Genomic DNA, 121896 nt, shown 5'->3' on the forward strand with positions numbered 1-121896 from the left:
AATTGAGGCTCTCGAGCAATCTAAAATCAATCCCTCACGATAGAGGAGGGTATTCCAATTAAATTTTTACGCATGACATACCTGAATTCACTCTGCAAAGTGTTAGTGCTATCTGGAGTACTGGGTAAGTCGAGGAATTTTCTCTTGCACCAGGAATGGTCAGAGAGACTTCTGCGGCTTCCCTGGCTCTCCGGACGGTTTCCTTGGTTAGTTTCCGTCGCGAACCTTTCGTCCCCAAAGCGCGAAACCTGTAAATAAAGCAGAAGTATTTTTAAATTCAAATTAAAAATCTCATAAGTAACACTTTCAGGTTAAAGTTATATTTTGACTATTTTCTCACTTTTTAATTAATTGAGGCTCTCCAGCAATCTAAAATCGGTCCCTCACGATAGAGGAGGGTACTCTAATAAAATTCTAACGCATGACATACCTGAATTCACTCTGCAAAGTGTTAGTGCTATCTGGAGTACTGGGTAAGTCGAGGAATTTTCTCTTGCACCAGGAATGGTCAGAGAGACTTCTGCGGCTTCCCCGGGTCTCCGGACGGTTTCCTTGGTTAGTTTCCGTCGCGAACCTTTCGTCCCCAAAGCGCGAAACCTGTAAATAAAGCAGAAGTATTTTTAAATTCAAATTAAAAATCTCATAAGTGACACTTTCAGGTTAAAGTTATATTTTGACTATTTTCTCACTTTTTAATTAATTGAGGCTCTCGAGCAATCTAAAATCAATCCCTCACGATAGAGGAGGGTATTCCAATTAAATTCTAACGCATGACATACTTGAATTCACTCTGCAAAGTGTTAGTGCTATCTGGAGTACTGGGTAAGTCGAGGAATTTACTCTTGCACCAGAAATGGTCAGAGAGACTTCTGCGGCTTCCCCGAGTCTCCGGACGGTTTCCTTGGTTAGTTTCCGTCGCGAACCTTTTGTCCCCAAAGCGCCAAACCTGTAAATAAAGCAGAAGTATTTTTAAATTAAAACTAAAAATCTCATAAGTGACACATTGAGGTTAAAGTTATATTTTGACTATTTTCTCACTTTTTAATTAATTGAGGCTCTCGAGCAATCTAAAATCAATCCCTCACGATAGAGGAGGGTATTCCAATTAAATTTTTACGCATGACATACCTGAATTCACTCTGCAAAGTGTTAGTGCTATCTGGAGTACTGGGTAAGTCGAGGAATTTTCTCTTGCACCAGGAATGGTCAGAGAGACTTCTGCGGCTTCCCCGGGTCTCCGGACGGTTTCCTTGGTTAGTTTCCGTCGCGAACCTTTCGTCCCCAAAGCGCGAAACCTGTAAATAAAGCAGAAGTATTTTTAAATTCAAATTAAAAATCTCATAAGTGACACTTTCAGGTTAAAGTTATATTTTGACTATTTTCTCACTTTTTAATTAATTGAGGCTCTCGAGCAATCTAAAATCAATCCCTCACGATAGAGGAGGGTATTCCAATTAAATTCTAACGCATGACATACTTGAATTCACTCTGCAAAGTGTTAGTGCTATCTGGAGTACTGGGTAAGTCGAGGAATTTACTCTTGCACCAGAAATGGTCAGAGAGACTTCTGCGGCTTCCCCGAGTCTCCGGACGGTTTCCTTGGTTAGTTTCCGTCGCGAACCTTTCGTCCCCAAAGCGCCAAACCTGTAAATAAAGCAGAAGTATTTTTAAATTAAAACTAAAAATCTCATAAGTGACACATTGAGGTTAAAGTTATATTTTGACTATTTTCTCACTTTTAATTAATTGAGGCTCTCGAGCAATCTAAAATCAATCCCTCACGATAGAGGAGGGTATTCCAATTAAATTTTTACGCATGACATACCTGAATTCACTCTGCAAAGTGTTAGTGCTATCTGGAGTACTGGGTAAGTCGAGAATTTTCTCTTGCACCAGGAATGGTCAGAGAGACTTCTGCGGCTTCCCCGGGTCTCCGGACGGTTTCCTTGGTTAGTTTCCGTCGCGAACCTTTCGTCCCCAAAGCGCGAAACCTGTAAATAAAGCAGAAGTATTTTTAAATTCAAATTAAAAATCTCATAAGTAACACTTTCAGGTTAAAGTTATATTTTGACAATTTTCTCACTTTTTAATTAATTGAGGCTCTCGAGCAATCTAAAATCAATCCCTCACGATAGAGAAGGGTATTCCAATTAAATTCTAACGCATGACATACCTGAATTCACTCTGCAAAATGTTAGTGCTATCTGGAGTACTGGGTAAGTCGAGGAATTTTCTCTTGCACCAGGAATGGTCAGAGAGACTTCTGCGGCTTCCCCGAGTCTCCGGACGGTTTCCTTGGTTAGTTTCTGTCGCGAACCTTTCGTCCCCAAAGCGCGAAACCTGTAAATAAAGCAGAAGTATTTTTAAATTCAAACTAAATATCTCATAAGTGACACATTGAGGTTAAAGTTATATTTTGACTATTTTCTCACTTTTTAATTAACTGAGGCTTTCGAGCAATCTAAAATCGGTCCCTCACGATAGAGGAGGGTACTCTAATAAAATTCTAACGCATGACATACCTGAATTCACTCTGCAAAGTGTTAGTGTTATCTGGAGTACTGGGTAAGTCGAGGAATTTTCTCTTGCACCAGGAATGGTCAGAGAGATTTCTGCGGCTTCCCCGGGTCTCCGGACGGTTTCCTTGGTTAGTTTCCGTCGCGAACCTTTCGTCCCCAAAGCGCGAAACCTGTAAATAAAGCAGAAGTATTTTTAAATTCAAACTAAATATCTCATAAGTGACACATTGAGGTTAAAGTTATATTTTGACTAATTTCTCACTTTTTAATTAATTGAGGCTCTCGAGCAATCTAAAATCGGTCCCTCACGATAGAGGAGGGTACTCTAATTAAATTCTAACGCATGACATACCTGAATTCACTCTGCAAAGTGTTAGTGCTATCTGGAGTACTGGGTAAGTCGAGGAATTTTCTCTTGCACCAGGAATGGTCAGAGAGACTTCTGCGGCTTCCCCGGGTCTCCGGACGATTTCCTTAATTAGTTTCCGTCGCGAACCTTTCGTCCCCAAAGCGCTAAACCTGTAAATAAAGCAGAAGTATTTTTAAATTAAAACTAAAAATCTTATAAGTGACACTTTGATGTTAAAGTTATATTTTGACTATTTTCTCACTTTTTCATTAACTGAGGCTCTCGGGCAATCTAAAATCGGTCCCTCACAATGGAGGAGAGTATTTTAATTAAATTCTAATGCATGACATACCTAAATTCACTCTGCAAAGTGTCAGTGCTATCTGGAGTACTGGGTAAGTCGAGGATTTTTCTCTTGCACCAGGAATGGTCAGAGAGACTTCTGCGGCTTCCCCGGAACTCCGGATGGTCTCGTTGGTTAGCTGCCGTCACGTATCTTTTGCCTATAAAGTTTAAAGCCTGTAAAACAAATAGAAATATTTGTTTTTCTGACTTAAACTTTAATCAATAACACATACCTGTCACTTTTAAAACTTTTATAAAAATTAGTTTCCGTTGATGCACAGTTTTGGCACTTTGTGGGAATAAAAAAGACGGTTTAAATTTGTTAAAAAATCCAACCGGACACTCGAGGAAACAGTTGATCTCCTACAAACGAATAAAATAAGCATAAAATATTTTGCGTAAAATATTCACCAATGGAAAAACAGCATTAATACTGGCATTCATGAAACAACTCGATTAATAAAATAATGTAAAAATACTTAATAAATAGCATTAAATTGTTGTAAATTAACGAGCAAAATACGATTAAATATAAAAACTTATAAATAACGCCAAAAACAAGTTTAAAATATCACTCAATTTATTTCAACCAATAGGAACACAGCATTAGTACTGACATTCATGAAACGACTCGATTAATAAAATATTGTAAAAGTAATTAATAAATAGCATTAAATTGTTGTAAACTAATTTGCAAAATACGATTTAGTATAAAAACTTATAAATAACGCCAAAAACACGTGCAAAATGTCACTCGATTATTTTCAACCAATAGGAACACAGCATAAGTACTGACATTCATGAAACGACTTGATTAATAAAATATTGTAAATATACTTAATAAATAGCATTAAATTGTTTTAAATTGACGTGCAAAATAGCCTAGCTTTTCTGGGTCGCGAGATATTTCACATTTTCCGAAAAACTTTGATCGTTAATATCTCGGTCCACAGGCGTCGTAGGACTCTGATCGAAAGCTCGTTTTGAAGGGCTTGAAAGCCCGCGTCGAACAAAAAAAAGCGCAATAGCCTAGCTCTTCTGGTTCGCGAGATATTTCACATTTTTTGAAAAACTTTGATCGTTAATATCTCGGTCCACAGGCGTCGTAGGGGTCTGATCGAAAGCTCGTTTTAAAGGGCTTGAAAGCCCGCGTCGAACAAAAAAAAGCGCAATAGCCTAGCTCATCTGGTTCGCGAGATATTTCACATTTTCCGAAAAACTTTGATCGTTAATATCTCGGTCCACAGGCGTCGTAGGGGTCTGATCGAAAGCTCGTTTTGAAGGGCTTGAAAGCCCGCGTCGAACAAAAAAGAGCGCAATAGCCTAGCTCTTCTGGTTCGCGAGATATTTCACATTATCCGGAAAACTTTGATCGTTAATATCTCGGTCCACAGGCGTCGTAGGGGTCTGATCGAAAGCTCGTTTTGAAGAGCTTGAAAGCCCGCGTCGAACAAAAAAAAGCGCAATAGCCTAGCTCTTCTGGTTCGCGAGATATTTTACATTTTCCGAAAAACTTTGATCGTTAATATCTCGGTCCACAGGCGTCGTAGGGGTCTGATCGAAAGCTCGTTTTGAAAGGCTTGAAAGCCCGCGTCGAACAAAAAAAAGCGCAATAGCCTAGCTCTTCTGGTTCGCGAGATATTTAACATTTTCCGAAAAACTTTGATCGTTAATATCTCGATCCACAGGCGTCGTAGGACTCTGATCGAAAACTCGTTTTGAAGGGCTTGAAAGCCCGCGTCGAACAAAAAAAAGCGCAATAACCTAGCTCTTCTGGTTCGCGAGATATTTCACATTTTCCGAAAAACTTTGATCGTTAATATCTCGGTCCACAGGCGTCGTAGGGGTCTGATCGAAAGCTCGTTTTGAAGGGCTTGAAAGCCCGCGTCGAACAAAAAAGAGCGCAATAGCCTAGCTCTTCTGGTTCGCGAGATATTTCACATTTTCCGAAAAACTTTGATCGTTAATATCTCGGTCCACAGGCGTCGTAGGGGTCTGATCGAAAGCTCGTTTTGAAAGGCTTGAAAGCCCGCGTCGAACAAAAAAAAGCGCAATAGCCTAGCTCTTCTGGTTCGCGAGATATTTAACATTTTCCGAAAAACTTTGATCGTTAATATCTCGGTCCACAGGCGTCGTAGGGGTCTGATCGAAAGCTCGTTTTGAAGGGCTTGAAAGCCCGCGTCGAACAAAAAAGAGCGCAATAGCCTAGCTCTTCTGGTTCGCGAGATATTTCACATTTTCCGAAAAACTTTGATCGTTAATATCTCGGTCCACAGGCGTCGTAGGGGTCTGATCAGCTCGTTTTTAAGGGCTTGAAAGCCCGCGTCGAACAAAAAAGCGCAATAGCCTAGCTCTTCTGGTTCGCGAGATATTTCACATTTTCCGAAAAACTTTGATCGTTAATATCTCGGTCCACAGGCGTCGTAGGGGTCTGATCGAGCTCGTTTTAAGGGCTTGAAAGCCCGCGTCGAACAAAAAAGCGCAATAGCCTAGCTTTTCTGGTTCGCGAGATATTTCACATTTTCCGAAAAACTTTGATCGTTAATATCTCGGTCCACAGGCGTCGTAGGGGTCTAATCGAAAGCTCGTTTTGAAGGGCTTGAAAACCCGCGTCGAACAAAAAAGAAAGCTGAAAAATAGCCTAGCTCTTCTTGGTTCGCGGGGAGATATTTAAACATTTTCTAAAGAAAGTGGCACGGTCAGTTGTCCGTTGCCTACACCTCTAACTTGCAAACGCACAATCTTTTTAAAATTTACTTATCTCAGTTAAAGTAATATAAAAATCGGGGAAGTGGCACGATCTGACCGTCACCACCTCCTCGGCTGTGCACCTGATACAAATTTTAAAGTATCAGGTGCTGCCGTCGAGAAGGAGGTGAAGCGAACTGATTGTGCCATCTCCTTTTTAGAAAATGTTATCTCGTGAATAGAAAAACTGAATAACGCGGACATTCGGCTGCAATTTCAAGCCCTTCAAAACGAGCTTTCGATTAGACCCCTACGACGCCTGTGGACCGAGATATTAACGATCAAAGTTGGTCAAATATCTCGAACACAGAGTCGTGGGTCTCATCAAAAGCGTTTTAAGGTTGAAACGCGCTGAACAAAACCGCATCTGTCTTCTGGTTCACGAGATATTTAACATTTTCTAAAAAGAGGTGGCACGGTCAGTTCGTGCCACCTCCTCGACTTTATATGCACCTGATACAAATTTTAAAAGTATCAGGTGCCTATAAAATCAAGGAGGTGGCACAAACTGACCGTGCCACCTCCTTTTAGAAAATGTTAAATATCTCGCGAACCAGAAGAGCTAGGCTATTGCGCTTTTTTTTGTTCGACGCGGGTTTTTAAGCCCTTCAAAACGAGCTTTCGATTAGACCCCTACGACGCCTGTGGACCGAGATATTAACGATCAAAGTTTTTCGGAAAATGTGAAATATCTCGCGAACCAGAAGAGCTAGGCTATTGCGCCTTTTTTTGTTCGACGCGGGCTTTCAAGCCCTTCAAAACGAGCTTTCGATCAGACCCCTACGACGCCTGTGGACCGAGATATTAACGATCAAAGTTTTTCGGAAAATGTGAAATATCTCGCGAACCAGATGAGCTAGGCTATTGCGCTTTTTTTTGTTCGACGCGGGCTTTCAAGCCCTTCAAAACGAGCTTTCGATCAGACCCTTACGACGCCTGTGGACCGAGATATTAACGATCAAAGTTTTTCGGAAAATGTGAAATATCTCGCGAACCAGAAGAGCTAGGCTATTGCGCTTTTTTTGTTCGACGCGGGCTTTCAAGCCCTTCAAAACGAGCTTTCGATCAGACCCCTACGACGCCTGTGGACCGAGATATTAACGATCAAAGTTTTTCGGAAAATGTGAAATATCTCGCGAACCAGAAGAGCTAGGCTATTGCGCTTTTTTTGTTCGACGCGGGCTTTCAAGCCCTTCAAAACGAGCTTTCGATCAGACCCCTACGACGCCTGTGGACCGAGATATTAACGATCAAAGTTTTTCGGAAAATGTGAAATATCTCGCGAACCAGATGAGCTAGGCTATTGCGCTTTTTTTGTTCGACGCGGGCTTTCAAGCCCTTCAAAACGAGCTTTCGATCAGACCCCTACGACGCCTGTGGACCGAGATATTAACGATCAAAGTTTTTCGGAAAATGTGAAATATCTCGCGAACCAGAAGAGCTAGGCTATTGCGCTTTTTTTTGTTCGACGCGGGCTTTCAAGCCCTTCAAAACGAGCTTTCGATCAGATCCCTACGACGCCTGTGGACCGAGATATTAACGATCAAAGTTTTTCGGAAAATGTGAAATATCTCGCGAACCAGAAGAGCTAGGCTATTGCGCTTTTTTTGTTCGACGCGGGCTTTCAAGCCCTTCAAAACGAGCTTTCGATCAGACCCCTACGACGCCTGTGGACCGAGATATTAACGATCAAAGTTTTTCGGAAAATGTGAAATATCTCGCGAACCAGATGAGCTAGGCTATTGCGCTTTTTTTTGTTCGACGCGGGCTTTCAAGCCCTTTAAAACGAGCTTTCGATCAGACCCCTACGACGCCTGTGGACCGAGATATTAACGATCAAAGTTTTTCGGAAAATGTGAAATATCTCGCGAACCAGAAGAGCTAGGCTATTGCGCTTTTTTTTGTTCGACGCGGGCTTTCAAGCCCTTCAAAACGAGCTTTCGATCAGACCCCTACGACGTCTGTGGACCGAGATATTAACGATCAAAGTTTTTCGGAAAATGTGAAATATCTCGCGAACCAGAAGGGCTAGGCTATTGCGCTTTTTTTTGTTCGACGCGGGCTTTCAAGCCCTTCAAAACGAGTTTTCGATCAGACCCCTACGACGCCTGTGGACCGAGATATTAACGATCAAAGTTTTTCGGAAAATGTGAAATATCTCGCGAACCAGAAGAGCTAGGCTATTGCGCTTTTTCTTGTTCGACGCGGGCTTTCAAGCCCTTCAAAACGAGCTTTCGATCAGACCCCTACGACGTTTGTGGACCGAGATATTAACGATCAAAGTTTTTCGGAAAATGTGAAATATTTCGCGAACCAGATGAGCTAGGCTATTGCGCTTTTTTTTTGTTCGACGCGGGCTTTCAAGCCCTTCAAAACGAGCTTTCGATCAGAGTCCTACGACGCCTGTGGACCGAGATATTAACGATCAAAGTTTTTCGGAAAATGTGAAATATCTCGCGACCCAGAAGAGCTAGGCTATTTTGCACGTCAATTTAAAACAATTTAATGCTATTTATTAAGTATATTTACAATATTTTATTAATCAAGTCGTTTCATGAATGTCAGTACTTATGCTGTGTTCCTATTGGTTGAAAATAATCGAGTGACATTTTGCACGTGTTTTTGGCGTTATTTATAAGTTTTTATACTAAATCGTATTTTGCAAGTTAGTTTACAACAATTTAATGCTATTTATTAATTACTTTTACAATATTTTATTAATCGAGTCGTTTCATGAATGTCAGTACTAATACTGTGTTCCTATTGGTTCAAATTAATCGAATAACGTTTTACACCTTTTTTGTGCGTTATTTATAAGTTTTTATACTAAATCGTATTTTGCAAGTTAGTTTACAACAATTAATGCTATTTATTAATTATTTTTACAATATTTTATTAATCGAGTCGTTTCATGAATGTCAGTACTAATGCTGTGTTCCTATTGGTTGAAATAAATTGAGTGATACTTTAAACTTGTTTTTGGCGTTATTTATAAGTTTTTATACTTTATCGTATTTTGCTCGTTAATTTACAACAATTTAATGCTATTTATTAAGTATTTTTACATTATTTTATTAATCGAGTCGTTTCATGAATGCCAGTATTAATGCTGTTTCTCCATTGGTGAATATTTTACGCAAAATATTTTATGCTTATTTTATTCGTTTGTAGGAGATCAACTGTTTCCTCGAGTGTCCGGTTGGATTTTTTAACAAATTTAAACCGTCTTTTTTATTCCCACAAAGTGCCAAAACTGTGCATCAACGGAAACTAATTTTTATAAAAGTTTTAAAAGTGACAGGTATGTGTTATTGATTAAAGTTTAAGTCAGAAAAACAAATATTTCTATTTGTTTTACAGGCTTTAAACTTTATAGGCAAAAGATACGTGACGGCAGCTAACCAACGAGACCATCCGGAGTTCCGGGGAAGCCGCAGAAGTCTCTCTGACCATTCCTGGTGCAAGAGAAAATTCCTCGACTTACCCAGTACTCCAGATAGCACTAACACTTTGCAGAGTGAATTCAGGTATGTCATGCGTTAGAATTTAATTAGAGTACCCTCCTCTATCGTGAGGGACCGATTTTAGATTGCTCGAGAGCCTCAATTAATTAAAAAGTGAGAAATTAGTCAAAATATAACTTTAACCTCAATGTGTCACTTATGAGATTTTTAGTTTTAATTTAAAAATACTTCTGCTTTATTTACAGGTTTCGCGCTTTGGGGACGAAAGGTTCGCGACGGAAACTAACCAAGGAAACCGTCCGGAGAGCCGGGGAAGCCGCAGAAGTCTCTCTGACCATTCCTGGTGCAAGAGTAAATTCCTCGACTTACCCAGTACTCCAGATAGCACTAACACTTTGCAGAGTGAATTCAGGTATGTCATGCGTTAGAATTTTATTAGAGTACCCTCCTCTATCGTGAGGGACCGATTTTAGATTGCTCGAAAGCCTCAGTTAATTAAAAAGTGAGAAAATTGTCAAAATATAACTTTAACCTCAATGTGTCACTTATGAGATATTTAGTTTGAATTTAAAAATACTTCTGCTTTATTTACAGGTTTGGCGCTTTGGGGACGAAAGGTTCGCGACGGAAACTAACCAAGGAAACCGTCCGGAGACTCGAGGAAGCCGCAGAAGTCTCTCTGACCATTCCTGGTGCAAGAGAAAATTCCTCGACTTACCCAGTACTCCAGATAACACTAACACTTTGCAGAGTGAATTCAGGTATGTCATGCGTTAGAATTTAATTAGAGTACCCTCCTCTATCGTGAGGGACCGATTTTAAATTGCTCGAGAGCCTCAATTAATTAAAAAGTGAGAAAATAGTCAAAATATAACTGTAACCTCAATGTGTCACTTATGAGATTTTTAATTTGAATTTAAAAATACTTCTGCTTTATTTACAGGTTTCGCGCTTTGGGGACGAAAGGTTCGCGACGGAAACTAACCAAGGAAACCGTCTGGAGACCCGGGGAAGCCGCAGAAGTCTCTCTGACCATTCCTGGTGCAAGAGAAAATTCCTCGACTTACCCAGTACTCCAGATAGCTCTAACACTTTGCAGAGTGAATTCAGGTATGTCATGCGTTAGAATTTTATTAGAGTACTCTCCTCTATCGTGAGGGACCGATTTTAGATTGCTCGAAAGCCTCAGTTAATTAAAAAGTGAGAAAATTGTCAAAATATAACTTTAACCTGAAAGTGTCACTTATGAGATTTTTAATTTGAATTAAAAAATACTTCTGCTTTATTTACAGGTTTCGCGCTTTGGGGACGAAAGGTTCGCGATGGAAACTAACCAAGGAAACCGTCCGGAGACCCGGGGAAGCCGCAGAAGTCTCTCTGACCATTCCTGGTGCAAGAGAAAATTCCTCGACTTACCCAGTACTCCAGATAGCACTAACATTTTGCAGAGTGAATTCAGGTATGTCATGCGTTAGAATTTAATTGGAATACCCTCCTCTATCGTGAGGGATTGATTTTAGATTGCTCGAGAGCCTTAATTAATTAAAAAGTGAGAAAATTGTCAAAATATAACTTTAACCTGAAAGTGTCACTTATGAGATTTTTAATTTGAATTTAAAAATACTTCTGCTTTATTTACAGGTTTCGCGCTTAGGGGACGAAAGGTTCGCGACGGAAACTAACCAAGGAAACCGTCCGGAGACCCGGGGAAGCTGCAGAAGTCTCTCTGACCATTCCTGGTGCAAGAGAAAATTCCTCGACTTACCCAGTACTCCAGATAGCACTAACACTTTGCAGAGTGAATTCAAGTATGTCATGCGTTAGAATTTAATTGAAATACCCTCCTCTATCGTGAGGGATTGATTTTAGATTGCTCGAGAGCCTCAATTAATTAAAAAGTGAGAAAATTGTCAAAATATAACTTTAACCTGAAAGTGTTACTTATGAGATTTTTAATTTGAATTTAAAAATACTTCTGCTTTATTTACAGGTTTCGCGCTTTGGGGACGAAAGGTTCGCGACGGAAACTAACCTAGGAAACCGTCCGGAGACCCGGGGAAGCCGCAGAAGTCTCTCTGACCATTCCTGGTGCAAAAGAAAAATCCTCGACTTACCCAGTACTCCAGATAGCACTAACACTTTGCAGAGTGAATTCAGGTATGTCATGCGTTAGAATTTAATTAGAGTACCCTCCTCTATCGTGAGGGACCGATTTTAGATTGCTCGAGAGCCTCAGTTAATTAAAAAGTGAGAAAATTGTCGAAAAAAACTTTAACATCAAAGTGTCACTTATAAGATTTTTAGTTTTAATTTAAAAATACTTCTGCTTTATTTACAGGTTTGGCGCTTTGGGGACGAAAGGTTCGCGACGGAAATTAACCAAAGAAACCGTCCGGAGACTAGGGGAAGCCGCAGAAGTCTCTCTGACCATTTCTGGTGCAAGAGAAAAATCCTCGACTTACCCAGTACTCCAGATAGCACTAACACTTTGCAGAGTGAATTCAGGTATGTCATGCGTTAGAATTTAATTAGAGTACCCTCCTCTATCGTGAGGGACCGATTTTAAATTGCTCGAGAGCCTCAATTAATTAAAAAGTGAGAAAATAGTCAAAATATAACTGTAACCTCAATGTGTCACTTATGAGATTTTTAGTTTTAATTTAAAAATACTTCTGTTTTATTTACAGGTTTGGCGCTTTGGGGACGAAAGGTTCGCGACGGAAACTAACCAAGGAAACCGTCCGGAGACCCGGGAAGCCGCAGAAGTCTCTCTGACCATTCCTGGTGCAAGAGAAAAATCCTCGACTTACCCAGTAGTGTTTTTTCGTGGCGTCGCCGGCAGATTTCGCAGATCCGCTTCTCGGTAACATCGCGGAGTTTAAAATAATTTTAAGTAGTACGTAATTCGAGTCACCGAATTGTGTATGGTCCGACATTTTCAAGGTATAATGTATTGTAAATTTTTAATGTACAATGCATCAAAAATTTCCCGTCCCACTTTAACAGACTGCGGACTGTCGGTTGTATATACTTTTAATATTTTCTGTGAGTACAACCGGTGTGGTTAAAAATTTTTGATGCATTCTACACATCTTTTATTTCAAAACAATATAATATTAGTACAAAAAAATACATGTAATATATGTATACAGGCGCGCGCCTGTATTTTAATTAAAGGTATTTAATTTATCAAATAAAGAAATTGTAAAAAAAAGCATGCGACTTGCCAATCTGCATAAATTTCGGCGGAGTTGGTGAGTTGTGCCGGTGACTGTAACATAAAAAGGAAAAGAATTATGTAGACATGCCAGTTAGTCAATAAGATTAATATAAAAATGTAAAGGTTTTCTTTAATAAAGATTTTATTTAAAAATTAATGCTTACCTAAAAGTTGCTCCGCCGTAGCAGGATGCCCCCCGGGCCTGCTCCTCCTCTCAGATGGGAGGTTGTCGTCGTCGTTGAGTCATCTTTTCGCGCACTGGAAACTCTCGCGAAATACTGTCATTAACCACTAACGCTATCACTCATAATTTAAATTATCACTCGTTAGTTTACATTATCACTCATAGTTTAAATTATTATTAAAACACGGCACCCCGTATTATAAACGAAAACGCGACACTGTACACTCACACTCACTTACTCACATAATATTCACCGCGCACTTTATTACACTATGACTCATATTCACCGCGCACTTCATAACACTATGACTCATATTCATCGCGCACTTTATTACACTATCACTCATACCTAGTTTAAATTATTACAAAACAAGGAAAAATTGTTCGAATAGGACTTTAAAACTACTAAAATACGCGTCGCACAATCCGGCGTAACGCGAATCTCTCAAGCAGCAGATGCCAATTTTCCGAATTGCGTGCAGTAGCGCACGCACTATCAGTCACGTCTAACGAAACAGAAAACGACACTCCGCGAGGGACCGACGAATACTCCGGGCTGTACGACGATCCATTAAAAAATAAATTAAAAACGCGAATTACTATATCCCGAAAGCGCGAAACAATATTCCGATTACGAGAAAAGCGACCTTGTTTTGTAATAACTTAAACACGGCACCCCGTATTATAAACGAAAACGCGACACTGTACACTCACATTTACACTCACTCACATAATATTCACCGCGCACTTCATAACACTATGACTCATATTCACCGCGCACTTTATTACACTATCACTCATACCTAGTTTAAATTATTATAAAACAAGGAAAAATTGTTCGAATAGGAATTTAAAACTACTAAAATACGCATCGCACAATCCGGTGTAACGCGAATCTCTCAAGCAGCAGATGCCAATTTCCCGAATTGCGTGCAGTAGCGCACGCACTATCAGTCACGGCTAACGAAACAGAAAACGACACTCCGCGAGGGACCGACGAATACTCCGGGCTGTACGACGATCAATTAAAAAATAAATTGAAAACGCGAATTATAACCCGAAAGCGCGAAACAATATTCCGATCACGAAAAAAGCGACCTTGTTTTATAATAACTTAAACACGGTACCCCGTACTATATACGAAAACGCGACACTGTACACTCACACTCACTCACCTAATATTCACCGCGCACTTTATTACACTATGACTCATATTCACCGCGCACTTCATAACACTATGACTCATATTCATCGCGCACTTTATTACACTATGACTCATAGCTTAAATTATTATAAAACAAGAAAAAATTGTTTAAATAAAAATTTAAAACTACTAAAATACGCATCGCACAATCCGGCGTAACGCGAATCTCTCAAGCAAAAGATGCCGTTTCCCGAATTGCATGTAATAGTAGTGACTGGCAATAATAGCATGACTCAATGCGGCAACGGCGACTAACGCGTAAGCTAGGTGGAGTGTCAGGCCTTACCGCGGATCGCGTACGTGAGTCCTGAAGTACCGAAAGAAACGAGAAAACGAGAGAAAGTTGGAAGGCATCTTCATGCTTGTTCTGTTCGCGACCGTACATGTGAAGAGAACGCACGAATGATCGCTAAGAAATCATTAGAGGCGCCTATAATGATTTCTTAGCGATCACTCATGCGTTCTCTCTCACACGCACGGTCGTGAACAGAACAGAACATAAAGATGCCTTCCTTCAACTTTTCCCTCGTTCTCTCGCTTCTCTCGGTACTCCAAGGTTCACGCACACGATCCGCGGTAAGGCCTAACGCACTCCACTCTAGCTCACGCGCGTTAGCCGCCTTCGCCACAATGAGTCAAGTCATCATTACCGGTCACTGTACTATTAGCACGTCTTACCAGACAGAAAATCGACACTCCGCAAGAGATAACGCGTACTCTGGCTGTACGACGATTAATTAAAAAATAAATTGAAACGCGAATTATTATATCCCGAAAGCGCGAAACAATATTCCGATTACGAAAAAGCATTCTTGTTTTATGATAAAATAACGTTCTCCGCGCACTAGATCACTCGCGGGATATTCACGACACTTCCGTTAAATCTTTAAACACGACCCTGAGACGTAAGCGCGGTCTAACTGTCACTTTAATACTTCGGTCGGTGTAACAAACGACACAAAACTTGCACGAAGCACCGGTATAAAACGCGCCGCGATATAAAATATTCCTATCGCGGTAGACACTCGCGGGATAGTCCACGACACTTCCTATTAACCTTGAATCCCGACACAAGAATCTAACTGTCACTTCAAGCGAGGTCCACGTCACCTTGTTGCGCGGTCAAAAGTCGTTGGTAGAATGACCGCGAAAACTTCCCCCAACACCTTCAATGCTTTCCCTACTATCGCGCAGGATATTCTTTACCCCCTTGTGTTACCCCCACCGGGGAGTATTCACTATCCCGCTTTTTATCTCTACCGTTATGCAAAACGCGCGACCACTTTTTTCGTTAAATTTTAGATTTCTGCACAAAGCATCGGTATAAAACGGGCCGCGATATAAAACATTCCTACCGCGGTAGACACTCGCAGGATAGTCCACGACACTTTCTATTAACCTTGGATCCCGACACAAAAATCAAACTGTCACTTCAAGCAAGGTATACGTCACCTTGTTGCTCGGTCAAAAGTCGTCGGTAGAATGACCGCGGAAACTTCCCCCAACACCTACCATTTTTTCCCTATGTCGTTTCATGAATGTCAGTACTAATGCTGTGTTCCTATTGGTTGAAATTTATTGAGTGACATTTTGCACGTGTTTTTGGCGTAATTTATAAATTTTTATACTAAATCGTATTTTGCAAGTTAGTTTACAACAATTAATGCTATTTATTAATTATTTTTACAATATTTTATTAATCGAGTCGTTTCATGAATGTCAGTACTAATGCTGTGTTCCTATTGGTTGAAAATAATCAAGTGACATTTTGCACGTGTTTTTGGCGTTATTTAAAAATTTTTATACTAAATCGTATTTTGCAAGTTAGTTTACACCAATTAATGCTATTTATTAATTATTTTTACAATATTTTATTAATCAAGTCGTTTCATGAATGTCAGTACTAATGCTGTGTTCCTATTGGTTGAAAATAATCAAGTGACATTTTGCACGTGTTTTTGGCGTTATTTATAAATTTTTATACTAAACCGTATTTTGCAAGTTAGTTTACAACAATTAATGCTATTTATTAATTATTTTTACAATATTTTATTAATCGAGTCGTTTCATGAATGTCAGTACTAATGCTGTGTTCCTATTGGTTGAAAATAATCAAGTGACATTTTGCACGTGTTTTTGGCGTTATTTATAAATTTTTATACTAAATCGTATTTTGCAAGTTAGTTTACAACAATTTAATGCTATTTATTAATTATTTTTACAATATTTTATTAATCGAATCGTTTCATGAATGTCAGTACTAATGCTGTGTTCCTATTGGTTGAAAATAATCAAGTGACATTTTGAATGTGTTTTTGGCGTTATTTATAAATTTTTATACTGAATCGTATTTTGCACGTTAATTTACAACAATTTAATGCTATTTGTTAAGTATTTTTACAATATTTTATTAATCAAATCGTTTCATGAATGCCAGTATTAATGCTGTGTTTCCATTGGTGAATATTTTACGCGAAATATTTTATGCTTATTTTATTCGTTTGTGGGAGATCAACTGTTTCCTTGAGTGTCCGGTTGGATTTTTTTAACTAATTTAAACAGTCTTTTTAATTCTCACAAAGTGCCAAGACTGTGCATCAACGGGAACTAATTTTTATAAAAGTTCTAAAAGTGACAGGTATGTGTTATTGATTAAAATTTAAAGCCTGAAAAACAAATATTTCTATTTGTTTTTCAGGCTTTAAACTTTATAGGCAAAAGGTACGTGACGGCAGCTAACCAAAGAAACCGTCCGGAGACCCGGGGAAGCCGCAGAAGTCTCTCTGACCATTCCTGGTGCAAGAGAAAATTCCTCGACTTACCCAGTACACCAGATAGCACTAACACTTTGCAGAGTGAATTCAGGTATGTCATGCGTTAGAATTTAATTAGAGTACCCTCCTCTATCGTGAGGGACCGATTTTAGATTGCCCGAAAGCCTCAGTTAATTAAAAAGTGAGAAAATTGTCAAAATATAACTTTAACCTCAAAGTGTCACTTATGAGATTTTTAGTTTTAATTTAAAAATACTTCTGCTTTATTTACAGGTTTGGCGCTTTGGGGACGAAAGGTTCGCGACGGAAACTAACCAAGAAAACCGTCCGAAGACCCGGGAAAGCCGCAGAAGTCTCTCTGACCATTCCTGGTGCAAGAGAAAAATCTTCGACTTACCCAGTACTCCAGATAGCATTAACACTTTGCAGAGTGAATTCAGGTATGTCATGCGTTAGAATTTAATTAGAGTACCCTCCTCTATTGTGAGGGACCGATTTTAGATTGCCCGAAAGCCTCAGTTAATTAAAAAGTGAGAAAATTGTCAAAATATAACTTTAATCTCAATGTGTAACTTATGAGATTTTTAGTTTTAATTTAAAAATACTTCTGCTTTATTTACAGGTTTGGCGCTTTGGGGACGAAAGGTTCGCGACGGAAACTAACCAAGGAAACCGTCCGAAGACCCGGGAAAGCCGCAGAAGTCTCTCTGACCATTCCTGGTGCAAGAGAAAATTCCTCGACTTACCCAGTACTCCAGATAGCACTAACACTTTGCAGAATGAATTCAGGTATGTCATGCGTTAGAATTTAATTAGAGTACCCTCCTCTATCGTGAGGGACCGATTTTAGATTGCCCGAGAGCCTCAGTTAATTAAAAAGTGAGAAAATGGTCAAAATATAACTTTAACCTCAAAGTGTCACTTATGAGATTTTTAGTTTCAATTTAAAAATACTTCTGCTTTATTTACAGGTTTGGCGCTTTGGGGACGAAAGGTTCGCGACGAAAACTAACCAAGGAAACCGTCCGAAGACCCGGGAAAGCCGCAGAAGTCTCTCTGACCATTCCTGGTGCAAGAGAAAATTCCTCGACTTACCCAGTACTCCAGATAGCACTAACACTTTGCAGAGTGAATTCAGGTATGTCATGCGTTAGAATTTAATTAGAGTACCCTCCTCTATCATGAGGGACCGATTTTAGATTGCTCGAGAGCCTCAATTAATTAAAAAGTGAGAAAGTAGTCAAAATATAACTTTAATCTCAATGTGTCACTTATGAGATTTTTAGTTTTAATTTAAAAATACTTCTGCTTTATTTACAGGTTTGGCGCTTTGGGGACGAAAGGTTTGCGACGGAAACTAACCAAGGAAACCGTCCGGAGACCCGGGGAAGCCGCAGAAGTCTTTTTGACCATTTCTGTTGCAAAAGAAAAATTTTCGACTTACCCAGTACTCCAGATAGCATTAACACTTTGCAGAGTGAATTCAGGTATGTCATGCGTTAGAATTTAATTAGAGTACCCTCCTCTATTGTGAGGGACCGATTTTAGATTGCCCGAAAGCCTCAGTTAATTAAAAAGTGAGAAAAGTGTCAAAATATAACTTTAACCTCAATGTGTAACTTATGAGATTTTTAGTTTTAATTTAAAAATACTTCTGCTTTATTTACAGGTTTGGCGCTTTGGGGACGAAAGGTTCGCGACGGAAACTAACCAAGGAAACCGTCCGAAGACCCGGGAAAGCCGCAGAAGTCTCTCTGACCATTCCTGGTGCAAGAGAAAATTCCTCGACTTACCCAGTACTCCAGATAGCACTAACACTTTGCAGAGTGAATTCAGGTATGTCATGCGTTAGAATTTAATTAGAGTACCCTCCTCTATCGTGAGGGACCGATTTTAGATTGCTCGAGAGCCTCAATTAATTAAAAAGTGAGAAAATAGTCAAAATATAACTTTAACCACAAAGTGTCACTTATGAGATTTTTAGTTTTAATTTAAAAATACTTCTGCTTTATTTACAGGTTTGGCGCTTTGGGGACGAAAGGTTCGCGACGGAAACTAACCAAGGAAACCGTCCGCAGACCCGGGAAAGCCGCAGAAGTCTCTCTGACCATTCCTGGTGCAAGAGAAAAATCTTCGACTTACCCAGTACTCCAGATAGCACTAACACTTTGCAGAGTGAATTCAGGTATGTCATGCGTTAGAATTTAATTAGAGTACCCTCCTCTATCGTGAGGGACCGATTTTAGATTGCTCGAGAGCCTCAATTAATTAAAAAGTGAGAAAATAGTCAAAATATAACTTTAACCACAAAGTGTCACTTATGAGATTTTTAGTTTTAATTTAAAAATACTTCAGCTTTATTTACAGGTTTGGCGCTTTGGGGACGAAAGGTTTGCGACGGAAACTAACCAAGGAAACCGTCCGGAGACCCGGGGAAGCCGCAGAAGGCTTTTTGACCATTTCTGTTGCAAGAGAAAAATCCTCGACTTACCCAGTACTCCAGATAGCATTAACACTTTGCAGAGTGAATTCAGGTATGTCATGCGTTAGAATTTAATTAGAGTACCCTCCTCTATCGTGAGGGACCGATTTTAGATTGCTCGAGAGCCTCAATTAATTAAAAAGTGAGAAAGTAGTCAAAATATAACTTTAACCTCAATGTGTCACTTATGAGATTTTTAGTTTTAATTTAAAAATACTTCTGCTTTATTTACAGGTTTGGCGCTTTGGGGACGAAAGGTTCGCGACGAAAACTAACCAAGGAAATCGTCCGGAGACCTGGGGAAGCCGCAGAAGTCCCTTTGACCATTCCTGGTGCAAGAGAAAAATCCTCGACTTACCCAGTACTCCAGATAGCATTAACACTTTGCAGAGTGAATTCAGGTATGTCATGCGTTAAAATTTAATTAGAGTACCCTCCTCTATCGTGAGGGACTAATTTTAGATTGCTCGAGAGCCTCAGTTAATTAAAAAGTGAGAAAATTGTCAAAATATAACTTTAACCTCAAAGTGTCACTTATGAGATTTTTAGTTTTAATTTAAAAATACTTTTGCTTTATTTACAGGTTTGGCGTTTTGGGGACGAAAGGTTCGCGACGGAAACTAACCAAGGAAACCGTCCGAAGACCCAGGGAAGCCGCAGAAGTCTCTCTGATTATTCCTGGTGCAAGAGAAAATTCTTCGACTTACCCAGTACTCCAGATAGCACTAACACTTTGCAGAGTGAGTTGAGGCTTCTAAGTTAAATTTCTGACTTAAATTTGGTTTATTTAAGTGTAGTAGAGTGCTCACATTACATTTCAATAAGTTTTTTAACTCTAAAATATATATTTCAGTTATCTTGTGATTGGAGTATCTGGAAGGCCTCAGAATTTTTACTGTGATCTATACTTGGTGAGGGGGATTTCTGCTGTTTTCTCAAGAGTCTTGTTGGCATTCCATTACAGTTTCTTCATTCTACTTATGTCCCACAAAGTTTGAAGCTTGTAAGTCTACGGAAAATATTAATAATTAACTTTTAAAAAGTGACATGTATGTTCTATAAATTAAAATAAAAATGTTATAAAGTTTATGATTTTGAATGTTCTAAGTTAATTTTTTGACTCTAATTCGATTTTATTAAAGCTAGTAGAGTGCCCACGTTTTATCTAAATAATTATTTTAATTTTAAAATACATTGATAAAGATTAAAAAGATTGATGTATTTGCGGCGACGGTAAATTACTGAGAAAATTTTTAACACATCTTATTCCGAGATGACTAAATAGAAAACTGTAACCCACACAGAACACCACTAACAAAAAAAACTAATTATTACTTGCTTCACGCCAAGCAAAAGTTAACGTCAGCTGTAAAAGAAAAACTGTGAAGTTTAAGGAAAAAATAAAAGGAAAGAATAATAAGATTATATAATACAATGTAATATATTAAAATATTAATAATGTAATATAATAAAAAAAACAATTTTTAATGTATTTACAATGCAGCAAAACTTTTCCGTTCCACTTAAACCGACTGCGGACTGTCGGTTGTACATACTTTTATTATTTTCTTTAAATACAATCGGTGTAGTTGAAAAGTTTTGATGCATTCCACATCATCTCCCTGAAAGTAATATATATAAATACAAATATATATAAAAATATATAATTATATATTAACTTGCACTAAGCGACGAACGAAATCTTTTTCTCTAAGCGCCGAAATCTCTGACTGTCAGTCTAGTTGCGAAGCCTCGTGCGTGCGGACGTGTCGTTAATCGCTTCGCAATTACGTGTATTTTCGACCGCGGATAGAACGTTTACGCTTACGAAAAAATGTCGACGTCGTTCATTTCGCCCCGCCGACATAAATTAACCGAAGGATCAGATTGGTAAGACCTTAATTATTTTTTTCTCATAGTTTGTAATCAGGTGTCTTAAACTAATAGGACGTCGTCGACTATAGATTACTCAATTATAATGACGCGCACGCGAAGCGTGCGTATAATTCTGAAAGAAATTTTTTTAAACATTAAATAGGTAATAACAATAAATTACTTAATACTTCTTTTTATTTAATTTTTTAATTTATAATTTTTAATGTAATATATTTATGAATAACGGTAGAAATACGAATTAAAAGCTTTTTCATTGATTTTTTTATTCATTTAACGATCAATATTTCGATTAGCAAAAAACGTGAAATTTTTTTTTCTTAAGGCCGTCAGTCACTATCCTCTGCATTTTGTGGAGTGCGAGTCAGTGGTCGCCTGCTATCCTCGTCTGATCCATATATTACTTCTTCCTCTGAATCATTGAACATGGAGAATGCAGGGCTATCTTTCGTTATTGACGAGTCTGCAATAAATATTAAAGAATTTGTGTTACTTTTTTAGTTTTATCATTATAAATTAGCAAGTATTATATCAAGAGTTATATAAATTAATTTTTCAAAGACACACTTACGTTGTCCATATACTTGATGAAGTGTAGGAGCATAAACGTATGCCATAGTGTATAAGTAAAAATTGAGAAGACCATAAAGAGCCATAAACTGTGCGGACGTACGATAATAAGTGGAAAGACGAGATGCAAAACTGTCTTCCAACACACCAGCTCCAAATTGCCGTGCGGTAACTAAACTGCAAACTCCGGCAACTACTGCAGCAAGCAATGTCAAAAACCGCAAACGTAAATCTGTAAAATAAATCGTACGCTTTAAGTTATAATTATAAGTTTTTATAAAAAAAAAAAAAAAATAAAAACTTACTTTGTGCTGAGAGAATATCAATTATTAAAAAATTATGGTAGTCCCAAACAACAAAATAATCATGAGTGATTTTTGTTACTTGGATTATTCTAAATAAGTAATTAATTAAATAAGTTAACAAAGTGAAGTTAAACAAGTTAAAAAATATATTTACCAAAGTATGGCATAGACCGTAGTTCACTATACGCTTTTAAAATAAGAAGCAACAAATACGCGATGTAGAAACCACCCACTGTGAAGAAGAATACCTTGAAGCCCTGAAAATAAATTATACGTGTCTTAACAAATATAAGCTTAGTACTTTTTAATTTAGAATTTATTACTGTTGTCGACCTTTAATAAGAATAAGTTCAACTTACGTAATAATTCGATGTATCGAGAACATAATTATAAGTGGGATCCTCCAATTCGGTGCAACGAAGCCATGTAGCAAGAGTTAATGCCGCACCCCATAACATCCCCACCACCAACAGCTTTGGTAAGTAAAACGTAATAAGCCGCCTTTCGTTCTAAAGGAAGAAATTAAGTATATATTACAAAAGAATGTGCGTGCTCCGTCTAATTAATTAATCTAATTGATGATGTGCGTTTTACTATGGGTAAACTGCCTGGTTAATTAATATCTTTCCATTTTTGTCGGTACAATACCTGTCTAAGGCCGTGATAGACGCAGAGCCAGAACATAAGAATAGCACATAGGAAAGTTGTTTGTAGAATTGCATCCAACATACCAGGTATCCAAGAGTTTATCAAGAAAGTCATAGGAAACAGCGGATCTGTTTAATTAAATAAAGTTTAATAAAAGTAAGAAAAATGCAAATTGATGAAATATTAGAAAATTTTAAAAACTTACTATTATACAGAATTAGTAATGGAAGAAGGATAGAAATCCACTTTTGCTCTATCGACCAATCGTGCAGTGGATACTTTCTCAGCGAATGTCCGAACCAACACTGAAAGCGGTATAATTTTCCATTCGATTTCTAGAACAAGCTTTAAATATCCGCGAAAAAAATGGATAAAGTTAAAAAACAACTAACATATTATTTTATAAAGTTACCAATTTTTTTTTCTTTGAAATCGGAGATTTATTGGTCACTCTTTTTCATTGTTGTTTAAAAAACTAAATTCATTAATTATATTTTTATATTACATAAATATTCATTAAAATAAAAAAAAGATATAGTAGATATTATAATTGAGAGTTGTTACTTAAAAATGATACGATGTAATAAAGAATTAAAATAAATTATGCAATATTTCCATATTTGGTTTAAAAACAATTGCAAATATTCTTCGACTTGTCTTAATTTAATTATTTTTATACGTCACCATTGCAACAGTTATAAATTACCATAACTCCAAACGTGGCCAATAAAAAGATTAGTCGGAACCAGATTTCAATTTGCGTGAATGCCGGATTGTAGTTCTTAAACTGTGAACAAAAAAGAAAATAAAAGAAATTTAAAGAAAAATCGAAATACTTAAATCTCGAATTTATCATATCCAAACAAGTGTGATCATTTCATGCAGTGCTTACTGACGTAGAATATCAGTTCTCGTATAGTATATCGCTGATGGAAGCTCTCAAGACCATGAAAACGGACAGTAATTATGTAGTAGGCATAATCAAGAAATCCGAGATGGGCGACAACTAATTCCTCGCAAGATTGCCTTTCACACTTCAAGTGTCTAGTTCTAGAAAATGATCACAGTCGTTAAATTCTATATTGATTATTAAATTTATCTGTATTAATTTACACATCGCGCTACGGGAGAAAAATGATTTTTTATCGTACACTTACCGATTATGTCCATCTTCTGAAGATAGTACAGATACGAGCTTGCGATCAGCGGTCATACCGTCTATAGAAACGCTAACTTGAAATCCTTTATCATATCTCTCATCTACAAATTAAGATAACTATAGTTACGTTTTATTTCTTATCTTATACATATAAAATAACACTTTATATAGCGTCCAACGTGGGAGCATCGCAGACGCGCCCTGCTTTGTCTGATTTTAAATTGGAGAAACTTTCTCGCTATTAATTTTAAATGATAAAAAATTGCTCATTACCGTCATTATTTGCCGTTGATAGCTTGGCAATCACCCATAGTTGCTGGCTATATGTAGACAAAAGAGGCGTTTTCATAATGAATGGCCCTGTAGCCATCTCACTGCCGTTCAAATGGGCTTTTTGCTCGCTGGTCGATGTTATAGGCGGCCCTTTTAAAGCATAACGTAAAAGTTAAAATTTAGTAGTGTCCGAATCATTATGTGAACGATTGTATATATTAATATTTTAATGCTTGCAAAAGTTTATAATATAAGCTATTTAACATATGCACGTTCGAAATCTTTTACTTTAATACAAATACAAAATTATTATTAATACTCACCAGCAAGGCCAATAAAAATCGCTAATCCGAAACATGCAAAAAAAGCAATGAACACCATGACAAATTCCCTCTTGTGCATTGAATATAATCGCATTTGTACAGATCTGTATACATATAAATTTAAGTTAATGACATGTACAATGTTTACATATACAGGGTATCCTAAACAGCATATGAAAATTAGATTTGAAGAGGAAAAATTATTTAATTTTATAAAATTGTCGATTGCGGTGGACGGCGGCGAGTATACTTTAAAAAAGATCGGCAGAGTCACAAACGAAGCAGCAGTCATAAGCGAGCAGCGAGCGAGCGAGCGCGTTCGCTTATCTTTTACTCGTTTTACTGCAAAAAGACTGCCGCTCGCTTAACTCGTTGCTTGACTTTTAATAGTCACTCCGCTCGTCGAAATTATAAGTTGTCAGGGAGATTTTCAAAATATATGCTCGTCTTTAAAATTATTTAGTGTATTAAAATAACTATGCTTCTCGCTTCTTGAATAATTTTTGAAAGAAATCACCTTTCACAACGGTCATGATGATAGGCTGGCGCGATATATTTATTAAATTCGCTGAAAAGGTCACTAAATTGCGACAATGCATTTCTAATTTTGAGACTCCAACTGGCGGATGGGAGATGATACGAGTATCCTAATCCGGGCCCGTTCACCATCTTCAGGAATGTTTTATCCTGTACCTAAAATCAACTTAAAATTAGCTGTGTCTTATTTTATAGTTGAAAAAAAATTAAAAATTATGTGTCACATGGTTTTACTACATATTTCTCAATATCTTATTAATATATACATTTTCCTTTAATTTTTCTACATAAAAATTATTGTAACTTATAGAAAGTAGAACTCGAATATTCTATTTCATATAAAATACATCGAAAACATTTTATATATTACATGAATTAATCATTTTTTTATCCTTAAAGTTCTTCATTTTAATTAAAAAAAAAAAAAAAAAAAAAAAAGGGGCTTAATTTGTTAGAACAATTAGAGATAAAATAAAAAAAGCTATTCTTCGAAGGTAGAAAAATAAAAATACAAGTGTTTCAATATTTTTCAATACACGTAATAGTGGCGCCACAACTTCAATCAAGAACTCATTTTTCGATATTCGTCAAAACAACCGGATCGGTAGGTTGTACATAAAATATGCTTCGTACAACATCAGATTTACGCGATAGTTTACGTACGTGTAAATAGAAAAGCTCACCCTCCGTTTTATTGCGTGACAATAGACGCTATTTCTATCTACAGTCTCGATAAATAATTACTCGCATAACGCTTGCGATTCACGAAGGATCTCATAGAGAGGAAGATATACGGAACGTGCGAGAATTTTTTGGCATCATGTTCGTTTTGCGTAATTTGCTAATTGAACCTACAACACGAAAATAACCATGCGAGCATACGACGTATGTACACTGACCCACGCACTATTGATTTTTCACACCATAGTCCACAGAACATTAGACACATGTCGTCGGCTCATCGGTTGACTCCCATCACTTTTTCTTCGTTGGTTCATTGGCTGCCGAGCTTTCCCGTCGCTACCTCGATTGGCTCGATTTGCCGGGTGGGCGATAGTGGCGGCGCGCTTCAAACGTTTTCGGAACTAAAAAGAAAATTTAAATTCGCCACGCGGTACTTCAACGCCAAACCAGACGCTCGTTATCCTGAAGTGTCGTACAGCTCGATTAATTAATTCTATTTAAAATAATTTCAAGACATATCAAGTTTAATTTATATCTTTATATTTTGTCTTAAATATTGAATGAAAGCGCTGGCATTTTACAAAAATATTACACAAAATTATTATTATAATTATAAATAAATATTAATTATTATAATTTTTGACGTCTACGATGGCTTATCTTTTGGGCACCTTCTGACACTGGATCTTGTCCTTATGCTGTGACCATCGTTATCTAAAAATGATTTGAGATTTTTGTTTTGTGAATTTTTAGGCTTATTCGTTGACGATGTACTCGCGGTTTCAATATTTTCTCTCAATAATTTGCTTTTAAAGAATTTCCTTTCCTCATACGTTTCCGAAATATTCTGGTTTTGCAATTTGTCAATTGTTTTAGATTCCATCATCGCAGATGAATCAATATTATTATTTGTATTATCCTTTATTGTCATCTGTTTTAATAACTCTATAGCCTGATCTATATTTTTATTGTAATCAGCAACTGTTAATTGTTTTGTACTTTTAACGCTTTTTCTGGTTTTTGATTTAATTTTGAGATTCTCTACACTATCTATCAATTTATCAGTATTTTCCATGGCAGATATATCTGTATTGTCCACCAAATTCATCAAACTCGTTGATATATCTGGAACTAAAGATGCCACTTTAATCATAATATCTTTTATCGAGTTTCCTTGCGTATTATTTTTATCTTCATTAAGATTCTCCAATTGTGACACGGAATCGTCAATTTTTAAGCTAGCTAAGTTAGCTGTTAAATCTTTAACATTTTTCTTTTTTACATTTGTATACGATTTAATTTTTGTGTTAGAGTATGTGGGTGGTGGTGGAGATAAACTATTGTCATCTTCGTCATCGCTCCAAATTAAATTAATTTTAGGTATCTTCAAAGGTACTGGACTTTTTCTACGTCGAATTGAAGTAGGTTTCTTGACGCGATATTTTTGAGAAGTTGGTGTGACACAAACGCTTGGACTATTCGGAGATTTTGTTTCATCACTTACATCAATGTCATGTGGCTGTGGAACCATAAACTCTGTAACAAATTATTATATAAAGTTATAAAAATATTACTCAAAATTTATCCTAAAAAAAAAAAAAAAAAAAAAAAAAAAAGACGATATATATTTGAAAATACATACTTGAATTAAAATCTGAAGATTGTATCACTTGAAATTCATTATCAAGTTTTAATTCTTGAACCATTATGTAGACGGGATGTCTCTCCAAGTTATACTTGTGGCACATATTGCTTGCTAAATTTAAAATATATGTTGCATCTTTTTCATGCGATCTTATGCTTATTTTTAAAAAGTAACAAAAGTCGATCAGTAATTGTATGTAATCGATTATGTAGAAACGTATTTGCCAAGATAATTGTTTCACACCGATTTCGTCACGGGGCCAATTTTCAGGTAGAACTGACTTTTCTTTTTCAAATAATTTCCGCTTTATCTCAAAGGCGCCATGAAAATGATCAAGAGCGGCCGTAGGGTGATTCTGCAAGGCATATAACTGTGCTCTGATATAAGTAGTGACAAACACCATGTATTGATACGAAACGTTGCTGCACTTATAGCAATTGCAATCTGTGTGCAATGTGAATTTCGGCAAGTCAAAGACTTTTTTACCGAGCACTGGGGAAGTGTCGTTGTTTAGCGAATCTCTGACAGGATCTGCAATCTTCGTAGGAGTCACTGCGAGATAAGTTGACGGTATTTCAATGGCTTTAGACTCCATAGACAGCTGAAACGACTCGATGTGCAACATATGCTCGAGAGCTTGTAGCTTTACTTCGCAATCGTCCAATTGCAAACGAGATAAATCAATATAACATAATGATTTCAATAATTCGGCGGTGCGTAGCATCGCATTTAAGCTCTGTGCCGATTTTAAAAGCTGCAGTAAATCTGGGCAAATACCACGAAAAGACAATAAACTGTTTATTCTTATGGCTAAGTTAATTGCAGTAGTGAAAAGTACATCGTAACTGAAAAGATATGTTGCTTGATTTGAACCTGAAAAAAAAAAGAAAAAAAAAGCGTAAGATTGCTTAGTAAATAATTAAGCAACATTGCGTAAATATAAATCAATTTAGAATGAAGTAAAGTATAAATAATTGTAAATAACTTAATTACATTTTTTTAACAAATCATAATTTACGCTTCTCATTGTAAGCCGACATTCCTCAATGTACGAACTATAATCCTCATGTTGCATATCATAAAAATGATTGTTGCGTATAATAACATCTAAACTTAACAGATACACGGGTTTATTAGCAAGAAGTGAAATTCCTGAAAGATTCCTAGCTTCGGCAAATAATTGTTTAGCGTCATCATACTAAAAAAACAAAAAGAAAGAAAAAAAAAATAAATAAAAATAAAAATTTTAGTGCGTTAAATTAAATATTTTTACTTAAATTTTGCTTTAAACTATTTTCTTACCTTTCCACATTCAAAATAAAGATCTGCTAAACTTATCCAGAAAGTAGCAATGGTCCCAATTACATTTTTATCTTTAGAATCCCTGTACTTTGTAATATATTTGTTGGCAGTAGCAATCCAATCGTAATTGATTAGTCTCAATGATATACACCGACTTGTAACTGTAAAAAGATTAAATAATGACTTTAATCATAAGATACCCCGTTTTTAAATTATTATAATAAAAATAGCTCAACATACTATAAATAATTATATAATCCTTTATTTCCAATGCTAATTTAAATGCCAATGTCCATGTTTCAGCTTCGCAATCTTCATATCTATATAACCGGGCATATTCCCCAGCTGTTATCAAAATACGAAGTATAAGTTTAGGTTCCCAATCTTTGACAACTTCTTTCTATCGGCGATAAAAACATTTTTATGTAATGACAAAATTTTTAAGCTTTTAATAAAGTCAAGACAATAATTAAATATTTTCTAACTTACAAAATAACATTCAAACAGTTGTTTCCATTTCTTTAAACTTTTTTGCAAACACAACATAAGATTAGTATCTTTTTTAATGTTTATCATAGTATAAGCAGCAACTACGTTTGAAGAGTTAGTTTCCATTGGTTCTTTTAGTTTAGGAGCGTATATAGCAAACTTTGTATTTTCCATTTCTAAATGAGTTTGCTTTCTCATTACACGCAGTTCCTCCGCAAACATAAAAAGGCTTAAATTAGCTTCCAAGCATAAAATAGCCACAGAATTCGACTTGTTTTTCTTCAAATCATGTATAGCTTGTTCATAATATTTTAAAATAGAACTGTCATACTTGAAACCTAAGAAATAATATCCTAATAACAGAACAGTGTGTGCATATTGATTACTTGGCTGTAGCTTCTTAAGTGTTTTCAGAAGTGTTGCTATACCATTCGTAAATGCGATTTGTTCTTCCAGCAAATTTCTTGCCTCACACAAACATAATGCAATAGGATCATACTTGAGAGTATCGACGGAAAATCCCAGTTCACTTTTTATTTTCTCTTTATCGTTTTTCAAGCATTCCAACATAGTCATTTTTGTAATTTCTTCAGGAGCACTTTTCTTAATACTTATCCATGTATGAAAAGCTTTTGTATTCGAATGATTATAAGTTAACAGAGCATTTAACACACATGCAGTTGCAGCTTTTTTATACATATTATTGTTGCAATGCACAACGCTTAATCTGTGTAATACAAAAGTAATAATATTTTCAAAGTCCTTGATTTTCAAGTTTTCAAGATCTGACTTTAAATTTAATTCAAAATCTTTAAGTTGAAAAATACAAGTACTTAAAAAGGAGTACAATTGTACACTTTCCTCATATATGTGTTCAGATAATATACCTATATTATAAATTATATTACGACAAGTTCTCCATGATTGCCACCAGCGCTTACATTCACATTCTTTTATTTCAAAAATAATTGATTCAACAGTTTGCTTCATGATTTTCCTGGCAAGAGTACACATTTTTGCTGGCAAGGTTTTAAGAGAAAATTTAAATATCAAATTGATACATCTACACTTTGTCGCGATAAAGTTGTGCAAGTCCTTCTTGACTATACACAGTTTGTTTGAGCACCATTTGCATTCAGTTGATTTTTTCTCTTTGTAAAACTCATCTGTATTTATATGTATAAATAAATTCATTATTTCTAGTAAGATGCCAGTATTAACCAAATGTTTGAACATGGAGTTGTCAATTTCTATACACTTTTCCCAGTATTCTAACACTACCTCAGATATCTCTGCAATACTAATTGCATTACATTTAAGATTCTTTGTACCATACTTTTCTGCAATGTTTACATTACAATAAATAACATTTTGTATATCTTTGGCACTATTGTTAAGACTTTCCATTGGCACTAAAAGAGTCATACAAAAGTTTTGAAACTGTTGGAAGCACTGATGACACTCTTTATCTTCTGTCAGAATTTCAAAATAAGCAAATAATGTATCCAACATTTTTCTAGAAGATTTAATATTATTTATATTAGTTGTCTCACATATTACACGACATATAATACGAAGTATATGATAATATATTTTATATTTCTCATCTTTATCCAGATATAACTGCACTCCTGACAAGTATTCTAATATATATTTACAAAAATCATCAAAATATTTCTTGTCTTTATCAATCATAAATATTCTATCTAAATGTTTATTTATCCCCTCAAGCAAGTGCTTTGTATAATCTTTATATACCATCTGTGTCATGTTCATTTCATATTTCATGATACTTTTTAATTGATTATAATTTTCTGCATTCAAAGACTCATTTTTTAATTCAAGCCACATGCTGTAAATTGAGTAACGCCACAAAGACAACACTTTTATCAGAAGATTTATAGTATCATCTTGAGGATTGTATAAAATGCCAGGTTGCAAGTAGCAACATATATTTTCCGCATCCTCATATAGATTAAAAGCAATTAAACATTGAACAATTTTAAAAAGAGCTTTAACGAAGTTGTTGTCATTAGGTACTTTAATTAATAATGAACAAAGAAAGTTAGCTAATTCAGCGATATCTTGCCCAACCTTGGAGTTTTGTTTATTGCATTTGTCTGCCATAAAACATAAGCGTAGTAACAGTCTAAATATACCGTCATTCAGTTTCTCGCTCGGTTCAACACGGAAATTCGTCTGAAAGATGTCAATAGTGAAATTCTGTTTCGCATATAACATTATTCAATAACAGAAAAAAAAAGGAGCATACCCGCATATCCTGCAATACATCTTGCAGTTTTTCCAACTTTATCAGCTGCAGCCACGTTTCTATTTTTGCCTGCATCTCGTCCATTTTACGGAATGTAAGCGTGTCGATAATTCACTTGAGTCCTTTATATAATATATTCACATTTTTATCGTGCACATCTATCGAGAATGGACGCGAAAAACCGTTTCACCGTGCGTGATTTGAACTTGTATAACGTAAACACAGACGTCACGTCACGTCGCGTCAGGCCGGTTTCGCGGCTTTTCCATATCCACCGTCCACGTTAACAACTTAAAGGCCGATACTCATTAAAAAAGTGATATGTCTTTCCCACGTGTCGATTAATAGAGGTGGTCGAACCTCAATCAATGTGCTTACATTCGACTCGAAACGCGTCAATTCGAAAAATAGTATGTCGAAAATGATTAATACTTTGCAGAAGTTGAGCATCGAAATTGACGATGGAGCACCCGATCGCGAAATGATCAATGGGAAGTTGACGCTATCGTTGGAGGAAACGGTGTCGCAGCATGATAACTATATCCTTTCTGTCTGTGGAACTCAAAGGTAAACTTTAGATTTTCTTATGAAACATTTTGTCAAATCCACGCAAAAGTTTGACAAAGTGTGCTACAAATATCCAATTCTACATGTATTTATTAATATTTTCTTTAAACAGCGAGTCAGAATTTAGAATTGGAACTGCATCGTCGGATCATTCGAGTGTGATATATTCCGTTGGCGAATCTATGAATCGGACAGTTACATTAGACCGCGCTGAGGCTCCCATTGTAGGAATTAAGTTCAGTGCTACCGATAAAAATATATTTTATATCGCAAGGAACGATGGGCTAATCGCAACATATGACTTGCGAGCTAGAGAAAAGGCTGTAGCAGAATTTAAAGGTAACCGTCAGCTTTAACACTCGTAATTTATTTATCAATGCGAATAAATATGATAATTATACTTTATATTGTCTTCATATTTAAGATGATACAGAAGAAGGTCAAACAAAAGCTTTAGCTAGCTTTGATCTCAGCTGTGATGAAAGGCTCTTAGCTGGTGGGACTGAGCATATCAGTGGAGATGCATTTATTCTGTTTTGGGATGTGAGGCAAAGTTCAAAAACAGGAAATAAAAATAGTCTTCTTGGTGGATATTGGGAATCTCATATGGATGACATCACTTGTCTGACTTTTCATCCTGTTAAGGAGAATATTTTAGCATCAGGTAGTACCGATGGTCTGATGAATATATTTGATTTGACACAAACGTCAGAAGATTTAGCTTTAACAGCTTCATTAAACACTGAATCATCAGTGGTGAGGAAATTAATTAATTAATTAATTTATTTATTTATTTATAACATGACAATATATCTTATTAATCAAATTACTTTTATTCTTTTAGGACAGGCTAGGATGGTTAACTGATGATTCTTTATGGTGTACAACACATACACACGATTTACAATTATGGAAATCTGATGGTGCTTGTGCATATGAAACATTTGCACGCAGTCATTTAGCCGTGTCGGAAGTATGTATGATTTTTTATGTCATTTTTTATCATTTTTAGTTAAAAATAATCTTGAAGAATCCAATTTATTATTATAGAAAGATAATCCTGATAATTGTTACTTGGTGAAACTCCATACTACAAATGTCTTTGAACAACCATTTCTATTGGCGGGTTCTAGTACAGATAAAGGGTATTGGTTTGCAATATATAACAAGTGTATTTGTATATCCTACTTAAAAAATTTGAATTTCTTATTATTGATATTTAGTTGATCGTATAGAATTATTACAAGTTTTCCTTTAAATTTTTAGGGAACATTTAAGATGCTTGAATATTAGAAAGAATCGTCTGAAAACATGTTATGAAATTATAGGAAACAAACAAATAGTACGGGATAGCTGGATACACGAGAAGGTAAATTAATAAATTAAAGAATACTTAAAATTGAAGAATGATTGATAATAATCTCATATTCTCAATTTTTTAGAGTGGTAGCTTAATAACAGTCGGCGAGAAAGGTATTATTAATATTTGGCGACAAGCGGAATCGTCGATACAAAACTCGAAGCTCAAGTTATTATCTAAAATTGGAACCAATCGCGAGCGACAGAGAGCTAAACCTTATTAAATTAAATAATTATTTAAGAAAAATTGTAAATTTGTTAATACAGAAACACAAAAAAAAAAAAAAAAATGAAATTGGAAGAGTAAATATCAATTAAAATGTCAGGATTGTATATTTCCCTCACATTCTTCTTTATTACAATAACAGTTGTATGTACATTTATAATAAATAGGTATTATGCGATTGTTTATGCGATTAATAATTCAACGGCGAGTCATATATCGATAAAAAAAAATGCAACCACAGGTTTCGTGGTAAAAATGCTAAGGAATGTAAATCACATGTAATTGTGGATACATGGAATTAATAGACGTGGAAGAAAAGAATAAGACAGCGGTAGGAGTCCTGCGCAATTCGTAAGAAAACAGAATTATTTTTTTCTGCTATAACGAGATTAATAAAATAGGACAATCGTCTTAAAAAAAAAGATTTATGTCGAACAATTAATAAGAGCTCTATTCTCGGATTGTATAAAAAAATTTCATCTAAGAAAATCAACGCTAATTATTAATCGATTGACATATATTTTTTAAATTGCGAATTATATGTCGTTCAGTAAATGCGAGGTGTTACTTTCATATACGAAATTTCGTCGTACTATTCGAAAGTAGAGCTCTTCGTGACAAAGAATAATCAATAAAATAATTCGATAACAACAATTGATAACAGTTTACAGTCTCTGCGTTTGAAAATCGTTTAAATTTATGGAGACTTGTATCGCCGATCCGTGAGCGTATCAATAACCAAATACACGCCCTCTTATTACACATGTAATATTACAATTAACGATTCAAAAGACGATCGCAGTAGCGAGTATCACAATGATAACAGTAAATATAGTTTTAGAGCGAAACGGTATAGTATAGGTACAGAGTAAACGTACAAAAATACTTCCCATGAGCATCGGGGACGTAAAGATTCGCTAAAACGTGGAAAACCGCGTTACTATATAACTTTATTTATTTATTTATTTATATATATATATATATATATATATATATATATATATATATATATATAATATTTCTATATATTATATATATATTAATATTATATATATATATATATATATAATATTTCTATATATCATCTTTATAGATAGATATATCCTTTCTCAAACTTTGCATCGCCACGTGACGTTATATTAAAAAAAAAAAAAAAACAAAGATACAAAACGTCACGAGACGGGTGTAGGCCGTCGCGCTACATTCTTCAGCTGTCGCCAATTTGATTCTTCGCGTTATCCTGTAGGATTGTGTGCGACTTCATTAATTTTGTTACAAATATATCAGTCGACGGAGACAGAACTTTACGGCATCTTATCGTTCGCACAGGATTAATTTCTTCCATCGTACGTTCCGGAAAGAGATTGTTTTCTTGCGTTATGTTTCGTCGTTCTAAATTTTTTTTTTTTTTTTAATAACTTTCTTTTATCAGACTAGTCTCGCGGAGAATACATCGTCTGTATGCGCAGATGTACGCGATGAAGTCGAATACTCGTCCACTTTGGATGACGCTACAACAGCTACAATCGCAAAATATCACCTCGTGAGCTTGTCATACACTCGACATCGCAGTAGATTGTAAACGGTAGTAACTTAGACTTATGATAAAGTCGCTTATATCTTTTTTTTTTTTTTTTTTTTTTTTCTTTTTTCTTCTGTCGCGTAGTTTGACATACCTTACGAAATACTTTTTTAAGATCTATTGTCACCGTGATTGATTGAGACAAACTTGCTATTATTATCTAAGTTTCCTTAGCGTGGCTAATTTATTAGACGTTTCTTCCTTCTCTGTTCTGTGATGTGTTTCAATTGCTCTGCCTTCCCTTCTCCACCTGTCTTTCAATCCGATCATATTGCACGCCAGTTTTATTTGCTGAGAAATTTATATTTATATGCGCATAATATTATTACTATAATCGCTTACGAATGCTTACGAATCGTATTTAGAAAACTGTATTTATATCGATGACCATCGTAACATACGTTATTTTCTTTTATATGTATTACGGTTATCGCATGATAGGATTGTTTCTTCGATTTTTTAAATCTCTGAAAGCTCGATTATGCGCTCGTGATATTGCAACGATTCTGTTAAAATATCCTAAATATATATTTGAGTGCATTCGTTTACGCAGCAGTCAGCGCAATTACTACACTAGCTCAGAGATAATCTTTCTTCTTGCACATTAAGAAAAAAAAAGAGATAAATTAGTGCAGTAACTACGTTGCGTAAACGAATGTCCCCATTACGTTTATAGTGTCAATGATCCAACGTGCAGTATGATCGCACTATGATTCAGAGGCTTTCATTCGGCACTCGAGAACTTCTTCCTTCGTTGATAAGTGTGATATAAAAATAAAATACATTAAAAACAGTGTACAGGATGCAAGATCTGCGAGAACCGACACGTAACTATTCGTGCAATGAACAGGATGAGAACGTTGTTACAATTTTCGTGTAATGAAACCTCTCTTCTCCGCGTAGGTTCGCACGGGTTTATCAACAATTTTACATAATGCAATAAATAAAGTAAAATGTGAATAATAATACAAGAAGAACGAACGTTTGACAAAGAACGACAATAATGGCAGTGAAAAATTTCAAAATTAAATATCAAGTATGAAATTCTTTTTACAATTCGTTTGTGAGGAAAAGCTGCGAGCGTCGTCGATATACCCGCATAAAAATAGAATCAAATAGAATCGTGCAATCGTGTAAAACAAACGTTTTGGAAACTAAAGTTTCAACGATTTTGACCAGTGGCTTGGCACACGTTCTGATAACGACAATAATCCATAATTATTAATGACAAATCCTATCTGCCACTTTAGCACGTATTAAAATACTTGGATAGTTACAAGAATAGCTACTATAAATTCGCTCTACCATTCGCAGTAGAGATTCGTTCATGCATTCACAGAAATCTAACTAGATACGTGAGCGTACGAGAAGAGTCGTATCGCATCGCATACACATACATGATTTAGCCTTTCATTCGTGTCCAATTAGGCACGCATTCACACATGTATACTTGTGAAAAAGTATATATATATATATATATATATATATATATATATATATATATATATATATATATATATATGTATTCATCTATCTTGCATTTCAGCAAGCAGCAACAGGTTTAAAAGATTCATCTAAAATCTTGTGTTTCTAAAACTGTCAGTCGGCTTGATAACGTAACGAGCAAGAATTCAACAAGATTAGCTGATCTCAGCTTTGCTAAACCGGCCGTCAATACTCATCTCTTTTTCTTTTTATATTCCGCGAGTATCTCCGATCATTTCTAATAAAATTGTGTTTATTTAAAACATACTCCTTTCGTCAAATTTCGTAAAATTTGGCATAAAAATGATTATTGCCGTCAGTTGTAGCAGTTGGAACGTAATAATTACATCTCTTCTCTCTCTTTTTTTTTTTTTCAATTATACCGAGGCTAACTATTCGCATATTGTTATCATCATATGGGCAAGATGGAATATTGTTTTACAATCTCGTTAAAATAAATATAAATAGCGATAAATGCACTATATCGTAAAATGATTAAACGGTAGAGTGTGAGCGATTAAAAAAAAAAAATAAAAAAAAATAAAAAATAAAAAAAACAATTATGAAAAAGTATATCCACAAAGTAGCGAATAAATTATATCATGACGAGAAAGTTATGTCGAAAATCAAAAGGATTTAACGCGGCTACGGGTCTGCTGACTGTTTCTCGATTGATTACGCGGGGATGGTGCCGGCGTCAAGGTTGGCGTAGTCGTACCGGTGGAGGTGGTGCTAGCGCGTGACGAACGCGACGAATGTTTACGACCAAATCGAAAGAATCGTCAGAAGAATATTACCTCTTCTTCCAATGGTTGTTGTTGTTGTTGCTGCGGTGGTGGTTGTGGCTGGGGTTGCACTTGTGGCTCTGTGTTTCGCTGCTGCTGCTGCTGCTGCTGTTGATGTTGTTGCTGCACTTGTTGATGCGTATACGAAGCATCGGGCGGTGAACGAGTAATGCGAAGCGAACGATTTGACGAATGCGTGTGATTTCCGCCACCAATTCCATGATGATGACTGTTTCCGAGCTCCGGCGACGAGTACGCGGATCCTGAAACGATCGCTGGGCTGCTACCCGCCCTGGAATGCCGATCCGGACTATTGTTGCTTGCAGTACTACCGCTCCTATCAAACATAGGATGAAACAAATTATTAGTGACTCAAAGATTAATATTTGCGATGTTTAGAAATAGAATGGGATGAGCTAGCTCTACCTTGTGTTATTGTTACTTCCACTGGCGAGCTTTAGTGGAAGCTGTTGTTTGATCGGTAAGTTACTTTGCACTTTTTGCTGATTTGTTGCGCTGATCAAATTCAAAGGGACACGCTTCGCATCAGATTGAGCCTTGCTGCGCGCGTTTTGCTGAATCGTTTCGGCATTTTGCGACAAGTGAGACAAGTGAATCATCGTCGATCCAGTGGTAGAACCTCCGACTAACGTCACGCCTTGTCGTTCTAATGCCTCGAGTCGTCGATACAATTGATCTCGTTGTTGCGTTACATCTCGCTGTTCCGCGGCTAATTGTTCTCTCTGTCGCGCCAAGTCTGTTCGTTCTTCCTCCAGTTGGGCTTTTTCTTGCTGAGACGCGACGCGAAACGCTGCTTTTTCACGGCAAAGCTGATCCTGCAAGTTTCGCAACTCTTCCAGCTGACGATTTGGATTTGGTCGGCTATTAGTTTTCCCCATACTGCCCTCCTTACATGCGGCCAATTGTGCTTGTAGGCTATCAATCGTTGTCATCTGATTACTTATTATACAAAGCAACGTATAAACGTGATGAGACAAACGTATCGCCGCCCACTGCTGATCCTTGTTTGTCTCCAATTCTTGGCCGTCCTTCTCATCAGGATTTTCTTTGAGTAATTCACCAGGTTTTGGAACTGAGATTATAGTATGTAACGTATTCGAATCACGCAGCGGGTATCTCTCCTAAAAGTACAGTCAAATTAGTTTTAAATAATTATTTTGTACTCATCTATTCATTACTACGTACTTTATTGTGATCGAAACCAGCAAACGTTTCGGCTCTTCGAGGAACGCAAAGAGCTGGCGGAATATAAGCTTCGCTGTGGCGTTCGCCGGCAGAGCTCAAACTTCGTGATAGAGGAGCACCGCCCGCACTGAACGATAGCGAACTAGCGAGACGTGTCGCTTCTTGCACAGCAACAACCACCTGTATTAAATACAAAATTTACATGATTAATCCGCTGATTTATAAATTACAAATTTAATAATATAATTTATAATAGAACGAAATATTAACCTCTTGCCACAATTGAGTGGTATCATTTCCTTCATTGTGCACTAACCGAGTGTAATCGGTACCTTCCTTTTCATGCTTTTCAATTCTTTCATTGTCACTTTCATTCCCGCTCCAGATATTTGCCGCTTGTAAAAGTCGCATTTGCAAATTGATCTTTTCCTCAAAAAGCAGCGCCTGTTCTGCATCCTTTTTTCGCAATTCGCCTGATGTTATACAATTTTTTATATAAATACATTTAATAAACGTAAAATAATATTAGACATAAAAAAAAAAAAATAAAAAATAAAAAAATAAATTAAAAGAACATACCAACGATTCTAAGAATATGTGACTCCTTAACCTTGGCAATACGCTGTTTCTCTTCAACTGAGATCAGCGAAATTGAGGAAGAACGAGTGTCTCGCAACTCGTTACTATTGTCAGTCAGGGTATCAGCGTCCTGTGGACAAGCTTCTACCGCTGATCGAATAGCCTGTATCCATAACTGTTTGTCTTTTGGCTTTTGAATTTTTAACTCAAACATTTCCGGTTCGGCTGGATTACTGCTTATCAAGTAAATGCTAGATTCTTGACGGGCTTTTTCGCGAACAAGCAGCTTCTGTAGCGATACTATACCGGCTTTATTGTCAGGCACGAAGAACGCGTATTTCTGATCTCTCTCAGCCAAGAAAAACAATATATCTGAGAGAACGACCACTACGATGGCAGTCATTTTGCCACGACCTTGCATTAAATATGCAGTGCCTTCAAACTTCAGAACTCTGTTAATTATATCCGACTTCTTGAATTTGGCACCACGATACGTCGCGAATGACTTTGCGTCAATCCTGTAAATAAAAATTTTATTGTTATTTATAGTTAAAAAGAATAAAGAAAAAAAAAAGAAAGAAAGAAAGAAAGAAATCAAAGTATAAAAAATAATTTTAAAAAATAAAATAAAATAAAAACTTACTTATTGTATATTTCTAATTTTCTATCTTCTCGCTCTTTGTCAGCTACGCAGGCATCTACATCAGCTAAAATCACTTTAACAAGAACCAGTGCTTTACGTAAGTCTTCACCTTCATCTTGAGCGATGCCGGTTTTGATGAGTGGCTCAATCAGCAACGGATACTTGGTCAAACGTTGAGTAACAAAAAGTATACATTCGGGTATACCTTTCTTTTTCAACAAAGGATTCGTCTAAGAAAGCATAAATTATATTTTGTTTTACCGAACCATACCATTCGAGTCTTATATCGATTGTTTCCTCGTTATTAAAGCATACCTGACAATGGCGAACGAAACGGGCGAAGCGAGGATCGTTACGCAAGTAATACTTGTACGTTTCAACGGCGTCTCGATGACGACTACAAAATTCTCCATATGCGCTCTTCATGCGTTGTGAGTTATCGCTCGAAAATTGCTCGACAAGAATGTCGGCAATCGTAGAAACCACAGGATTAGCATTTTGCCGTTTCCGCAACTTTTGCAAAAACTTCAAATGAATGTCGATTAGATCCCGCAGTCGAGGAAACATGCGCTCAAGATCCGGCTGGCCCAGACGAAAGTGTCGTCGCAGTCCTTCCGCAAAAATCTTTTCCATGGCAAGCAATACCAGGCAATGATGTTTCTCCGTCAGTACGAATTCGTATATATGTTCCTGTCTTTTCACCTCGCGCTCGCAATGATCGACGAGACGTAACGCGATGTTACGTCCGATCGCGGAGCTCCAAGAATCGGGCTCTTCTTTTCCCAATGTTAGCTCGGGATCTATCTCCTCGAGATCTGCTACCGTGAACTGATGAGCATCATCCCCAAAGTCAAAGTCTTCCCATCCGCTGAAATAAAGGGAAACTTGATAATTTTTCTCATTTTTTTTATCGTTTATTATAACGTTATGAAACATTAAGCGCCACTATGACTACCTTGATTAAAATTTTCAGATTGGAGTTTATATAATCCAAGGAAAAAGAAAAAAGGGAATATATTTACAAACCTGGGAAGATCACGATGCTGTCCTCCCTCGACATCTTTTTCTTCGTTTATCGTTTGACTGAAAGAAAGATATAGCTTTGTTTTATAAAGCACGATTTATGATTAAAGAAAAAAAAAAAAAAAAAAGTTTTACTCTTGCATTACGTTAGGACAAATTCCAGCGTGAAAGACTCTTGAAATTAATGTACTGAAAAAGTATTTTTTCTTTTTTTTTTTATACAAACCTTGCAAATGATATTTGATATTTTTATTTAACCGTATAAATTTTCGACCAATTCTTATCACATATTAATGCATAGTCGATATATTACCGTAATAATCAATGCCACTCATTGCAATGTGTATTCAATAAAAGTTGTGATAAATTCAGTGAGAATAAAAATCTTTAATATAATTAGCAAAAAGCCATTCGCAGAGATGAGCAATAATCTGCAAGAGCCGGGTATTTCGAGTTCAGGTCGGGTAAGACATCGTAGCAACCACTCGTTTCTCTCCTCGGCTCCTATTACGTTCTCCAATTTGCTTAAACTTTTCCAACGATTGAGAATCACATATATGACGGAAGATTCGAGGAACATCGGACCGTAATCCCGACCCGACTCAAAAACTGACTTATCAAACTATTTTGAAAACGTGAAAACTTTAAATGTCTTTATATAAAAGTTTAGATACAAAATTTTCCAACACATTGAGAAATGTGAAAACGATGAAAGAAAGCAACGTGACAAACTATTGTTGACAGGGCGCGGTATAAAATAGAAAGGAAAAAAAAGATAGAGATTGGTAATATGTTATGAACATGTATCTACATGTGATATTATGTTGTTCGGTGTGTATATATACTTATCGTGGAGAAATTACCTTACGAGTTAACACTTGCGAACTTATCTAACGTTTTGCACGCTATAATTTAGGCGAAGATTACAACGAGAAGAGATATAACAAAATATATCATTGAACGAACATAAATCATAGAAGCAAGCACAAGATCAGAAGCATAGGCAGGGCAAGATGATGGTCTCTTCCAAATATATAGTACAAGACGAGACGGCACAATTCGATTGCCGTTTGCTGGACAATATGCGTGTACGTGTAGGTGTATGTATATATGTATGTGTGCGAAAAAAGAATCGAGGAACGAGAAACACGCGCCTTCCTGTTAGACACGTGTAAAGCTGAATCCAGAGTAAGTAAAAGATTGCAAACAAATGCGAATAAACGAATCGCTTAAATGAATGCAAACGGCTCCGCCAACATTTCAAAGCAAGCTATTTATTCAGGTTTGTTTGCGCTCATTTACTTGGCTCGAATCCGGCTTGAGATAGCACACGAACAGAAACGAACGAAACGAACGCTTTCGACAGAATACAGGAGGAACACATCAGATATCAGAGACTTACTTGACTCCAAGTTTAGTGGCGACTCGCCGCCAAGGGCTGTAGCTTGACATGGTTTTCTTGTTGCTGTTAATTTCCCTTTAATCGTCGTACAATCGATCAGTTTTCACGTGGTTGCACGAGAGGGAATGCACGGGAGAAGGAAAAAGCACACACAGCATTAGGGAAACTTAATTTCGCCTGTCAGGTCGTTTTTCCTTCATTTCCTTCATTTTTCTTGGCGCTAACTCTTTTTCTTTTTAATGCTTCTCGAGCTTATCTCAACACCTATCTATCTTTAACGAATCGTTTCCCCACACGCAAGAGTTTTCTAACAAATAACTTTGTTTCTATTTCTAAATTTAAATAATTTACTTAAAATTCAGAATCAAATAACTCCCCAGAGTTAAGTCGATGTTTGATAACTTGTCGTTATCGCGTAATCACCGATAACATCAGCCGTTAGTATTATCTTTGTAGATTGTGTATGTAATAATAGCAAATCAAAAGCTAGCTGAGCATGGTATATTTTGTATAAAGTAATATACGCATATGTAAAAACGGTATTTTATTAATTAAAATGTAGCAGCGCGATGCTGAACGCGCTAAAGCTTGCCGTACTATTGATATTGCTAAACTGCGAAATTAATCAGAAATAATAAGCTTCTGAGCCAGCCAAAGCCTCGAAGTAATAAAGAAAACAATTTTTATCTACTTTAAAACACTTTCCGTAATCTCGTTTTATATCATCTATGTGTTAAATACCTATTAAATATAATAACATTTTTTTTTTTTTTTTTTTTTTTTTTAATATTAAATTATCAAGTCTTCTTATCCGAATATGTGTTATAAAATACGACGAGAAATTGTAATTTTGCCAATTAAATTATGTTTAATTCGAGTTATTCAGTTTTGTAAAGGAAATTCGTTATAAACTCCGAGTTTCGGCCCAGTCATGCCATTTGCGTGCGAATCTTGAATCACAGATACGCAGATCCAATGCAAAAAAAAAAAAAAAAAAAAAATCTTTATCAATATAAATATATTACCTTCCACTGCCGGATGACGTCGATAGAGGCAACGATGTCGTGGAACTACGTTTGTTGACGTTGCTGCTATTTGAAATTGTGGAAGCATTGGATAAAGACTTTGCTGCAGATTTGCTAAAGTGATGTTTAGATTTGATGCAATCCAGGACTAATTGATCCTTGCAGCCTTGATTTTGATGAACAGACGCTCCGCAATCTGATTAAAAAAAAAAAAAAAAAAAAAAGTTAAACAAAATGTTCTTTTATAAAGTTGTGTAATTGTAAAGTATATAATAATTATCTTACTGTCGCAGTGAAGGAGCGGTTTATTCGTTGAATGTTTCATACAAACGTCACATATTAAACTTCCCTGAGTTCCCCCTGGCATCGTCACCCATAGATGCTGTTGACTAGTCTTTTTTCCACTTTTATCTTCTTTTCGCTTTTATTTGAAATAAGATTTTAGCACGATTTATCGAAAATTCCTTTATCGAATATATCGAGTAAATCACATTTAAAAATTATTGGCTTACCTTCTTTTTGCGAAAGAAAATAGAACCACGCTTTCTTCTGGTTTTTTCGGAATGATCATCGTATGCAGTACCACTGAAAAATTATCATACATATAAACATTGTTCAGCATGCGATACAGATAGTTAAAATTGTAGCATTTTTTTTTAGATGAAGAGCAATGCAACTATGGAAGCGTTTTGATTTATCCATGGCTTATTGCGAGAGATAAAAGTGTGCGTGTAATCTTCAAAAATGTGTTGAAAGCTACGTGTTTTAAAATGTGTGTGTTGCATGCACAATCCACGTGACATAGTTAAAATTTTCGTTGTGATCTATTTGATAATTTTTGCTCAATACCATCTCAAGTAACATTAAACTGCCAGCACATATATTTTTAGTTGACATTTATAAAGAAATATAAGCTATTCTAAATAAATAAAAATATTAGTCTATTTAATATTTCGTTTTGCAGTTATAATGTATGTAACTACAGACTATTTATGACTACAAAATCGATCGACTGGCAAACCAGTACAAACCATTTCCATCAGAGACGTTAAAAGGTTTTCACAGTATCATAAATTATTCGATTAAATATGAAGGACTTAAGACATCAGAGTACTCACTCAGTCAAAAGCTCATCGAGAGATATCTGAACACTCGGAGTGCCCTCACGGTCTTCATGGAATTCGTGGCTGTGTGGTGTATGAAGATCTTCGGTTTCTGTTTCACTCCCACTACCCTTTTCGTTTCTTTCATGACGGCTGTTTCATGCAGGATTGTAGCAAATTGTCAAATACAAACACAAACTAAGCAACTATCGTGTATAATGAATAATTGCAGTTCAGATATTCTCAGATGATTCGATGCAGAAATGCACATCAATATTTGAAATAATATCCTGCTCGCGTTTTAAAAAATAGATTGATCGAATTTATCGACAAAATATGTATAAATTAAACTTTTAAATCAAAGCAGATTTTTTTTTTATCTCATATAAAATTAAAGTAAGATATAAATTCTACTTATTAAAAAAATTATACTTTTTTTTTTTTTTTTTTTCTCAAAAATTAATACAAACAGTAATACAGTTATCGAAGCGCAGGGTGTCCCACAGGAAATGGACATCCTGCATCATGTAGATGTATTATGAGGCATTTATGCAGACATTTCTGAGATTTATTCGACTACTTTACAAGTGGTCATGCATGAGTACGTCTGCGTCTGCGTCTGCATTTTCAAAATGAGTTTCTACTTGTGCGAAAAATTGAAAGATTGAAATAATGTATAAATATATACGCGTAAAAGCGTACACGCATGGGTGCCTGCGCACACATGAATGTACGTGCATAAAATATATATGTGCATAGCCTTTTATGTGTTAATTTATAACAAGATCGCAAGCTAGATTACAAAAGTTCAAATGTAAGTGGCATTCTAGGTGAAAAAAATATAACAAAATATATTATTAAATTTCTTTTTAAATTTTCATTATCGTTAGTCTAGCTGTACGATCTTTATTCATAATTTGTTATAATAGACTTACGCTGCAAGTGAAGGCGTCGTTCGAATTCCCGTTTCGTTTAAATTTGCATGAACTTGCGGTGTAACGATTGAAGGAGTCGATATAGATTTCTGAAGAGGTAAACGCGAACCAGTCAGTCCTGGCATTAAACTGCTACTTTCAGCTAATCTCTGGCTACCTCTCTTTGTGGCTATTTTCTGATATTCATTCTGCCAAAGAAAAAAATTACTGTGTAATATCTTATCTTCGTGTGCGTATCAAGAAAAGAAATCACCTCTTGAAAAATCATAAAAATTACCTGTATAAGATCAGCTTCGTTCAACGAATGCGTGCTCGTTTGTGATCTGCATGCTCGATTGCTTACAGATCCAGAACCTGATTTTCCATCCAATTCTAGCTCGTTTTCGCTGTCTAGGCTACTTAAACTAATGCTGCGTTGTCGCTGAAATGAGTAAATGAATACGTCGTAATTGCGTAGAGGTAATTAACGATGGCTTCAACAAGAAGCGCAATACGTAAATCGATAAAGCAACCAGAATCATGCCACCACCATAATGTGAATAAAAATGTGATTATAACTGGGCATTTGAGACCGATATAATTTCGACGAGTTCAGACTTCGATGCTACACAGACGTAAGATAATTACCAATATTGACCATTTTAAATTATAATGAAAACATAATAATACCCTTGCGTAGCATCAAAATCTGCAGCATCGAAACACGAACTCACCGAGATTGAATCGGATCCGTGCCCTGGTTTCAATAAGTAACGGGCAATATTAACCATATTTTGGGCTTGCAGATGATTCTGTCCGGAATATCGGCGGCGACTGCGTCGACTCTCTTCCAGATCTTCCAGATCTCCAGTCCAGCTGCGTCTCCGATCTATACCTTGCGCCTGTTGCGAATGGACGTGACCACGCACCGATGGAAAATGCGTCGGAGAGCTATTTGTGGAACAATTGCCGATAAGGTCCGGATCAGAACCAGTGTCGTGATGTTGATGTTGATGTTGATGTTGATGTTGATGATAATGGTGATGCTGATGATTGCCGGTACGAGATGCAAGTTCAGCCGAAGCCAACGGGCACAAGGATGGGCAGGAGGAGGTCAATCTTTGTGGAGCATCGTTGGGGCGAACATGGTACCCCATAGTACCTAACGTCAAGTCTCGCATACGCTGGATGCAGTTGTGAATCTCATGCAGCTGCTGTAAATTCTCCTCTGCAAGAAAATTAACGTTTAATTATATTTTGTTACAGTTTTATACAGTAAAAAAAAAAAAAAAAAAAAAACTTGATAATTTATTAATCATGTGAAATAAAGTAAAAAAAAAAAAAAACTTACCCAAGACCGGATAATTTTTGGGTACCCCGGGTGAATGTGGCGTGACGCTAATGATGGGCACTAGAGGATTAGGCTGGGCTTGTATATTAGTGCCAAGTGCGAGTAATGGAAGTTGCTGTTGCTGCTGCTGGGGATGATGCTGTTGTTCGTCGCCGCCTTCGGACATGATGATCGGCGCTTTGTCAGTATTGTCTTTGGTGTTGTAGCCGGTCGCCGTGATTATCCCGCCGTGTAAACTCAGGCCGCGTAAATCCCCATTAATAATAGGCAGCACACAGTCCGAATGCGATGAGCTAAGATAATCGGTGATTACATCTTCCTCGCTGTCCTCACCGCTATTCGGACACTCGTCTGCAAACATATAATTCTTAATCACAATAACTGTCGAAAAACCGGAATATCAAGAATTGGCATCGTCACCGTTTCACTTTTTCATTACCGTCAAGTCAATGTAATATACTATTATTAAATTATTAACACAATGCAAGAAGAAACTTAAATCCCCGAGTATGTACACCCACTCCATTCTATTTCAAAATCTGATATGTACAACGATAGGACGAGTGCTATATTTTTCGTCGCTCGATAGCGAAAGCGCAGTGATGGGGTAAAAAGCCAACAAAGTATTTTCCCGGCGGTGTCCTCGTACGGTGATACGGAGCACAGAGAATCGGAGCCGGGAGTCGGAGGGAGTTTGAGAAGTACGATACCGGAAAACCGATACCGAAACGTCCCCTCGCGCAGCCTCTCCTCTCTATTGACTAGAGGAACTGGGAACAATCGCGACAGCCTCATCTCGGACTCTACACTTTGCTCACAGAGTACCGCATAAAGGTATATTCAATGGAAATCAGGTCAGATTGTGTGCATTTTGCCGACGACAACTCACATCCGCGTTTACCAAGTACGCGGGTGGGATAACGTAACGGCGCCGGGGAGGACCGTTTCGATCCTTACGTCGAGACGAATTCTCCGATTGATAACATCGTCAAGTATGTTAAGGTCAAACCGGATTTCAAATCGAGCACCGCAAACGCGAGTTGAATTAAAAAAATCTCACCGTCTCACAGCAACGCCGTGAAACGAAACGAAACGAAAGCGAGCAGAGAATGAAAATCGAAATGGGGAATGATGATTCTTTCTCGTTTCAGATCGATACAGTATACTCGAGCGATTTGACGTTATCCCCTTCCTGAGAAAGTGAACCGGTGAATTAGAATTTTACTCGTAACGCTACGCTGTAACAAGGCACTGTAACTAATGTTATCAATTAAATCGATTTATGCCGCCGATTATTTCAGTTTCGATGCGAGCAAAATTCCGCAACGTTAACGATGCCGATGTCTTTTCAGGGCGACCAATGCGTCAGTCGTTGACGTAAGATTTCTCACGGATCGTTCATCTGTAATCGAGATCGTGCAGTCCGCGGGGGCAATCCGATTTGAATTTTTCCCAGGAAAAGGTCTTCTTCGTAATCTTCTCTCCAGAAATAAATGATAACGCGTCAGATTTCACCGCCGCCCTGACGAATATAGGTATATTGTCGTCCTTGAACGAGAAGCGCGCGCGAGATAGCGTACCGTGGCCGAGCACTTTTCCGGGTAGAAAGGGGCCGACAGACTGTTGCTTTTCCCCTTGTGTAGCTCCCGGAGCGCGAATTGATCCGCGCTGGTCCGCGCGCACCACCCCGCCTGCCTCCGTACACCACCCCCGCGACCCTGTAACCCGCCGCCCGCCAACCTTCAACTCGTTCTTCCTCCGCCACCACCGCTATCCCACTATCCCACCGCCGCTGTTGATGCTGGCAATGCTGGCAATGGCATCAGGAGCCACATTCGCATCCCGAGCGGGTCGCCAAGTGGTCCGATATGAATTTTTAGCTGCCAGCTGCCTCCGGATATCTCGTACTTTCTTCATAGCGTCTTACGAGCATTCCCGAAGGATTTTCCGTCCTTGAAATATTTATTAGACGTTCTTCTCTTTTGAGAACTGTTGAGAATTTCAAACACAAAGTATTTTTATCACGAAAAGACTTTGCCGTGTCTAATAATTAGCATTATAAACAACCCTTCGCCAACGACGGCATCGGGTACCGAGAGAACGTCTGGAGAGAGACGCCCCAGCTGACATTTGAATGTAGGCCGCGGTGACTCCGAGTCGATATTATCGGCGTTATTAAATATTCCGGCGGTAATGATTTTCACTGGGGTAGCCCGTAACGATCGTGGGAATGTTCGATACAACGATATACTCTTGTTGGCCTGCACGTGCAGGCCTTATGCAGGCCATTCACAATAATGTTGTTTTGCAGGTGACGATGCACGGAACTCTCGTAAGAAACGCACGAGTTTTCTCGATTCCGGAGAAAGTTTCGCTATCTCGTGGCTCTCAGGTATCATTGTAATAACGCTCGCATTTCTCCTCCTCCGTTTCTATTCTTTTCCTCTTTGCGTGCGAATTGGCAGTAATCGATCGCGCGCTGCGGAAAAACTAACTGTATTACGTTACGTCAGGCGAGGAATTGATATCGTTACCGTTATCAGATACTCACGGAATTTAATTTTCGCTTAACATGGTATCGCTGTAAACGGCTTTACCGCACCATTTAACGTTTAATATCTCATTGTTTTAACAAGACTAAGCGCCGATGAGAATTTGCAAATTAAATCTCCCAGCAGGAAGCTGACTTTGCTCAAGCGTGCCGCGGCATAATTATAGATGATGCAATTAAAACGGAAACCAAGTTCTTGCTACAGTTGTATAAACCATTCCTAAAATATTAAAAAGAAAAAAAAGAAACCAAATACATTCTTCATATTACGAGATAGCATGCTGTTTAATTATAAAATCAAATATAATTACAATGACTATAATTATAGTTGATACGACTTTAAATATTATTTTTATAAATTCAGGCAATGCACGTCATTTTAAATATTTACTGCGAGATTAAAAAATAACAAAATCAATATGCTATGTGTATTTCATGCATTTGAGAATATAGCAAGTGCATATCTCTCTCTCTTTCTCTGCTTCACATAGTATTGATTACCTCAAGAATATTCTTTTGTTTCTGTTCCGACATAAATAGCAATGATAGATATATATATATGTATCATACAAGACACATCGAGCTTACTGGTATGTAAAATGCATCTCACTCCGATACACATTCTGATAACATCGTTCCTTTTAATATTTGCACCATGCTCATAATAGAATCTCAGTCGCTTTTTAAACAAAATATCCAGCAGTTTTTTTCTTTTTCTCTCTACTTTCTTTGCACTTGATAATATCAGTTTATTTCTTAAAAAATTGTTTTACCATAGAACGTTGTGCAAGTTATATTTTAAGACTGCGATGCGTGAAGATTCATAAATTATCCTTGTTGGAATTTAAAATATCAACTTCTGATAAACTTGAGGTAACAAAGTAAACGATTCTCTCTCTCTCTCTCTCTCTTCCATATGTAACGCGATGAGGGAGAAAGAGAGAGAGAGAGAGAGAGGGACGATTCCGACTAATTTTCTCGGCTCTCCGACGCACGATCGGTCTCACACTCTGAAACTATTTAATATTTAAATTCGTACATTTCAATATCTTTGTGCATGCATGGTACGTCAGTCAATAAACGTGCATACAAATATAAATAAGCTTTGCGGCCAAGCACACATTGCGCCGCGTACCTACGTCTGCACATCTACGCCTACGCAACAAACACCCGTCCGTCCACGCCACCTTCCCAATGTATCGGAGAGAAAGCTGTTGCGAGGCAACTCACCGGAGGAAAACGGGGCGAGCACCTCTTGCCGCTTCTCCATCGTTTCTCGCGTCTCTTTCGGACCGTACTCTCTCGTGGCTGCACCTCGCTTCTCTTCTTGCACACTGCAACGGGCTGCAATAGTCGAAAAGAACGACCTGAGAAAGGTCCGTTGCGACGAGCCGCTGGGCCGAGTTCGAAACGCAACGGAACACTCGCACGGGGCATCGTGGGAATTCTTTCTTCCGCTCTTGTCCTCGTAGCTCGCGAGAAAACTCGGGACAGTTTTGAAAAGGACGAAGGAATGAATAAAAATCTCACTCGCTTGCGCGCGCGCGCGCGCGCACGCACGCACTTTGTGCGCGCCAGGTAATGACAGGTGGATCGCGGGCGTCCCTTCAGACTCCTACGCGGCTCTGCCGCACTACTTGCGGAATACGTACCCAAGTATGCCGTCTCCGTTTATCCCACGATAGCCATTTAGCGTCGGGCACGTCGGCGTCCCCCAGGGCGCGTCTCCGTCTCCGGGCACGGCGTGGTTCGTTCTCGGGTGGCGGCGGGGTGAACGCAATCTCGCGTCGGCAGGCTCACCGTCAGTGCGACACGGTCAAAGGCACGTCGGCCATCTTGTACTGGTAACAGTGTCGTGACGCGTCACCCTCGTTACCTACGGCGAGCACCTTGGACTGGAGAAAGAAGACATTTTTGTTTTAATTAAAAATACAGTCAAACTTTAATTGAGACGTTAATTTCAACCTCGATATTTGGTTTACTAAAAATTAATGAACGCAAACAGCTCCGACATTCTTTACACGTTAGTCACATATATTAATCGGAGGTTTTATCTAGGTCGTTCCGCAAGGAAGATTAATTTTTCAAATTGCAAGTTTTGCAGCAAATAATTCCGTTTTAATTAATCAACCTTTAGCTCCAAAACGGAAGATTTCTCGCAGGTGTTTTCGAAAATGACATTTCTAGCGCGCGATTAATCCGCGATTTAAATTGACCAATGAGAATGCGGAGTCGGCCGCGGTGGAAGGCGCCATCATGCCTGACGAGTTCCCGCGATCTCGAAGAGAGTCTACATAGCGCGCGTGCTCCATGGTGTGATACCGCAATTGTATCGTATTCCGATTGTGTCCTCGAGGCTCGGTGGGTGGCCGATTTTGCCGCGTTTCTGTGCGAGAAATCGCGTGTTCCGGTACGACAGTGTCTTTATCGAGATGACGCGTAGATTTCTCACGCGATAGCCTGCAGTCTTCGATCCACGGGCCCGTTACGTGAGTATGCACTGCGAGCGCGATCTTTGCTCTCGGTTTGGTGGTTAAAATCCGTCATCATTGACGTCTTCCTGTCGGCGAGCGAGGCACGCTTTCGCCTTGATTATCGGCACCCTCCCCCTGGAACATACGCGATTTTGTTCGGCAATTTATTCGGGAAATTAATCCGAAGGAGTACCGCGAGGACACTCAACTATAGGTCACTGAGATTGTAGAGACAGCGTCAGAGGTCGGGGGAGGGCGTGGGGTAGAGAAGAAATAGTGAAAGAGAGAGGGAGAAAGAGAGAGAGAGAGAGAGAGAGAGAAAGTGTTTTATTATCGCACACATACAACACGCACGTGAAACCCGCGTCTTTATCTGGTTATATTCGCGCAGATTACTCTCTTCCGCGTGTAATTTTGCACCCTCGTTCGTATTTTATTGTGTATCTTTGCAACAAGAATCAAGCTTGATCGCTGTATCTCGATGCGATCAACGTCTCGCGTTCCGGACACGTCTCATGTTTTCTCTCAAGTAATAATAAATAAGAGTTAAACTTTGTATTTGTGCACCCATTTATCTACCAGAGTTTTATGTTATAAAAACTGTGATAATTACGATAATATTTTTCCTCGTATAATTGACATTTGTATATGTTCAACGTTTCGTGGCTTTGCTGTTAAGATATCACATTAAGATACAATTGTTTTGGCCTAACTTTATTATCTAAGATACTTGATATTTTTTAACGTTGAACTTATGTAATTTAATGAAAAGTGAATTTGTCTGTTGCATAATGTAATGACAATGTGCTATTTTATACTTGCCCTGGTTTATAAATTTTGTTCAAGTAAAACTAATCCTTTCTTTAGCTCAATACTTATTTTATTTATTTTTGCAGAGTGTTAACTGCTGTAGTATCAATTAGTCATAAACATGTCCTATCCTGGCCAGCCACCTATGGGTATCCCAGGAATGCCTCCAATGCCATACATGGTTGGGGCACCTCCACCAATTATAGGGGGAGTTATGCCTCCTATGGCCCATGTAAGTATGCTCGTCAAATCCAAGCATGATATGTTCTGTTTTGATATCAATCGATTATACATAAGAGGAGTTACGCTTGCTTATATACCAAGTAAATTAATTAGTATGTGGTAATTTGAAATTGTCATGTATATCTAAGAACATTAACTTCATGCATCGCGACATGCACATGTAATAAAATTAGTATTGATTAATATTAATACGTTACCCTGCATTATCTTTTATTTGTAAAGCACGCATTTACATATTTATATTACCATGACAGAATGTCCTATAGTAAATGGACATTCTAATAATATTTTGATAATGCGTTATAACTTATTTTTTTTTTTTTGTATGTCAAGACAAACGTGCTTTAAAATGAGTTTATAAACATATATAAAAAATTGTCTTTAATGCATGTAATCCAGAATGAATAATTTTTGATGCCCTGTAACTAACGATTAATTAATCAAAACAAAAATCTAAATTGTGCTATTAGAGAGGGAGGGAAAAAATCGAGTGCATGAGTAGATATGTGCTTTATTAAGAATCCTACAATTTATAAAACATAGATGATTCCATCACCCGTATCTGCGATGCAGACCTCTGCACCAGCTGTACGGTATTCTCGCAATCAAAACCGCCACGATAATAATCGAAGACGTGAACGAGAGAGAGAATCCGGCCCACCTGTTACGGTGTTCATTGGTAACATAATGGACAGAGCGCCTGATGTGATGATAAGACATATTCTGGGCGCGTGTGGGCACGTTCTGTCTTGGAAAAGAGTACAAGCCTTTGGCTTTTGTGAATACGCAGGCCCAGATGCGGGTCTTAGAGCAGTCCGATTGCTTCATGACATGGAAATAGGCACGAAAAAGCTCGTTGTCAAAGTCGACGCTAAAGCTAAGGTAGTCTTGGACCAATTCAAAGGTGAGTTTTAGCAAAAATTAAAATAAAATATAAGAAATCAAAATAAATAAAAATAAGAATTTAGATCAAATAAATTACAACACTGTGTTTTATAGCCGAACGAAGAAAGAAACTCAGAGGTGGCCAATCTCCTCTTCAAGACGAGGCGCCCGGTGAAGGAATCGACGGTGAAGAGGGTGAAGATTATATGGACGAGGGCATGAGAGTGGTCGACGCAGATGCACTTACTCGCATCAATCAAATCATAGCAGAACATACGATAGATCTAGAAATGGCACAGGTCGCTCCAGGTATTATTTATACACAAACTTTTAAGTCTTTTTTTATAATGAATACGTGAATTTTTTTGTGAATTACTATATTTTATCGCAGAGGAACACCAAACAAAAATGGCAACTAAATCCTTAAACCTCGATGACGCGGAGATAGAAGAGAGTAAAAGAGACTTGATTACCCGAGAAATTGGCAAATTCAGAGAGGTCATGAAGGTAATTATTATTATTATTATTATTATTACTACAAGTACTTTTAAATCTTTTTTTTTTTTAAATTCTATCTTTTTTTTGTGATCATGAAAAGTTTATCGCGTTAGTAGTAAAAGACAGAGTTTTGATCTCTCTTTTAAGATATCTTAAAAATTTATTTATTTATCAATATTTATGAGATAATGTCGTTTATGTGTAACTCTCGGCCTACGAAGCATTATAAACATATCTTTTTACAATTAATCTTTGTAAAATAATTCGACAAGATAAAATAATGCATTTCAGATGCAGCAAGGTCAGATAAAAATTTATAATTGTGCTATTTATGTATTAACGATAATGTATTAATATTATTTTTTAATTTCTGAATATTAATATTTTTTTATTTATTTATTTATTTATTTTTTTTTTTTGTATATCTTTTTCTTTATTTTGACATAAGACTTTGGAAAATACGTTTTTACCTTGTTTTTTCAGAATATAAAGTATATGTTTGTAATACTTTGTATTGTTTTTTTACACGTTTAATTTTTTTAAACGCATTTATCGGTTTTTGTCAAATTTTATTTTTTATGAATATGTTAATGACGCCAATCGGATATAACTTGTACGTACGTAAAATTTTCACAAAGCTTGAAAATATTAAATGTACAAAAAATATTGTTACATTACGTTTTATTGATTTACACGAAATCAAAAGTATACAGCAATATTACAACGATGTAAATCTATAAATTCGTGCTATACACGAAAGAAAGAAAGCATCTTTTAATGTTTATCGATTTGCCGTTGGTGTCTACTTTTGTATGTATGTTGCGATTGGACACAGATTATTACATTGTATTACATTACGCTGACCCTAGCACAATACTTAAATGACTTGAATGATAAAATATGAAGGCACAAATTGAAATATTCTCGCAATGTAAATTAAAAGTGTCCAATCGCAATACACTATCGCAGACACTGGTAATTAGATTTTTTTTTTTTTCTCTCTCTCTCTCTCTCTCTTTCTCTGTCTCTCTTTTTCTCTCTGTGTACACTTAAAATGTAAAAGATGTATTTGGATATATGTATACAAGAGAGATTTATAAGTATCTCGAAAAAGTCGTAGTTTTTAAGTATTGTATTTTGTGGTAAAGTGCGTGTGTGCTATATTAGCTCTGAACAATTGGAGCCGTGACTCGTTGCTATAATTATAATAACAGGCAGCGTGCGTCGCACACAGCAAACGCACACGCCTAGGAATGCTGTGTGTGGGGACCACCCTTTCACTCACTCATTGGCTCTGAAGGGAGTCAATCACAGCACATCCCTCGTATTTTCGCAGGCGGCTGCAGGCTCGTTGGTAAGTCAGAGTATAATCCAAACAACCAAACATCAAAAATAAAAAATAAATAAAAAAGAAATGCGCAATACATTAAAGAAGGAGATTTATATAGCTCTCCGCGAACAAGCTGGCGACATGTAGCTGATCAGTTTGTTTCTATTGGTACTCTGTTTTACTGATTCGTCGCAAAATACAGATCTGTGCTACATTGCGGCTATTATATTTTTGACGTTTAGAGATACCATTACGATTTATTTGGCATTACACTAACTATCTACTTTTGTATATGTCGTGCTAAACTGCTAGTAACTAATATTGAAAATATTTTTAAGGTGCCGAAATGTTTAAAATAATGACGCACTTTCGTTTATCGTGCAGCTATATTTTGTTTGAATTATGAACACGTTAAAGTGAAAATACTTTTATTACATTGCATCGTTGCAAGTTATAAATTATTGATATACTTGTATTAAAATATATATATATATATATTGCTCTATTCGCGATATACATATACAAACGAGGAGAAACGATTCTTCGCCGTTTACCGATATTACGTTGGTTATTCGCGTTGATACCTAGCAGTCTAGTATTCGCATATTGAACGTAGGTAAGCGGTTGTTCTGGTTGCTTTGATGCACACAGCCTAGGATGGAACTTATTATCATTTTGAGCAAAACACACTTTGGCGCTGACACACTTTTTACATCATTGGGATAGACTATTTGTTAGGGCCGGGAGACTCTCTCTGTACGCGCTACACACAATGAAACTGATTTTGTTCATCACCAAATGGCGACTGTTCAGTTGTTGTCTTTATTTTGTGTAAACAGCTTCTGTCAGCGTCTCGATCAGACATGTAGTACCTAGGTGCGCGCTCCTCCATTCTCCGGTACCACCACACTGACTGACCAAGTCACCTTCACACCGTGAGTAAACTCCACAACCATGAGCCAACACAAGCATTCGGTTCTTGTAGTAATTTTGCTAGTGAACTGCCCAAGTCTGAGAAATACTTTTTTTTTTTTTTTTTTTTTTTTTTCTTTCTTTGACCACGTTTCATGTTTCAGCAGTCTATTCTCTCCTCACAATGTGCATTTACTTTTATGCACCAAGTTATTCTACCCTTGTTAGAGCTTAAAATCATGGGTTACCGTATGGACGAGAGACAGCTTACGTTCCATTATGTTAGAGTGGACAATGATATGAAATAATAATAGGATATGAAAAGAAGAAGAAAAAGAGAATAATTATAGAGAATTAAAAGAACTGTAGTTTCTCAAATTCGATGATGACTGTAACAGTAGTATGTCAATAATTGCGACATTGTTTTTATAATTACATGTGCCAGGTAGACAATTAAAAAAAGAAAATGTATTGCATAACGGGATAACGAGTAGTATTTTATTACTTAAGATTATATTTGTTTGTCAAGTATTTCATTTAAATATAAATATTTGTAATAAAATATGGGCAAATTACATTTTCTAATCTCGTATAACGAACGTGTGATAATTAACGACGGGATCAATTTTCCAAACAGTAACCCATTTTTTGGATAGTAGTATAAAAGAAAGATGAATCATACTAATTTATTTCTAAGACGTTGCGTTTATAACACGAGACGATAACGGTGGGCAAACTATTGTGCATTTGATATTCAACAGTTTGCTGCATCGGCTGCCATAACGCGTGTAACCATTACCAGAGGAAAACAAATGTTGTCAGACAGGGTGAGACAGTTTCTTGGCAATTGTGAAAAGATGTTTTGGTGGGATACCCTCTTCGTGATGACTACGCCTCCGATTGGTATAATACTTTCTAATAATTATTGAATATTGATCAAGAATGTCTAAATAATCTCAAGACCCCTTTCAAGCTCTTTAGATTTTACTATTAGATTTAGACCCTATCGATTTTACAGGCACATTTGCAATGTTGTAAGTACATTGGGTGGCCTCTGCGATGCATCTGTTTATAGCGTTTAAGGTACTTAAATTATAAGCTAGAGTCTAAGATAACTCTTATGCCTGTATCCAAACGTTTGTACCTGCACTTAGGTAATTGATATGTAAACGAGATTTCTCTCTCGCGTAAGATGCTGCTGATCGAGTACATACTCCAGTGGAGTGAGTATACCATATTGAAATGAACATCTCTCTACATTCGTTATGTCAGATGATTAAGGCTTACTATAACTAGTAATCGTTCTGTATATGAATCGTGATATAGCATTCTGCACACAATTTTTTTTTTTTTTTTTTTTTTTTAATCTACGCGTACGTCTTTGTTGTTGATTGTTGGAAATGCAATAGAATAATTGCTCCAACAATTGACGTACATTTGGCAAAATTTATTTAACTGATTAGAATATACGTGGATTTTTTTTGTATTTAAAGTTTTGTTTTATATTTAATTAATACTGTTTTCTTATTTTCATAATGATAGTCGGGAAGATCTTTATTTGCTGGCAATATTTACAAACATTATTAATAGTATTTTTTGTTGCATCTCAGGAAGACACGATTGCTAGTTTCTTGGTTCCATCATTATCACAGATTGACACGCTTGTTTAAACTTTTTCGTCTCACCAGAGTTTGCGTTCTTGTGTTTTATAGAAGCAGGAAGAGGAGAAGGCCCAGGTAAAGCGAAAGAAGGAAGCAGTCGAAAAAGAAGAACGCGAAAAACGAGAAAAGGAACGACGCGATAAGCGTGACGATGATGCTTCCAACAAGGATGATCAAGATGGAGATCCTAGTAGCCCTACGTCTCATAAAGGTCGTAGTGATAGTACCGGCAGCAGTAGAAGAGATAAGCGTCGTTCTAGATCTAGGTGAAGTATCGTTGCATTCTGCTTGAATAAGATAAATATATTAGTCGACGATATTTAAAACATACTACTTATTAAACTAAATAAATATTTTTGTAAATTGAAAGTGCACGTAGATTGAATGAAGACATTCCAAAAATTTACATAAACGGAATACTATACAATGTCGTTCTTGGATATCTGATGATTTTGTGGCCTTTATTAATTTGTTCTTTATCGTTTCCAAATGATGATTTTTCCTGTCTTTTAACATTATTGAAACTTTTCAGATCCAAAGAACGTGATAGAGATCGTTCGAGAAATGACCGGGATCGAGATCGAGACAGAGATCGCGAGAGAGATAGAGAGCGGGAACGAGAACGAGAACGAGAGCGTGAACGGGATCGGGATCGTGAGCGAGAACGTGAGCGGGAACGTGAACGAGATAGAGAAAAGGAAAGAGATCGAGAGCGAGAAAGGGAGCGGGAGCGGGAACGAGAACGAGAAGAGGTGAGGAAGAGCGAAAGAGAGATTATGCGCGAGAGGGAAGAGGAGGATGAGGCAAAAGAAAGGAAGAAAAACGAGAGGCGAGCCAGAGAAAAGGAGGCAGCATATCAGGAACGTTTAAGAGCGTGGGAGACACGTGAACGACGCAAGCAGAAGGAATACGAGAAAGAAGCCGAGAAGCGTCGTGCGAAACGCGAAGCCAGAGAAAGGGAGGCAAAACGTCTAAAAGAATTCCTCGAGGATTACGACGATGATCGCGATGATTCCAAGTATTACAAGGGTAAAGAGTTGTCGCGTCGACTCGAAGAACGAGCACTAGAGGCTGAAGCAGACTCGCGAGATCGTTGTGCCGAACGCCAAGAGCTTCAGCGTTTGCGCGAAAAATTATATGCGGATGCCTCCAATCCGGATCCTGCCGCGGAGTTTGAAAGAGTAAGTCTTATTTTAATATTGTATGAATTAATTGTATTTTAAATCACTTTTACTTATTTTACTTTTTAATTTTTTTCATTAGTTGAAAGCTGAAAGGGAAGAACAGTATAAGCCTAAACCAGTAATAACTATAATTGACGAAGAAGATGATAAAGCGGCGAAAAAAGATAAAGAAGTAATGCCACCGTTAGAAACCGAGCCAATAGAAAGTGACAGTGATGACGGTGTCCAGTTTGATGATGTTTCTCAGTCAGAAGCATCGTCTAGAACGCCACCGCGACATCACCATCATCACCATCGCCGGCATCATAGACATCATCAGAATCATCATCGCGATGGTGAAGAGAATCAGGAAGGATTAGCGGATGTAGATCGGGAGAGTTTGAAGGATGCACGTCCTTCACCAGGGCATCAATCGATTGCAACACCTGCTCAATCCATTCCACCATCATTAGATGAAGATTCGCGCATGTCTCTTGTCAGTGAACCAGAAAAGACGAGTGGCAGTAAGTATCTCTTGTTTAAGTATGGATGCAGGGTCTATATAAATTGGCTTTTTTTTTTTTTTCATTTCTAAATGAATATGATTTTAATTGGATTTGAATAAAAATCTGATTCTTATTATGTCTTTTACAGTACAGTAAAAATATTGATTGAATAAATAAAATATTGGTGTTATATATGAGATGCGTTATTATATTGAAATTCTTTTATATATAACAGCGTTCCTTCTTGATGTAGGTAACTTTGTACCGTTCGCCATGGGAAGCGGAGGCAATCGTGCCAACGATCATGGGATAGGCAGTAAAACGCCGGTCAGTCCTAACGCCGCTGCTAATACGAATTCACAACAGGCAAATCAAACGCGGAAAAAAGGTCGTATTGACGTTAAAGATGTATTTAACAATGATGACGATGACGATGCTACTAATAATGCGAAAAAGCGTAAACTTGTACCTTTAGGTATATATTTTGCATTTATTATTAGCTCTGAATTTGTTAAGAAAAAATTAGATATGTATAGAGTACACATCTTTTTAGATTACGGAGATGAAAAGAAAAAGAAACCCGAAGAAACCACAAAAACAGGAAAAGAAGAAAATACCAAAAGTCAAGAAGAAAAGAGAAAGCATATAAAATCTCTCATAGACAAAATACCTACTGATAAGAATGCACTATTTGGCTATCAACTCGATTGGGCACTTATCGATAACGTAAATACTATTAAAAATAATTTTTTTTTTTTTTTAACAAGTTTTGGCACGTTTTTCATGTTTTACTTTTTTTTTTATTTAGACATTGATGGAGAAGAGGATAAGACCTTGGATTAATAAAAAGATTATTGAATATATTGGCGAACCCGAGCCGACTCTAGTGGATTTTATTTGTAGCAAAGTTATGGCGGGCAGTTCTCCTCAGGGAATATTAGATGATGTACAGATGGTAATTAGACGATATATTAAAAATATTTGCTTGCGTTTTATAGACAAACTCCTTATGGAATATACATATGTCTCGTGCGTTTCAGGTATTGGACGAAGAAGCGGAGGTATTTGTAGTCAAAATGTGGAGGTTACTAATTTATGAAGTGGAAGCTAAAAAGATGGGTTTAGTGAAGTAAATGGATTGTTGTCCATAAATTCATCGACTCATGATTTATACTACACATAAAATTCGACTAAGCATAAAAAATTGTTTAGATACTACATACTTACATGCAGTTTAATATTATATTATTACATAGGAACTCTGTCCTATACAAATGAAAGCACAAGTTGCTCGATCAATAGGTGGTACTAAGTGTGTAGTAATTATAGCGTTAAATAAACTTGTAATTACGGTTTATAATATTTAGTGTGTTCCTCAATTTATATACGGCTGTCGTCGAATGTAAATGATGACATTCCTACATGACAAATTTAAATATCTTGATATACGAATATTCTAATTAATATTAAATTTATTATTGTACATGACAATCGTTTTCACATATTAAGCGTATGTACAATGAGAGACAGATATAGCGCGTTTGCCTGCGGTGACGACGGCTAGCACGCGTAGCCAGCGTGTTGTGTGCAGAGTCTAAAAACACCCCAAGATCACGCACGCTAGCTATTGTCGATGCAACAAATGCCATATCGGTCCCTCAGGGTACAGATCTCAATATCTGAGCTGATTACGAACATAATAGTTAGCAATCGGGATTTTAAACAATTTATTTTTTATTTATTATCTAATAATAAATTGGTATAAATAAATACCTTGATATAAAAACTTGAAAATTTGTACAATTAAAGAAAATGTTTTTCAAATTGTTTTTTTATTAATTATTCAATGTATGTATAAAAATTACAATCAAGAATGTATATTTCTCTACTTTATAATATTAAAATCAGTATTTAAAATGTTAAGCAATTTTTTTCAAAGTGTATGTTATCTTATGAAAATTTTAGAACTGAACAACGCACTTGTGAATACGTGATATGTGAATGTGCACCGATTATGAGCGCGGGGGTGTATTTAAATAAATAGTAGATTGCGTATGTGTGTAGTTGTAATTGTAACATTAGGATGATTGCATTAATGATGAGTTAAGTGTCAAGTGGGCGATTTTTAAATTCAATTTAATTTTAATATTTATTAATAAGTATGTCTAGGTAAAGACAATAGAAATACATATATGTATACATTACAATACATATATGTATTCTTTTGATACTTGATTTATTGTTATAATTTTATATATAAGATTTCTCTGTAATTTTTTTGTAACTCTCTATAATTTCGTAATTCTTAAAATTATGTACGTCTTTTTAATTTTATAATCAATTGATTAATTAATTAATTAAATGATTTGTTTCAGAAATTCAAGTGACGAAAATTACGGCATCGATAAGGCAGCACGCAATCTTTTCAACGTACGTAATATTATATTTTGTTCTAGCGCTAGATGTCTCTACATCTACTACTCATATTTTAAATATGGCCAGTAACTCGTTATTCGACTTCTTTTTACTTTAGTGCAACTTGTGTGATTTTTGCTTGTCCTCCGCTCTCCATTATCCATTCGAATGAGACTGAAATGGAATTTCTCATCTTTCAATCTGAAGGCAATAAAGAATTTCAACATTTCGCTTAAGGTACGTAATAAATTGTCTTGACGCGTGTTAAAAACAGACGTGTATAATTTTCACGACAGAGGTTAAGCGTCACGACGAATAACTGCTTAATTAACGTACCAGGAAAACTGATTTTACATGCTCGGCTTTATATCACCGAAGAGTTGTTCTCGATTTCATTTTAAATGCGAACGCAGAAAACCTTTAAGATTCTTTCTTCTCACTTGCCTTTCGTTATTGCGAAAATAACGAATCTGATTCCGTTAACATTAATTATTCACGTCATAACGTACTTGACGCTATGGTCAAACGACCATAGGTAGGAAATGACGCGGGTTTCTCGCCTCTGTACTTGGATTTTGCATCGCACTGACAAAGATTAATCACAATCGCGACTTGATACGGCCGTATTTACCTAGTATTTTTACTGTGGAGAACAGCTGACGGGTTTTCTCCTTTGTGACAAAAAGCAAGAATATGCAAATTATTAACGAGTCTCTCGAGTGGTCCATATAATCTCGTGCATAAATGTATAATGATAATATAAATTAGCGATCATGATAAATTGGGGTTCCCCAAAAGGATGAAAATGATTACCATTTTTCCCCTCGACCTTGTTCATTTTTTAAATAAAATTATTTATGGTTTTTTTTTTTTTTTTTTTACACAACGCGGTAAGACATATTTTAATATTCAAGGTTTCTTTATAAACTATGCAGAAGTAATTGTACGAAAGAAAAATTATTTTATAACCCCCCTAGCAATCAAGGACCGAATCTTGTAATCTTGCATTTTAATCGATTTGTTACATATTTTAATGATATTTTAATAATTGGTTAACCTTTAACTTTTTAAGTATCGAAACATTAATTCTTTTTCTTTTTTTTTTTATCATCTTTGTGGCGATTTGACTTGATGTGCAATTGTAGACTTAATAATAACATTTAAGAGCGATCTTTTCAATTATCTCAAAAATGCTATCTCAGTCGCGGATAATTGGATAATTCGGGTTGCGAAACACCGTGTCTCGCGTGTGTTATATACATATCATAGCGAACGTGTGGCACATTGCACAAAAATTGTTTTTCATGAGATAGACACGTATAAAGATAGACGTGCCGCGGTGAAGCGCGCGGTAAACAAGATTATGCAAAATTGTATTCGCAAATGAGAGCTTGTATTTTCGCCGGTTACTTTATCGTTCCTCGTTCGCGTCGTCTTGTTTTGCCAATTTCAAGATATGAGCTCGAGTCAAAACGCCCCAATTTATACAATTGCGACAAAAGAAGAGCGGGATTTTAATATATGTATTTTATATATATATATATATATATACGTATCTTTATCTTTTATTAATTTCGACAGCGAAGCCACAAGAATCTATGCATCGAAATCACGTGCCAATAACTAACGACGATTCGCCGACAATAGTGAGTCGAATTGCTGGATGGCATGCGAGGAAGAGAGACCGTGGCAATTTAAATAAATTAACGGAGCTCGAGCGTATCCAGGACTTTCACCGAGTTGGAGAAAAAGAAGTAAGTACTCGAACGAATCTTCTGCGCGTCGGATAATTGCGATTAATGACGTAATTTTTTTTTTTTTTTTTTTTTTTTTGTCTACCGCCAATAACTGGACGGCGGACACGTTGCGTCCAATTGACGCTAAACAAACCAAATTGAATTTTTATTTGAAATCAAGAACGAGATTGAAACAAAAAGTATATACTTAATATGCTCAGGTTAGAGTTGGGCATGTTTGTTTTACTATTTTTATTTATTTGTCCCAATTTTGCCAAAGGAATAAAGTTGAATAGAAATAAGTCACTTGGCATGGGAATTAATTCTGGAATAAAGTCTAAGGGCCGGTTTTGTTACAAAATGTCATTTGTTAGATCAGATAATTATTGCACACTTGACTTTTGACTAAAATATATTGGATGTGCATTTTCACATTGTGCAACGTTTAATTTATCGCTTGAACTGCTAAATCAACGTGATCCGATCCGCGATAAAATCTCGCGATATACTTGGGTACCGTACGGAAGATCATGTAAGGAGGAAAACACGGGGGAGATACGATCGTTTTGATATTTTTCAAGTAACGGTGGAAGGGTGCCTGGAAAGCGTCACCGACGCTCACGACCGATGTAAGACATCGTATTAGCAGCAACGATTGTCGTGTATTTTTTCAGACGCGCGCAATCGGTTATGCATCAGCACGAGAAGGATAAGCCGGTATAATTACCGATAACGTTACATAACGCCAGACGGGTTTCTTCAGACGGCAACTTTGTTGCATAGATCTGCAAGAATCAACGGATAATAACAGCCGTCTCATTGTTCTTATATTAGTGACTTGAGAGAAATTAGAAGCCGCGCGAATTATCTTTTAAATATTTAAATAAGCGCACATTTATTTTCTTGTAATACAAAATTGTCGCGGTTCAGCATATTTCCAACGATTTAAATCACAATTTTTTCTTAACGAGGTATCGCTTTCCACAGCGTTTCTCGTTTCCACGTGAAAAGAGAGAGAGAGAGAGAGAGAGCTACATTTTCCGATCATCGAGACCAAGTAATTTCCACCGCGTTTGCAGGACGTCACGGGCGGCATGATATGACGCGGCGGACTAAAAATCGCGTTAGTCACTTCCGTCGCGTCCGGTATCTACGCGCACAGGATTTATCGTCGTTGCAATTTCACGCGTCACTTTCCAGGCTGATTGCACGCCGTCTCTTTCTCTCGCGCGCGTGCAAACGTTGCCTCCCCAATAATAAACTCGCCGATCCGGGGCCGATAGTTTCGCAATTTGGTTCGCGCTCGCACGTACTCTCGACTCTCTTTCCACACAGTATCGTAGAAAGTGTAGCAACGCCAACATGTGTGACTCACGCCGCGATGGCGGCGATCGCATCCGACGGCGATGGAATTGCGCCTGAGCGGCGGCTGCAAGATCCATCGTCGTCGCCGATTCCCACGGCGCAAATCTGTGTCGCAACCGCGACAATACCAGCGGCGACGGGGATAAATTCAGACGGAACGTCTACGCACAAACGTCACGCATTGTCGGGGCCCTTCAAGCGCTCTCGAGCTTTTACCCCGTCACGCCGGCAGATTCCGCAATGTAGACGTCTTTGATTTTTTCATATATTTGATTTATTTATTTATTTATTTTTTTTTTTTTTAAACTTTTTATCTTTATAATTGAATTTTATTAATAAAAATTATAAAATTTAATTTTATCATTTCGAGTACAAGTATCAGAAAAATAAATATCAATCGCATAAAGTCGAAGCACCGTTGCTGGTAAAGTTTAATGTAATAAATATATATCTATTATAGTATAGTCTGGGGAAAATATATTGAAAATATCAGAACGTATCCAATATCTGGATGTTGAGAGTAGATTAAAGCGCGAGGAAGGAAGGAAGGACCAAGCGTGGAGAGAAGGTGTTGAAGAGAGACGGCAGCGAGAGGGAGTAATGCAGGAGCAAAAGGCAGAAAACACCGGTAGGCAGTTTTGTAGCTGTTTTTATCAGCTTCTGGGCATCGGGGGTCCAGAGGCCCGACCGTGGCAGGACGCATCTTGGGGGGTTCGTGTGGGAACGTACGTCTCTTTAGCGTACCATCTCCTTCCTCCTCTTTCTCTCTTGGTTCCCTCCGTCCTCCTCGCTGGTCTTCTTCTTCTTTTCCTCTTTGGCGAGCCCGCCTTTTTTCTCCATTTGGATCGGCTCGACGATTCGTTCCTCCCTCGCATCTCCTCCCTCTCTTCCCTTCTTGCTTCTTTCGCGCGCTCGTCCTCTTCATCGAGGCTGGACTGCCTTCGGGTACCACTTGGGTCATCGGGGTCACCCTCCACGGTGCACTCGCTACGTGGTATGCCCTATATTTACGCACGGTAAGAGCACCCTGAAGAGAAGGTGGACTCCTCCTTTCCTCTCTTTGGTCCAAGCACCACCGCTCCGCTCTTCTTCTATCCTCCATCGCGCGGCTGCTTCTCAATAAACGCCGATCGCGTTAAGATCGGCTCACAACGCGACCGTGCGAAATCACCATTTTTCGCTCCCTTTGACCCTTTTTTTTTTTTTTTTTTTTTTTTATTCTTCCATCCGATAGTCTCGATAAAAATTAACCTCGTCTTCGTAATTAAAATATCCTACACATCTTTCGCTCGGTTGTCTGAGAAATTCCTCAGCGTGGAACGTTGCGAAACGTCAAGCCTTCTGACCCAATCTTTTAGCAGAAAAATCCTCGCGCATTGATAATTTAATAGCATGTAATTAGACTTTTTTTATATGTAAAAAAAAATAATGATTCTCTACTTCTAGCAATATTTTATGTTTAAGTATCACGAGTTTAACTTGGAGAGATGCGCTTTTCGCAATCACGCTTAGACGTTTTTCTTTCGGAGAGCAGCGCGAGTGATAAAGTGGCGCGAATAGCATAATAAGCATGAAATTCACTCCTCTTGCGAGCGGATTCTCTTCGCGCGAGCCAACGATCTTCATTATTCGCACCGGTAAAAGTCCGCGGACGGACGCGGGAAAAGAAAGAAAGAAAGAAAGAAAGAAAAAAGTCGACCGGGCAGCGAGCTCAATCGTAACACCGCGGCGTGCGTTTCATAAATCAATGGGATTATTAAAAAGCGCGGCGCACTATTAATTCGGATTGTGATAAAGCGTGTGCTGGAGGTGCGCGCGAGCGAATACTCGACGCGTATTGTAAGAAATTGCGACAGAACGCCTCGCAAAGGTTACAATACGAGCCGCGGTGTTGTAACCTTTCGCGAGAGCTGCATCGTATGCACGGCGCGATAGATAATGGCTGACACGATCGTAATTATCATCGTTTCTGCCGCTAGACAAAAAAAAAAACGCGCGCTCGTAGGGCGCGGGTATCGTATACCTTTTTTCATGAATTTTGTTCCAAGACAATTTTTAACGCGCTACACGTCGTCGCATTTCCAAGACGGCCGACTCCAGTCTTTCAGTGTGCACGACGCCTAAATGTGCTCCAGAGACCTCATGCGAGATACCACGGGGTGGTCGCAATACGCGAACGATACGGGACGATGAAAAATATCTGATATCTCGAGCCAGGATCCCTCGAACAATGGGATATCTTCGGGACCGAATCGACGGTGGACAATTATTACCCCGATTGTCGGAAGATAATGCTTCATCGACGATAAAATGATTTTCTGTTGATCGAACGGAAACACGCGAAAATTCTTGGATAATGATCGACGGCGGTCTATTATTTTCATCTCCCGCATAAACCACAAAATTAACTCCCTGGCATTGAAAAAGACTCGCTAAATTAAATAAACTTAAACTTGATATATTCTAATTACGATACAGCGTGTAATTATTTTAATTTTGCTTAATTATTATTATTATTATTATTATTTATACCATTTTAAATTGGAATATCAGCTTAAAATTGAAACGGTAATTTTTCAATGTTTATTAAAAAGAAAAAAAAATGTATAATTCTCTGTTTTCAAGTGTCGTAATTATTGTAAGCTTGTAGTCTAATTTACCGCAACTATGGTTGTAGTTGATATATGAAACGAGTTGAACTGAATTTCTCGAGTATGAAAAAAAAAAAAAAAAAAACAGATTGCAACTGCCGCGCATCAGTCTCACGGGGTGGGGTACCATTGCGCTTTCGTTCTTGCTTCTTTCGTTTCTGACGTAAATCCCGCACCCTTTTTTTTTTTCTTTTTCTTCTTCTTTTGCCCACGTTTTCCCCTTTCTCTTTTTCTCGCGGTTGAACGATGTGAACAAATTGGTCGGGTGAACGTCACCAGACCTTCTGCAGCATTTTTGTATCTGCCACCCTTTGCGTTTCCCACACAATCTTCTCCCGGTTTGTCGCTCGGGGATGCGCAAAACCTCTTTTCGAGACTCTTTTCGGCGAACGCGCTTTCTCCGCTTCGTCACACGGCAATGACGCAAATGCTCGCTAAAACGCAAACGCGCTCGAAAGCAAATGCGTGCTCGCAAACTACATCATTAAATGCATATAATGTCAAATATCAAGTGTCTCGAAATAGTTTAAACGCGTCTCCGTTTGGGCGATAACTCGCGATGCGATTAAAAGTATACCTGTTTGTGTATGATAAAAAAAAAGGAAAAAAAAAAAAAAACACATTTGGGTTACGTTAGGATGCCGAGAGAAATGTATCGCCTATTATAACAAACGGACATAACAATAACGGGAACGGTTCGATTTATCTGGAAAAAAAAAAAAATTCGTGATCTAAACTCGTTTGACTTTTTTTTTTTTTTCGAGTGGATTCAGACTCTTAACCGGACGTAGCTCTTTCGCAATGAGGAAAGATCGATCAAATCGTGATCACGTGAAGCGTTTACTAAACTGGTCAAGCCAATCGATAGCGAACACCTGTGCGTTTGCGGTTAATAATGATCGGAGAAAACCGAACCGTTTCAAGTAAAAAGGCTCGAGTGCCTCGCACGGATAATGCGCGTGGAAATATCTTTATTTTGAATGTAATACTGATATTTATATATTATTTTAGCGAAACGAGATCACGGCGTGCGCACGCAAGAACAACCAGCAAGTCCGCTCCGGCCGATTACGATCGATTGCATAAGGGGATTTCTGAGATGTCATGACGCAATTCTCACGGCTCGTAACAAGAGGAAGAAGAAGAAGAAGAAGAACATGATCGACAGGAAATGGCTCGACTTGTGCATTTTTACGAAACTACGCTGCCAGTTGGTGGTTCGTAAGTTTTACTGCAAATATAAATTTAAACATAAATTTCTTTACTTAATTTTTTATGATGATTTAAATTCTTGTTAAATATATATATATACATATTTATTTGTTTAAAAATAAACATATTTTGAAATGTTAATGTTATTTATTACAGTGGTACAAAGAGAAGAAAAAAAGAGTTAGTTACGTGCAGAAGCTAAAGGTAGGAATTTAGCGAAGACGATATACATATATAGCGACGGAGCAACTAAATCATTGTCTTTCTCGGAGAAGCGTGCAAAGAAGTGCATTACGAAACATTTTCTCGGGAAAGATGCCAATATAACCCTCGACTTTATACAGCAACGATAACTTTCATCGACGACATATTTAACCGCGACGTTACGGTAAGTTTCATCGCGTTACGTGAATTAATAGACGCGCAGGGCGAAGGGCGCCTGAATCGAATCGAATGCCGCGCGATGCCGTACCGGCGCGAAGGACAATCGTCTCCGCAGAGGCTGGCGCTTTTGCGTAATCGGCAGATCGCGCAGATCCGGAAAACGTATGTCCTGGAATTCGTTTCACAACGCGTGTGACAACGTACGCAACGTACATACGTCGCCGAACCGTCCCGCGAACGGACAGCCACACAAAGGGCTATTGTACCGATCTTTTTCTTTTCCCCCCCTTTTTTTTTTATTCCTCGCTTTTATCCCGCAAAGCATGTCGCGGATCTAATCGCCCACGCGAATGCCTGCGCGCTCTCGCGCGAATCGGCGAGTCGCGCCGCGCCGCGCCGCGCCGGGACTCCAATTTCAAGGAGCGCGTTACGCACATGCGAGCTATTTACTGTCGTATCAAGGTTGAGCGCGGGTCGCCTGATCTTACGGTATGCCCCAGCCCTGCCGATAGTCTCAACTAGACACACACCGGCGCGCGGCAAGAATGCATTCTTTTTCTCGTTCAAGAATCACGGCGTCCCGCCCGTTTTCGCTGCGCCCCCCGATCGATAAAAAGCACCGGGGCCATTGTGCGCGCCCTAAGTTATATACCCTTGCGGAGTTATGGCCCAGATTCTGATCTCCAATCGGAGGACATTGTTTGAAAGTAATAGAATCATATTGACGCATGTGCGCGCTCGGGCAGGATGCAGTTAAGAGTGCGTGACGCACGTAGCACTTGCTCTCAACCTCTGACTTATGGGAGCTCGGTGTCTCAACTACGAAATATAAACACGTGTTCTGACATTTTTATTCGTATTCTCCAGCACACGTAAAACCTACCTACATGCCATTTACATTTATCATCGCGCCGTAAAATGGTTACACCACCAAATACTGTACCACGACGGAGATAATTGTCCCAAGCGTAATGAAAAGCGGGATTACGTTAGCGTTCTAAACCAACGTGAGGAAACGTGTCCATCTTCGAACGAGTTTCACCTGCATCTATTAAAAGAGGAAATACTTTGCTTTTTAAGTTTTTTATTTAATCTTTTTAAAGTTTATTAAGCTTTAAGTAGTTGTATTTTCTCGCTCTTTTAATAATTTATTCGTTTCCTCTTTTTTAACCCGAGTGTCGTGACTATTATTGAAGGAAAAAAGAAAAAAACTTATTTTATTCGGGTTTGGAAGTTTTTATTGCACTTTTTATGGAGGATTAAAATGACCTTTTCCCGCTGTTCGAAGAATATTAGATTCCCCGCCATTCTAGCGTTAACGTACGCTGCAATTATATCTGACGCCGCAGAAATATACTGCATTATGATTGCTGTGCGCACATTGCCGGAAATGCAATAAAGTCAGGCAAAAAAAAAAAAAAAAAAAAAAAAAATTAAAATATTACTGATGAAATAATAGACATTTGCATTTTTCTCGAGCGCAAATGTTGCGCTGCTGTTATCCTGGAAAGTACGAGAAAATGTTGGGCTACAAATTTTGCGAAAGCACCTAGATACAACTAGGCGACCGAATCGTATCGAAAAATTTCTATTCAGCGCGCGTCTCCAGCATACTTTTCCCTCTTCCGCACTTTACATTCCGCGGCCGTCCATAAAAACGATTCAATAACCAAAGACGTAACTTTTCGCCACGGTTCCTCACCGCGCTACGCAACAGGTTGGGGGAGGGGCGATCCGTCGACAACCTTTGTGAAAAAGAGCGTGGATGTAGCGTTACGTGCCGCGTCGATCTTGAGTAGGTCGTCCCTCGCACGGTCGTGTCGCGTTGTAACGTTCGCGAAAGGCGAGAGATGCGGCTCGCGATCGTATCTCCCGCTCGCAGCGCAGCGGGGAATACGCGAGAAAAAGTGCGCCCGTTGCGGCTCAAAGTTCACGAGGGGGAAGGGGAGAGGGAGGCTGCGATTCTCGCGTTAATTTTCTCGCGTTTTGTGTTTCAGGCGCGCTGGGAGCAGCTGAGCAGCTGAGCAGCTGCGGTGACGCGGAGCGAGAGAGCGGAAGCTCCCGAGCACGGAATTGTGCAGCCCCCACGTATCCGGTTTTGCGGAAGCGAAGATTTCGCGGGCGCGCGAAGGCGGTGAGCGTCGCGGCGCCCTTACGCGCTCGTTAGTAGGTCGCCCGCGCTTGGCCGACTACGGCCTACGGCGGCGTTCGGCCAAGTCCGGTGGCGCTCGGGCGATCGCTTCGAATTCGAACGCGCCCACCGACTCGCGCCACACGTTCGGCGGCGGTGGCGGTCAGTCGGTCGAACGTACGCGACGCACGAGGGTTGCGAGGAGAAGAGCCGCGAGGAGCCGCGAGTATTCGCGAGAGGCACACGGCCGCGAGGACGGAGAAACGAGGCGGGATCGTCCATCGAGCCAAACGGAGGAGGACGAGCTACTCGAACGAAGGAGACGGCAGACGGAGAGGACGAGGCGAATCCGGTGGATTTTCCATCGTCGTCGTCGGCGGCGGCGGCGAACGCGCGAAGAAGCCAGGCGAATCCGATCTCTCCTCTCGATCGAGAGCGCTGAGAGATCGATCCTCGCGCGCGAGAACGACAGCCGTCAAAAGTGTCAAGTCGGCAGCAAGGAGGAGGAACGAGATATGGTGTACGGAGGAGGATTCGACATGGTGGAAACGGTGAGTTTTTATATTGAATTATATTGCGTTTGTCACCTGCGTTCTTTCTACTCGCGTTTCGCCTCTGAATTCGTTTCGTAAAACGTCATTTATTACGGTTTATTTTAAGTGTGCCATTCTTTCGATCCGCTCAAGAACGCACGTCGTCCCACGCTAAATTATGCGTTCCGTCGTACTACGATAACGAAAATCCTCGTTACAAATTAACAAAAAAGTGAATAAACATTTCGCTCTATCGAGAGTTTTATTTTTATGGGATATTTAATATTAATCGGTTATAATAAAACAGGCTACAAAGTTCATAAAGTTTGCCTTTGTCAAAGTATCGCGGCGGTTCTGCGCAGTTGTAGGCTACAACTTGTAGCAAGCTTCGCGCGGTTCATATTTCAAATCGGCGAGTGATTGATTTTCGAGCGTACTCACGTATTAAACGTGTAAAAAAAAAAAAAAAAAACCAAGTACAATGTCATAGGGATTGTCCGTTTGTGCGAGTCGCGGGAGCTACGGCCCTGCCGAAGAAAGACACGAGCCGATCGTACGAAAGGCTAACTTTCGAATCTACCACCACTATGAGGCCCCCGGCAATCGTCGATAGTTAGGTACGAGAACCGAGAAATTCACTCGGCTGGGACGTGATGGAAAATTTCGCGGTAAAAACGGAGGCGAAACCCGCCGATCCGCGGTTTTCTTGGCGGCGCAACTTTTACCGAGCAGGTTTTATCGTCATCTTCCGCAAAACGGCACGTCGTCGTGCCGATTGGGCGAATTCGCGGACGAGCACATCCACGAAATCCGTCAAATATCCGACCGTTCCGTCTTAGTATTTAGTTAACTGAATCGACTAATTTCGCTAACGATAAAGAAACCAAAAGATGGGTTATAATTGAAAAGCATATCATCCGCGACAGCAGAAAAACAAATATTTTTAGTTTTAATTAAAGCTTTATTTTATTTTATTTTATTTTATTTTATTTTATTTTATTTTATTTTATTTTTGTGCAAAATATGGCGCGTTTAATTTGAAAGTAATTTTTGTCTGACGTCGTTTTTGTTTTATACATTTTTGGTACTTAAAATCGATGCTATTTAATATAATCATTGAAGACTAAAACATTATTATTGAAAATAACTTTGATAATGAATAACGTAATGAAATTCGATAAAAGTAATTGACTCTGATAAAGTAACTGAATTAATTACCAACTATCCGACAGTACCATTAAAATTGAACATCGAGTAACGTAATAAGCTTATACGAGAAGTGATTATTATTGACTTAATGTTACATATTAATATCGCGCACGATACGCAAATTAACAGAAATTATTAATATGCATTACGTAAATGAACTACCCTTCGGGCTTATTATACTTTTTTTTTTTTTTAATCATTACTCCACAATTTAGTAAGTAATAGGCGATTATTTCGCGGCAATCGACTTGTCATTTTTACCACACGTTACTTGAAAACAAGCGAGCTAATTATAATGATGGAAAGGTTTCGTGAGATCGTCGCGAGGAGAGTATATCTCTCGTGATATGCTCACGAGAGCACGGCGCAAAACGTAGCTGATACGAACGGTTAAATAATTTTTTTTTTTTTTTTTTTTTTTTTTAACGCCTTTCTTCGATAACTGAACTTGACTTTTCGCGTAAATTGATTGTATGTTGACCATTATCAGTGCCCGCGGGCGATAATTTATTTATATGTAAAATCTTTATTTGTCTAAAATCAATTGCCATGTATGCGACACTTTTCGAGGGATATAGAAATATAGTAAATTGCTTTTATTAAATATCGCTTCTCCGACCGGCGGAAAATTCACCTTTCTCGCCGTTTCCATCGCCCGCGAAATTTCTCGGCGAGTATACCGTTGGCTAGTAGACGCGTTCGAACTTTTCGTTTCGATTCTACGATCGGAGCCGCATTTTAGCCTTTGTCCAGGTTATCGTAAGAGTTTTCGGTCGCCGATACGGATAGGCACGCGCTCGTATCGTGCGAAACTTATTGTTAGCGATAGCCGAGGCAATATTGGGACGCCGCTGGCGACCCGAGCCCCGCTCGCGTAAACAGCGTGTAATTAAAAAATGTCAGTAGCCGGTCTTTGTGTGTCGCGGGTGCATTGTATGTAGCAGGCGTCCTTGCCGAGCCGATTCGAAATCCTGTCTCGCACAGGCTCGCATTAGCGAGGGCGTGGTTGGCCGTTCGTTCCTGGTCCGAGGATAGCCAGGCCTCGTATAGTAATTGCACCAGACTCGTTTCCACCGCACCGACTTTTACGGTTTCGACTTCTCTCTCTCTCTCTCTCTCTCTCTCTCTCTCTCTCTCTCTTTCTTTTTTTCGCCTTCCTTCTCTCTTTGTCAACGTCACGAAACTCACAAACTGAATGTCACTTCGCGAAGATCTGCTCTGATTTTAAACCACAACGGTTACGACCTTCGACTTGATCGCCCGTTCGCTCACGTCCGCGACGTTTTACCTGAATTTTACCTGATATGAGATCCGAGCGCGATTCGGGTTCAGGTTTCGACTCCGCGTACGTGGTATTTAATGTTGAAAGTTGCGAGGAGGAAAAAAAATGGCGACTTGTTGAAATAAATTCACGTGAAAAATACCATTCTTGTTATCGCTGTTAAAGGCTCTCTAGGCTGTTCCGTGTATTGCATGTGTTGCGAGAGAAAAGTTATAGATAATATATGACACGTAAAGCTATTCACGGAGATATTTCTGTTCCTATACTTATCGATAGTACATAAATTAAATGGGAAACGTTAAACGTCAAGTTTTTTCATTTTTTTTTTTTTTCCTTTCTTTTTCTTTTCTTTTAAGCTAAAGTGGTTGTTGGTATTTATTGCGACAAAAATTTCGCTATTTATTGTACGTCAGAGTTGAAGGTGGTCCCGCGCGTCTTTGATCGTTAAAACGCAAGGTAGGACATTTTCGTGAGTGAATTAAATCGATTTATTTGTGGATCAAAGCGACCCTCTTAGTTGTCGTGGAACTGCGACATCTCGTTCTCTCTTCGTGCTTCTTTACATTTTTTATTTTGCGTGCTTTTGACTTTGCAGCCTGCATTTGATTTTTAAAAAAAGTTGACGTAACGCGCGTAAATGTGAACGTTTAGTTATCGCGAAGTAATAATAACCCTTAACGCGATACAGACCAACCCCCGTGCACCTACTTTCCCGTCGCTCAGGGATGACGTCGTCTCCGTAAAAAAAAAAGTTTTCTATCTCCCGCGATATCCGTCGGAGGGTTACGCGGTGTTGTGCGAGCTCGGCTCGCGATAACGCGCAGGCAGGGGTACCGTTCTCTCGTACTTAAGGGACACGAAAGGTCGTCGATATCGCTAACGCAAGCGGAGCATAAGTCGCGGGTTGCGCAACATCAGCCGACAACCTCGGCGAGAGCGACGTCGGGTTGCGTGTTGGCGCCCGCGATCTACGATCTAGGATCGATCCGATCCCGGGCTTCGAAATCGAGGACATTAATCAGCGTTCGGCGGCGCTTGTGCACGTGGGTGGCCGTTACTGACGCAAATCGCAAATGGCTCTTTCTCCGGTTTGCTGCGTTTACCCGTACCGCGCGAGGTAAATCGAGCGAGGTCGAATCTCCTTGGAGAGGCGAGGCGGGAGCAGGGCAAGGTAAAGCGAAGCGAGAGAGTACTTGGGATTTTCGAAAGGCGGTTTCAAAGGTCGATCGCCCCCTTCGATACCTCGCGGTTCCCATCGAGAAAGCGAGCTCGCGCAACTCACGCGCTCCCGCATAAAGAAAGAAAGAAAGAAAGAAAAAGATTGATAAAAATGAAAAAGGAAAGCGTTTCTTTGAGAAATGCCACGTGCGAGTTCCCACGATTTATCATAAGAAACGTTATACCCCCACGAGACCGGTATCCGCAAATTCCCCCGACCGACACGTGAATAAATAACCGTCGTACGAATTGCCGTAGGTAAAAATCCGTCCTCTTACCTCTCACCGTTATGAGCCTCGCTCAGTTCTCATTATTAGAAACAGTTCTGTTCGCCGATGGCGTCAGCAAGTTTACTTTCTTACGGCCTATAATGAAATTCTGCGAATAATTAATTCGACTCTTATGCAAGATCCCAAAGTGGTCCTGGGATTTGCTTCTCCTCCTCCGACGTACGCTATGCATGTTGCAACCTAGGTTTGCGTCGCGTCGCGTCGATCTAACGCGATATTTACGATAATCATTAGGTACACTTTGATATCCTTTGTCTTGCCGTTTGAACGAAACGTTTGCCGTCTACGTGTACGCCGAGTCGCCTGCGAAATACTTAATTATCGCGCAATTATTTTCGTTGTTATTAACAAAAAAAAAAAATAAAGTTTCTTCTTTTCTCTCTTTCGAGAGTTTCTAACGACTTTAGACAAGAAGATCCGCGATAGAGTCCCCCGAAAATCGCGCGACGAGTTCTGTCGGCGCATAAATTACAATGTCATAAATTACAAGCGTCGTGTCAGCCTGCGACACCCAAGGACACGGCCGAATGGGAGATACGTTACGTGTTTCTCGCGTTGGAAGGCTTCGCACGTTCGCGCAGCGCGCCTTCGACGTCGCTGACGATGTTCCCGGCGTTTTACGGTTAATGCCGACACCGTGCGAGAGCAAGACGCGCGGGATTAACTGTATACGGAAAATCACAAGGGAGGAGGTAAAGCGTGTCCGATATATCACGGCGATCCCCCCGGCTGATCGTAACGGGGGTCGCGGAGCGGCGCGTGTGCGAAGACGTTCGCGAGAATCGAAGAGGTACGATACCGAGCTGTCAGTCGATTAACGGAGAAGAAAACAATAAAGTAGCGGTCGCGTTACGGCGCGCGTTCCAGTTAGATCTCGCGAACGCATCGCGAATTACGTCCCGTGCAATTTAACGTGTACCCGCGGACGAAAGTCACCGGTCGACGCGCGTCTACTTTGACTAGGGTTCGGCTGTCCGTAGGCTGATCTCGGCGGAATTTTGCTACCTGACTTGACGATACTACGACGTTGCGCCAAGTTCTATCGGTTCTCCATCTGGCGCGGCTAAATTTAATCCGAGGTTATTCATCAGGGTAATTTGTCGTCTTTAACTTCTTTTCCGTCGGTAAAGCGCTGATCAGAGATTGGAAATGTCATAACATACGCAAAAACAAGTCCCAAGTCGATTGCTACATTCTAAGCACATTACGTAGGAGTCTATTACTTTGTGATACGTCCTATTCCTAACAGAGGAAATAAAATAATACGATGCCAACTATCAACTTTTTCATTGATACAAGACGACATTTCTTCAACGACTTCATTTATAGTCGCTCCTCTCACAGTCGCTATTGTTTTTTTTATCCGCGGTGAAATAAACGTTGCCTTTTTTTTTTTTTTTTTTTTTTTTTTGCACACACTCGCGATCTCTTGAAAATCTATGCGCCTTCTTAATTTAACTTTTCGTTTCTGTTTTTACAAATTATGACGAATAAAAAAAAAAAAAAAAAAAAAAAAAATTATACAGATATCAATTACAAAAACGCAATTGCTTATAATTGATTACTAAAATTTAAGTTTTATTTGCATTTATTAATTCAACAATTTAATTAAATAATACCGCATGAAATTATATTTACTTGTAACATTTCACATAAAAGGAAAAGAAAAAGATTATTATTCTACAAATTACAACATTACGTAGAAATTAAGTTTTGCGGCAGCTGTCCGATGGAGCACTCGTCACTTCTTTTTCTTTATCCAAATTGGAAAATGTCAAGCGTCGTTAATGCGTTGATTCGCATTTAATTCCGAATCCCGTTTACCGCGCACGTAGGAAGGAAATTTTCCGTCGAGTCTTAATTTGCGGCTCCCTTCGATCGTTTAGAGGCGTAATCGCGCTTTCTTCCAATTCGCCTCGGTTATGCTGCGTACGCCGTGGTATTTACGCGTGGCTACGTGATCTCACGTGTACGTATGTATGTATGTATGTATGTATGTATGTATGTATGTATGTATGTATGTATGTATGTACGTACGCGGGTAACCGCTGCGGCAACCGAGTTTCTTCGGTACGTGACTTTACCGTTAGACCGCTTCTCTGTTTCTTCTGTCCGCGCGAGTTGCCTACATACGGAGCAAGCCACTATATGCGTTTAATGAACGAGTTTTCGACGTCCCCCTCACCGTATTCCTCCTCTCTTTCCTTCTGCCTTCCTTTCTTTTTCTCTGTCGCTGTATCTTCGCGCAGGTTGAAGCATAACGAGGGAGAGGTCATCCCCGCGATTCCACCCCCGGGAAATTAAATAGAATTACGCTAATTCTGTTCATACTTTGAAGAGAGAACGAGGTTTAAAAATTCTTCAATAATGTAACTTGAACTGCAAGAGGCTCAACATATTAGGTCCGCGATGACGACGACGCTCAACTTTTTATAACGCCAGTTTTATTTAACAGGATTCGAACAAATAGATTGGGAGATACCGTTTCTTAATAATGTAGCGTAAGTAGTCGCGGACGATTCTAAAATGCGCGGGGAGATTTTATATATTATATATTATGAATTGCGGGAGCTCAAGATATATATTAATGTATTTTGGTCTCGTGTGCAGAAATATTTATGCAAAAGGTAGGAACAGTTTCAAGTATAAGTTTTCTTTATATCTCATTAACAATGCGATTCCGAGGCAAAAGAAGATATTCTTAAGATACCGGGAGGGTTCGCAGAGGCAACAAGAGCGCGAGAGGAGCATTCGGCCGAGAGGGAGAACACGAGTTTCATTTGAATAGAATGGATCGATAGTGATTTACGATACCCGATGCTGCGCGCACTCGTGACCGTTTTCCATTTCTCCTAAGCTGCACTTTACCGTCGCAGTCCTGGCTCTTTATGAGCGTCGTTTGCGCGTACGATATCAGAAAATTCACTGTACCCTTCAGAGGCAGATATGGCATTTGCCGCGGCGTCGGTGGTTAGCGTATGACGCGACAAATCGATTTCCACCCCCTGAGCCGGGCCTAAAGGGCCTAAAGTGATGAAGAAGACGGGGGAGAAAGTAGCGAGACCTTAGTTCTCGTGGGAGGTTAACTACTAACTGGGTTTCATACGCTAACCGCCGTCGCCGCGGCAAATGCCATATCTGCTTCTCATTGTACACCCGCGCGTTTGCTTTTTGCGACGGAAATGGAACAAACGTGTACGATCGACAGTTACGACGGACGGCTAATTGCTACAAGTGCGAAAGTGCGAGCCCCTTTTCCGAAACGCCTGTTATCTGAAACTGGTCGCTAATAAAATCTCGCGAAGCGTTACGTCGCGATAATCTGAAGAGATGGAGGAAAAAAAAAAAAAAAAGTCAGTTTCTTAATACGCGGTGAGAAGACAGGGTTTAGCAAAATTTAGCGTGCTTCGCGGAACGTGTGCGAGAAGCTTCGCGATATACAATGAGAAATCAGGAAGATCCGCCATCTCCGATGTTGCGATATATACCCCCTGCCTCGTAGATGCTTGGGTCAGCAATCTTGACGTCAGAGAGAATGAAACTCCATCGTGTAAAATTATGCGTGAACCAGCGGCGGGGCATTCGCGTGCAACGGTATCTCATGTGCGACGCGGCCGTCTGACTTTGACGAGCTTCATTCAACGTCGACTGCGCGTAGCGCACAAGAAATGCTTCGCACAAAAGTCGGAGAGGAGAGAAGCCGGGGGTGGGAAGGTAAGGGAACGCACTTTAACGATAATACTTTTGCGGCGAGTGCCGCCGTTACGAAATGCGGTAATGATTTAGAGTTCATTACTTCAAATGAGAATCGGAAGACAAAAAGAGGACGGGTAATTAGGATTAAAACGCGACCCATTACCCGCGAAACTGTCCCGCGCTTCATTTTAGATTCGCAGATTGAATTTTTTAATCGTTACTTCTTTTTTTTTTTTTTTTCTTTTTATCGATACATTAAATTAATTAAACTATTTAGGTTTTACATTATTACACGTGACAATTTCGCGCTTTTCTTTTTCCGATCATAGCCAAGATATTAAAAAAAAAAATAATAATAATAAAAAAAAAGAGAGCAGTGGAAAAGGATCGTTGATCGATGGTAACAAATGGTATGGACGCGGTGAGAGAATGACGGTAACGTGCGTATTCTATCTGGCGCAAACACACGGAGGCGGATTCTCAGAACGGGAGGGAGGCCATTACCGGTACACGGCCGCGTCCTGATATCTCAATATGTGCCCTTAGCTCGAATCCATTATAATGCCTCGGGGATACCGCGAGGACAATCGTCGCGTATGGTCGTGTATGGAGAAAGAGGGCAAGAAGAAGAAGAAAGAGAGAGCTCGTTCGGTATTGCATCGCGAGAATAGCCATCAGACGCGGTCGTTCTTGGAACGCCACCCGGAGTTCTTTCGCCGCAAATTTCGCGCGCGAGACCCCGTCGTCAGAATTTCGCCACCGTGACGAAGAATTTTTCACGCGATCAGGTCGCCTCTCCCTGGAATAAACGTCGAAGGACGCTTTGGACAATGGGGTGACGTTTCGTTAGGAATCCTTAATTTCGAAATGGTAAAACGCAAGCAGGGCCATCGAACGCACATTTCAGTGCAAGGCGCGGTAAAGCTAAAGCGTGGATTTTCTGAAAAAGAGGAAATATACCCGCGCGCGCGTCCTCGACGTGGCAAGCTCGTCAATTTTGCGCCGTCATTTCGCGAACGATGTCTCGATAAAACCGCGTTACAACCGGTGATTTCATAGAATGCGGGACGCGCCCGGGGATGCACTTACGGATGCGAATTACCGTGTCGCTACGCGTCGTAAACACGGCAACGTTATGTCTTCTACAGGAAGTATCGATGACGTACTCCTTTTTTATTTTTTTTTTCTTTTTCCCCGATTTTACTCGCCCCCGCGTCGCTCGTACGCGCGGTCGTTTCTCTGCTGCGTATACCGTAGACGTAGCACGAGAATCCTACTCTCGTTATGTGGCGTATACTATCCTGAAAAGCGATAACACGCCTCTTACGTATATATTACGGGGGCGTTACAGAATTTTGATCGCCGTAAGAAGTTGGACATTCGCGAAGAGATGAAAATTACCGCAGCAATCTGTATTTTGCCGTTTGGTCTTACTTTCGGAACGTTTTATATGGTACATGTGAATATAGACAATTTCGAACGTTTTAAAGAAGATGTCGAAAAGCCATTTAATTGCATCGAAATTCAAAAAATTGTTTGGCTGATATTAATATAAAAAAAAATATGACCGGAAAACCGATTGAGTTTGTGAAAAGGATGCTGCGGTTATACGAATTGATTGTTAACGCATTTCTCATTTATTTTTTTCTAAGAATCCTCTTTGTTTCTCACGATCGATCAGAAAGATTGATCGTGAGACTTGAACGCGGCGGCGAGAGTCCAACATATACGATTAGCACCTTTTACCCTAGTTTGAGATATATGTCCACGGAAATAAATATGAGAAAATATACGCTCCTTCGTCGCGGACGTATTGTGCGCGTGATATAATCCGCTTCTCGTTCACTTCGGCCGAGGATATGACAATGGTATAGTTACGTGGGTAGCGAACAAGAAAACTGTGCAACTCCTACGCGAGAGGCTTTCTAGGCTTCCAAGAAGTAGTGCGCCTTTGCGAATGCACTTATTCGATAGCAGTCCTTTTTCTCTTCCTGCTCTCCCCCGCGTCTCCGTTCTCGCTATTTCACGATTCAAGTAGCGAAGCAGGGCTGCGAATGATCCAGCTTATCCAAATCTGACCGACCAAGTTATATCGCGTAGACTAATTATACCTGCGAGAAAAAAAAAAATGAAGCGTTTTAAAGCGCGCGGGAGATCTTTATCTTTATAGTCGCTCACTCGCGATGAAATATCCGTGATAACACGATGGAGTTAATGGCTGGTTTAATTTTATTTTCTTTTAATTACTCGGTCCACTTAAATCTCTTTTATTTTTAAGCTGCAAGTCACCGAAGGTATTCTCGTTTTTGCGCGCATAATTGTTGCTCTTTTCTCCGCATGTGATTTCCTTAAACACCTCTTAGGTAGATAGACATGGTTCGCTCGATATTAATTCTTTTCCTAGAAATTATTAACGCTTTATTTTTAACTCGTCGTAAGTACTTATCGTTTGTTTGTTTCCTCCTCTTTTTTTTTTCGAGGAGGGCACCCAAGAGTCTCTTCTCCCGACTCGATGAATCTACGCTCGATCTTACCGCATTCGCCGATTCCTTCGCGTATGCGAGCCACGCTCCGCACCGCTGAATTAAACATAAGTTAGCATGCGCATAATATATGCCGCGAATGTTACCGGCATGGCGGTTGTGAAATGCGATTCGATAGTTTTATCCGCGTAGCTTTTTGGAGGAAGAATTCTGTCTTGCGATTCCGCCACAAACACAAGTCGCTTTTATTTTCTTTTTATTAATTGTTAGATGCGAGATTTATCTCTTAATTTTATATACCTGTGATTCGCCAAATACCTATCTTTACGACAATCATTACTTTATCGTTAAAGATTTATTTTATCGTTACACCGCGAGCGATCGGCAAATATTTTCCGATAATACCTATGAATTAAAATCTTTTATAATGCTAAATGTGTACTCGGGTGCAGAGCAAACGTTCTTACAGCTATTCCGTGCGTATTTAGATATTTGTTTAGCTATAACGTAATGCAATGTTTAGAAGGCGCAATAAACTGTACGGCTGAAGAAAAAAGTGCAAAGAAGTATTTATTGCTGTCATGTCGCACGTCCGATACGATCGGGAGAGAACATAGACTGCATTTCCGGACTGCATCGGGCAGCCAATGTACCGTTGGGTTTTGCCATCCATCGCGATAAAGCGCAGAGACCCGAAGAGAGAGAGAGAGAGAGAGCAGGAGAGATTCCCGTAATTATCGTCATTATCGTCGTTATTCTATGTAGCGCGGATATTCGCCCCTCGAGGGCTTTTGCTCGTTCTCGCCTCGCTTCGGATCGCTGCCTATTAACGATTAAATTATGTCATAACGGTTTGATCGGCGTCGTGGAGCGCGCGTATGGAATGCTACTTGCGTGATAAAAAGGAAAAGAAAAAAAATTCGATGCGTTTCGAGTGATTAACTAGTTCACTGCTAAGCTCTCCTTCCCCCATTCGACGTCTGGGGTCGAGATCTCTTATCCGTTCTCTCATGAATGTAATAAATCGTAAAAGAGCATCGAATCGTAACGAGATTATCTTCGCTATAGTTAGACAAAACGACGTGGTTTTAATTTAGAGTATGAAATTTACACCAAGTTGCTTGTATTTTTTTTTTTTTTTTTTCTTAGCCGCAATGGGTGTTGGGTATTATCAATTAATTTATCCGCGACGTCCTTCTCCTGCTCTTCCCTTTGTATTTCTTGTCACGGCGGTTTATATTAACCCACCGAGCTATTCACAGTCGCCTTACAACCGAAGGTGTAACCCCTCTCATCCCGCCTCAGCCTCTTCCTCATTCTCTCTCCGTCTTTTTCGTCGCGCCGTTCCCTTTCACGGGTTGCAGATTATCTCGGCTCGCCACATGTCGAAGAGAGGTGGCCGGTCCTCTCCCGTGCCGGTGGAGTGGACCGGCAGCCTTCAAGGTCGGTCACTTCGGGTTTTCCAAATCGTGGTCCTGCATGATGGGCAACTTCCTATCGCCGTCCTCGTCTCGCCCGCGATGCTGCGAAGCGAGCTAAAGGAACCGAGTAAAGTGAAGGCAAAAAAACAACGTCGATGTAATTTCGACGGGCAAAAAATCTCCCAACTATCACTCGATGGCGACCCTTCGGTCGAATATGGAACACGTGTAACGATACATTTTGATGAACGACCGAATGTTAGTTTTGCGCTAGAGATATCGTCCCCGGAATGTCAAATCACGGGAGGAGAGGGAGCGAAAAAATTAGAAATTTACGAGTTAGGAAACGGGTCTCTCAATCTCTATCGAATCGATGACGTACCTCCGTTTGGTATTCACTTGCGCATTCCACTGGGAAACGATTTTATTTGTTCCGCTACGTTCTCTGAAGGTTTATTAAATTTTTGACAATACTCGCTATGAATATAAACTATCTTTAATAAAAAAAAAAAAAAAAAAGGGATCCTCAGTTTTTGAGTTGCGTAATTTAACACATTTAATTTTGTAAAAAAAGATACGTATTACATGGCGTACAAAAAAGAAATTAAACAACCTTACAATATTTCAAAGAGGCGAGATAAAATCATAGTTCCGAAGAATAGATTCGACATTCGTGACCCTTTATCAGAGCTCAGAAAATAACTCTGAGATTTTACGTTTGATTTTTTTACCGATCAATCTTGCGATCGATCGACACTCGGAGAACGGCCCATAAATTAAACTATAGTGTTCTTTCTTTCTTTTTCTCTATTTTTTTTTTTTTTTTTTACACGGCTAATCTAAAAGCGGCGCAAGGTCCTGCGTCACGAGCGACAAGGGACGGCTTCGAACACGGAAGCTTGTCTGTCGAAATCACTCACTTATTACGCAGCAATGCCGCGAAGTCGCTTTATGCGGTGTACGAAACAATTACGTAACTTTTCTTTTTGCATCTTGTTAACCGTTGAAATCTACGACAAGCGCAAACTCCATGGATAATATGTAAATGCCGAAAAAAAAAAAATGAGCTTCTTTTTTCACGTGTCGCTAATTTTACGAAAACAACTCTAGGGCAATTTTACGGCGAGCTTGGATTATCGTGGAGAAACGTTTGCCCACGCGTTAAATTTCCTCGGACCCGAGGAAGAGAAACGCCGCTCTGAATGTCTTTCGCGTGCGCAATCGAAGCGCTCGATTGCGCGAAACCTGGCGCGAATTTTTCACAGTCGTAACGCCCGCTGTAACACGCCGTGAAACGTGCACGTGTGAAGTGGGCACACATGCGTGTAAGACATTGTAGCCGCGAGGGCGATGCGTGGGCGGTAAAGTGTTATTAATAGCGTACACCGTCGATATATCGACTACGGGCGGAGCAACGATGCGCAATAATGAGGCAATTATTAACGAGAGTCGATTAACGGTCGTGAGAGAGCACTCGAGGGAGAGACGTTTCAACAAATTTTTCCCATAAAATTATCATACGATTGTTACATAAATCTCTGCGTGACACGCCGTGTCCCGTTGGCTTCTTCGGCTATCGATCAGCTGTATTACTTATCTTCGCTCCAATACTCCTTTGTTAGTGTCCTTTGATATATCGAACTCTTGCAATTCAAAATTAAACTTCTGGCCGGAGCCAGAGGCCTGTGATTATAAATAGAGGATAAAATTGATAATTATATTAAAGTAAACAAGTAGGGTTACCGAGATTATTAATAAAGCAATACGCTGTTGTAAAAATAGCAACGAAAAAGAAACAGTGCAGGACTCATTATTAATGAGATATGAACTTTTATATTTTCTTATCAAAATTTTAATTAAATTTATCTATTAAAAATTTTTTTTTTTTTTTTTCTACATTTTTTTGTATGTGTTGATGAATTTAGAGGGAAATAGTTGTAGAAAATATTTTTTTGCGGTACGCTGAAATAAATATTAATAAACCTGAGAGATAGAAAGACGAGCGGGATAAGGGAACAAACGAAGCCGACATTTGCGAATTTATCTCGCGAAATAAACGTGATGTTTGAAATCTGTAGTCTTCTCGAGTGAAGTCGAGGAGAAGAAGAAGGTCCCTGTGCAGCGGGACGCTTGCGGTTCCCGGACGCGAATTTACGATCCTCGTTGGATTATCCGGACGTAGGATAGTGCCCTAGGACGCGATCTCGTTGGGGGAATCCAAGACGCTTGCGAGGCGCTTAATAACGCTACTTTAAAGCGCGCTCGCGCTGGACAAAAGCCGACCTGCCATAACTTCTTCACGGTGATGCACCGACGGCATTACTGTGGCGCGTTATGCCCCCATTATGCGGTATTATGTTACTATTTACGCTATCGCGCGGCTGCCTATTTATTTGTCTTGCCTCGCTGACCGTTCCTGAACTACCTACTCGATCTTCCGCTTTTTCCTACTGCACGATCTCTCTCTCTCTCTCTCTCTCTCTCTCTCTCTCTCTCTCTCTCTCTCTCTCTCTCTCTCTCTCTCTCTCTCTCTCTCTCTTTCCTCGTCAGAAGCCTCGTCAAGAAATCACCTAGAGCGCAAATTAGTCGACAATTATCAACCACGAATCCGTTTCCACAACTAATCCTGCCAAATAACTCTGTCCGCGTGTTTAGAAATTTTACTTGCGTGACAAAAATTGTAAAGATTACGTTCGCGGAAATATAATTTCACGTAAAAAAAAAAAAAAAAAATTAAAACAAAATACAAAAAAGACGAAAGGGAACAAGCGGGCTTTCAAACCGCTTTAAGACCGTGTCTCTCCCGATAGTCGACACGAAGGCAGATCTCTCCCTCGAGTAAGCAACGCCGAGCCTCGCAGTGGTGCGCCGCGAGTATCTCGCGCGACAAGGGAAACGCTGTTATCCCGAGATAAAGCGCTGAATTTAACGGCGAGGCACGAGAATGGAGGAAACGCGGCGAGAGAGTTCGGTCATTAGTGTCCGCGATGCCGTCGTTTACCCAACGCGTGGCGATAAAGTAACCCCGTCGGGAAGGGGTTGCGCTTTGTCGCCGCGCGAAACGCAACGTCCACTCGCGGCTAGTCGCTGCGTTTCCGCACGGGTCCTTCGGACTGTACGTTACGCGCATTATCGCCGTGCAAGCGAGGCATTGCACACGCCTTGTAATTTCCGCACTCGAGTGTTACGCGAACAACGACTGTACGCCGTTACGCCGCGCGCATCTGCTCTTACCGCTGATATATTGATTATTACACGCTTTCTTGGCGCATTACCTGGTTTTTAAACACGGCTTCCTCTACACTTTACGCCCGCGCCTCGTATGTATCTTCACTGATTTAATTGTATTCTAATTAAAAAAAAAAAAAATTACGTCCGGCGATACCTGCTCTCTAAATATGTAAGCTTAGATTTTCACGTTTTAAGGTGTAGTTGAAAATTCAAGGAGAATCGCTTGCCGAATCTTTTATACAAACGCTAAAAATAATAATTTTTATGCTTATGGAATTTATTCATTAAACGAATAAATAGAAATATCAAAGAATTTAATCAACTCGTTAAAAAAAAAAAAAAAAAAAAAAAAAAAAAAACGCTGTACGGAATGTCCGGGGTTTGTCATAATCTGTGAAATATAGCCGCGAACGGTTGTAAGTTAAACGAGCGATCGTTATCATTTTTCCTATTTGTTCGTCGCTCGCAAGATGGATAATTGATTACGCGAATAACCGCGCGACCGCGAAGAAATAATCTTCTCGCGTCGAGATTGCACTTAATTTGTAATAGGGACCTTTTTTTTTTTTCTATCGAGATTAAATGCTTCGGCCTTGAGGCGTATGGGACATAATTAAGGTAACGTATCTAAAGGTAGGATTTTACGCGGGCCGTGAAACGAGAAAATAATTTCGATCCTAACTGCACGGCGAAAAAGAAATGTGAGAGAATACGCGGTACGGTGGATAGATAAATGAAAAATTTCAAGGATGCATTCGTTCGCAAAAAAGTCGCAGAAAAAAAAAGAAAAGACCCTTGAAACGAAAGATTCATAAAAGTTCGATAGAAAGTGCGCGAGGGCAAACATCGCGCTAAATGTATGCGCGATTTAAAGTCGCCGCTTTGACGCTTGATTAAGATTTAATGACAATGTAATGGAAGGTGCCTAAGTAGAAAGATGTAATCGGGAGGCGAGTCAAGTGTACGGAATTGAAGTGGGAAAACCTACTACTCACTCGTAATGTTTATATCTCGCGTCAAGATGCTGCGATACTATTTTAATGCGGCTTTATGACGACGCATACGCACACTCACGCGCACCCGCGGGCACAGGCGGCGGCGATTAATCCGGGAGAAAAAAAAAAAAAAGAAAAAGAAAAAATTATGCAGATGAGACTCGAGGGTACCGAGGCGCTCCGTTGTCTTACTGTTGCACTAATAATGCATAGAAATCAGCCGCAAAAATACTTCCTGCATCTCCGTTCGAGGAATACGTGAGTAATCCTCGACACTTGTGCCGTGCGATTATAACCACCGCTGATTTCTCCGCGTGCGAACGAGCAATGAATATGCATACGCTTCTTTTTGATCCTTCGTAAGTAGAATTCATAAAGGAGAACAAGGCTGCGAAACTGTAATATCAAATCGATTACAATTGATCGAAGCCGAGCGAGAAAGTTCGCTGAAAGATCATTCTTATCTAGTCTCTCGTATTGTAAACGATTTGCGATACGGGCGTTGTTTTTCTTCGAAGCCGACTAGCGTTCTCCGCGGAGCGAGCGAACAGCGGAAGCGCCGTTTTACGTCTTTGCTTATTAATTTTATATAAGCGTTTAATTTTAATGGCCGAGAGCGGCCGTGTAACAGCGCGATCCCGGACCGAGACCAAGTTTGAATGGGCGGCGAACTGGAAATTGGGTTTCTAGAGTAATTCAGCGATATGATGACGCACGCGAGCCGCAATTCCCGCGTTCAGGTTGAGGCGGCTGACATCGGTTTGCCGCATTTAGCGTTAGTGGAATTAATTGCACGACGCACGAACGCCCGAGCGAAATAAACGCCCTGGCAAGGTGGAAGAATACCGGTCGCGCGATTGGCCGCTCGCACATCGCGCCTTGTCACAATGATGGTAATTCGGGAGGAAATTCCTCTCATAAATATTCCGACTCGTAAACCGACGTGATGATGCGGATAAAGATATATCTCGCGTATACGAATACATGTGTATCTGTGGATCTGTATACAGAGTGTCTCATTTCTACCGTGTTATAGTTTAATAACAGATGCCTTTTCGATGGCGAATTTCGAGATGGTTTTTTTTTTTTTTTGTAGGGAAAAAAAAGAAACAAAAAAAGAAAAAACACGTTCGAATTTGTTACACTTTCAGAAAAACGCCTTATGCACGACAAAAAGTTGTATTATGTGGTTGACCTCCCTTACCGAATCCGAAAAATCCAATGACGAAAAATTTCGGGATTGCAATGGTGAAGGCCTCGTCTCTTTACGTTTTCACGCTGCGCGTTAATAACTACATTATGAGGCGGGGTGACCGCGGATGAGGTAATTATCAAGAATATCAGGTACGACGGAATGGCCGTTTTAATTGCCCGGCAGATCTCATATAGCGAAAACAAAGACGCAGTCGTGTCAATTAAAATAAAGATATCTCTTCATATTTCTTCATTAGAGTAAATTTGCAAAAAGATAAGAACTAAATCAGTTACACGGGATTAAAAGAGTTGTTTATGAGGCATCCGAAATCAGATTTATTATTAGATTGAAATTAGAAAGTGAGATCGTAATTATATATTTTTTACATAAAGATAAAAAATTTTTCGTAACAATTCATACAAATATAGACAAAATAAGCGCAATTTTTTTAATATATATAAATATATTTTAGACACTCCCGTTTTTATGACCGTCTCGTAACTTTTCACCTTTCCTTTTTTCTTTTTTTTTCTTTTTTATCGCGAACGTGGAATGCATATTAAAATATGCGTTCCACCGGTGTGACTCGATAGACGGCAAGAAGAAGATTTTTACGGGATACGAACGAAAACCGCGTCTGGAGAAGAACATCTCGCGTCTCATTTCGTGGTCATAGTGTTATCGAAGGTCGCGATTTCTCGCTCAAAATGTCACCGTGCACGTTCAAAGTCCGATGAGATCGTGAAAACTCGAAACGTATTACGAAACCATGCGTGGCCGATAACTCGCGCGCGTTATCGCACCCGATGCCAGGCATCTCACAACGACAAACTCGTCTTCTCGTGGTTAACAACAAAATGACATAATATATCACAACAGTCGTAACGTGTGTTGATTCAAAGTAAAAAATAAAAAAGAAAAAGTATTCGTTATAACTTGTAACTATTATACATATACATATATATATCTCGTAGTCGCAAAGGCGATATATTAGCGGCGTGTGACTTTTTTTTGGGGGGTTTTTAATTTTGTTACGAAAAAAAAAAGGCCGAGACACACATTTCGGAGGAATTATTTCCGTGGAAGAGCTCGATTTGCGCGTTGCGACGAGGGGAAAAGACGGTGACGGGATACCGCGTGCCGGCGTGTAGTTGCGAATAAATAACGGTGTTTAAACAGGACGACCGTCTCTCGAAAATTATGAGGTCGCCCCGTGGCTGTTGCGGCCCGTGACTCCAGTGGAATCCCGGGGTTTTGCGCGCGGAAGGAGAGAATGCAGCTGCACCAAGCGATTAGTCGAACGCCGTGACGTCAATGGCTTGTCTTTGCGAAAGTCTCGAGAGGGAGGCAGCGAAACTCAAGGAGAGCCATTAAATGGTGCTCCATAGGAGCACCGTTCTCGTGCGTTTGACCACGCAGGCGAATTATCAGCCGGAGACAATTGCATTTTCCAAAACTTCCTCGAGTATATCGGAATTAATTACACTTTGTGATACCCCGCGACGAAGGTAGAATTCTCTGATCGGCTTGTTTCTCACGCGGGCAAAGATCTCCGGGTAGGTATACTTTGTAGTATAAATATTAACGATTCACGTTCGGCTGAAGGCGTCGACTCTGGGCGTTTTTCCGAAAGGCGAATATTTTCACGGCTAGCTCTCGCGCCAGAGTCTTCGTGGTCTCGCGCGCCAAGTACGGGAAGGTTCCGCCGAGAGCATCGTTCTTAGATTCCATCAGTATATAGATAAACATTCTCTTTCTCCTCGCGGGGCCTTTCGAGAGGCTCCAGGAGAGAATAAGCAGGACGCTTTTGCCGTGCACGCTCGTATCTCTCTTTGGTGCTCCCATCCGTTGCGCTCGCGTACACGTGCGTTCACGTTCTTCGTGTTCGTGCAATCAAAGTGGGAGAGGGTATTGTGTCTCTACGTTGTCTGAGAGCCCGCGCCTGTGTCTGTGGGCATAATCGTTTATTTCGCGTCGACCTTTGCGGGGCACTACGTCAAAATGTCAGATGCGACCCCGCCTGAGCGCGAGGGAAGATGCACTGGGAACGCTGTAATGGGCTTACAAAGCGTAACAAACTGATGCGAGGTCAAACACACGACGGGCAATAAACACACGTAGAGATAAATGGGCCCTTAAGGTGCACCACCCCGGGTCCGCCGAGGGGCGGGGCGGGCGTTTCGTCTCTCGACGCCAGCATCTCCCCGACGTTTACTTCGCCGCGAGGATAAGTCGATCTGGAACCCGAAACTCGCGCCTGATCTTCCCCAGCTTTCGAGAATCAACTTCCACTCTCGCTGGGGAACGCGGAAACGTCTAGTGGACGCGCTGACGGTCCGCCCTTCTCAGATTCGGTGGATCTTTTTTACAAGTCCTATTTATGACGTTGCCGACGGGTAAAGTCTAGCCCCGCGTAATTAGCGGTAATTTTTTGTTTTTATTTTTTTTTTTTTTGTCCAAGGTCGTACTCGTTTCTTAATCCCCTCAGTTATATCGTTAGGTCTCGAAACAGTCGCATCGTCCCGAGCCGCAGACGAACAGGGCAATACGATCGCCGTGAGCGACTCGCGGAACGTAACAAACTGACGCCAAGTCAAACGCACGACGGGCAATAAACACGCTGAAAGATAAACGGGTCTCGGGGAAAGTGTTCCATTCGCGGATACATCGGCGCGGTTTTCGCTTTCGCGCGTAGATCGATATGAGGAACGGCGCTACAAAAGGCGGCCGGGTTTATTGCCTTCTTTCTCTCTTGGTTTATAACGCGTACGGCCGCCGTGCACTTTACGATCCACCCGCGAACAGTCGTCGAGGTTCACCTTCCTCGTTACCGCTGCGCGCTATCTCACGTGGGAATTATTTCTGCATCGCAGAGACGTCCTAACGCCTGAAAGAGAAGTATCGGCGCCGGTTATCCGTTTACTATCGGATCGAGATCGAGAGAAGCCATGGCGCAACCCGAAAATTATGGACCGGGGTGAGTCGCGTGATTAATGTAACGATTTCACGAGACAGTTACAATGTAGAGTGATTAAACGAGCTTTTCGAAGAATAGCCACGGCAGTCCTCTTTCACTCCGTGACGCGTCTCTTTCACGTTGCTTATGCAACGTTACCGAGGCCGGTGCCGGCGTTACGCGTTCGCATAGGCACGATCCGTCGACCAGACCGCCACAAAACCACAATCGCGCTCTAATTGCGAACATTAGCCACTTACGGTTGGAGTGCCCCTCGTGTGGGTATTCTCCGATCGATCTAGCCTTGGCCGCGACGGCAGCGAGAAACGCGTCTCGCACGTCAGACAGCGGGCGTCTTAGCGCTTTCTCTTTTCTAGTTTCTTTTTTTATTTTTATTTTTATTTTTATTTTTATTTTTTTTTCTTTTGTTTTTTTGCAAGCTAATCGTACGGAATGACGATACGTATTATACGATCTTCGATTCTTTTTTCAGATGCCGCAAACGGTGCCGACCGCGGCCGGCTACTCACCATCGTTCGACTACAGCACTTTTCAGTTCGATCTGTCCCTCTTGCCGGACGATTATAGCCTGACCGGCGGCCAGGCCTGCCTCAAGACCTCGCAGATTAAGCAGGAGGCACGCTCGCCGCGTTCGGGATCACCCACGACATCCCAGAGCCCGCCGTATCCGAACGGCGAGCTGCCGTTGTCTCCTAATTACTCGCACGAGGGATCCTCGCCGGGGTACCCGACGAGCCCTTACTACGTACCCAGGAGCCCTCAGAGCGCCCAGTTTTATCCCACCAGCCCGGAACCGTCCGCTAAACAGCCGGTTAAAAGAGAGAAGAGCCTCGATCTATTGGCTATTCTTCAGGAATCCAGGTAAATGTCAATAGGCAATTTAATTGTTGTATAATTTCACGAGAGACCGTCCAAGATTCTGTTGTTTATCGCGTTCCGTCGTTCTCTCCATTCCTAGTTTTGTAACGGGGATCGAATCGCAATTTTTGCATGATTACAGACTCTTAGCCGAGAGCTTGGGTTACCGCGAGGACTCAACCGACTGCACGGTACCTTGTACCCCGCCTCGAAGCGAGGAGGATATCTATAACAGCCTCGACGCCGATTTTCTGCCGAAAAAGGAGGACGCTGGCGTGCAGGGACATCCGTTGCTCAAGGAGATCCTTTTCAAAGAGGAACCGCGATCCGTTTCGAGCAGCAACGGCTCGTCGCCGTCCTCTTTGTCCTCTTCATCCTCGCCCAGTCCCTCGAGCGACTTTGAGGGTGGTTCGACGTTGCACGAGCTTCTTTTCAAGGGTACGGTTCTTCATAAGGACCTGGCGGGAATCGCCAAGACGAGCCAGCCCAAGGTGGAGCGAGAATCGCGGGAAGAGCTCGCGAATCCTCTGCGAAAGGAGGAAGAGCTTTTCAAGGACGGCCAGAAGAGCGATCATCAGTTGTTGCGGGAAGTGCTGAGGGACACGAGTTTCCAGAGGAAGTACAATCTAAGACCCGTCGATCTCGGCGGCGTCGGCACTGGCTTCGTCGAAGACATGGAAGCGGGAGAATGCGTCGGCGACCTCGCCCGCGAGCAGCTCGAGCCGGTCCTCAGCCTGGCCATCCAGCAACTGCAGAAAGACTTTGACAACACCTGCGTGGCACTCGGCATTCACCCAGGTAAAGTCGGCTCTTTTCTACCTACGATCGCGTAGTTGACAATTTTTTTTTTTCTTTATGAAAAAAAAGTAGCTTTAAAAAAACTTGTAAAAAATTAAGTGTCTTCGTAAACTTGTGCGAGTTAATTTGATTTATTGAGATGTAAAAAAAAAAAAAAAAAAAAAAAAACAATGATCCTCTTTTCCATACGCAATAATAAATGCCAGATAATGAAATAAAGCGTTGCATTAATAAAAGGTGTAATATAAAATCATACGTATTATTATTATCGATATTATCTCTCTAGAGATTAATTGCAAATAATAGAGAGTAAATGCGTATATCCTTATATAAGCACGGAATTTCTATAATAGTCGCCGTGACAATGGCTGCAATCACGTGCGCGTTAATTATTATCATTATCAACCTTACGGTAATCATCGAGTAAAATTTATTCCCGCGTTTTCCATGCAAGGTTTTATCATTACATCTTTTATTGCGATTATCTCGACAATGTAACTCGCAAGAGTTAGCAATTATCGATCACGTTTATCACGTAAGAGGTTGCAATGCTCGTCGTCGGGTAACTTACAAAAGTACTAAAAATCGAGCGCATCTTTTTCCTGAATCTGTCTCTCGAGCTTCTCCCACGAATTGTGATTTTGATGCAAAACCTAAGATTCGTTTGTATCTCGCTCCTTTATCTGTAAACTCTCTTTCTCTTCGTAATCAAATAGCGTGGAAATTCACTCCGTGCCATTCGATGATGTATGGACGACATGATTACGAACGAGCCATCAGAAATTCCGACGCGCACTTGGATTTTCTCGGTTAAGTATCGGCTAGCCTCGTTCCGTTAGACCTTCTCGTTACCTTGCCGCGGGCTGTAATTTCAACGTCGTCTTCGTTATCATCGTCGTGTGCAACTGGTTCATCTATTAATTTGAATCATGATGTCACGCTTGAAATAAATTACCAACGTGCCGTGTCGGCATGCTTTCACGCGGAGTTACGAAATTATGGCGCTGACGAAGATTCACGTCATCGATATAATTGCGCCTTACAATTTTCGCTCCTAATATTCATCTGGGCTTATACGCGCGGCCACTTCCGCACGACGTTCCGTAACATTTTTGCGACTTTTTCTATAAAGTTGACGTACACGCGTAATTATGATCCTCACATCGAGGTCTCGAAATGTCTGGCCTCAAACGGCCGCGCTTATTTCGATTGACGACCGCGAAAAGTAATGTCAGATTTCCGGCAATTTAATTGCAGAGCCCAGACGCTGGAGCGCGGCGGATGTGGCGGCTTGGGTGCAGTGGGCCAGGCGGCAGCTGCAATTGCCCTCGGTGCCGATGGAGAGTTTCAACGTGGACGGCGCGACGCTGGCCTCCCTCACGGAGGAGGAGTTTTGCCAGAGAGCTCCTCAGGTGAGCGCAAAGATACTTTCGTTTATTTCATTTTAATCGGAACGGGAATGCAGGAAAATAGGAGAATTATATTAATAATTATAACATTTCTTTTTCCGTTTATTTATTTATTTTATTTACTTTTTTTTTTTTTTTTCTTTCTTTCGTAGGAATAATTTTACTCTGTTTCTTTTCTTTTGCACCAAGCGACCATTTTTTCATTATTTTTTTTCATTAACTCGACAGTTTAATCTCCGACTGATGAAAATGTGGCTCGACATATCGCAAGGAAAATGTCCTGTGTTTCTTTTTTTTTTTTAATTCTTTACTTTTACATTTAATCATGTCCGACTTTTTATTTTCTCGCACACCTCGCGTTAACCGCATGCACGACTCGCGGCTTTGACGTGTACCGTTACGCAATGCCTCGCGTCTGCGATGATCGACCTCGTCGCCGTCGGTGATCGTACGTGCTTTCGACGAATCAATCAAAGGCATGATTTTCGAAATGCTTTTATTTTACGCCGATATAAAGAGGTCTGACGCGACGGCGAGAGAAGAAAACAGCACTTAATTTTGCGCGTGGGTTTTTTTTTTTTTGTGCATGACATCCTTTCTGTATGAATACTCGATGATGTTAGCAACAATAATGAAGTCATACTACAGTCTTGAGAAAATGCATTCTTATCTGCCTCATTGATATCGTTGAATTTTTTTCACGGGATTTATCTCTTGTCGCGACGCGAAAATTTACAATAGATTTATCGCGGTAATTGTCGCTTATACAATTGCTCTTTTACTCGCAATTTCCATATCTAAAAATATTTAGATAATTACGCGCTTAAAATTAGTTAACTGGCTTATCTCAAGCCTTTTTGCAGCCTTGATTAATTAAAACGAGTATCAGCATTTATAAGCGAGAGTAAAGCTTGTTGATATAAGAATGCGATGAATGAGAATTGGTAAAAGTTATTTACGCTTCCAGTAAAATTACGGTAATTAAATTTAAGTTTGACAGCCAGGAAAAAGTTATCGCGCAATTAGCGAATGAGATTTTAGCTTCGCCCTTTATTACCGTAACGATCGTCGTGGGCAGGTTCGCGATACATTTTGGCCAGGTAACCCAAGGTGGGACTTGAGAAACGTTCGTTGCCGGTGAAAGTGAGTTTCCTGGTAATCGACGCGCGTTTACGTTCCTTCCGCGTAATCCATACCCGAGGAATAAATGGAATATACGCGCCGACCAAGATTTCGACATAACGTAACAGGATTGGAATTCCCCCGAGAATCATCTGGCGCGTGAAAGTTATACGTTTGCGTCAGAGATACGGCTACAGGGGAAAAGGCCCTTAAAAATTCCGACTGCGAATCGTCCATATCCTTTCGTCAACCAATTCCCTTTTTCAGGCCGATCGGCGATATTGGGCGACAGCCGCTAACGAGAAACTTAAAAATCTCCTAGCATAAATATCCCCCTGTCGCTTTATCCTGGCTGTGAGTGAAATAATTTTATACCCCCATACGTTACGTATCAAATTTTTTTTTCTTTTTTTTCTTTTTCGTCGAATAGCCTCAAGATTGATTTTGATCGCAAACACGGTTCGCATTTGCATAAATGCGGTTATCCACGTAGCGAAATATAATGCCGGGTTTAAGAATACGCGCGATTGGCAAGTACCGTGTTTTTATTAACACATAAAGTGACTTAATTACTTACAAGGCACGGTGGACGCTTCGGTTGTTAATATCCCGGTATGATTATTTGACGAGGCAAAGTATAAAATTATCGTACGAATACATTATTATTCGACGAGAGCTAAGAAAATAACCAATTCCGACGGGCTTCCCTCCGCGGCTGACTTTTCTGATACTTGTGCATACAAGCCGCATTAAATAACAAGTTTTATATCCCCCGACATCGAACGTGTTAAAAACCGGTTGCGCCGATATTGATTATACCTACTGCCGACTGCAGTTAACCCTAAACTTGACAAAGCAGAGATAAAGCTGAGAAAGTAAACTTGACATTGCAGCGCAAAGCGAAGCACGCTTTGCACAATTGGTGCAAATTACTTTCTTTCTTTCTTTCTTTTTCTTTTTCTAAAAAGCACAATTTCTTTTTGCAGCTAAAATACTTATCATCGATGATTGTTACTAGTGTAATGACGATCCGGGGTGATTACGGTGAAAAAGAACGAAGAGCAAAATGTGCTTCCTCGCTTCATTAGCCGCGAATTAATTTTTTTAATACTTTTTTTTTAAATATTTTTTTCTCCCTGCCACTTTCCTGAGTTCGTTGAAGAAAAACAGGAAATATCAAAGTCAGTTAAGAAACCTGTAACATTATCGGCGCGGTATAAACTCCGGATAATTATGTTATGTTTTTAAATCGTAAACAGGTAAATCTCGCGGAGTCCCGTCAATCGGTTGCGCATCTCATTATTCGACGAGAACTACGAGGCGTAAGCCTAACGGAAATTAATAGCGAGTAGAGTAGCTAATGTGTATGGCGAGCGAGCGGGGAAGTAGTCATGCATAATGGATTCCGCTTTGCGTCTAGTAATTGGATAATCGCGCTGCGAAGCACCGCGGTAGTTCTCGTAGCGTGGAATCATGGTCAGGCTTATGGTCACGTTCTATCTGCGATCTCGCCGAGTCCTTTCCTCGTTCGTTCGTGCTTCGTTTGATGCAACGACGTGCGCGCGGTCGAGTTTCCTTCGCCGACTTCATTCATGGGCCCCCAGCTCTCGCGAATGCGAACGCGCATATCGTAAAGGCCCATTCGGCTAATTTAATTCTACGATATGTAAACGCAGCTTAGTTCGAATTAAATTGATGCCCTGAACAGTGGCACGCATTTTTCTTTTCGAGACTGCTTATTAACCACTACGGGGTTTTTTTTTTTTTTCTTTCAACTCTTGTTAATGCGACACAGAACTGGGAAAGATAAAATATAAGAGAACTTTTTTCCTTTCCTGGATTATAAATTGCATTTTAATTGAACGGGAGGTAAAATATCGAAAAAAAAAAAAAAAAAAGTGAAAGAGCAGAAAATTGGATTGCACTTAATGGGTGGCGTTTAATGCTGACGTGTAAGCCCTCGGACGAGTCATGCCACGTTCACTCGTCGACTTCTCGAGGAAATAATTACGGCATTCTTTGCGGTTTGGCATCGCGTTTTAATGGCGGCAATTATCGATACGCAGGAATATTTGTTTCTCGGAACGTTGCGAAGTATATACGAGGATGATTGCGCCGCCGGATGAGGCACGCAGGAATGCTGCGAGCGGATCGCGCCGGCGGATCAAGGGAGACGTTTCGTTACGAGCGTCCGGCGGTCTAATTTCAACGAATTAAATCTTGCAAATGATCGCCACGTACGGATTAACGGCTATGAGTATCGCCTCGGTCGCGCGAGAATTTAAATCCCACGTCGAAGGAGCATCTCGCACCTTCGGACGTCGACGGGTTCGCGTCGGGGAGCGAGCGATGCAAAGGTGTAACGGCGATGCAGAACCGCGTGTCCAAATCGAATGTGCGTGCGTGAGTATAATACCGCTTCTCGGACAGTCATTCCGCGATCAGCAGGATCGGCTTCGCCGTGCCTACCGGTGCGCGCACCATTGGCTCAGCAGAAACGATCGAGAAGTAGGTCAACCGCTCGAATGTCTTGCCTGCTGCGTTGCGTCTCTCTCAACGGAGCCGCTTTCTCTTCTCTCGCGCACAACGACTCTTCCATCGGAATTCTAACGCTCCTAACGCGCTTCTCCATCTCCTTTTCTTTTCTTATTTTTTTTCTCTTTGTTTTGTTTTATATATCTATCTCTCTCTCTCTTTCTTGCCTTTCTCGCGTCTATTCTTCTCCGTGCTCGCCTTTCATCTTTAATAGCCCTCTGCGTTCTTGAAGGCCGAGTAAGTTTCAAGTCTTGAATGCACTTGGAATATCTAACAGACTGGGGCAAGCTTCGGCTCGCTTAAAACTCAAGTACCGATAATTACCGTTGTTCCTAAAGGATACGGATGATCAAGCTAATAGTAACAGACGCGGCATTATTTATGTTAAAGTGCGGAAGCATGCTGCACGCGCAATTGGAGATCTGGAAGGCCGCCGTCGAGGAATCGCCGCGAAACACCCTGGCCGCTTCCTGGAGTCCAGCGGGGGTGGTTCAATCTCCGAACGGCGCCGTAACTCCAACGGTTGGAAATACAACGGCGGTCAGTCTCAAGGAATCTCCCTGCGCCATGGATTTCTCAGATGGTATGTACCTAGACACTTATTTCAACTATTTCTCGCGCGAAACGGTAGACTCGGTCACGAAGATTATAACGTATACGTGCTTAATTTTCTTGCCCGGTTCCGTGCTCGAGAACTAACGTAACAATCAAGTTGAATCGCTGCCAATAACCGATGCAAAATGCGGTATTGTACTCTCACGTATGGTTTTTATGCACGCGCTTCTTATTTCTCGTTTTCTTCTTTTTTTCTTTTTTTTTTTATCCCTTGCGTCCCTTGACTTTCTGCGCAGACGAGGACGACGATTGCGCTTCCGCTCAGAGTGGAAATAACGGCGGTAACGGCGGCGGTAAGATGCGCAACGGCGGCAGTCACATCCACCTGTGGCAATTTTTAAAAGAGCTACTGCAGAGTCCGGGAGTTCACGGCTCTTGCATACGCTGGCTGGATCGCAGCAAGGGGGTCTTCAAGATCGAGGACTCGGTGCGCGTGGCGCGGCTTTGGGGCAAGCGGAAGAACCGGCCCGCGATGAACTACGACAAGCTCAGCCGCAGTATCCGGCAATACTACAAGAAGGGTATAATGAAGAAGACGGAACGCAGCCAGAGACTGGTATACCAGTTCTGCCATCCTTACTGTCTATAAGGAAGACGATCGTCTCTTCTTCCGCCCTCTTTCTCCTTTTCGCGCTTCCTTCTTGCTGCGAGCCTTTTCGAGATCTCTTCCTTCGTGCGCCTAAGCGCATCCGCGACGTGGAGCGAGTGACCTGAGGAAGAGTCCGGCATAAAGATCGAAAGGTAAAAAGAAAAAAAAGAGAAAAAAAAGAAACGACGATCCGCCATGCTCGATATTATCCCGCGATGATAACGTCGAGCCACGCCGGGTCCGCTTTTAGTACGCCCGATTTGGGCGATCACTTTGCCTTATTACGTTTACTCCTCTCTTCCTCTCACCTTTCCTTTCACTTTCCGTCCTCTCTGTGCGTGTATATGTGCGTGTGCCTTTGAGTTTTTCTCTTTCTTCTTTTTTAATATAAAAATATATGTAAGCACGTACGATTTTCCACCGGGTCGCTTCCTCGTTTCAACGTGAGCGTTCGTCACGAGGCGACGGACGAGTGGAAATTCGCCCCGGAGAAAAGGGAAGAAATGACTCTTCTCTATTCTCACGATCGCTTGTCGGCACCAGTTCGTTGGATCCTCGAGCTGTCTGGGAGCGCACGCGACACGTCGAAACGCCACGCGATCAGCGCGCGGAACCATTCGCCGCTGCTTGGCGTCGATTTCGCCGGCTCGCTTACGAACGGCGACGAAATCCGGAGAAGTCTATTTTTTATATAAAGAACTTTTTCGAGCGCATCCTTCCACGTTGCATCGTGAACGAGCGAGAACGCGGGAAGGAGAAAAAAAAAAAGAAAAAGAAACTAAACGTCAATCCGCAGGAATGTCGCGCGTACCTGGCGGAAGATGAAAATATCCTCGTCGACGTAATCATTACCTGTGTTCACTGTAGAATAAGGATTGTTAATTACGTTTTTGCACATCCCGCGACCTCTGACACGCGGAAATATTTTGCGCGAAGGTGTTCATTAAGTTGTCGAGAGTGCCTTAGACGTGTACGAGAAGCGCAGAATAACGAAGGACGCGTCGCGTTTAAAGAGAGTTTCCGGATTGCAGGTGGTCGTCGCGTTATCGCGCGAAATTTTACCTCCCCAATTCGTCCAAGGTTTTCCGTTCGAAAGGGGAAACGGCAAGGAATACAAAACGGTCGCGTTGCACTCGAGGCGTCCCAGATGTAACGGCTGGTGCTGGTGATTTTGGTCCCATATATCTATGATATATTAAATACTGTATGTTCCATGAACGATTAGGTTTTAAGGCGTAATTAGCTGCGTAAGTGTATCGAGGACTCACGTGAGTCGTCCTTAGGTTACTCGAAGAGATTTCTTTATTTTATTTTTTTTTTTTTTCTTTTTTCATGCCCTCTTTTTTTTTTCTTTTTTTTTACTGCAGGGTTCGCGTCGCAATTGCGACGTCGATCGCAACGATCTTCTATGCTTGCAATTCGTCGCACGTATTCTTTCATTAATTTGTCTTTTATGTTTTTTTTTTTTTTATTTTTTTTTATTGCATTAAAAAATTCGGATTAACTTTCGAATTAACGTCATCGCATCACTATTTTCATCGTGCAAATCACCGGGATATTGGGGTTCATACATCATCCTCTGTCGCTTTCTCTCATATAAAGTACTAATGCTTGCTTGCGACTTTGAGTTATTATGCGAAATGTAATTGATATAGAATCTTTTGATCCTTGCGAATTTCAACATGATTAAGTGTAAGATTCTTTTTTTTTTTTTTTTACTAACGTGTCCATGTTCGCTCACCAATCGGTTGTATATAGACATGTATATGTAAGCATTTATATATATATATATATATATATATATATATATATATATATATATATATATATTTTATGTTTTATTTATTTAATCAAGTCCGTTTTATAGTTGAGACAATGGTACGATCTTGCCGTGTAACGTTGGAAATGCGGCATTCCGTCGATGCCGATTCAATGTCCGATATCGGTACCGTTTCAGTTCGCTTGCACAGATTTAATCGGAGATTATTGCAGCCGCTATTTCTCGGCCGTGCGAAAGTGCAATCGATATACAGTGCAATTACGCTGTGCATCTGTTAACATTGGACTTGAATCATTCTCGGCTTGCTTCAACTGCGCAAAGTATCGCTGTTTGAAATCGTAATAAATAAAATAGATAAGCTCAGTGCTTCCACAAAAAAGAAAAAAAAAATTATTTTTTATTGCATTTGTTTAACATTTTACAAAATATATTTGCAAGAATTAATTTTTTCTTTTTATTACTTTACCCACGTAATGGTTTGCAAGTTTAATGCCGTTTGATTTTTTTTAATTGACTGGCGATAGTTTATTATTAATGACGACTTTCTGGCTGCTGAGAAATTCAAGTCCCTTGCTTACGAGCGCAGAATTTATGCCAAAGAACACGGCAGCACGAATATCAGATCTGTTTGGAACTAGGTCTGATGAGGAAATAAATTTGCTCGCGTAATTAGATCGTAAAGTGCGCTTCCACGGCTGCTGCATTTCTACGATGCGATGCATTATTATAATTTTTTTTTTTTTTTTTTTTTTTTTAATGGAATCTGACATGGAACGCTCGTCAAATCGGAAGTAAACCGAGGCGAATACTTTCAAACGCTATTGTTTAACGCATCTAAATTACAATTGAGAAAAATATGATCTCATTAAAAAACCGCGTTCGGATTAATTTTGTAGCTTTAATTTTTTTTCAAAACAGAATGTAATCGTCTTAAGGCTACGTGAGTTTTACCAATGCGACATTTCTAGACACAAAAAAAGAAAAGAAGTCTTCTCGGTCTTTTGACGGTACAATATAGAGGCTTTTGCGGTCGCTAAAAAGCGCCTTTGCGTTCGTTGGAAGTCGGTCTGCGATTCGTTTTTGTGTCGGATTTCATCGCATCCCGTAAATTTAACGGTAGTTGGTTTTTAATTTCGCGATAAAGCATAAGAGTACCCGAAGTGTTTATCCTCGATAGCTGCACAATAACGGAAAGGAAGAATGCAGTTTGTTAACGAAACCAAGGAGCGCGGTTAATTTTGCTAGCCGGGCAAGGAAGGCGGGGTTTGATAAGATCGGACAAAGCGAGGCAAGCAATATTGGCTAGATTACAATCGCACGATGACATCACAAGACGGCCATTGTCGTGCATAACCAACTATTTATTCTCATTAAATTATTAATAGCTAAGGTATAATTGTAAGACTAGAAATAACGCGGAAAAAAAAAATATATTTTTTTAATATAACGCGCTTGCCAATAAATGTATTGGGTTTGAAATTAATATTAATAATTTTTTTTTGTTTCTTCTTTTACATTTCTTATGGCACATAACTGAGGAAAAAAAGAATCCATCGAAACAAATCATATTATTCGACAAAAATAACGAAAGCTTAAAGTTAAATTTAATTTTAAGTAAGTTCAACTCTCAATCTTAATTTGAAATTTTATTACCATTTAATTCCTTTTTTAAATTAATTAATAAAATAATAATTCCACTCACCAAATACGTTGATTGTCAAGCGTTACATTGTATTAGAGATACATACATATAATCGTTATTGAACCGTCATAAAATTACTAATGTTGGAGTTTATTAGAACCGGTGCAGTTTATCTAATTTATCGAAAGCGACAAAATGCGGCCGAGAGAAAATTGTGCTTCCAGTTTTCCAGTGATCTTCGCCAATCAGAGCGTAATTATTAACGTGCGCGTTAAATCTTTGTAAATATTTGCGACTGTCACGAGAGAATATATCCCTTCCTTATATATATCCAACAGTCGTACGATTAAAACGTTCGCTGGTTTTATACGAGCAGAGATTTAATTAGGATTAAGCGTTGTTTTCTACGCGGTCTTGCGTAGCGAGACATTTTGTTATGCATATATTATATATATTTATATATTCATGTTCGACTGTTCTAATGAGATTAGGGTGGATGTGGCGAGTAGACGCGATAGTAATCGTAGTCAAGGTTGCTCTCAAAGCAACACTCAGTTAAATTGGCACGCGAAAGAACAATGATATCGAATATCTGTCGCGCCGTCTAATGACGGATCATTATCAATAACAGAAGACGTCGACTGAAACGTTTAATATATTTAGCACTGAGATAAGCCTTGACGGAAGCAATATTATTAATTTTAACGAAAAAAATATACATATTTACACACATATATAGTATATATATGTATATATAAAAATATATATAAATATATATATTTTATTATATCTATATTTTTTGCTACCGATATTCGGAGCGAGTTACTAACACGAAGCAGAGAAATTTAAAAAAAAAATTAAAAAAAAAAAACTTGGTAAAACGTGTGTTTGTTACTTATACCGATCCTTCTTTCGCAGATTCTTAATATTTTCCTTGTCGCTCGACAATCCCTCGGACTTTCGTCACGCCAGCGCTGAAGAAGCAAAACGATCGCTTTTTTGAGCACATTAAGAATCTGCAGAGAGGCGAAAGCGTTACGGTGAAAGTTCTTTGGTCGAATTTCTAATCGTCGCCGATATTGAAAGCCGATCAATGGACGAGTGAATCACCGTATCTGAATTCCGCGCGCAACGCGACGAGCACGTTTAGCGCCTTATTAAGAAAACGAATTCCTTTTGCCCGTGGCTGACGATTCAAAGAGGATATTCTTTTATGTTTCTCTCATAAATATATATTTACAATGCATTATGTAATATAACATTTTGTAAAAAAAGAATTTCTCTCTTCTCTTTCTCTTGCGTTTCTCAAAGTATTTTTACAGACGATAGATTTTTCTCGGTAATCCCAGATAATTAATAAAACGAATTTGCGTGTCTTCTGGCACACCTCGCGCCAAAACGAAGAGGGAAATTATCACTCTGACCGATACTCATCTCGTACAAGTTCTTTATGCAAACTTTGTCCGCGAGTGAAATACGTATGTATTTATACGCACGAATTTCGATTGCACGCTGATAGCTGGAGCAGGGCAAGTATTTACTCTTGCGGGGGCGATCCCGCCGACGAGCCGGGCATTCCAATTTTCAGGATCGACGTCTCTGGCGGCTCGAGGAAGAAGAAGGGTTCGCGGCCGAAGAAGGCGAGGATCTCACCGCTATAAAGATTCGTATCGCTCTGGAAACGTCGGGGAAGGGCGCGGAGCAAGGCGTCTTCTCTCTCCCTCGTTCCGTTCTATCTTTCTTTGCACCCTTTCGCGCTCTCGGGCAAGTGGGCGTCTCTTTTCGAGATTTACGACGATTTAATCGCGCAATTAATCTAACACCTTGTTGCAACAACACTTCGCGCCGGAACGGCGGCTGGAAAGTAAAAATTTCGAGAGCGCAAACGGAAAGAGGGAGGAAATCGGGGGCCCCTCTTCGATCTATCGCGGCCGGGTATCGCCAGCTCGGTGGAGGAACGAGAGGCTTAACCACGTGTTAAAGGGGAGTAAACGAGTACGCAGCGGAGAAAACGGAGGAAGGCGGGGAAAAAAGGGCAAAGGGCGAGTGAAGAGATAGGCAGCGGTTTCATGGGGCGCGCGCGCGCGGCAATCATAAGCGCCGCGCAAGACCGCGATAAATGAGTCCTCGTGGAACTTTGATCGGCAGGCCGCTATTGTTCTGCCGTGGTATCTCACTGTATTTCTTGCACGCCATACCAAAAATAAGATACTAAAAATAAGAAAAAAAAATTCTTTTAATTCATAGCAAATTCCGATATTAAAAAAAAAATATACATGACGTACGATTGGCAATAATTGTAAGAGGAGTCTTATGTGCGGCCGTGTAAAAAACGATACTGTTATAAAAAAAAAAAAAAAAAAAAAAAAGAGGGAAAGAGTTCCGCAATTTACGTAGATTTAAATCCGTCCGACGCGACCGTCGAAAACCGAGGTGCACGTAATTCGTTTTTGAGATCCTCCAGGCTGTTGTTCTCGGCGACGTGCAGCCGAGGACACCCCCGCAAACGTTAGCGCTCGCTCAGTGTGTTACGACCAAGGACAACAACATTCTCCGCAAAACTAATTGCCAGATAAATATATACGAACAACGAGCGATGGCGTGTGCGCGGGAGTTTGTGTGCGTGAGCTGCGGACGACCCCCGCGGCCCCCGCGGGGGCCGTCTATACGTCGGAATTTATTGCAGCTTGCCCAGAGCGACTGATAGCGGGCGGAGGGCACAGGGGGAGAGGAAAAAAAGGAAAGAGAGAGAAAGAGAGTCGGGGAGGCTCGTACGAGAGCGCGTAATTTATGCTCTCATTATGCAACAACCGAGATTCATTACGGGGGACACGCGTTGTCTCGCGGATTCGGAGATCTTGATCTCGCGGGGGGAGGACAATCCCGCTGGGGCGAAAGTGCCGAGACGCGCGGGTCCGAAAAGGTCGTGCTCCTTTCCCGGCGACACTTTGGAAATCGGGGTGCGCGATTTAAAGATCATGGGGAGATAGAAATCGCGCGAGATAAAGAGGGCTGCGAGGATCTCATTTTGTAAAAAGAAGTCAAATAAAAGAAATATAATTAATTCCGCAGGTTTCGAAAACGTCCGTAATGAATATTCGTAACTTGAGTTAACTTTCGTTTCTTTGCGATGCGTACGATTATATTACTCGGTGCGACGCAGATGATAAAACGTAGTCTTTCGCTGTTTTTAATTTATAAAAAAAAATTACATCGAGCAATAGCATCAGGGAGAAGTGCGGGTTGCCCTCTCGCGCCCCTTGACCCGCTTTATCGAGGGAGGATCAACGCAGAAGGGGGGAGGGGAAGGGAAGGAAAGAAACGCGAACCGGGCAAGACCCCGGCGCGAGGGGGTGAGTGCCCCGCCTAGGCCTCGTTGCATCGCGGAAACTATCGGTCGCCGTAGTGGCCCTGTGGGCCGCTCTGCGCTTGTAATCTCCAGGCCCTCCCCCTCCCCCTCTCCCTTTGTAACCGCTCTCTTCGGTCGACGACAAAAAACCGACGTGGAATGAAATACGGATTACAGTGGTTGGAGCCGGGGCCGGATAATGGCCGGATAATGATGACCCCGGCGCCGATTGCCCTCCGCTACCACCGCCCGCGGATCACATTTTCCCCGCCTTTTTCCCCGTTTCCCTTCCCAGTCCCGCCGTCGTCTCACCTTCCCGCCGAATCGCGCCTTCTTTATCGCGCATCGAGATTTCCATGCAAAGTCGCGCCCCCGACGATCTGCCGGCGCCGCAACCGCGCTGCGTTTCTCACGCGCATCACCCGCCGCGAGTGCATCGGCCTCTCGCATCGGGTACCCAAAGGAAAAAAGAAAGACGGAATCGAACAATTTCCCCGCAGATCCCGCACCGTGATTCTCGATTTCGACGACGTGGTCTTGAACTGGATTCGTTCGACGCACCGAGTAAAATCTCTAATGAAGCCTCCGGAACGGTCTTTCATCCTTAACGACGAAATCGTGAGCCCGCAACGTTGCGACAATCCGGCCGAAGCGTCGGAGCAGTAACGATAGATCGTAAATCTCGTAGATTCTTATTTTTATCACCCACTTTTCCTTCTTTATCTTCCTTTCCATATCGTACTTATTTTATATCGCTTGCGTTACGGTTACTATAAATTATCCGCCGTTTCGACACGTGCAGTCGCTTTCCGTCTCCTTTGTTACCTATGAAAGAATTAACATCGCCGAATAACTAAATAAATAAAATTACGTTGCTCCGGTCGACGCTTCGATTAATGTCTCGAGCGTGTTCGCGCGTGATGACCGTCTAGCGCACACAACGCCGATTGGTACCAACGAAATAAATCAGGCATCGATAGGAGAAGGTCGGACGCTCTCTCTCTCTCTCTTTCTCTCGTACAGGTGGAATTAATGTACAAAGATTTCCGATATATCGAGAGCGAGCCGCGAGAATAAATCAGTCGCTGTACCAAGAACACGACTCGGCCGCGCCGTGAGCGCGGTGCGCGAAAGCGCGGTCGAGAAGACTCGCTCAAAGCAAGATCGGCCAGGCGAATCGGCGTAAACTATGTCGCATCAGAAATTTAACAAAACTTCACCGCTCGCTAAAACGATCCACTACTATGTAATAATATAATAGAATACAATGTTATTGCTGCTATATAATAATTTATAATATTTAATAAACCGAAATAGATTGTGGTTTATATGGGCAACTTTTTACTTCGGTTACATAATAATTTTGTTACATTAGTTAAATCTGGGTTTAGTTTTATTAACAAAATTTTTTTCAGCGTATGTATGTATGTATGTGTGTGTGGTGTGTTGAATTCGTTAATTCCGGGGTTTCTGGACGCGCAGATTTCGAAAACGCTTGAGAAGTAATCAAGAATTGAAAAATAAATTAGTACGAGTCAGAGCGCGTTCCCGCCATTTTCGCGGTCAACGCCATCCTTGACCGACAGCGGAAAGCTCGTGGGCGTATTACCCAATGATAATAGAAACGATAAAACGGTGATTTTAATTTTCGTGTAATTTACTCGGAAGCGTTTGCTCGAATCTCGCGACCACTTCCCACTTTAGGACTACGTTCCGAAAAATCCTCTGCGAGTAAAATTTTCCCTCGTCGTTTCCTCGCAGACGACGTTTCGGAACGTAGCCTCGAATAAGAAACTGATCTCGTAAAAATAAAATACTAAAATGACAAATATTAGAATAATTTATTCAGCGACAGAATCTACGCGCGCGTAGGGCGTTGTCGATAAATCTTTCACAAAGATAATACGAGGAAATACCTTGAGATGTATCGGGAGGATGCGCTCTCTTTTCGTACAAAATACCTTCACCGGATGATACAAACTCCCACTAAAAGTCGTGGTCCAGAAACCCCGTGGCGCCGCCTGGGCTTGGACCTGGAAATAAGCGAACTAAAACTGCGCGAAACGGGCTGCGCAAAACATGTGCATGGTGCAGCGCGCGGGTGCAGCAGCAGTGCAACTCGTGCAGAGAGGCGACGGTGGTCAGGTAATCGTGGTACCGCGGCGCGCTCGGGTGGCTCGCGTGCACTCGTCGCGTACGCGCCGTCCGCCGACGGACCTGCAATTGACGTCAGTTAACGCCACTTGCCGCGGGCGCTACGGCTCTCGATAAATTGGATCCGCTCGTTTTGGAGTGGAATGCGATAGCCGCTGGCGGCGGGCTCACCGACGACGACCGCTGGGGGGTGGCTGCCACGAGCTGATAACTCCACCGCAGTAGCGAGCGGAACTCGGGCAAGGTTAGGCACGGGGGTGCGAGGCGCGGGGCGGGATCAAAGGACGCGGCACGAGGTGCGATGGACAGCAAAGTCGACGACGAGAGTCAGCGCGGCGTCAACGACGGCGACTGGGTCTGCCCCGACTCGCAGTACGTAGCTCTTCCTATGACGATTCGCGCCCTCGACCAGCTCGACCACCCTGACCGCGCCACCCTTCCTCTCCTCCCCTCCTCCTCGCTGTAACTATGCTTTTATCTTGAAATCGGGGCTCGTGTGCGTTACGAGATTTAATGACGGCCCGTTGATATTTTCTCCCCTTTTTTTACAGATGTGCCAATATAAATTTCGCCAGGCGGAACTCCTGCAACCGCTGTGGGAAAGGTACGCGAATGCGGTATCCCACAATAGAAACGATAGCGTTACTCTACGCGAGAAACTCTTGGGATGCGACAATGGTTGTAGCAATAGTTTATATCGAGTATGAAAGCCACTTGCATAGCAGAGTAAAAATATTTCAAGAGTTTGTCGAACGAGATGTCTGGAAACTTTTTATTTATTAATACTATTTGCAGACAGAGCCGAATGTCCGAAGAAGAAAAAATTAGGCCAGGAAATTGGAAAGGCAGCTGCAGAAAAAAGTAGAGGTCTCTTTAGGTAATGTTACATGTTTGGTAAAAAGATTATATTAGTAATAAGTAATGTATGAGAGTTTAAAGTTTGTAGAAATTTATATAGAAATTGTATAAGAGTAGATAATACGATACTAATAATGAGTGTACGTAGAAAATGGGACAAGAATCAAACGTAATTTGACCAGCTGGAAGTAAAGCTAACACGGTTATATGGATATAAAAAAAGTTATCTCCGTTTGATTGTTGTGCAATGAATTGTGTGCATGAGTTGTGCAATAGTATTAAAATGAATATTTTCCAGCTCTCAACATTAAACATTAAAGCAAATAATATTATAGCAGGATGCGATATTATTTATTGCACTTTATCGTATGCATTTTATATTTATATTTTATTATGTTACCGTTTCTATCGAATTTAAACATATAAAAATTTAATTACAGCGCGGACGACTGGCAATGTAGCAAGTGCGGTAATGTAAATTGGGCTCGCCGACAACAGTGTAATATGTGCAATGCTCCAAAATTCGGTGAGATAGAGGAACGCACGGGATACGGAGGTGGGTATAACGATCGGGGAGTAGTCGAATACAAGGAGAGGCGAGACGACGATGACGAGTACGACGAGTTTGGACGGCGTAAAAAAAAGCGAAAACTGGAGAAGAACTCCGATGACGATTCTAAGGACTCCAAGTACAGCAGCCCGTCGCGTAGTAAATCTAGAGACAAGGAAGAGAGGAACGAAGTAGAGGAGCAGGAGCAAGAAGAAAACGTAAAATTTTTATGCTTAAAAGTGGCGTAAATTTCAAGTCACGCTCTTGAATAGCACCGATTGAAATACTTGGCGGATACTTAATCAGTATCGTAAATCATAGGAGGAAGAGGAAGATGACGAGGAAGAGGAGGAGGAAGATGGTGATTTATCTAAATACGACCTTAGCGAATGGGACGATTTCGCGCCAGCAAAAAAAAGGTAATTATATATTGTGTTCTATTGTAGACTGTTCGCTGTAAACATTATTATAAATTTTTCACTTTTCAGTACAAACGGAAGTACTACATCCTCGGAAGCGCAACGGTCAAGGTAAATTAACAGCGGTAATGCAATACAGAATATCTCCATTACTGCATTGCTATGATTAATGATTCTTTTCTGCATTGAATTAACGACACTTGTATTAAAAACGTTTATTGTAAGGCATGAAAGGAAAAAAAAATTTATTTACAGAAACGGAGATGATCGGCGCGATTCAGGCACATCCAACCAATGAAAGGCTGTACAGAAGGACAGGTTTGACTTGGGTTTCGGGTATAAAATTGATTATGATGATCAGTTGCAGACAGCATACAGTGTGATGAATTTTGCTAAATAATGTATAGTCCCAGATCCTTAAGACTTAAAGTATAGTTTGCTTTTATTGCGATTATATCTCGAAATATCGCGTAAAGACATTGAGTAGAGAGATTAGCGTCGATTAAGCAAATCTTTAAAAAGCGCAAGTGTTATTTTCATTTAACGTATGAATTTTTACAGGTGAACCAGGAGACGAAAGAACGCAACCAGTGCTCGGCAACTAAGAAATATACACAACGCAACAAGTTTTAGTAATTTAGTATGCACCTTTGGATATAAAGTGGCCGATAACGTGTGACTTATTACAAAGGGAAGTCGACTAACAATAAGCTTTACATTTATAATTGAGCTCATAACTTCGTTGATCCTAAGGAAGCGAAATGTAGGTCACCTATTTGCGCGGGTATATCGTTGTTATAACGATTGCAGAGTTTATGAAAAACTACTTCAGCGCAAGTAGTATGTTTCGCTAGCGAGATACGAGATTGATAATTCCAACATGAATCTATAGAAGAAATTATACACAGCTCGTTTTACAAGCTAAATATGACGTTGTAGAAAAAGATCTTACTTCTATGTAATAGATGGTGTCAACGCTCTGCGCAAGCCCCGTCGTCGCAGTGTTCTAAGATTCCTATTACTTTATCACAAACGTAACTATGTCGATGTAGCCGTGTCACTGCTTCACCCTGCTCAAATTGCCTGAAGAAACCTAACTTTTCTTCTTTTGTCTCCTTATCTCTTTTTACATCATTCATCTATACGTAATTCTCGGATTAAGTCAACAGTTGAGAACATAGTACTAAATATAGTACTGAAAAAAAAATCGTATTCCCTAAATAGAGAAGATATGTACTTTGCATCTTTTGGAAGAGACGAAAAGGAAACGATACTTGCTTTCTTTGACTATCACAGATTTGAGTAAGTTGAAAAACAGCTTGCATACATTAAAAATGTAGCGCTTTATAAATTAGTCGCGTTCCGCGTCTTTGCAGATACGGGCTCTTATCGTGAACTCCGACGGCCGTTCTTGAATCGCAAAACGATTATCGATCAAATATCGTACTGACTTCTTGTAAATATCTTTATTTTTCATTTATAATAAAAATCATTCATCAACAACATAATTGTTCTTAGTTCAATTAATTATTTTCTTATATTGTAAACTACAGATAAAGGAGGAGAGGGGGGAGGGGAGGAGGTCATGATTATGCACAGAGTTGGTCATAGGTAGGATCAATGAAGGAACGTTGGGAACGGGCGATATTGAAGGATTATGTTGCAACAGGTATATATATATATATATATGTATATGTATATATGTATATATATATATATATAATATATATATAATATGTATAATATGTATATATAGTATATATGTACAATAATAAATTTGAGCGTGTTTGACTGTGTTTAAGTATTTTAGTGATAAAGGAAGGATGAATTACGGTACCGATGTACCAAAATCCTCTTACTCGTCATATCATGCACTTCTGCACACGATTATTTTACCCCAAATAACCATTATAAACAAAGCGCAAAAAGAGGAGACTCATTTTCTTTCTTCCTCTTTCTTTTTTTTTTGTTTTTTTTTTTACACTCGAGCTGTAGTAACGTACTTCTTAATCTAACAATGTAATTTTTCGTTCACAGAAATGATGACTTCTACAAAAATAAAAGAAAAAAAAAAAAAAAAGAAAAGATCAGATTGTACATCAGTATATACACGAACGCATGGGAGAATGTTCACACGTCTCCGTTAACATTTAGGATTTACAAATAGTTCCGGAAGATTTCTATTTGAAACGGCACTTCCAAAACATTAACATAACAAATTTGGAAACACGACATTTGGCGTCATGGCCCAGAAATTAAAAAAAAATTTAATTTAATTAAAAATCTTATGTAATACGTAAACATACATAAATGAAAAGTTAACTAAAACTTTCGTCGCACGTCAGTCGTCAGGATTATCCTTAATAAGGTAACTCAGCGAAGCTCGTCAATTTCCAGCATTATTCTTTTTCTTTGTCCTTTACAGCATCGTTAGCACAGTTTACACTTCCAGAACTATCTCGCGTGATTAATAGAAACATCCCTGATAGACGAAAGATAGAGCTAAAGATAGATGGATAGATAGAAAGAGAGCAAAAGAGATATTGAGAAGGAGAGAAAATAGGGATGAAAGGCCACCGTAAAAATCGTCCTTGTTCCCGTCGTCATTCTCGTTCTCGTCATCATCGTCGTAACGATATGAATCAATTACCAGATAGCGTTTACTTCGGCATGAAAAATTGTTGATGCGAGTGCGAGTTCGGCGGTGGATGTAGATTAGGATGTGGCGGTCCGCTGCCTCTGGTACCAGTGGCGTAAAGTTGTTGCTGGAAGTTATGAAACTGTTGAGCATAATTCGGATCGGACATGCTGGGTCCGCTGCCAACAAATGGGCCGGTTTTGAAATTACTGCTTGCACCGCCCATGCTCGGCGGTAGAGGCTGAGTGGCATCAGGCGGTGGTCCTAATCCCATCGGACTGGCCTTGTTGCCGGATACTCCGTACATGCCTGGATTCGGCTGGTTTGATAGATTTTGCGACACCATGTCGGGCGGGAAGACTTTGTCGGAATCCATGGAGCCGCCTGGGAAGACGCCGCCACCTACCATATGCTGCATTCGCATTAAATTCGGTTGCGGTCGCATGTTGCCGACCGGTCTCATGGACGGGTGCATGGTGCCGGAAGTATTCATGGATTGATTATCCATCCTAGGTGAGGTACCCATACCAGGGATCCCGGCGGCATTCATATTGGACGGCATACCGCTATGCGGACCCCCCATGCTGTTTGGTACACAACCGTTCGGGAAGTATTGAAGATTTACGGAAGGCGTCCCTCCCATTTTCGATTCCAGATTAGACAGCGGATTAGTGAATCGCTGAAGGAAATCCAGACTGGGTGGGCCTCGAGGTGCATGACCGACGTTTGGCCTGGCCGGCAAATATTGTATGGTGTTAGGTGCATTCGGTTTTACTTGAACGTTCGCGCCATTGTACGGACTAGGCCCTGCGACTCCGTGGCCAGGAATCAATCTTGGCGGAGGCGCGTGTCCAGGATCACCGCCGGGATAACCGGCGCCAGCTGCACCGACACCTGAATGACCGCCCATTATTCCATGACCACCCATCATAGCGGGATGTCCCATCTTACTAGGAACTCCACCAGGGCTCCCCGTGTGCGAAGTAGTAGGGCTATAGCTTGTTGGAGGACCTGCAAGACCTATGCACATACCACCAACCTCGTTGCCGGGTTCCCCGCTGGCTGCACCCATATGACAGCTTCCGTTCATTTCGCCACCCATCTGCATCATGTGCATGCCAGGGTGTGGATTGCCAAACGGCATCATACCAGCAGCATTGCCGGAGTGCATGGGCTCGTTACCCAACGAATTGCTCGCCGCCGTATTCGTCAGTTGTTGACTCATCTGCGCCAGAGACGTTATCGGATCGAAATTCGTACCCATGGTGTTTAAGCCGCCAAGTCGACCGCCAATATTATTAGGATTGAGAGGCACGTTGTCAGATGGCTGACTCACGTTTATGGACGGCCTGCCGCAGGGGAAAGAACCGGCACCAGTGGGACCACCGCTTAGCGACGGGACTACTGTTGTATTGCCAGAATTGTTCGGATTCACTACCGTAGACGGTTGTTGTGGAGGCTGCTGCTGCTGCTGCTGTTGTTGTTGCTGCGATTGTGTTTGCTGTTGTTGCTGCTGAACATCTTTTACAGACGGCGGTGATGTGTCAGGTTTCATGGTAGGCGATGCTGGCACAGTTCGCGGTGGGCCCATACTATCGGGTAGACTGCTGTTGTGTGGTGTCGGACTACTTTGCGCGCTCGCGCTCGACTTGTTGCCTTGTTTCGCGGGATCTGCTGGAGTGTGCGGCGCGGCGCTACCCGGTGTATGTGGCGTATGTGGCGTATGAGGGCTGTGTAAAGAACCCGCAAAACCGCGGTTTATGCTGTCCATTTGTACAGGGCTCGCACCCTCTGATCTATTAGGAAATTGATTGTTGCTATCTAAACTTCCTGGCAAGATTCTGTTGGGCATCTCTGAAGAATTACCGGTGTTTCTGTTTCAAAAAAAAATTTAAAAAAAGTTATAATTATACAAGTTTTAGATGGTTATCAACAGTTATTTAGCATTAAAAAATTAAAAAAAAATTAAAAAATACTTACGTAGATGAATTACCATCCTTCAGACTCGTATTAGGTTGTTTTTGAATAGTCAGTTCCTGTCCTTCAAACGTACTAAGATATTGAAGTTGATGAGGGCTCGGCACTGGCATTAGATTTGCTTCTTTCACGGCTGATGCATTAACATTCCCAGCATGTTGTTGTTTCTGTTGAGCTAAAGATTGAAGCGTTCGGCAAAACATTCCGTCCACTACAGAAAAAAAAGAAAAGAAAAAAAAAAAAAAAAAAAAAAAAAAGACGTATAAATCTATTTTATAAATTATAAAGTTTTATAAAAGTCACGCCTTGATCAAATCAATGAAAAATTCGAAATTAAAAAATTTATAGATAATCATACCGTTTGGTTGTTGATTGGTAGAAAAATCAAGGGAAGCATCCTTTTGAGCAGTAGTACCACTAGGACTAAGTGCAGCAATATGTGAATGAGAAACCGGTGTTCCTGGATTGCTGTGATTCAATCGCGTTGTTGAAACGGCTGCCGTGGCAGCTGTAGCAACAGTCGGATTCGGTGAATCCTGACTTGTCGGGCTTTGCCCTGGCAGATGACTGGTCCTCTGATTACCAAGCTGAAATTGTCTGTTGCAATCCGCTGGTGAATTCAAAGCGGAACTTGCACGCGGTGATGGTAGCGATAGATTGCTAGTTGGATTGTTGGGCGACGATGGATTCGGGCTTTGAATTGCGATTGGTACGCTGGCAGATCGAGTCGTTTGATGATACGGTGGTGGCGGGCCTTGACTTCGCGGTACTCCAACCATATTAGAACCACGCAATGGTACTGCGCCAGGATTACCGACAGTTGCCTACAATATACGATACAATATATCTTTACATTCTTTACACGACAGATATTTTACGTGTAGTATTTTAATTAAGCTTATCATACACAAAAGATATACCTTATTCTTTCCATCAAGAAATTGATGCTGCAATTTATGCCAGTCCATAGACGGAGAGCACTGATTTGGAACACCAACAGGAGGAACATTCGTCGGAGGACATGATACCGTCGTTCCTTGCGTTGCATCTGTTAAAGCATTGCCAGATTGGTCTTCCTTGTGACCGGGAAACAATATCATTTGCATTTTTCGCAAAGTCGCTAGTTGAACTTCTCTGTGTTGCCTTTGTTTGGGCGTTAAATTTTCGTCTGGAACCTTGACACCTTGAAGAGATGGTTGTAAACCTCCCGGGCCTGGACTCGTTGTGCCACCTAATAAATTTGGACTGTGGCCCATGGTAGCATTATTAGCGGGTTGAGGGTTAGCTGTATAAAAAACAGAATATATTAAACGTTGCACAATGTAAAAAAAATTAATAATTAAATTTAAGTTCGTAAATTAAACGTTGCACAATGTAAAAAAAATTAATAATAAAATTTAAGTTCGTAAATTAAACGTTGCACAATGTAAAAAAAATTAATAATAAAATTTAAGTTCGTAAATTAAACGTTGCACAATGTAAAAAAAATTAATAATTAAATTTAAGTTCGTAAATTTAACAAAATTTACCTGAATTACCAGGTGAATTCGGCACAAGGCAAGGCACGTCTATGTTTCCATCATCCAGTGATGGTTCAGAATTACCGAGAGAATTTCCACCGTTTATATTTCGCAGGTTCGGCTGTTCGTTCCAAAATTGTGGAGCATTTGGATCTAGTGCTGGTAAATCCGGGGGTTGTTCAGTCGGGAAAGTATTATTCGCATTTCCCTGATGGCCTTTCTGTTTCATCATAGCAAGATTATTTAACCATTGAGCAGGATTTTGTCGAAATTGATTTACTTTATTTGGATGTTTCTAAAAGAATAAAAACGATAAATATATATTAATGGCAATTAAATAAATAATAATTAATATATATTTATAAGTGTATACAAATTATCAAAAACATTTTACATAAAATATGAAAAATAATATCAATAAAACACAGATAAATTAAAAAAATTAAGAAATAAACAGAAAGTAATATTGTATTCACCCTACGTTAATAATAAAACAAAATTTTTCTAAAATTAATTAAAATTTTATAATAAATTGTAGACAATCTACACTTTAATAAAAATATTTGACTCTGCACATAATACCTCCAAATATTTTTTAGTGCCTGGTTGTGCACAATGATAAGCGATGATCGAAGAATATTCGCCTCTCAACACTGTGTCTGCAGCTTTATTAGCCAACGTCGTAGAAAATACAAAAATTTGGCTCTGTTGTTGCATATATTGAGCCTCTCCGCTGCTCGTACTCGTTCCCATCTGCTTTCCCACAACATTACTGACAAGTGGTTGAATGCTGTCCGCTGTAATAACATTTCCACTATAATCTATAGCAAAAAGGATAATTTGATTAATCTAATATAATTGTATGTAATAAAAAAAAATTAATGTACAATCAACATACAAATACAGATCTGCATGTAAATTAATAAGTCAATCTTACCAGGTAGGTCGTCGGAAGGATTGTTAGGGTCTCCCTCTTGTTTGACTGAATTCAGAATGGGTTGGTTTCCATTTGCACTCTGGTTTTCCCCAGACATTGTACCTTCGCCGTTGGATGGATCCAAGCAGGGATCTCTTGGACACTCAGAAGTGTCTTCACCAGTGGCATCCTCGTTTCCACCTGAGCCTTCCTCCTTGATTTTAACAGGATCAGCATCAGGCTCATCCTTGACAACAGTGGTAGGTGGACAACAGCTAGGCTCGTTGGGCTTCTTTTCAGTTTTCATGGCTGAAGCGTGTTTGCTAGACAACCAAGTGTGTCAAACCTTACTGCTGTTGTTAAATAGTGAGAAAAGACGCATGGCCACCAGAACTAAATCCAGATCCTGATGTTACGTACAGCAAAGTACGATAAGGGACAGAGGAAGAAAAGAGATAGGTTGATAACAAGACACACGTTGTCCAGTCAACAGTAGATCACTTGCGCTCACCAGACGGCACTCACGAGACCGTTCCTAGCTCGAAGCATCGCCATGTGGCCACTTCCCACAGGACAACACGACGGAATCGGCACGTACAGCAGGACCGAAGTCTATAAGCGCGAGAAGTTTATCCGCGCACCGTGGCTGGAGGGATGCTGCGGCCCCGGAGCCTCGGCCACCTGGATAATCGAGAGAGCGATCCGGCCGTTGAGCGGGCCGGAACGAGCGATTCTGTTAGCGAAACCGGTGGAAAGCTGCGCCGAAGCGCGGCGATAGTCCCGTAGCACTCTTCCGCGCGGGAGAAAGTTCGTCCGGAGTGTCAGCCTCACCTGGACGGCGGGCGCATAACGCACCTTCTCGGCTGCTGTGTGTGTGTCGCGCGCGGCTGCTGCTGCTGCTGCTGCGGCTGCGGCTGCGGCGGTGGCGGAGCAGCGGCGGAGCGCGGCGCATTCACGCCGCGGGTCCCACTCACAGACGCGGCGGGCTCCGGGTGATCAGACGGCGGGGCGTACGCACGCTACCTGCGCGACTTGGGGTGTCCTCCTTGCCGTTGTACGCGCGAGCATTGTTCTCTCGATCCCCGACTTTATTTGTCACTTCATGGTCGCTTTGATTATTTATTTCTTTTACGCACGGCTGCCAACTGCCCGTCGGAAATTTCGACGGTGTCCGCCTGGAAGCGCGCCGCCCGTGCGTCAAACGGAGACGGGACGATACGCGGCCCCAAGAGTGCAAGCCAGACGCCCGCGTCGTGTCCTCGTCGCGCGCGTGCGCGCTTGGGCACCCTCGCGCTACAGACTCCACGCTCTCTCGTCGCACCGTCGCCCGCGAGGGTTACTATTTTCGTCTTTCTTTGGTTATATTTTTGCCGTCCCGTAGCCTCTTTCGATCGCGGCGGCGGCAGCCGATACCTGATCGTCTTTCTGTCCACTTCGAGCTCAACGACGCCGTGCGGCGCGACGAGGATGAAAGAGAGAGACACCAAAAGAGCGAGGGGGAGAGAGATAGAGGACGCTTTTGACCCCAGAATTTTATTTCGCACTCGAATTCGCGTCCGCGAATCGAAGCTTCGTGAAATCGTGTCTGGAATGCGCGCGGGGCTGAGGAGCGAGAAGGGGATGGAGAAGGGAGGCAGAGTCGAGCTCTCGCGTGGCGATGCACCCTGCATTCCCTGAGTTTCCGGCGACCGCGGTGGACCCGTAGGTGTCGTACGTTTAATATCTCGCGGCCTCGGCGGTAACTTCAAAGTCTTTCGGTTGCGAGGGAAGCACGATAACTCACGTCAATTAAAAATATTTGTGTCGACCTGCATCGAATAATATATATATATAGACATGTAGGTTTAAAAAATCAACGACGATTCTACCTTTTATTTTATTTTTTTTCAAATTAAAAACACGAGTTCAATTGCGAGTCGATTTCACCACGTAACAAAGCAAGTACGCTGCTACTTGACAGTCAGTCTTTGACTGGTAATCAAATGTTCCTTTTTACGTGATTAAGCTTACCTGTTGCGTATTAGCTTCAATTTACATTTATTATTCTTTTTCTTTTTTTTTTTTGCAATGAAATTTTCAGCCTCGCGGAAGGAGCTCGGCGCTCGAAGCTAGGATTCACGCGATAACCTAAAAAGGGATAACGCTTTACCACACAAAACTGCACGGCGTCTTGACGATCAGCGTAAGCGGCGACAAGATGCTCGTGTTAAGTCTGGTATAATTTCTCAAGATTTCTCTCATCGAGAGCCCGAAATTCACGCGAGTGACTTACAGGACAAACTTGCCGCGCAGCTCCTCGCGATAGGGTAAATATCGAGGGGCAAGGTGAAAACAAGAGAGCGTAGACTTCGCCTTTTTTTCGAACAGTACTTGTACGAAAGAAGGGGGACCTTTCGCGGCCCACGCTCGTACGATTGATACGATTTAATTGATAAGATATTTAAATTTATGACCCACGCGAATTTTTACATTGTCGAAGCATAACCTGGCTCTCTGTTGTGCCTTGACGCCGAATTCTGATCTCCGTTCATTAAAATTATTTAAAATTATGCAGCGACAAATTAACATTGCACCGAGGGAAGGCCGAACTTCCGAAGCGATGACTCAATTGGAGCTGGATCCTCAGTTTACGCAGGGCTTGCGACTCCTGTACTCTACCAACAAGGACTCTGCAGAGCAACTGCGAGCTTTGTTGGATGAAGCAATTAAGCAAAAGTATGGGCCATCCAAGATGCTATCCAATGTGCTGCATAAAAAGGTAATCAATAGTTTGTTACGTTGACCGTAAAGTAAAAACAAGTCTATAACTTTCCACTTCTCAGTACATGATGGAAGAGCCAGTGTTGAGCGATCACAGTAGTAGCAGCAGTAAGAAGAGCAAGAGCTCCAGCTCGTCTAAGCATTCGAGTAAATCGAGCAAGAACAGTTCGCCGGTTAATTTACCAGCACGCGATACCCCACCGGATATCCTGCAGTCGGATGACACCTTGGCGCTGGAAATTCTGGAGGATGATCTTACGTGCGTTATTTGCAAGGGGATGGACGTCGGGGCGAGAAACAGGCTCGTTGAATGTCAGGAATGTCATTCTTTGTATCATCAGGAATGCCATGTTCCCCATATCTTAGACTCGCAGATAGATAATGTGCCGAAACAAGTGTGGTACTGCTCCAACTGTCCCAAGTCTCAGGTGTGTGTATTCATCCACATTTACAATTTATGCAACAATTTATTTTGAACAACAAAAAGAAATTATTTTAATATTATGTTTGAAAAAAAATTCATATAATTTTTGCTTATAATGGTAAGTCATCGTTGTTACAACGAGAAGAAGAAATTTTTTATAAGTATTATGATTTAGGTTTCGAAAGAAAGGAATTCCCCAAAGACTGTGATAGAAAGTAAATCTAAGGAACAGAAAAAGTCTAGTTCTAGTAAGTACAAGCGTACGTTTGTTAATGAAATGTATAAGATTAATTATTAAACTAATAATTTTTATAGGCAGCGGATCTAAAATAACACCAAATATCCATATTATTAGCGCGGATAAAAGACTGAAAGACATGATGAAAAAAGCTAAGCAAGACAAACGAAACACAAGTACTGCCACAGGTTCAAAAAGCTCTTCATCTAGTTCGCCCGCACTGACATCAGCCAAATCTTCTCAGGAAAAGTCATTGTTGTATAAAATAAAGTCAGGGGTAGAATAATCTGCTTAATTTATAAAAGAAAGAATAACAAACAAAATAGCAAATTAGCATGTACAAATGGTGTATTTCATAAAAATACCACGGAATAAATTTTTTATCGATAGCGTAATTATTTTATAATTAATTTTGTTCAACTAGGAGAAAGGGCGACAATTTTGGTTGTTACTTTTTATGAATATATTTTCACATAATCGGAAAGAATAAGAGAAAGAGTAAGAATCGCCCGTCCCTTTACGAGAAAAGACAGAAATCCTAAATAGACGATAACTACTAATGTGTATTTATATTGAAGTTTAATCTCGAATTACATTCAATCGATATTAATACAATTGGGCCTTTGTGTAATGTCTGAATTTCTTACTG

At 40.1% G+C, this 121896-nt stretch overlaps 9 protein-coding genes and 3 long non-coding RNA genes across 34 annotated transcripts; 7 read left to right on the forward strand and 5 right to left on the reverse strand.

Annotated features, from left to right (window-relative positions):
- The first annotated feature begins 8921 nt into the window (after positions 1–8921).
- On the forward strand, positions 8922–9603 carry LOC139108378 (uncharacterized). Its single transcript, XR_011546649.1, has 2 exons — positions 8922–9262; positions 9322–9603. It is a non-coding gene; the product is annotated as an uncharacterized lncRNA (long non-coding RNA).
- A 3024-nt stretch (positions 9604–12627) lies between these two features.
- Positions 12628–14282, reverse strand: LOC139108376 (uncharacterized). Its single transcript, XR_011546648.1, has 2 exons — positions 12810–14282; positions 12628–12696 (listed from the first exon to the last, which is right to left on the reverse strand). It is a non-coding gene; the product is annotated as an uncharacterized lncRNA (long non-coding RNA).
- A 4123-nt stretch (positions 14283–18405) lies between these two features.
- LOC139108445 (uncharacterized) lies at positions 18406–20339 on the forward strand. The gene is made up of 3 exons (XR_011546660.1): positions 18406–19690; positions 19873–20029; positions 20143–20339. It is a non-coding gene; the product is annotated as an uncharacterized lncRNA (long non-coding RNA).
- A 1002-nt stretch (positions 20340–21341) lies between these two features.
- LOC139108438 (transmembrane protein 181) lies at positions 21342–25931 on the reverse strand. 2 transcript variants are annotated; one of them, XM_070666717.1, is made up of 13 exons: positions 25681–25931; positions 24978–25153; positions 24461–24564; positions 24138–24287; positions 23863–23965; positions 23602–23755; positions 23412–23492; positions 22911–23010; positions 22706–22833; positions 22417–22566; positions 22212–22314; positions 21754–21984; positions 21342–21645 (listed from the first exon to the last, which is right to left on the reverse strand). In XM_070666717.1, the coding sequence occupies exons 2-13, from the start codon at positions 25127–25129 to the stop codon at positions 21512–21514; spliced, it is 1590 nt and encodes a 529-aa protein (XP_070522818.1). In that variant the 5' UTR covers positions 25130–25153; positions 25681–25931; the 3' UTR covers positions 21342–21511. The 2 variants fall into 2 exon arrangements, with proteins under 2 accessions (XP_070522818.1, XP_070522819.1); XM_070666718.1 differs by having other exon boundaries at positions 25661–25931.
- A 273-nt stretch (positions 25932–26204) lies between these two features.
- LOC139108433 (uncharacterized) lies at positions 26205–31625 on the reverse strand. The gene is made up of 7 exons (XM_070666707.1): positions 31390–31625; positions 29118–31316; positions 28869–29028; positions 28629–28789; positions 28320–28524; positions 27324–28199; positions 26205–27217 (listed from the first exon to the last, which is right to left on the reverse strand). The coding sequence occupies exons 1-7, from the start codon at positions 31471–31473 to the stop codon at positions 26328–26330; spliced, it is 4575 nt and encodes a 1524-aa protein (XP_070522808.1). The 5' UTR covers positions 31474–31625; the 3' UTR covers positions 26205–26327.
- Positions 31626–31666: 41 nt separating this feature from the next.
- On the forward strand, positions 31667–33724 carry LOC139108441 (WD repeat-containing protein 89). The gene is made up of 7 exons (XM_070666725.1): positions 31667–31956; positions 32069–32295; positions 32381–32712; positions 32801–32929; positions 33007–33101; positions 33223–33325; positions 33399–33724. The coding sequence occupies exons 1-7, from the start codon at positions 31802–31804 to the stop codon at positions 33537–33539; spliced, it is 1182 nt and encodes a 393-aa protein (XP_070522826.1). The 5' UTR covers positions 31667–31801; the 3' UTR covers positions 33540–33724.
- Positions 33725–35155: 1431 nt separating this feature from the next.
- On the reverse strand, positions 35156–51038 carry Cyst (rho guanine nucleotide exchange factor 18 cysts). 7 transcript variants are annotated; one of them, XM_070666701.1, is made up of 19 exons: positions 50843–51038; positions 50421–50534; positions 46640–46990; positions 46077–46516; positions 45587–45730; positions 45310–45497; positions 44390–44527; positions 43784–43856; positions 43557–43692; positions 43272–43467; positions 42247–42321; positions 40848–40904; positions 40137–40689; positions 39822–40051; positions 39179–39696; positions 38870–39072; positions 38600–38779; positions 37820–38535; positions 35156–37730 (listed from the first exon to the last, which is right to left on the reverse strand). In XM_070666701.1, the coding sequence occupies exons 2-19, from the start codon at positions 50458–50460 to the stop codon at positions 37391–37393; spliced, it is 4578 nt and encodes a 1525-aa protein (XP_070522802.1). In that variant the 5' UTR covers positions 50461–50534; positions 50843–51038; the 3' UTR covers positions 35156–37390. The 7 variants fall into 7 exon arrangements, with proteins under 7 accessions (XP_070522802.1, XP_070522800.1, XP_070522806.1 ...); XM_070666699.1 differs by having other exon boundaries at positions 46023–46516; XM_070666705.1 differs by lacking the exon at positions 50421–50534 and having other exon boundaries at positions 46023–46516.
- A 462-nt stretch (positions 51039–51500) lies between these two features.
- On the forward strand, positions 51501–72571 carry LOC139108435 (RNA-binding protein 25). Of its 4 annotated transcripts, none has more exons than XM_070666712.1 (17): positions 51501–51679; positions 52561–52706; positions 53261–53621; positions 53717–53911; positions 53994–54109; positions 58055–58269; positions 58536–59184; positions 59267–59690; positions 59926–60147; positions 60226–60398; positions 60481–60627; positions 60713–62102; positions 62206–62324; positions 63669–63841; positions 68851–69060; positions 69208–69439; positions 71433–72571. In XM_070666712.1, exons 2-12 carry the CDS (start codon positions 52596–52598, stop codon positions 60803–60805), a joined length of 2706 nt encoding a protein of 901 aa, XP_070522813.1. In that variant the 5' UTR covers positions 51501–51679; positions 52561–52595; the 3' UTR covers positions 60806–62102; positions 62206–62324; positions 63669–63841; positions 68851–69060; positions 69208–69439; positions 71433–72571. The 4 variants fall into 4 exon arrangements, with proteins under 4 accessions (XP_070522813.1, XP_070522812.1, XP_070522815.1 ...); XM_070666711.1 differs by having other exon boundaries at positions 68851–69056; XM_070666714.1 differs by having other exon boundaries at positions 53291–53621; positions 68851–69056.
- Ets98b (DNA-binding protein Ets98B) lies at positions 72002–104167 on the forward strand. Of its 2 annotated transcripts, XM_070666715.1 has the most exons (6): positions 91491–92096; positions 92569–92957; positions 93097–93752; positions 95010–95164; positions 99209–99401; positions 99670–104167. In XM_070666715.1, exons 2-6 carry the CDS (start codon positions 92569–92571, stop codon positions 100020–100022), a joined length of 1746 nt encoding a protein of 581 aa, XP_070522816.1. In that variant the 5' UTR covers positions 91491–92096; the 3' UTR covers positions 100023–104167. The 2 variants fall into 2 exon arrangements, with proteins under 2 accessions (XP_070522817.1, XP_070522816.1); XM_070666716.1 differs by lacking the exon at positions 91491–92096 and adding an exon at positions 72002–72117 and having other exon boundaries at positions 99209–99804.
- Positions 104168–108912: 4745 nt separating this feature from the next.
- LOC139108444 (zinc finger Ran-binding domain-containing protein 2) lies at positions 108913–112693 on the forward strand. Of its 7 annotated transcripts, none has more exons than XR_011546659.1 (8): positions 108913–109319; positions 109499–109551; positions 109743–109824; positions 110246–110573; positions 110677–110774; positions 110844–110899; positions 111030–111092; positions 111336–112693. XR_011546659.1 is itself a non-coding variant. In XM_070666731.1 (8 exons), the coding sequence occupies exons 1-7, from the start codon at positions 109249–109251 to the stop codon at positions 111070–111072; spliced, it is 717 nt and encodes a 238-aa protein (XP_070522832.1). In that variant the 5' UTR covers positions 108916–109248; the 3' UTR covers positions 111073–111092; positions 111336–112693. The 7 variants fall into 7 exon arrangements, 4 of the variants coding, with proteins under 4 accessions (XP_070522833.1, XP_070522835.1, XP_070522832.1 ...); XM_070666731.1 differs by having other exon boundaries at positions 108916–109319; positions 110844–110885; XR_011546658.1 differs by having other exon boundaries at positions 108917–109319; positions 110844–110885; positions 111030–112076; positions 112151–112693.
- On the reverse strand, positions 110975–118896 carry Lgs (BCL9 domain-containing protein legless). Of its 3 annotated transcripts, none has more exons than XM_070666710.1 (7): positions 117847–118896; positions 117492–117730; positions 116919–117204; positions 116310–116674; positions 115748–116213; positions 115393–115564; positions 110975–115286 (listed from the first exon to the last, which is right to left on the reverse strand). In XM_070666710.1, exons 1-7 carry the CDS (start codon positions 118130–118132, stop codon positions 113435–113437), a joined length of 3666 nt encoding a protein of 1221 aa, XP_070522811.1. In that variant the 5' UTR covers positions 118133–118896; the 3' UTR covers positions 110975–113434. The 3 variants fall into 3 exon arrangements, with proteins under 3 accessions (XP_070522811.1, XP_070522810.1, XP_070522809.1); XM_070666709.1 differs by having other exon boundaries at positions 115393–115600; positions 117492–117706; positions 117847–118894; XM_070666708.1 differs by having other exon boundaries at positions 115393–115600; positions 117847–118894.
- A 419-nt stretch (positions 118897–119315) lies between these two features.
- Positions 119316–121642, forward strand: LOC139108442 (integrator complex subunit 12). Of its 4 annotated transcripts, none has more exons than XM_070666727.1 (6): positions 119317–119663; positions 119906–120131; positions 120380–120583; positions 120648–121013; positions 121185–121257; positions 121325–121642. In XM_070666727.1, exons 3-6 carry the CDS (start codon positions 120425–120427, stop codon positions 121531–121533), a joined length of 807 nt encoding a protein of 268 aa, XP_070522828.1. In that variant the 5' UTR covers positions 119317–119663; positions 119906–120131; positions 120380–120424; the 3' UTR covers positions 121534–121642. The 4 variants fall into 4 exon arrangements, with proteins under 4 accessions (XP_070522830.1, XP_070522828.1, XP_070522829.1 ...); XM_070666728.1 differs by lacking the exon at positions 119317–119663 and adding an exon at positions 119682–119799; XM_070666729.1 differs by lacking the exon at positions 119906–120131 and having other exon boundaries at positions 119316–119526.
- The last annotated feature ends 254 nt before the right edge of the window (positions 121643–121896 follow it).

The sequence above is a fragment of the Cardiocondyla obscurior genome, linkage group LG15 (assembly GCF_019399895.1).
Source record: "Cardiocondyla obscurior isolate alpha-2009 linkage group LG15, Cobs3.1, whole genome shotgun sequence".
Classification (NCBI taxonomy): Eukaryota; Metazoa; Arthropoda; class Insecta; order Hymenoptera; family Formicidae; genus Cardiocondyla; species Cardiocondyla obscurior.

Bases quoted from the DNA above. Each gene is read 5' to 3' on its own strand.
- LOC139108438 (XM_070666717.1), bottom strand. From the start codon at position 25,129: ATGGTGAACGGGCCCGGATTAGGATACTCGTATCATCTCCCATCCGCC. The intron at 22,834-22,910 runs GTAAGTTTTTAA...TTAATTAAACAG, and splicing joins ATTACTAATTCTGTATAATA to ATCCGCTGTTTCCTATGACT. The intron at 21,985-22,211 runs GTAAATATATTT...TTTATTTTACAG, and splicing joins ACGGTCTATGCCATACTTTG to ATTTACGTTTGCGGTTTTTG.
- LOC139108433 (XM_070666707.1), bottom strand. From the start codon at position 31,473: ATGGACGAGATGCAGGCAAAAATAGAAACGTGGCTGCAGCTGATAAAG. The intron at 28,790-28,868 runs GTATGTTGAGCT...ATCTTTTTACAG, and splicing joins GGATTATATAATTATTTATA to TTACAAGTCGGTGTATATCA. The intron at 28,525-28,628 runs GTAAGAAAATAG...TTGTTTTTTTAG, and splicing joins TTTATTTTGAATGTGGAAAG to TATGATGACGCTAAACAATT.
- LOC139108441 (XM_070666725.1), top strand. From the start codon at position 31,802: ATGTCGAAAATGATTAATACTTTGCAGAAGTTGAGCATCGAAATTGAC. The intron at 32,296-32,380 runs GTAACCGTCAGC...TTCATATTTAAG, and splicing joins GGCTGTAGCAGAATTTAAAG to ATGATACAGAAGAAGGTCAA. The intron at 32,930-33,006 runs GTATGTATGATT...TTATTATTATAG, and splicing joins GTCATTTAGCCGTGTCGGAA to AAAGATAATCCTGATAATTG.
- Cyst (XM_070666699.1), bottom strand. From the start codon at position 50,460: ATGGAGAAGCGGCAAGAGGTGCTCGCCCCGTTTTCCTCCG. The intron at 44,528-45,309 runs GTAAGTCTATTA...TGCATGAAACAG, and splicing joins ACGACGCCTTCACTTGCAGC to CCGTCATGAAAGAAACGAAA. The intron at 43,857-44,389 runs GTGAGTACTCTG...ATAATTTTTCAG, and splicing joins CTCGATGAGCTTTTGACTGA to TGGTACTGCATACGATGATC.
- LOC139108435 (XM_070666712.1), top strand. From the start codon at position 52,596: ATGTCCTATCCTGGCCAGCCACCTATGGGTATCCCAGGAATGCCTCCA. The intron at 60,148-60,225 runs GTATATATTTTG...ACATCTTTTTAG, and splicing joins GCGTAAACTTGTACCTTTAG to ATTACGGAGATGAAAAGAAA. The intron at 60,628-60,712 runs GTAATTAGACGA...CGTGCGTTTCAG, and splicing joins TATTAGATGATGTACAGATG to GTATTGGACGAAGAAGCGGA.
- Ets98b (XM_070666715.1), top strand. From the start codon at position 92,569: ATGCCGCAAACGGTGCCGACCGCGGCCGGCTACTCACCATCGTTCGAC. The intron at 95,165-99,208 runs GTGAGCGCAAAG...TTTATGTTAAAG, and splicing joins TTTGCCAGAGAGCTCCTCAG to TGCGGAAGCATGCTGCACGC. The intron at 99,402-99,669 runs GTATGTACCTAG...CTTTCTGCGCAG, and splicing joins CGCCATGGATTTCTCAGATG to ACGAGGACGACGATTGCGCT.
- LOC139108444 (XM_070666731.1), top strand. From the start codon at position 109,249: ATGGACAGCAAAGTCGACGACGAGAGTCAGCGCGGCGTCAACGACGGC. The intron at 109,552-109,742 runs GTACGCGAATGC...TACTATTTGCAG, and splicing joins CTGCAACCGCTGTGGGAAAG to ACAGAGCCGAATGTCCGAAG. The intron at 110,574-110,676 runs GTAAAATTTTTA...CGTAAATCATAG, and splicing joins AGCAGGAGCAAGAAGAAAAC to GAGGAAGAGGAAGATGACGA.
- Lgs (XM_070666708.1), bottom strand. From the start codon at position 118,132: ATGAAAACTGAAAAGAAGCCCAACGAGCCTAGCTGTTGTCCACCTACC. The intron at 117,205-117,491 runs GTATTATGTGCA...TTATTCTTTTAG, and splicing joins GCACTAAAAAATATTTGGAG to AAACATCCAAATAAAGTAAA. The intron at 116,214-116,309 runs GTATATCTTTTG...CGTATATTGTAG, and splicing joins TTCTTGATGGAAAGAATAAG to GCAACTGTCGGTAATCCTGG.
- LOC139108442 (XM_070666726.1), top strand. From the start codon at position 120,374: ATGCAGCGACAAATTAACATTGCACCGAGGGAAGGCCGAACTTCCGAA. The intron at 120,584-120,647 runs GTAATCAATAGT...TCCACTTCTCAG, and splicing joins CCAATGTGCTGCATAAAAAG to TACATGATGGAAGAGCCAGT. The intron at 121,258-121,324 runs GTAAGTACAAGC...TAATTTTTATAG, and splicing joins ACAGAAAAAGTCTAGTTCTA to GCAGCGGATCTAAAATAACA.